We start from the raw sequence: 116,243 nt of genomic DNA, 5'->3' as shown, positions 1-116,243 counted from the left end.
AAATAAAGTGCAAATGCCAAAGATAACTATCGCCCTGTACCTCAGAGCAAACTGGGCCCACCCGGGTAGGCCAAACACCCAGGGTTTGTCGCAAGAAGGCAATAACCACAACACATGCAGCGAAAGACGGTAGGGGTGGAAGGCTCCCCACGTGTATCGTCGCTAATCAGCAACTTCCTCAGACTTCCTCACATACCCCTGAGGAAGTCGCTGATTAGCGACGATACGCGTGGGAGCCTTCCACCCCTACCGTCTTTCGCTGCATGTGTTGTGGTTATTGGTTGGAGATACCACGGAACCATCATTACATCACTACTGAGTGATGTAATATTACGTATCAACATTTTATCCACCACTGTATCAAACGCCTTGGAAAATTTTACATGCACAACATCCACAACCTCCCCCAGATCCTCCTCATAGGAGAAGATCAGATAAGTCTGACAGGACCGGTCCCTCATAAACCCCATGCTGACGCTGGGTTATAAGTTATGTACAGTGAGATACTCCAGGATAGCATCTCTAACAAACCCCTCATATTTTTCCCATAACAGAAGTTAGACGCACAGGCCTATAGTTTCCAGGATCAGTTTTGTATCCTTTTTTGTATATTGGCTTCACATTTGCTAAGCGCCAATCCTGTGGAACAGAACCTGTACTTAATCTGTTATTTTTAACATTTTAAGATGGTATAGAATATTTATCACAGTACATAGCATACTGGACCCATTGATGTGTCTATTTTGGGGTTTTTGAGGCACCACTGCACTTCCTAGGGTGACCTACTAAAATGAAAAAGATGGGGACAAGTGCAACCCTTCTAGATCTGTGTATATGGCAGTGGGTGGTGTGGGTGTAAGCTCACTTTGCTCTATTATGTTGAGTTCATAACCGCTTGTAGTGCGTCACGGTTATTTGCCCTAGGACTGCTGCAGGCTCCAATACTCCAGTGGGATACCTGTATATACAGCAAAGAAGATGAAGAAAAATGGACCTTGGTAGGTCTGTGCTTCCAAACAGGAGTACAGAAATCCTGGTGGATTGTTTTAGTTTAAAGTTAGCATTTATTATAAAAACGTATGCAGGTTTCTGGAGTATCTGCATATGTTTAAATAGTAAATGCTAACTTTTAACTGTCGTCTGCAGACGGCTGTACCAAGGTCCATACCAGTGACTACAGGGGGATAGGAGATGTCCTACTTACATCCTGGCCATTATCTTAAAGCATCTACCTTAATCTCGCCCTACTGTTAGTGTACCCACCACAGTTACCATTCAGTAATGCTAGGGGAACAGTAGGTTTTGTTAGAGCTAAAAATATTAAAACATTTTTGATATTTCCTGTAGTGACACACCACCCTAGTTGAGCTTTGTTTTTTTTTTTTTCTGAATTTTGACACCCCAAGCTCAAAAGGTTGACCATCACTGTCTGTAAGTGCTGCCTGTGTTTCAGAGAAGCTTGACAATCGAAATTCAAAATGGCTTTCCCCAGAGAAAAAAGTGAGGATGATTTGCATAACATAGAACACTGTATGTGTCACAATAAAGCTCCTTGGCAGCTGGAACCATGACATCATAAAGGGCCTGACTGGTGGCAGCCTTAAGCGTTTTCTTGCTATTTCAAGGTTTGGAGCTCTTCAAGGAAGCATCGTGAGAGTTCATGGAAACCCCAGGAGGGGTAAATGGTCAAGAAACCATATAAAAATATGTTTTTAGAGCATATTGCTGGCAAGACAAGTCACAATCTAGATCCCTCACCCCACCAGCTTTCTTAATCCCAAGTACCATCAGCTTGAGACGCTTGCTTCTGCTGCCAAACTCTTGTGAGGATGGAGAGGAGTAGAAGTCCATGGATGTACTCTGTGATTTCATGTGATTAGATATATGCATGGGGTACAATTTGCTAATGTTAGAAGGCTAAAGGACCTTAGATGATGTCACCCTGGTCATAACTGGCTTATCTACTTCCCTCCCTGGACAATCACCTTTTATATAGGTGACACCACCGATCATTACTGAAAATTGATGATATCACAGCTTATCCCCCCCCCCCCCTCCCTGCTCAAGGACTTTCTTTATATCTCCTATCTACACAAAGCATACATAGAATACTCTCCATAAACCTGAATAAGTCGGCTCCAGACAATTGTTGCCTATGACTGTAAATATATTTCACTATCCGATTTTAATAAGAAACAAAATTAGTAATATGTCCCCTTTAAATAATTCCTGAACTGTATATATTTTGAGAAGCGTATGTCACCGTGGCTTTACCATGCAGATTCAGTAGAAATCAAGTTTATATACACCATATAAAAAGATACATATGCATGTTTTTCTCACCATCTGACATGAAATCAGAATAAACCATTCCTGTTTTAAGTCTATTAGGATTATTAAAATAAGTAAGAATAATGAGAGAGAGTGAATTTTTATTTTTTTACATTTTTATTTTAAGTTTTAAAGGCAATTTTATTACTTTCTGAGAGTCAAAAGTTGTTGTGACCTAGATTACTGTGCCTTCAACCCCTTACCATCGTGTTACGGGAGTATGGAGAGGGGTCACGGGATTAACCCTCTCCATACAAGCTGGGTTTTTGTGGCATATTGCAGCATTTTTTGGAGAGTGTAAAATGGAAACACAAAAACAAAAAAGGGCCAATTCGGTTAAAAGGGCCATGGCACACACACACAGTGAATTGCTTCAATTTTTTCTTATGATTTATTCAAACGTAACGTAACAATAGGCCTTCACCAAGTCTTATCGACCTTTGTCAAGAAGATCTGAATATGTGAGGAGGGAGCATGGTGTACAAGGTGAGGGGAGTGGTGTGGCCGAATCTAACACACGCCAGAGGCATGCATAACTAGTAGTCGAGCAGATCGCCGAGCGCCAGGACATAATCTGCATATTGTATAAAGACATTTTTTGGCTACATTAAAGGGGTATTACCATTTAGCAAATTTATGTTATTGTTTGTATTATTAAAAATTATACAATACAATATATCTCCTGTATCAATTCCTCATAATTTTCTGGATCTTGGCTTGCTGTCATTATAGAAAGCTTCATTGTTTATTTCCAGTGGACAGAAATCTGACCATGGTCACCAGGGCCGGATTAAGGTTGGTGGGGGCCCCTGGGCGCAAAATCTGAGTGCAGCGTGCATACACGTCCTCCTGCTCACTATCCACTATCCCCGCAGTAACACCGTTACATACAGCCGCCTCGTCCCCAGTAACACAGCTACATACAGCCGCCTCGTCCCCAGTAACACAGCTACATACAGCCGCCTCACATCCCCAGTAACACAGCTACACACAGCTGCCTCATCCCCAGTAACACAGCTACATACAGCCGCCTCACCCCCAGTGATACAGCTATATACAGCCGCCTCGCCCCCAGTAACACAGCTACACACAGCTGCCTCATCCCCAGTAACACCGCTACATACAGCCACCTCATCACCAGTAACACAGCTACACACAGCCGCCTCACCCCCAGTAACACAGCTACATACAGCCGCCTCACCCAGCCACATACAGCCACGTCATCCCCAGTAACACAGCTATATACAGCCGCCTCGCCCCCAGTAACACAGCTACACACAGCCGCCTCACCCCCAGTAACATAGCTACATACAGCCGCCTCATCCCCAGTAACACAGCTATATACAGCCGCCTCATCCCCAGTAACACAGCTATATACAGCCACCCCGCCTCCAGTAACACAGCTACACACAGCCGCCTCATCACCAGTAACACAGCTACATACAGCACCTCACCCCCAGTAACACAGCTACATACAGCCCCCTCATCCCCAGTAATACAGCTACATACAGCCGCCTCGCCCCCAGTAACACAGCTACAAACAGTCGCCTCACCCCCAGTAACAGAGCTACATACAGCCGCCTCACCCCCAGTAACACAGCTACACACAGCCGCCTCATCCCAGTAACACAGCTACATACAGCCACCTCGCCCCCAGTAACACAGCTACATACAGCAGCCTCGCTCCCAGTAACACAGCTACATACAGCCACCTCGCCCCCAGTAACACAGCTACATACAGCCGCCTCACCCACAGTAACACAGCTACATACAGTCGCCTCGCCCCCAGTAACACAGCTACACACAGCCGCCTCACCCCCAGTAACACAGCTATGCACAGCCCCCTCACCCCCAGTAACACATCTTTGTATCTACCTTCACCCCTACCAGATATGCAGTCCCATTTAACATACACCTCAGCCAGCACCAGACATACAGTCCCGTAGTTTATACAATTACACACATTTATACACTGATATATTCACACCTTTATATACACACATAAAGTTCTATACTCGTATGCTTGCAACCAAATATATACAAGTATACACACACATTTTGTACCCATATACATTTATACGCTAATACACAGAGTATACACAAACTCATAAAGTATATGCACACATACAGTATATATACATCACACATACGGCATACACATTATGTATATATATACACATTCAGTGTACACTGACCATATATACACATACATGCAGTATAAAAACACCATATACACACATGCTGCATTTACATACAGAATATACACACTTACAGCAATTACAGACACATTCAGTATATACAGCATGTTCACACACATACGGGAAATACACACACATTCAGTATACAGAGCATATACATAAACATACATCATATATACATATATATATATATATATATGCATATATTTAAATGTGCACATATATATGCTTTTACAAATATATGTATAAATACAGTATATTCATCTATACACATTTTTTGCATATATACACAGTAGATGCATATATACACATATACACTAACTGCATATATACACAGTATATACACAGTATATACACAGTATATTCAAATACACACTTTATATACACAGTAGAATCATATATACACAGTATATAAATATATAGACAGTAGATGCATATATACACAGTATATACACATATACACAGTATATACATATATACACTATATACACAGTAGATGCATATATACACATATACACAGTATATACATATATACACAGTATATACATATAGACACAGTATATACATATATACACATAGATACAAAGTATATACATATATACACACAATTAACATCATATATACACTGATAAATAAATATGTAATGTATACTTACCTTATTAGGGTGTTCGGCTGTCCCGTCAGGAGGGTGTTCGGGCGGGGGGAGCTGCCGACGGCTGCTTGTTCCAGCAGGAGGTCAACTGCGTGTTCCGGGGGGGGGGGGGGCTTGGTGGTTTGCGGAGGATGACTGCTTGGTCCCTGGGGGGGACGGGACGTGGGGATGGGAGGTATTGAGTGGTGGGCGGCTGAATGTTCCGGCGGGGAGTGGGGGGCATGGGGAGCGGAGGACGGCTGAATGTTCTGGGGGGGGGGTGGCGCGGGGATCGGAGGGCGGCGGAATGTTCCGGGGGGGGGGAGCGGCTGAATGTTCCGGGGGGCGGGGCGTCGCTGGGAGCGGAGGACGGCTGAATATACAGCCACCCAGTAACACAGCTACACACAGCCGCCTCATCACCAGTAACACAGCTACATACAGCGCCTCACCCCCAGTAACACAGCTACATACAGCCCCCTCATCCCCAGTAATACAGCTACATACAGCCGCCTCGCCCCCAGTAACACAGCTACAAACAGTCGCCTCACCCCCAGTAACAGAGCTACATACAGCCGCCTCACCCCCAGTTACACAGCTACACACAGCCGCCTCATCCCAGTAACACAGCTACATACAGCCACCTCGCCCCCAGTAACACAGCTACATACAGCAGCCTCGCTCCCAGTAACACAGCTACATACAGCCACCTCGCCCCCAGTAACACAGCTACATACAGCCGCCTCACCCACAGTAACACAGCTACATACAGTCGCCTCGCCCCCAGTAACACAGCTACACACAGCCGCCTCACCCCCAGTAACACAGCTATGCACAGCCGCCTCACCCCCAGTAACACATCTTTGTATCTACCTTCACCCCTACCAGATATGCAGTCCCATTTAACATACACCTCAGCCAGCACCAGACATACAGTCCCGTAGTTTATACAATTACACACATTTATACACTGATATATTCACACCTTTATATACACACATAAAGTTCTATACTCGTATGCTTGCAACCAAATATATACAAGTATACACACACATTTTTGTACCCATATACATTTATACGCTAATACACAGAGTATACACAAACTCATAAAGTATATGCACACATACAGTATATATACATCACACATACGGCATACACATTATGTATATATATACACATTCAGTGTACACTGACCATATATACACATACATGCAGTATAAAAACACCATATACACACATGCTGCATTTACATACAGAATATACACACTTACAGCAATTACAGACACATTCAGTATATACAGCATGTTCACACACATACGGGAAATACACACACATTCAGTATACAGAGCATATACATAAACATACATCATATATACATATATATATATATGCATATATTTAAATGTGCACATATATATGCTTTTACAAATATATGTATAAATACAGTATATTCATCTATACACATTTTTTGCATATATACACAGTAGATGCATATATACACATATACACTAACTGCATATATACACAGTATATACACAGTATATTCAAATACACACTTTATATACACAGTAGAATCATATATACACAGTATATAAATATATAGACAGTAGATGCATATATACACAGTATATACACATATACACAGTATATACATATATACACTATATACACAGTAGATGCATATATACACATATACACAGTATATACATATATACACAGTATATACATATAGACACAGTATATACATATATACACATAGATACAAAGTATATACATATATACACACAATTAACATCATATATACACTGATAAATAAATATGTAATGTATACTTACCTTATTAGGGTGTTCGGCTGTCCCGTCAGGAGGGTGTTCGGGCGGGGGGAGCTGCCGACGGCTGCTTGTTCCAGCAGGAGGTCAACTGCGTGTTCCGGGGGGGGGGGGGGGGCTTGGTGGTTTGCGGAGGATGACTGCTTGGTCCCTGGGGGGGACGGGACGTGGGGATGGGAGGTATTGAGCGGTGGGCGGCTGAATGTTCCGGCGGGGAGTGGGGGGCATGGGGAGCGGAGGACGGCTGAATGTTCTGGGGGGGGGGGTGGCGCGGGGATCGGAGGGCGGCGGAATGTTCCGGGGGGGGGGGGGAGCGGCTGAATGTTCCGGAGGGCGGGGCGTCGCTGGGAGCGGAGGACGGCTGAATGTTCCGGGGGGGGGGGGGTGTGCGCGTGGAGCGGGGAGGCCACAGAGTGACAGCGGCTGAGGAGTCAGGGACAGGGGGACGCGATCTGGTGGGGGCCCCCTGGGGGGGTAAGATGGTGGGGGCCCCGCCTATAATCCGGCCCTGATGGTCACACAGGTGCACAGCTCATTAGTATCATAGAGCGTAATCAGAGCTGTGTGATATAACGAGCCACTCTCTGACTTCATGCTGCTTGCTGCCATTTTGTCATTGTGAGACTCTGTGGCCTACCATGTTGCTGCCACCTCCACACTCTGTCATTGTGTCACTCTGTGGCCTACCATGTTGCTGCCACCTCCACACTCTGTCATTGTGTCACTCTGTGGCCTACCATGTTGCTGCCACCTCCACACTCTGTCTCCGAATTCATTTCAAACTTTGAATTCAGTTCAAACTTCAAATTCATTTCAAACTCTGTCATTGTGCCACTATGTGGCCTACCAGGTTGCTGCCAGCTCCAGAATTTGTCATTGTGCTACTCTCTGACCTCTTGCTGCTGCCACCTCCACACTCTGTCATTGTGCCACACTGTGGTCTACCATGTTCATGTTGCTGACACCTAAAGAATTTGTCATCGTGCCACTCACTGACCTCCTGCTGCCACCTCCACGCTCTATCATTGTACCATACTGTGGCCTACCAGGTTGCTGCCAGCTCCAGAATTTGTCATTGTGCCACTCTCTGACCTCCTGCTGCTGCTGACACCACCACCAAACTCTATCATTGTGCCACTCACTGGCTAACCATGTTGCTGCCACCTCCACGCTCTGTCATTGTGCCACTCTGTGGCCTACCATTTTGCTGCCACCTAAAGAATTTGTCATCGTGCCACTCTCTGACCTCATGCTGCTGCTGCCACCTCCACACTTTGTCATTGTGCCACTCTGTGGCCTACCATGTTGCTGCCACCTCCACACTCTGTCATTGTGCCACTCTGGCCTACCATGTTTCCCCCACCTCCATAATATGTCATTGTGCCACACTGCGGCCTACTCATGCTGCTGCCAACTGACCGCTGTCTCCCTGGAACACCCTGTGATTTCCATAAAGTTGTTTTCACCCTCCATCACTCTATGATGTTGCCACTATGTTTGATTTTCCCCTTCATTTCATCTGTCAGAAGGAATGAAAAGCTTTAGGATTGATAGCCAAAAGCAGGAGTGGATACAGAACACAGAGGACATGCAAATATCCTTTTTTTACTGGTCATCTCTGTTTTGGATCCACTCCAGCTTGACTGATTGAAAGAGGACACTGACAGACGAAATGAAGGGCAAAATGATCAGTGACGTCAATGCAAAATTACTGCCAACACCCTCTCCACTCTTTTGGGGAGTTCTACATGTACATGCGTTTGACTGAACAGGTTATGTCGTAATCTATGGAATCATCTGATGTCAGTTTAAAAAGAGTGCACTCTTTGATGTTATAGTGGGATCTTGGCCCGCAGTTTTTCGAGTTTTTCGAGCTGGCACAGACATTACCTTGTCAAGCTGCGTTCCCGCCTCACTTATTTGATGAAGTTGGTTTATGTAAGTGCCCATGGAACTAAAGAGTGAAGTGATTCTAAGCGCCCATCTCTAATTACGAGCCGTCCACCCGTGTGACCAAGGTCAGATTTCTATCAACTGGAAATAAACAATAAAGCTTAGGCTCCCCAGCCTTTATGATGAACTTTAGGAGTAAGTCCACCAGATTCAATCCAAAATAAGATTTCCTTCAGAGCAAAGGGTTGTCTGGGATCAGATATTTTTCTTTTCAGAAGGCCCTAGGTCAGCACATCGCCTCTCGTCCCTGCCAGTTACAGTTGACTCATTGGTGGTGCCATGTTGACAGCAAGTTCCTACTTGATGCGAGGTAAAAACCAAGGTAACTAAGTTTTTCACCTTGGGCCCATAAAATATGTCAGATTCTGGGCAACCCCTTTTATTTTAGCTATAAATAAAAGATGTTAGAACACATCATCTGCCTTGTATGTGGCTGCATGCACCCTGGAGGAAGTTTCAGGGTCCAGGACTGAGGATCCCCATGTAACAGAGAGATAACTACTTCTTCCATCAGGCTTCGGCCTGACATTAGGAGAGAGCCAAAAATTTGGTTAAATAGGTCAGGTACCAAGCCTGCTAAGCCCTTCACACGAACTGGAATGAAATCTATACTAACTTGATCAGGAAGAGACCTTGCAACTGTTAGGTTTTTAAGGCTGGTTATTCTGTCAGGGTAGAGAAAGGGGTGCAGATTTGTAGTATGTGAATCTACGTCTGCTGTTATGACCGTAAAAGAAATTCAGACATTTTTGTTTCTGTGGTACAGACCCTAAACTCATCCACAGCCCCAGGTGATTGCCCAGGTTGTACAGGTTGTACATGTCACAGAGAACAACTAGATGACAATCCCTACTTAGAGTTGTCAGGATCAGTGGTAGTGAATCCTCTGAACCACCGCGGATGATGACGTAAGCTGAAACCTTTGACCGGAGTCTAAGTGGCACCCAGTTTTCACCAGAGCCTGCCGCAAAGCGGGTTGGAGCTGCTGTGGCGTGGTACCACTAGGTCGTTTCACAGGCACTACTTTGCCCGCCCTGGCTGCCAAGGCTAAGTACAGAATCGTGAGGCAGAAGTGTGGTCGGGGAAGGGCATAAGGTCAGGACGGGCAGCACAGGATCGTGGTCGGGAATGGAATTCAAGATAATGGCACAGGGCATCAGGGAAGCTTTCTCAAAGGCTATGAGGCACAAAGATCCGGCAGGAAACAGGAAGGGGCTGGAATTTAAATAGAACGGCTGGCCCGCGACAATTATCCGTGTGCTGGCGCTTTAAATTTCAGGAAGCCAGCACATGCACGTCCTAGGAGGCGGGGATGCGCACGCCGCGCGGCCGGAGTCAGTACTGGATTCGGGGAAGGTAAGTGAACCGCTGGGGGACCGGAACAGCAGAGAGGAGTACGGGTGCGCCTGTGACCCGGGAGGTGGATCGCAGGAGCAAACGTGACAAGAGTAAATGCTTAGAATAAAACAAATGGACACAGAGGGACAAACAGACAGACTAAAGAATGGTTAAACTAAGAAGGCGGTGAAATACACTAAACATCAATTTAAAAAAAGTCAATAAACATAGAAAAGACCTAATAGCAAAGCAAACGAACAATAAATGACTAGAAATCACCTGCAACCTCTAATGATAACGAGCTGATATGAAATGGGGTTTCTAGATGCCGTCCCCAGCAGCTGACTGGTTTGGCCGTCTATCACTCAAGCCACAACTGGAACACAAACAGAGCTCTAAATGACTTTCCCAAAGTAACTGACTCTGAAAGGCAGCTGATAATGCAGACGATGAAGTACTATTGTATCGTATCATATCAAAACGGAGCAGCCCTGGGAGAGATTCACAAGAACAGAAGCCTGATCCCATTCAAAGAGTTCTGAATGTTTCAGAAACAAAAAGGTGGTAGTTTTCTGCAACTTCTTCCTGTTACAATTTGACTATACGGAGTTGGCTGCCTTGACTTCATGAGTTTACTTTCTTTAAATATGCATAGCCATTGGTGAGATCGCCAGTTTTACTGAAATGGCTTTGGGGAAATTTATTGCCTTTTCTGATTGACTTTCTGCAACTTCTTCCTGTCACAATTTCTCTCCACAAATTAATCAAACTTCTTTGATTACTAGTTTGTGGATCATCTGATCTCTGGCTTTGGCATCTGATCTCTGGCTTTGTTGGGCATGGTTAGCTACACAAAGATATTGGGGAACAAGGTTGACGCTACTTCTACTATTTACACCTAATTTTGAGATGCTGATAAGGAGGTAAGCCTCTCCTGTCCTGTATTGGCTGGTGCAAAACAATAAAAACACGCAAGCAAGAAGCCCAGGACTCCCTTTTTGCCAATGTTGCTTGATTATTCAATCAAAATGAAACAGATACACTTGGGTACGTTCACACTTGGCAGTAACGCATGAGTTTTCAAACGCACCAGAACAGCTAAGAAAAGATTTGCCTGATTACGTAGCTGTTAACAATGCATTTAATTAACCGCCTGCTGGAGTTCACAAAAGTGCATTGTCCAACGAGAATGAACTGTGCCGCGATTCACTAAGATTGTGTGCCCGATATCCTGCATGTGTCACTTCCCCACTCAGGTTCGACTGAGTTCACCATCTTTTAAGTGGTGTATGTAAGTGCTTGGGTTTGCAACACAATTTGAAAGTTAAATCCCGCGCTCAGTCCGAATCAGTCGGATCATCTAATGCAGCGATGGTGAACCTTTTAGAGGCCGAGTGCCCAAATTACAACAACGACCAACTTATTTATTGCAAAGTGCCAACACAGAAATTTAATTAGTGATTTACATTCAGGAAGAATTGTCAGGGCCGGAGAAAGAGCAACAATGATAATCCAGACCTGTCCACACCTTCCCACTCCTCCAGTAGTCCCAGGTAGAGCTGTAACTTTAAAATAGCTCTGTGCACAGCAAGTCCTGGGCTGTCTGGAACTGTAGGAAGATACCTAGAGTCCACTCTGGTGATGGCCTGTGTGCCCACAGAAAGGGCTCTGAGGGCCACCTCTGGCACCTGTGCCATAGGTTCGCCACCACGGATCTAATGGCACCAAAATCCAGGGCAAAATGTGCAGCGCGACCTTTAGTAATTGAGCCCCATTATGCCACATTAACATGTATCTTTGTTGATGCTGCATTAATGTCTCCATTTGTTAATGCTGTGTTAACATATGCTTTTTGTAAACACATTGGGGCAGATTTACTTACCCGGTCCATTCGCGATCCAGCTGCGCGTTCTCTGCGGTGGATTCGGGTCCGGCCGGGATTCACTAAGGTAGTTTCTCCGACGTCCACCAGGTGGCGCTGCTGCGCTGAAGTACGTCGAGGCCCGCTGGAATGCCCTGAAGTTCACCGGCCTATACCTGGTGAAGGTAAGTGCAAGTCCTGCAACACTTTTTTTTTTTAAATGCGGCAGCGGTTTTTCCAAATCCGTCGGGTTTTCGTTCGGCCACGCCCCCCCCCCCGATTTCCGTCGCGTGCATGCCAGCGCCGATGCGCCCCAATCCGATCGCGTGCGCCAAAATCCCGGGGCAATACAGGGAAAATTGGCGTAAATCGGAGATCTTCCGGTAACACGTCGGGAAAATGCGAATTGGGCCCTTAGTAAATGACCCCCATTGTTTACAGCTATGTTATTAGGCAAATCTCTTATTTTCAGCTGTTCTATGTTTGCAAACGCATGCGTTACTGCCATGTGTGGACGCACCCCGACATGTAGGAAACATTTAGGGCAAGATTGCCCTTCGTCTTGGCTGCAAAAGCCATTCCAGTAAAGTGGGGGTCCCACCAATGGTTATGCATATTTGAAGAAAGCAAACTCATGCATGGTGAGATGGACACAACTGGGTGCCGGGGTACCAGGAGAAGAGCTAGTACTAGTTTGCCCTACCCACGTTGTAAAAATGTTACAATTGAAAGAAATAAGGGGGGGGGGTAGGAGGTCCCACTTCCCAAGGATCACTTTTGGTTTAGACCTGCATTAAAATTGAAGCCATTCCTCTCTACTGGTGGACATTTGTTACCAAATACAGATAGTGCGATAAATGTGTTTTAGAGTATTGATCTAGTCATATCCAAAACATTTTTGCCAAATTTCTAACAAATATTATCGGTTTCATTATTACACTATGTCACTTTTTATTGATTCTTTAAGAGATCTTTTTTAATAAATTTCTATTGATTTAACTGTGATATTTTAGCTGATCTCCCAAGGGCACATAAGTAGCAAAACTAATCTATTTCCTGGATGAGATTTGTATTAGCTGAGACTGAAGATAATTGTTCTTTCAGCAGCCAAAATACACTAAGTTATGAAAATGGAAACTGATATTAATTATAATAATTGGCCAAATACATTGGCCTCACAAAATACAAAAAAAGCAGCCATGTACTTCCCAGCAGTTATCAGCATGCAAAATTATTCAGACATTGAGATTTAGCTGCCCTGGATGTGAGAGGCAGCCGACCTCTACTTCCTATCTATAGCTACCAATTATATGCAGCCACTGTTTCTTTGACCCCCAAAATAGCATAAAGAGACAACCCATGCCCATAACATTTAATATTAAATCTCAATGAAGATTTGAGTCAAATTTTACTGATAAAATATGTGTAAATCAGAATTGAGAATAAAATTATCATTCTAGAACATCCCTCACTGGGGCCTAGCCTTTTCTTGGGGCCTGGAGGCAGCCGGGGCCCAGAATACTGTAGTGGCTGGCTATTGCATCCTAGGGCACACTGAGGTCATGGTGCTTGGTATGGGGACCGGACGGCTGTCCTACAGCCTGGCCGATCTCCAGCAGGTGGTGTGTGTGGAGAGGCTGATGTACTGGTTTCTCCCTGGGGCAACCCCTGAGTGTCTGTAAGATAGGTCCCTGGGTATTGGATGGGGAAGCCCGTGGTGGTAGACAGCCATATCCAGGCATCAGACGGAGGCAAATCAACTCACGGTTCTTTATTCAACAACAGGTAGCAGGCAATGGGCCAAAACGGTCAAACAGCAGATTCTGATTCTGGAGTGGTCAAGGAGAATGGTCTGCAGGCTAAGACACCAGCCTGATGATATATGCAGGCTGGGATAATTGAGAGGAAGCTGCGTCCAAACTGTGGAAGCTGCAGCTCGAGGTTAGAGACTCCTGACTCTGTTCCTGGGATTGGTTTCTGTGACAGCACTAAAGGTGTACAGTACACTGACTCTCTTCACTCAGACCATGTGCTCCCCCTGCACATGGGTTTTATACTCCCCCTGGTCAGGTGGTTGCCACTCTCCAATCACACTTTACTATACAGCCACATAATTGGATAACAGTTTACACCCATTTAACTATTGCCTGAAGTTACATATATATGCATGTCCAGGCTCTAGAACCTTCATAGAGGGTGTGCGACTCCCCCTAACAGCTCCTAACCTGGAGATGGTGCTATTCGCAACTAGCAGCCTGCCTATTGTGAAGTGTTGTTTTATGTTTAATGAAAATGTTTTTATTTTTCATATGCTTGTTGAATGCTGAAAACTAAGAGGACGTTTGACTGTGCATGAAGCTGATCAAAGTCCACTCCTCTCCACCAAAGGAATGCAAGACCCCCTCCGCGATGTTTACCCATGTCACAAGAGGGATTTACGAATATTACCCAGTCCAGGGAAAACAGAGCTTTTGTGTCTCCAATGCCCATGTAATAATTTACCAACCAATGGACTATGGACATTACTTCTTCAACCCTAAGTAACCAAGCCCAGATCCTGCCCCACTGCAGGTTTCTGTATCATACTTTGTGACACAAGTAAAGCATTCACACATCTGCCTAGCCTTGCATGGCATCAGGTGTCCACAGAGATTGAGATTATACCATACTTCTGTCTTAGTGTGATTTCTTTTGAGCTCACTTTGTGGATTTTATTAGTAATTAGAGAACCTGAGGTTATGCGAACAGGGGCAGAACTTGACACTTTATATTGGCAGGTGTGTTGCGTACCCCCCCCCTTGGTAATTGAAATAGCCGACCATGGTCCGGCTATGGACCTGATGGGAGTGTAGACTAAAGCTGACCAGCAGCATATAGTTTCCAGATGGTCCATGCACACTACAGCATGTAGGGGTGCAGGTGGTAAAGTGCACCTTAGGGTAAGTACTAGCTATGTGCAGTTTAGGGGAGACAAACCGCCCACGGTCCTGGCTACAGGCACCGGGGTTGCTTGTACCTAGCTGCACACCCATGTTGAAAGGTACCTTTTAAAAAAATTAGGTGTCCACTTTACCTCATGTTTTTGTAATGTGTATGTAAGTGTGGGAGGCAGGATATTAGGTAATTTACCAATATACATATCTTAATAGTTTTTGATTTTTTTTTTGGTGTTCATTGTATCCCCTAAGTAACATGTTATATTTTTTCTACAGGTCAGTACAATTATGGCAATACCAAATTTCTATATTTTTTCTTAAGTTTTTTCATTCTGTAGAATAAAACCTAAATGTGTGGAAAAAAATCTATAATGTTTGCATCGCCATTTTCCAAGTGGCAAAACTCTTTAACCCCTTAACGCTCTGCGCCGTAGCTCTACGGCGCAGAGGTATAAGGGATGTATGAGGAGGGCTCACGGGCTGAGTCCTCTTCATACAAAGGTGGGAGTTTTTGCATTTTGCAGAAAACCCCCACCGCTAATAACCGCGGTCAGTGCTTGCACCGATCGCGGCTATTAACCCTCTCAACGCCGCCGGCAAACGCCGCGTGGGCGCCGCCATCTTTATTACGATCGCCGCGCCCCCGAACGTCATCGGGGGGCGGCGATCGGTTACCATGGTAGCCTCGGGTCTTCTTTTGACACGAGGCTACATGGCTTATGCAGGTTCGTTACAATGAGCCAGTGGCTCATTGTAATGTATGACCTGCAAAAATGCCATATATTGCAATACAGAAGTATTGCAGTATATGGTAGGAGCGATCTGACCATCTAGGGTTAATGTACCCTAGATGGTCTAAAAAATAGTGGAAAAAAAAAGAAAAAAAAAAGTTTAAAAAATAAAAAAAATTAATAAAATATTAAAAGTTCAAATCACCCCCCTTTCCCTAGAACTGATATAAAACATAATAAACAGTAAAAATCACAAACATATTAGGTATTGCCGCATCCCAAAATGCCCGATCTATCAAAATATAAAAACGGTTATGGGCGGCGGTGACCTCCGAGGCGGGAAATGGCGCCCAAATGTCCGAAATGCGACTTTTACACCTTTTTACATCACATAAAAAATGAAATAAAAAATGATCAAAATATCGCACAGACCTCAAAATGGTAGCAATGAAAACGTCGCCTCATTTCGCAAAAAATGACCCCTCACGCAGCTCCGTGCGCCAAAGTATGAAAAAGTTATTAGCGTCAGAAGATGGCAAACATTTTTTTTTCTTTTTTGTACACATTCGTTTAATTTTTGAAAATGTATTAAAACACAATAAAACCTGTATAAATTTGGTATCACCGCAATCGCACCGAACCATTACAGACACGGCGATGCCTTGTAACGGGGCTTTGAGGGCTTTTTTCCTTTTTTTACTTGTGCCACCATGGAACATAAACAAGCAATTGTTCTATTGCTTGTTCATTATAACACCATGCGATACTGATGTATGGCAAGGTATTAGAACTGTCCGCTATGCTGATGCCTAGGATGAATCACTGCCTGTAAGATCCTGTCCCACGGCTGACATTGGGTGTTTCCCGATGCCGGTTGAGCTCTGATAAAAAGCTGATTTGGGATCGGCTCCACGAACTATAGCATGGAGTACTATTAGTCAAATACCATGCTATAATAGCTTGGTTTAAAACAACCAAGAGATTAACTCCAAAAATTGCTCTGCAACATGCTCTTGGCATGGCCCACATTTATGCACCAGGTTTATCAATGAGCATATACCAAAAACTTGATGCGAACCTAGCCTTACAGGACCAGAGAAACAAAAAAGAAAAATCCTTCAAGAAGGTGCAAGGTAAGTATGTAATAAGTCCTCTAGTCCTGATCAAAAAGGGAAACTAGTGTTTAACAGCAGTCAAGGCGTCCCATGTGTTGTCGCTCAATGTGACTTCCTAAGAGGTCATTTGTCCTGCATCCCGTGTCACATGAATATACACCCTTACAGACTCTTACCACCTTACAGGTGGAGCGCATAACATAGTTGAAGGACACCCACATGTATTGGTGTCCCCTTCACAGGACAGGAAGTACTAGGCAATATGATGTCATGGAGCTACGACTCGGGAGTGATAAACAAGAATGTCGGTGCTTGTCGTAATTACCGCGCATGCACTGGTATCGTGCTAATGTATAACAATAACAACAGGCTGCCCCCATTCAGACGCCGTGCAATTAATTTTCATCTTTTGAGTGTGATTTACATATTTGAATTATATGGGATACTCAATAAAGATATTTGTACTCATTGAGCCATTGTTGCTCATCTCTTTCCTCCTTTTTATATATCTGCACTATCACCAAAGAGAGAAGGCACAAAAATCCCAAAGTTTACAATCATGTGACCTCTAAACCATAATAGTAGCACTTCCCTGTGCCTGACGATTTTCTACTTGCTCCCTGCAAATGAAATAGCTACATATCGTACTGCTTCCTGGTCTCTGTACTAATTTGACCACAGAGAGCATTTCTTACTTGTATCTGCAGTTTAATGATAGACACAAATAGCACTGTTTACTTATTTCTTCAGTTAAATTATGCAGACACAGATAGTACTACCTCCTGGTGTCTCCATGTGACGAACCCCCACTCTCAGGTCATGTCATGGGGTGCACATGTACTAGAGAGCCACAAAAAGACACCTTTCTGCATAAATCCCTAAACAATTTAGATAACCCAATTTTTTTTTTTGAATCAGATATTTTTATTGAACATTTTTTTATATAACAACACACCCAGCAAGTACAACCTGGAGGGGAGTACGTACATATCTTTACAATAAGCTCTGGCTTTATACAAATTATACTCATAAAAGCATTACAAGAGAATTACAGTTGTATCCATTTTCTCTTACAGGATATACGTTTTATCATATACGCTTATTATTAGTAGCATACTTCCTCCCTCCCTTCCCAACTCCCCCCACCCACCCTTGCGAGCCAGCTCTTCTAAGACCCTTCAGGTCTCATATAATTATTCACATATTAAAGAAGACCTAAACCTATCTTTATTTATTTTGCCAATGATAATTGATATTCTAAGCTAGTTCTTAGTCTTATAAGGGAGCTTGATGGTAAACCAGGCGTATCTAGCCACTTGCCCCAAATCTTTTCAAACTTGGAGACCCCATTCCTCTTTACATACGTGCTATATTCCAATAGTATTATTGCATTCAAATGGTCAATAAACTCTTCCTTGTCCAATGGCCTAGGCCTAATCCAATGGGCAGCTATAACCTTTCTAGCTTGATATAAGGATCTTTGTATTGCAATATTATTAGGTTCTGTCAGGTTGTCTATCTTCAGGACTCCCAATAGACACGCTAGTGGACTTTCCTCAATAGTTACAGAGAAGACTTTACGCGTCAATTCTAATATAGATTTCCAAAAAGACTCCAGTTCCCTGCATCCCCACATCATGTGGAGTATATCTGCCTCTTCAGTTCCACATCTCGGGCATTCTGAATTAGGCCTAGCTCCTATCCGAAATAGCATTTGCAGTGACCTATTTGTTCGGTGTAAAAGAAATAAGTGAGACATCCTACGTGCTTCACTGTGCGAGAGGGCTGGCACCAATTCCAAAGCTTCAGTCCACTGCTCCTCTTCAATGGGGCCCACCTCTCTATTCCAATGTTCCCGACATTTTAACTGATTATCCTTAATAGAGTCATTTAACCCCTTCACGCTCCGCGGCGGATATATCCGCCACGGAGCGCAGTGACTTAGCGCTCAGTGGCGGATATATCCGCCACGGCGCTTATGCCGGCTCGGCTCTGGATCAGAGCCGAACCGGCATCGGGAAACACGGGGTGCCGGCTGTAACTAATAGCCGGCACCCCAGTGTAACACCCGCGATCGGAGTTGTCTCCGATCGCGGGTGCTTAACCCTTTAGATGCCGCGGTCAGCGCGACCGCGGCATCTAACAAGTATCTGGGGTGTCTTTCCCCCACGATCGGCCCCCCCGAACCGTTTTCGGGGGGCGCCGATCGTTGCTATAGTAACTCTGGGGTCCGATCTGGACCCCAGAGTTACTAGCAAGAATTGCCAGTAAGATGGCGTCTGTGACGTCATCTTACTGGCAAAGTGCCAGCCTATGCAAGTGCATAGGCTGACACTGATAATACTCTGCAATACATGAGTATTGCAGAATATTATCATGAACAAGCAATCAGATGATTGCTTGTTCATATCCCATGGTATAAAAGTAAAAAAGTAAAAAAAAAAGTTATTCAATAAAAAAATAAAGTCATAAATCACTAAAAATGCCCCAAACCCCCAAAACATATAAAGAGACATATAACTCAAAAAAAAAGTCTAAATCATAACACAAACCCCACATATATAGTATCACCGCGTCCGTAACAACCCGCAGAATAAAAGTAAATCATTATTGAACCCCCACGATAAACGCCGTAAAAAAAAACTGTTATAAACCCTCCAAAAATTATGATTTTTACCTATTCAATCCCACAAAAAATGCTATAAAATGCGACCAAAAAACCATATGTACTCAGACATGATACTGGTGCAAAGTACAACATGTCCCGCAAAAAACAAGCCATCAACCAGCTCCGTAGCCAAAAACGTAACAAAGTTATGCCACTTGGAAGATGGCAATACAAAAATTATAGATTTTTCCCCACATTAGGGTTTTGTTTGACAAATTTAGTAAAACGTAAGAAAATATATTCATGTCTGGTATCCCCGTAATCGTATCAACCCATAGAATAAAGATAACATGATTATTAGTCTATACGGTGAACACCAAAAAAAAAAAAGTCAAAAATCCAGTACAGAATTGATGCTTTTCTACTCCTGCCCTCAAAAAAAGTTCCTAAATTTTCAACAATAGGTGATACCAACCCCAAAATGGTAACAATGGAAAAAGCATCTCATCCCGCAAAAAAAATGCAGTCACATGGCCCCAATAACGAAAAAGCGAAAATTTTATAGCCTTCAAAAGGGGCCAATGAGGAAACTAAAATCCTGGCAGCTGCAGCGCCCTCCTTCCCTTCTGCGCCTTGCTGTGCGCCCATAAAACAAGTCACAGCCACATGTGGGGGGTCTTTGTACTCAGGAGAAATTGCAGAACAAATTGTATGGTGGGTTTTCTCTTTTTATATTTTGGAAATGTGTAAATTTTAGTGCTAAATGAACGTATAAGGGAACAGTATGACCATTCTAAATTTCACCTCCATTTTGATTCAATTACTATGAAGATCTCAAGGGGTTAACAATCTTCGTAAAAGCTGTTTCTGATAGCTTGAGGGGTGCAGATTTGAAAATGGGTAGATTATATAGGGGGTTTTGATGCTAAATATGTAAAATTTCATTCAAAACTGTATTTATCCCCAAAATAGTCAATTCTGAAAATCCGGAAAAGCGATATTCGATTTGTAAGCCGCGTGACATCAAAATAAATTATCCAGACATTTCAGAAATTATGAAAATGTAAAGTAGACAAATGGGAAATGTTATTCAGCAACTTATTTAGGTGGTAAATCTATCTGCCTGAAAACGCAATGATTTAGAATTTCGAAAATGGCAAATTTTTCAAAAAATTTATCATATTTTCTTTTTTTTGTAAATAAACGCAAAACTTATCTGCCAGAATTTACCACTAAAATGAAGTACAACATGTGGGGAAAAAACAATCTCAGAATCGTTTTGATAAGTAACAGTGTTCAAAAGTTATAACCATATAAAGCGAAGCAAGTCAGAATCCAAAAAATCGGGCTGAGCCTTAAGCTGTAAAATGGCTGCGTCCTTAAGGGGTTAATAGCACTGTATAAGAATATGAGATCAAGCCTTTAGTAGAACTTGACTTCAATATTCTATTCAATGCCCCATTGGAACACACCTCTATTTGTTCTATGCTGGACTGTACCTCATACGCATGTCGAATTTGCAAATACTGATAGAACCACGCATGTGGCAATTGGAATTCAGCTTGTATGTCCTCAAACGTTCTAAAGTTTCCTTCTGAACAAATATGTTTCAGCGTCTTAACCCCTTTCGCTTATTAAGGGATACCTATTATATGCTTGGCTTTACTCCCCACCTTGGACATTGGGGACAATGTCGGTTTACTGCCTATTTCCCCTCCACCAAATCCACTTTCCAGAGCATGCAGTGGTATCGTGTGCTTCGTCCATAAACTAATCAGACGTCATGTGGAATGCGCTTAATCCCCTTCTATCTCCATTCCCCAGCCTTTAAAATGTTGTAATTGTACCGCTATAAAATACAGCCACGGGTTTGGTATTGCTAAGCCTCCATCCATTTTACCCCTCTGTAGAGTATCCAGACTAATTCTAGCTTGTTTGCCCTTCCAGATTACAGATAACCTAATTAGCTATAATATTATGTAACAATAATACCAGCAGCGTTATCCCTTCACGAACTTTATTTCTTTAAGGCTACAAGCAGACACAGATAGTACTACTTACTTACTTATCTCTGCAGTGCAATGATATAGACACCGATAGTGCTGCTTACTGCAGTTAAATGATGTAGGCACAGATCGCACTGCTTGTTTGTATCTCTATGTAAATGATGTAGACATAGTGCTTATTTCTTGTCTTTACCTGTAAATAATAATAATTCTTTATTTATATTGAGCACACAGATTACGCAGCGCAAAGCATGACAAATCAGTCCCTGTCCCCATGGGGCTCACAATCTAAACAACCTAAGAGTATGGAGCGTGGGAAGAAACTGGAGGAAGCCCACGCAAACACAGAAGAAAACATACAAACTCTTTGCAGATGTTGACCTGGGTAGGATTTGAACTCAGGACCTCAGCACTGCAAGGCAGAGGTGCTACTCACCCAGCCTCCGTGCCGCCCATTCATGTAGCCACAGATATTACTGTTTCCTTGTCTTTCCTTGTTAATATAGAAAGTAATGCTTTCTTATCTTTTCTATTAAATTACAACAACAGAGAGTAGTCTTCTTGTCTCTCCCCATGGCAATAATGTAGACAGAAATAGTGCTGCTTCATTGTCTCTCCCTTAGACATTATGTAGACATAGATAGTACTTTTTTACCTCACTGTCTCTTTAGATTATGTCTGTAAGGCCCCTTCTACACTGGCGTTTTTCACGCGCGAGTTCTGCGCGTGCATTTGACGCGCAGAACTTGCATTGCACTCTGTCCCATTGTATTCAATGGGTCTTTCTTGATTTGCGTTGTTTTGCACGCGCGTGCTTGCGTTCGTTTGCACGCGCGTCAAAATCGCAGCATGCTCTATTTTTGCGATTCACGCGCATTTTTCACGCCCCATTCAAGTCTATGGGGACGTATCAAAAACGCATTGCACTCGCAAACATTGCAAGTGCAATGCGAGTGCAATGCGTTTTAAACGTAAGGGTTGCTAGGTGACCAGAATAACAGTATTTCCCCTGCTCGTGAACGATCAAATAATTAAAAAAACACAATGAAGAACAGTGAAGAATAGAATAAAAACAGTGAACACAGTGAACACAGGATCATTTAAGTGAAAAACACAGTGCAGAACACAGTGCAGAATAGATTACAGATGTTCGGCACATCTGCTTACTTGTCGGGAGATACGCGCGGAGCGGTGCGCACAAAATAGCATGTGAAGAACAATATATATGTGTGTATGTTTCCATACATCTGCAATGTCTTCTTCACACATATATATTGTTCTTCACATGCTATTTTGTTCGCACCGCTCCGCGCGTATCTCCCGACAAGTAAGCAGATGTGCCGAACATCTGTAATCTATTCTGCACTGTGTTCTGCACTGTGTTTTTCACTTAAATGATCCTGTGTTCACTGTGTTCACTGTGTTCACTGTTTTTATTCTATTCTTCACTGTTCTTCACATCTGCTAACTTGTCGGGAGATAATATACACGCGCGGAACAGTGAAGAATAGATTGTAGATGTTTGCATACATCTGCTATCTTATCAGAAGACATTCTTTTTCAATTAAATAAAACATTTTATTCCCGAACCTTGGTCCCTTTGAAAAAGTCCCATTGACTTAAAAAAACGCGCGTGAAAAACGCAACGAAAACGCAAAAAAACGCGAACAAAAATGAAACAAAAACGCAGCAAAAACGTCAGTTTTTCACGCATTGCACCCTGACGTGAAACGCAACGCTAGTGTGGAAGAGGCCTTAGGTTTGGGAGGTTTCTCTTCCACAATATATACTGCAGATGCTTATTACTCACATGTACATTTGCATTTCTCAGGTTTTCCACAGTGGCCATTCATAAGTGACAACAGAATTTGAAGCTAAATTGGTTGTCACTTCTGAATTAGCTTCTCTGCAAATTCCATTCCCTGTGTAAGTGAATGAAGAAGCTTTGGCTGTTACTTCATTACTCTAATCAGTGTTTAGAATCAGCATTTATAAGCTTAAAATAAAAAGGCTTCGTAAATGTTAATAAGTATTTTGGAAACAATTGTCCCCTTTCCGTGTTTTGAACCCATTCCAACATTTGGCTTAAATGGATTGTCCAAGATAACATTTTATATATATATCTGGTGGGCTGTAAAAATAATAAACCTATTTTTATTATTTAATAAACCTACTATCCCTCCCATTTAGCAGCAGGACTTCCCATCACTAAAGGTCTCTGAATTCAGCCTGATCTGATGCAGGCACACAGTTGTGTAGAATGGAAGGTTTATTATTTTTACAGCCCCCTCAGCTATATCTAATTTATTTTTTGCTCCCGGACAACCCCTTTAAGATGAATTATGCAAAATTATTACCAGTATATCCTATTGGCAAAAAATGTAATAATTGCATGTCAGGCAAATATACAATCAAATGTGTTTCAGGTGATTCCAGACCAGTTTTAGCCGCTGTACAATCACATTAAACAAGCACAGACTTGAATGGATTATTATGTGGCTTAGATCGGCCTTAGATTATTATTTGGCTTAGATAGAGGCAGACCATTGTGCAGTGGTGTTCACTGTGAATGGAAATGCAGACCTATAGAAATTGTCTGGGGATATGATGACGTATTGTGTGAAGGAGGGGGAATGATATTATACAGGCCTACTTTCTGGTCCTATCAGTTGTATCTAAATCTATAAAGTCATGAAATATATAGAATCATTTTGATTTATCTGAATGCTATCTATCATTAAAAACAACAAATGTCTTGCTACATCAAAAATTCTCCAGGCAATAAAGTTTGAGTTTGCTCAGGGTGCGATCAGGGTTTGGTCAGTGAAAAACTGACGTTTTGCATCAGAGTGCAATCAGTTTTCAGTCAGAGTTTGTTCAGTGTCTCAGTTTTTCATGTGCATTTTCAATGCAATTTCAATGCGTTTTTCACGCGCAGATAATGCGCGTGAAATGGACTCAGGATTGAGCTCTATCTTTTTTATGGCAATTGATGCGTGAAAAAAGCATTGCACTTGCATTGCACTTGCATGTGTCTCAGAGTGCAATGCATTTTTGATGCGTCTCCATAGACTTGTATGGTGCGTTTTTCACACGCATGACTTACAAAAGTAGAGCATGTTGAGATTTAAACGCGCGTAAAAAAAATGCGCGTGTGTGCGTGAAAAAAATGCAAGTCTGAAAAGACCCATTGGTTACAATGGGTCAGAGTGCAATGCAAGTTCTGTGCGTCAAAAGCACGCGCAGAAAATGCTCGTGAAAAAAATGTGCAAGGGGCCTATCTCTGACCAGCAGCAGCTCTATCCCTAACGGCATCCAGGCAGAGAATGATCCGAGCAGCGCGGGCAGGGGCTAGTATATTCCAGGGTCACCTGATCAGGCCAGCCAACCACTGCTATCGAAGTGTAAGGGTACCACGTCATGCTGGGTGGAGTGCAGAGTCTCCTGGCTTGTGATTGGCTCTGACTATTGGCTCTGTTTTTGGCCGCCAAAAATCAGAACGCCGGGAGATGCCATTTTCTCGAGCTGGCGAAATACTCGTCCGAGCTTGATGCTGATTTTTGGCAGCCAGAAACAAAGCCGCCAGAGCCGAGTATGCTCGCTCATCTCTACACTGGACATATAACTGAACGCATTTCAGAACTTCTTTTTCCTTCCTCAGCAGTATACAGTACTGTGATAAGTTAGAGGTAATAGACACAATGGGGCAGATTTACTTACCCGGTACAGTCGCGATCCAACGGCTCGTTCTCCGACGCTGATGCGGGTTCTGCCAGGATTCATTAAGGTCGTGCTCCCGATGTCCACTAGGTGTCGCTGCTGCGCTGAAGTCGACCGAAGTTCACCTCCTACGTCTCGGTGTATGTGAGTGCTATTTTTGCGACACAAATTTTTTTTACATTCCGCAGCTTTTCCGACGGCCACGCCCCCCCCCATTTCTGTTGCGTGAAAGCCATTGACGATGTGCCACAATCCGATCGTGTGCGCCAAAATCCCAACGCAAATTGGAAAAATTCGGGAAACCCGGCGGAAAAACGCGATTCGGATCCTTAGTAAATGACCCCCATAGGGTCTGCCTGGGGGATTAATGGGATTTTTATGCAATTTTGGTAAAATATAAAAACATGGGATCCATTAATGTGTAGCTAAAATGAAATCTAATTTTTGGTTTGTTAATGATACCTCTCTCAAATGCTACATTACATAAAGTTGATAATGCTATAGAGAAATCTTTTGTAGGATCTGATGGTAATACGTTATAAGTACATTGATTGGTCAGTTGTCGCAGACATTCCAGATCATATTTCTCTGCATTCATAATTACAATCCCCCCTATATCGGCGGGCGGATAGTAATTTTTGAATTTTCTTGTAGTTCCAGAATGGCTAATTTTTCTTTCTTTGTAATGTTGAATTTGTTGGGTTTAATATCTAACGCTCTTAATTCCTTCTCTACAGAGACCTGAATTGTAGAGATTTCTTTACTTATCTCACTTCTAGGGAATTTCTTAGAGGGGAGTTTTAGATTTGTATGGTTGAATTCATTATCTCCCAAAATCTCCTTTGTCAAGGGTTTCTTTAAAAAATACTTCTTAAGACATAATTTTTTAACATATTTTTGTATGCCAATATATATCTCAAATGTATTCAATTTTTTTGTTGGAGCAAATTTTAAACCCAATCATTATAGTAACAAAGATCTGCCAACATGAAGCCTTCAGATCTACCAGTCCCTGTCCACAATATCTTGTAATGTAGGTTACAATGTTGATCTCTTAGCTGTACAGCTGATTTGGTAAGTTTCCTAAAAAATTTTATAAGTAACCAGTCAGTTCATGATATCAAAGTACTGGAAAAGGGAGAAATGATCAGGGAACTGAGTAACTTTTAACAGTCAATATTGCAGGCAACAGTCATGATTCAATAGGCTAAACCAATTCTTCCATTGCCACAAAAGAGATACTGTAGTCTATTCTCACCAAAATGCGTAGAAATTGGCTCCTAGTGCCAAAAATTTGGGTGACAGGTCCTCTTTAAGCAAAACAAAAAAATAGCGCCAGCTGCACAGATAACATTCTCAGTGATACACGATTATTGAATAACCTTGAGTGTCTATCCAGGAATTTACAATTGACATTCACAATTCACAAGTCATGATTGTTTATCTCCCCCACCAAGGTGACCTCATCAACAGCGACTGTCTACAGCGAGAACAACAAATTACCTGGCGCTATGTAATTTCACTGCAAAGCGACCAACTGAGCACGAGCCGGCCACATCCATTCTTATAGCCATTAGGGTTATTTACAGGCATGCGGTATGATCGGTACTAAAGAGAGGCTTTAAAGGGTTAAATTCATGAGCCAATTCAGATTTGTTAATGAGTAAGTAAAGTACATCAAGAAAGTATGAAATTCAATTGGACATGTTGGAACTTATAGATCTGCAACATGAGGAAATCCCAGAAATACAGTTTACTTGGTAAATTACATGTAGGAATGAAATAACATTCATTTTACACATATCACATAGAAAACACTTTTATATAGTAGCGTGCACTTTACATGTGACACAGCAAGCATTTACATACACTAGCATCCACAACATATAGAATGTACTTTACTTATTATTATTACTACATAGAAGTGTTTAATTGCTGCCGCATGGAGTTTGCACGTGTCACATAGCGAGCATTTTATAGCATGTGCTTTACATGTATCACATAGTAAGTATGTAATTAGCATGAACCTTACATTTATCACATTACAAGCACTTGTGTACGATAGCATGTGCTCTGCATTTATTACATGTAGCAATTTATAGATCATGCACTTTTAATGTTTCACATAATAAGCAGTTATATACTGTAGCATGCACTCCAGATATCTGAGATATCAAGCACTTATATAGCATGCACCTTACAAGTCTTAAATAGCAAGCACTGTACATGTATACCATACCATACACTTATATAGCATTGCTACCTAACATATCTTACATAGTAAGCATGTGTATATCATAGTCTATACCAGTGATGGCGAACCTATGGCACGGGTGCCAGAGGTGGCACTAGGAGCCGTTTCTGTGGGACCATCACCCCAGGACAGAGTTCACCAAATAGGACCAAATCCACCAAGTCCCAGGCAACTTAAGAGATGCTGCTCTCAGCGCTATTTTAAAGCGACACTTCATTGGCTGTTAGGAACTGCGGGAAAAGTAAGAAGGTGCTGACAGTACTGCAATATCTTTGGATGTCATCCTGCTGGTCCCACCATTCTTCCTGTACAGAGAGACCCTGGAGAGAAGCTACAACGAGAGTCTGAATTTGCTCTCCTTCTTTCAACTGTATTGGTTGCCTCAGAGGGTCGATACAATTGAAAGACGTGGATGAACAGGTAGCAATAATTTACTGCTTAAAATGCCATGTTGACACTTCACGGGAAAATAAGTGGATTTTGGTTGTAATTTGGGCACTCGGTCTCCAAAAGTTTCGCCATCACTGGTCTATACAGTTGAAAAAAAACACACATCCATCAAGTTCTATATAACATAACCCTCACTGTTATTTAGGTGTAAAAAGGCATTAAGACCCCTCTTGAAGCTCTCTGTTGTTCCTGCTGTGACGAGCACCAGAGGCAGGCTATTCCACACATTGACAGTTCTCACAGTAAAAAAAGCCCTGCGGCATGCACTTTACATGTACACCATACCAATCACTTAATATAGCATGCACCTTACAGCTCTTACATAGCAATCATGTACATGGCATGCACTTTACATGTATACCATACCAATCACTAAAATACAAATTTTAGTGCTCTACTCCATTACACATATCCTTCCGCATTTGATCCACAGAACGGTCTCACCAGCTCTCGGAATGGTTAAAAATAGTGGAGATCCTCAGTAATTCCTCCTGATTCTCTGTAGGTTTCCTGCAGTGGTCTCCACTGTCGATCTCGTTCCACTATCGTGTCTGGAAATCCACGGAGATCCTATGCTGGGAATTTAGTACAGATATTGCGGATTACCAGGGTAAATGAATAAAAGTTCTTTATTGTCATATACTCACAAAAATACGTTTTTAAAAGCGCACATTACATAAAAAGTCTATGTGCACGCCAAACACCGTCCATACGGACGCCAATCACTAATATAGCCTGCGCCTTACAGATCTTATATAGCAAACGTGTATAGCATGCACTTTACATATATACCATAATAAACACTATTATAGCCTGCGCCTTACAGATCTTATATAGCAAGCATGTGTATGTAGCATGCACTTTACATGTATACCATACCAAGCACATATATAACATGCACCTTATAGCTCTTATATAGCAATCATGTGTATAGCGTGCACTTTACATATATACCATAATAAGCACTAATATAGCCTGCACCTTACATCTCTTACATAGCAATCATGTGTATAGCGTGCACTTTCCATGTATACCATAACACACACTACTATAACATGCATATTCTTTCTAGTTGTGGACTATGCAATGTATCATAATCCTCCCAGCCCCCTGACTGCCAGAGCTCATAGAAATAAATTATTATTAGTGTCTGTGATTACAATTGCCGGAGAAAGGAGACTGAGGAGTGGAATACATTATCCATTTGTCAGAGCTCTCCAGCAGACTGTGACTTGCATAAATGGCTTGGATTTGAATCAAGCCCCTCACCGTGAAGGGGATGAGGCTTCATGGGCTCAGACACTGGATCAGGATGTGATGTGCAGATTCCAGCAGACGGAGGGATTTAAGCACCAGGAGCTGTGGACTGCAGCACAACTAGCTTGGATTTCTTCTTCACCAAGGCTGAGACATGTTACAAGACTGTGGAAGTTCTGGCTGCCAGGCAGACAATGCAATGCACACACCAACACACAGGGTGCCCATCTTGCTTCTTCTTCTGAGGGGATGGTAAAGGGCACTACTACTACTACTGCACAGATGGTGATACTCCCATAGCATCACAATAAGTACATGCTGTGTGTCTGTATGTGGAGATAGAGGTTTTCTATGTCCAATGGGGATTTATCAACAAATGTCTGCAACTTTATGGCAAGTCTAAGGCTAAGGCTTCAGTATCAGCAGTCATCCAGTGTCTGCAATATTGTTTTATAGAGTGGACCTGAAATCACACCACAAAATGGTAAGTTACTAAAATATCATCTGTCTCTTATCAATATCTGAACAGTGGTTTACACCTTGGAGGAGGAAATGTTATTGTTTCTATTATGCATCTCAACACATTGTAACCTAATGTAACCTGTAGGTATAGCAGGGGTGTCCTTCATTTATCTAGTAATAATAGACATGGATCCATCAAGTTTAACCTTTCTCAAAGCATTTGTTGCTGGATTTACTATGACCCTTGTTGAGATCACTCATTGGTGACTAATATACTGATCTCTGCTCTATCTGTATATGTGCATAGTATAAGGACCTTGCGTATCATTAGTTTCATTTATTGCTATTTAGATAACATACTGCCTGTATTTCATAGCCCTCTGTATCGTAAAGGTATTATACATTTGATTTTATATATTACTGATATGCAATAGTTAAGTATATTTTCTGATATTGTGACTTATAGGTAGTAGTAGAGCCCTATAGGTATGGTCATATGATATTGCATTGAATAATGGAGCACCCTCATCGAAATGTATCAAGAGATTCCAAAAGTTACATGTGTTCGCAATTTTTATACAATTTGCGCAAGAACTGCAATGTGAATGTCATTCCCAGGACTCATATTAATGCCTTTAGTGAAGAAAATTTTAGGGTTTGCATTGAGTATTATTCTTTATTCTGATACAAATGACCTTATTTTTGGTTGAAAACCGAATACACATCTACATTAGCGACATCAGTCCATGCATCTTACTATTAATTGTATGGAGATACATAACCTCCAGCCGTCATTTCTAAGTTTAGAAAGAAAACATTTTGCCGGTTCACTTAAACCATTGTTTTCCTGCCTATGTAAAAGCTTTATCATTTTTTAGACATCTACTTAGATAGCGAGTGCAGTCCAGACAGCTGTTATTACCAGGGGAGTGCTGTGTACATGTCCATAGTGAGGGATTAGGTGAAGTCTATTGAAACCAGTGACCATTTATTGATTTCGCGAGATGCCAGTCCTTTACTTGGCTCCTAGCTCCAGCTAATAGAGGTCAGCTACGCAGTCACAACTGCTTTACATCAGAATTAGCACGTCTGTAAGGATTCAGTAACCTCACTGCTTCCAGAAAAAATGGTCTCTAAATACAATCCGGTTGTCTTTAATTCCAGGCATTTGCAGGGTTTTAGAAAAAAGTCCCAAATTTTCCATGACGTTGGTAGTCCAGGTAATACAGAAAACTAGAAGTGACATAAAGCTCTGAAGGCTTCAGACCATGGATGACTTATCTTTAAGGCTGGCTCAGATTTGCAATAGCCTCTTATGACACACTATCATGCCATGTACTATCAAAGGCAAAAAAGCAAATACAGCATAAATTTTAAAAAAGTGAACCTAAAAATTCAAAGAAAACACCCATTGATACAGGGATATTGTATGGGGCGCAGAGGTAGCAGTGACAACAAGGCCCAAATGCCCCTGAGACACATAGTCAGACAACAGTATTGGGGCAATGGGATTTAAACATACTTTCTCCTTTCAACAAACTTTTCAGGAAACATAAGTTGATTTACTGGTAGATCTCATCTCTGCAGTCTGTGAGTATGTTGTCCTTTCTCAACTAGTGGGTAGAGACCTAGCTGTGTGACTCAATGATCCACCTTCTCTATAGAGGTTATTTGTCATATGAGACCTCAGTGAACTACTGTCTGTCCTCCTAGCAAGGGGGAATTGAGCATGGAGTTTAAATTAAAGGCAGACTTGTGTGTGTGTGGTTTGGTGGGGGACCGGTAATTAGGTAAGTAAACACTTTGTTCCGACAAGATTTTTTTGTGTTGACAAGTACCATATTTTTGTGAGAAATATGCAAAGACTTTTCCCATGATGGGACAAGGAAAACAATGACTTATTTTGCTACCTTGTAAGGCAGCCCCCTTAACATCAAGCATGACTTTCAAGAAGCCTAATGACATGATGTGGGATTAAAGTCAAACAAGTATATCTATTCCAGAAGGAACAGGTTCCCAATTGTAGAACGTGGATGTGTCTCTTCAGTACAGCTTAGGGAATTGGTTTGGATTTAAAGGCTTCTGACTAGGGTTTCTCTTTATAGAGATTTTGCCAATCAAGGCCGCCTTGCAGGCGTTTGGTGACTTATAGCCATTTCTTTCTCCAGTGATCACTTTTTAATGATTTTTATTCAATATAATGTTGTCATTTTTTACTTTTCGCCTGTTGCCGATGGTACCTCTTTTTTTTACTACCTTAAAAGGCAGCCCCTGAACCTTTCAAGGTAGCAAAAAGAGGCATGGTTTTTCCTGTTGCATCCCGTGAAACATATTTGCATATTTCCCAGAATCCCTTAGTGGAGCATCAATGGCCATAAGTCTACATGCTCCTATAAGTTAGCCTGCACAAAATCTCCATAATAACCCTTACTTCCTGACCCATGTTTTTATGAAAAGTTTGTTGAAAAGTTGGTGGCCATTAAAGGCCCAGTTTACCTGCTCTGCCCTTCCATTCTAAATGGATTTCAGATTTGGACATAATAAAGCAGCATCACTAACTTGTAGATCTGGGTGACGTGATTCCTGCAATATCTTTATCTTTATCCGTTCTTTGTATTCAAAATGGAAGTTTTAAATATATGTTAATTAGGCAGAAATGCCCCAGGATTGCTTCTTACCAACCTCTTTTCTCCTCCAGAGCTACCCTTTGCCGAAATCTTGCACAAAGTGGTCTTTTAGACGCAGCCGCCTGCTACTCAGTGCACAATGCAGCTGTACTGAAGGTTGGAAATAGAAATATTCCATTCCACATAGGATTAAATGTATAGAAGGCTTCTTTGGGATCTTTCCATAGCCTCTTCTCGCAAAATCCGTTCAGCGCTCAGCTGTCTGCTACTTAGTGCACAATGCAGCCGCACTGATGGTCGAAAATAAAAACTAAAGGTCAAAAATAAAAACTGAAGGTCAAAAATAAAAACTGAAGGTTAATACAAGGTCTTTCTATCCCCATATGTTTTCATGTGTAAAAGGCATTCTTTTGCCAAATTTCCTCTATTCATAATGGGAAAACTAATAGAGACTCTATGAAAGAAGGGGCATAACACATATGTGAGCTTAGCCTCAGTTATACCTTTGTATTTGTAGATGGTGATTTCTTCATTCTTTTTATAAATTGGATTTTATGTACTGTATTCCTTTTCCAGTATGGATTCATTAATACCTGCTTGAAGTCACTGGTGATTGAGAAATATGGTGAAGAGACATGGGATTTGTTGAGGTAAATGATTTCTGTCAGCTATTGTTATGTGTTCATAATAATTTCACTATGTTTTCATTGTGATTACCGTATATACTCGAGTATAAGCCGACGCAAGTATAAGCCGAGGCCCCTAATTTTACCACAAAAACCTGGTAAAACATATATTTCTTTTACTCGAGTATAAGCCGAGTTTGGGTTTTCAGCACATTTTTTTGTGCTGAAAAACTAGGCTTATACTCAAGTATATATATACTTAAAGGAAATCTAGCATCAAAATCAAGCAGGATAAACCATGGACACTTACTCAGAGATCCAGGCATCGTTGCTGTGGTAATATTATTATATATATTATATATATTATTATTCATGACCTCCTTCCTTCTAAAAGCAACTTTTAAAATTATGCTAATGAGCCTGGAGGGATCTGGGGAGCTACCAGAGCTCATACGTGCTGGAGCTACACAGGCTGTCACACTGTCTCAATATACAGGCCACATGATACCATTCGGCTCACCTGGGAGTGTATGATCTTGAAGCTGGTGTGCTAGCAGCACAGATAAATGCAAAATCCTGAGGAGAAAGATTAGCAACTCCACCTTGCATGAATAAAAAACTTCTTTATTCGGCTTCTCTTTAAAATGACATGACCATCAAATCAGGATTAAAGGATCACAAGAGATCTTATGCATTTCAAGTCTTACTGACTCTTAGTCATAGATGTCACACTGTCTCAACCTCCCTCTGCTCCCTCAGCATTTCCCCCTCCCTCTTCCTGCTGTAATCTCATGGCCGCAGCACACAATGGGAGGGGAGGTGCTGAGGGAAAACTGGGGAAGGGTGAGACAGTGTAACGGGCTGTGAAGACAGAGCATTGAAGGGATAAGGTAACAACCCCTCCCAGAGCTCTTCTGGTTCATTAGCATTTTTCAGTTTATTTCAGAAGGGAGGAGGCCATGGATAACAAATATAAGAAGATTACCACAGTCACAGTGCTTGGACACGTCCCTGGTTTATCATGCTTGAATTTGATGGTAGATGGTCACTATACAACTACAACCTCCTATGAAAATCCAGTCTAGTGTGTGGGCTCATGGTGTGGTGAGATAAAATGTTGTGAAAACTATGTACACAAATGTATTATTGATTTCTTCAACAGCGAACAGATGTTTGCACCTTAATGCACATTTTTGAGTATGGAAAAGATGAATAACTTTGTTGAGCTATAAAGTTGTATTACTGGTATATAACTAAGTCTAAAGAGTGTACAAGAGAGATGACGGCACTACTCCTAGTCACAAAAAGAAGGATATAATGTCAAGCTGTGGAGTGCATGGGTTCCACATGTGTGGAGACATGTATCTTCAGTGGTGAAGAGACAGAAAGTCCAATACACACAGGATGCAGTATAGAAAGCAAGGATGGCACTCACCCAGCTGTAGATGTAGATATCTTCTTCTTTTATTGAATAAGGTACATATACTCACATAACAAGTGCAAGGGAGGGAGCGGGAACTGAACGCCCATAGGAGGGCAACGGCCGTTTCGCGCTGTGCTGCATTTCTTCCAGCCCTAAGTGTGAAGTGATTAAAAGCCGTAGGGTTTTTAAATGCTAGCTGACAACATGAGCACACCTGTATGGGGAGTATCCCATTACCATGCAGTTCAGAACAGGCCAATGGCACCCTAAACTCGAGACCAATAGAGAGGCATTTAGCCCATATTGGTAAATGATGGCTGGGCTTACCTCTATGTGTTAGGTCGCTTCACCTGTCACGCAGTGACGTGTCCTCCACGTTTTGTTGGTCCAGGTGGGTGCAGCGCCTATTCGTCCGGAACCGGACCAAGGCCCCTCCCCTTCCGGGATTCCCCACGTGGGGTGGGTCATGTGAGCGGACGATTCGACTCATCCCCTTTTTTCCTGATGTTGTGACTTGTTACCTAGACAACAAGGCACGGCGTCACTACATCACAGAGATCGGAATATTTTTTAACGCTGTCCGAAACCAGGGAGCAGACCGCGTTGCGCATTGAAATGAGGAACGCAGCCAGTGAGTACTTAGAGTTGGGGTGTGCCATACACATTTTTTATGAGACCCCAAAAAATAGTGTATCATTTATTGGTCTGTATAGGTGTACACACAACAAGATAAAGATCTAAAGTATCGAATTAGATCAAATTTATGTGCATTATCACAATATTCGATGGCTTACACTGTGTTGTACGTGAACTGACTTTTATATGTGTTTTTCACCTTTTGCTTTTTAACATATGCCGTTTATGTAGGAAAATGTAATGCAAAATGCGACATAGTTAGAGTTTTAAGGCAATGTGTATGGCACACCCCAACTCTTAGTACTCACTGGCTGCGTTCCTTGTTTCAATGTGCGAAGTGGTCTGCTCCTTGGTTTCGGACAGCGTTAAAAAATCCCCCGATCTCTGATGTAGTGACGCCGTGCCTTGTTGTCTAGGTAACAAGTCACATGATCAGGAAAAAAGGGGATGAGACGAATCTTCCGCTCACGTGACCCACCCCACGTGGGGAATCCAGGAAGGGGCGGGGCCTTGGTCCGGTTCCGGACGAATAGGCGCTGCGCCCACATGGACCCACAGAACGTGGAGGACACGTCACTACGTGACAGGTGAAGCGACCTAACACATAGGGGTAAGCCCAGCCATCATTTACCAATATGGGCTAAATGCCTCTCTATTGGTCTAGAGTTTAGGGTGTCATTGGCCTGTTCTGAACTGCATGGTAATGGGATACGCCCCATACGGGTGTGCTCATGTTGTCTGCTAGCATTTAAAAACCCTACGGCTTTTGATCACTTCACACTTAGGGCCGGAAGAAGCGTAACACAGCGCAAAACGGCCGTTGCCCTCCTATGGGGGTTCAGCTCCCACTCCCTCCCTTGCACTTGTTATGTGAGTATATGTACCTTATTGAATAAAAGAAGAAGATATCTACATCTACAGCTTGGTGAGTGCCATCCTTGCTTTCTATACTGCATCCTGTGTGTATTGGACTTTAAGTAAAGCTCTACCCAAGCAATAGCATGAATAATCCTGCTCTATACTATGCTAACTGCTGGGTGGACTGTGTAGCACATTCCTTTTAGCCTATTACAAATGTTACATTATAAAACATACCTTGCCAAAAACCATTGTTGAGGTCTGTCTCCAGCCTGATGGCTCCCCCAGCAGCAGACAGGCCATCTGACAACCTGGGTGTCAGTGTTAGGACTGACATCTGGCAGCATTCTGCTACATGGAGCTCCCACGTGGGAAGCAGCGGACATCACGTGGGGTGTCAAGCCTTTTCAATTGTGACAAGTAGCCAGTGCATGAGGAAGCCTCACTCAGGCACTTTCACAATTCATCGTGATTCATATAGGGAATTCGCTTCAATAGCTTAAGAAAATTTCAACTGTAAAAATATCCAACTGTACCAAAGACAAGTTATGTGACAGCTTTGCGGTATAAATGTGGAGATTTGGCAATAATTCACTTATTTTTAATACTCTGTTTGTTGTCTGATAATAATCTGTATTGAATGTCTCTACTTTCTGGACTGATTCCATGCAAATTCCCTTTGACTTTTAGAAATCATATTTTTATTTTGCATATTAATCCGCTGCTTGCTATTGTTCTGATTGGACATTGTCTATGGTTTATGGTCAAACGGGAATAAAAAAGATGCAACACGCTGATGTATCTGCCATGGTTTCTAATTATACAAAATCAAATCCCAGGGATTGTACATTGTGGGTGTGAGTCATGAAAAATATGATGGAACATGTTGTATTGGACAGTCTTATTTCTTATTACAGCCTTCAAACATGATGACCATCAATGATCTATACAATATGCGCCTAGTGATGTCTTATTGTTTTCCTGCAGTGCCACCATATTACACAATTGTCCATGTAATTTACAAACTGGATACAAACGTGGTTTTTGATGCCAACTTATCTTTAAGGTCCCTGATCCAGGGATTCCTGAACTTAGAAAAGGTCAGGGGTATAGAACATACTTTGCATGACTTAGTAGAATTTTGGTGTCCTGACTCGTTGTGCTCTCAAAGGGGCCAGTGTTTATTTAATTCTACCTATGAAAATGTTGGTAACCTAAAAAATAACTAACGTGACATTATGATATGGAAAATCAAGTGAAAATGCACATATCAGAAACTTAAAAGTCTGCTGCTTTATGTTCGAGAGCCAAAACCAGGTATGGATCCATATAAAGAAATAAAGGACTGAGGGTTCTTTCCTTGACTTTGGTTTAAAACTTCAAATAAAAATCTGAATGTGTGTTTGTAACATGGGGAAGAGTACTTGTGTCAGGTTCGCTAGGGAAAATGCTGGGACTTCTGGTTCTTCTGGTGGTGCCAGCAGCGTTCTCCGAACCCCGGTGCGTATCCGCGCAATCTCCACCTCTCGTCCCGGGCAGCGGCTGCTAAGATCTCGTGCTGTCTAGGAGTTGTGTTCGGAACTGCTGGGACTTGTGCTACCTCTGCTTGGTGCCTGGTTGTTTCTGCACCATGAGGGGTTAATTCCCAGATGCTGTCCAGCTCCTATCAGGTTCTGGAGGTGTAGTTCTGGCTGCATAAATTGCAGCTTCACTAGTCACCTGTGCCAGTGTTTGAAATCCCTTCACTTGCTCTCAGCATTAGGTTTGACTTGCTCTGTATCTGTATCGTTGTGACCGCGGCTCGTTTTTTGACATTGACTCTTTGCCTACTGATTTTGCTATTGATGTACCCTCTCGTTGTGACTCCGGCTAGTTTACCATTCTTTTGTATTTTATGTTTGTCAGTCTGTTTGTGTTTCCCTTCCCACACTTATCAGTGTATTTAGAGTCTTCAAGTAGTTGCCCCACGGTTTAGCGTGGGGGGGCTATAGGAAGGGACAGAGGTTGGGGCAAGCTCAGGGCACACTATCCCCTGTCTTTTGTGTTACCCAATCTTAACACTTGTCTTCAGTTCACCTTGTTCAGCTGCAGACATTGTGAGGTATGGGCCCTGGTGAGCTGTGTATCATGCTTCTGTGTGTGTATTAGTAGTGGAAGGACTGTAAAAAATGCATTTACAGTGCAAAAAATGAGTATTTGACACTAGCAATTTTTCAAGTTTTCCCACCTATAAAGAATGGAGAGGTCTGTAATTTTTATGGTAGGCACACTTCTTGAGATACTGAATTGACTTTGCTAGAACTCGTTACCTGTATAAAAGACACCTGTCCACACGCTCAATCAGTCACACTCCAGCCTCTCCACCATGGCCAAGAGCAAAGAGCTGTCGGGGACAGAATTGTAGACCTGCACAAGACTGGAATGGGCTACAGCACAATAGACAAGCAGTTTGAGGAGGAACAACTTAGGTGCAATTATTAGAAAATGGAAGAAACACAAGATCACCACAAATTTCCTTGATCTGGGCTCCATACAAGATCTCTCCTTTTGGGGTAAGGACCTGTTCAACTACCTGAGGCGAGCTCCGACCACAGACTCAAAGATAACCCATAGTAACACACGTCAAAATCATGGATTAAAATCCTGCAGGACACCCAAGGTCCTCCTGCTTACACCAGCACATGCCCAGGCCAGTTTGCAGTTCACCAATGGCCATCTGTATAATCCAGAGGAGGCATGGGAGAAGGTCATGTGATCAGATGAGGCGAAAATAGAACTCTTGGTATCAACTCCACTTATACAAAGAAGAAAGAATGACTGTACCATACTGAGAGCACAGAAATAGAGAAAAAAGGGGCACTACTGTGGCACTATTACCACAAATATGGAGTTTTAACATCAGAGATCTGATTCCACTCCAAGTATTATTAAAACATGAATTTATTTGCAAAACATAAATAGCGTGACAATGTATAATAAAATGGTCCTAATAACGTGTTTCGCGTCTCTAGGACACTTCATCAGATATAGGACAATAAAGCCAAATGCCCCCTGACTGAGGTCTTGAAGTATATATACCATTGTAGACATACAGGCTTTATTCAATAGCGCTCTATTGTTACCAACTTTTCAAATATTTGGGCACATTTACTTACCTGTCCTGACTCATTCCCTGAAAGTGCATTGTCCGACCGGAATGCACTGTGCCACGATTCACTAAGATTCTGCATATGTCGCTTCCCCGCTAGGGTCCGACAGAGTTCACCTTCTTTTTAGTGGCGCATGTAAGTGCTTGATCTTGTGACACAATTTGAAAGTTAAATTCGCTCAGTCCGAATCAGTCAGATCGTCTGACGGCCCGCCCCCCTGTTGCATGAAAGTCGCCACAGCCGTGCCACAATCAGATTGCGCGTAACACAATCCCCAATTAAATACCTGTCACAGCGTGCAACACCTGAAAATTTTGGAAAATGTTGGAAAATTCGACGAAAGTTCATACTGCAACCCTTAATAAATAAGCCCCATTGTGTCTGAAGATATCACCCAAGGCGCCATCCTATGTGTTTCTCTTTTTATTTTTTTTTCGTTTTCAAGCACCATATTGAAGGGAGGATGGATGGGACCATTGATCATGAAATTATAGTTAACAACCTCCTTCTCTCAGTAAGAGCTATGAAGGTGGCTTGTGTGTAGGTCTTCCAACATGACAATGATCCGAAACACACAAACGGGGCAACTGGAGCGGCTCTGTAAGAAGCATTTCAAGGTCCTGGACTGTACTGGACCTAGGCAGTCTCCAAACCTGAACACAATTGAATATTGAAGGTCCTGAAAATCAATGTTCCCAGCAACAGCCCCCAAGCCAGAAAGATCTGGAGAATATCTATATGGAGGAGTAGGCAAACTTGGTGTGCAAATTTGATCATCAACTACACATAACGTCTAATACACGTTTCTATACCAAGTTCTATTTTTCTATTGTATCAAGTATTTGTCTCATGTAAAAATTACCAATTTGAGTATTTAACCCCTTAACGACCTGGGCCTTTTTTGTTTTTTCATTTCTATTTTTCCCTCCCCACCTTCAAAAAATCTATTACTTTTTTTTATTTTTACACGTAAAGAGCTCTGTGATTTCTTGTTTTCTGCGTAACAAATTACACTTCATAGTGATTGTAGTGAATATTCCATGTACTGGGAAGCGGGAAAACAATTCCAAATGCAGTGAAAATGGTTAAAAAAATGCATTTGCATTGTTTTCTTTTGGGCTTGGAATTTACGGCTTTCACTGTGTGACCCAAAGACATGTCTACTTTATTCTTTGGGTTGGTTTACGGGGATACCAAATTTGTATAGGTTTTATAATGTTTTCATACATGTACAAAAATTAAAACCTCCTGTACAAAATACAATTATGGCACTAATAACTTTTCCATACTTCGGTGTATGGAGCTGTGGATGGTGTCATTTTGTGTGACTTTTGAAGTTGTTTTCCTTGCTTCTATTTTTCAAAATTGCAAAAAAGTGGCATTTTCGACTTTGGGCGCTATTTTCCATTACGGGGTTGAACACAGTGAAAACCCGTTATTATATTTTGATAGATCGGGCATTTTTGGATGTGGTAATACCTAATGTGTTTATGATTTTTAATGTTTATTTATATCAGTTCTAGGGAAAGGGGGTGATTGAATTTGTATGTTTTTTTATTATAAATTTTTGAAAAACGTTTTTTTATTATTAAGTCGGCAAAGACTTACCGCTATGGAGAGGGCTCAGACCTCCATGTACCCACACACAACGTGCGTCGTACTATTAAACCGCCGTAAGGGGAAATCATGCAATGTGGTATTTTAACATTCTGTCTCTTACAATTGAAGTGTACCTATGATAAAACCAGAACCTCCATAGTACCCTCCATAGATAGCATATACTGCCAGACCAACCCCCCATAGATAGTATATACAGCCAGTACCCTCCATAGATAATATACACTGCCAGACCAACCCCCCATAGATAGTATATACTGCCAGTACCCTCCATAGATAGTATGTACTTCCAATACCTCTGATAGATAGTATATACTGCCAGACCAACCCCCCATATATAGTATATACTGCCAGCACCCTCCATAGATAGTATATACTGCCAGTACCCTCCATAGATAGTATGTACTTCCAATACCTCTGATAGATAGTATATACTGCCAGACCAACCCCCCATATATAGTATATACTGCCAGCACCCTCCATAGATAGTATATACTGCCAATACTTCTGATAGATAGTATATATTGCCAGACAACCCCCCCATAGATAGTATATACTGCCGTATATACTGGCAGCACCCCCATAGATAGTATATACTGGCAAGTCAACCCCCCATAGATGGTATACACTGCTAGACCAACCCACCATAGATAGTGTATACTGCCATCACCCCCAAAGATAGTATATAATGATTGACCAACCACCCATAGATAGTATATACTGCCAGACCAACAACCCATGATGATACTGCCAGTACCTTCCATAGATTGTATATACTGCCAATACCTCTGATAGATAGTATATACTGCGAGCAACCCCCATCGATAGTATATATTGACAGCACCCTCCATACATAGCATATACTGCTAGACCAACCACCCATAGATAATATATACAGCCAAACACTGGCAGCTCTGTACTACTGGCGATCTGCTGCCCTCCTCAGGGGTCCACAATCTGCCGTCTGAGGGGGGATTTGCATCCTGCCTAATGGCAGACGCAGCCCTGCATATGCAGTATTACATTTACCAGTACAACAAGGAGAACATTGTGGGATGTGAGGCTTTAGATATATGACTTTAATTTGGTGACAGTAATGATGTAATTCAGTTGTGTATGGAAGTAATTACTTTGATTTATAGTCACTAAGTAACTGAAGGAATAAAACTATTTTTCTCCAGGTTTATAAATATTTTATGTCAAGCAATTGATTATATTTATGTTCACAATCATATTTCCTAAAACAGGGTTAAAACTGGAGTACAAGACACATTCATGACTTATGAAGTTTACAAAGATGAAATTACTTTGCAGTTAGTGGAAAAGGCCTGTCAGATGTTGGGTAAGTGTGCTGAGAATACATGTTATGTGCAGAGATACTACACATTTTAGTAGTTCCCAGTTCTTTTTCACCCACTCAATGCTGAGAAAAAAATACAAATTCAGAATAAACCCTACAATATAATGAAGGTTATTTGGATTGGGGATAGAAAATATTACTAAACCTTTTAGAATATTTGTACAGTATACTTTGTGCCAGGCGGCAGTCACCGCCCATAGCGACGCCCCAACCCCGCCCCCTCATGAATACATCAGACCGCTTTGCGAGCTGTCCAACAATTAAACTGTACCCCACCGCAGTGTTAGATAGCGTTACCTGAGGTGTCCGGTAACGCTATCACTCTAACACTGCGGCGTTTGTTCAAGCACTAGGAGCTGCTTACTTTAGTAAGCAGCTCCTAGTGCCGAAAATTTGGGTGACAGGTCCTCTTTAAATATGAAAGCATACAGTATATTGCTGGAGCACTTGCATTTTGCCTTTTAAGTGGAACAGCAATTGCTATTTTCAAAGTCAACTCTTTTTTCATAGTACTGTTAATATTGTTTATGTTATGTTAGATATTTGGATGTTCTAGTGATTTTATTATTATATTATGATATTTTGGCGCAAAATTGCTTACTGGTTGACAAATCAAGTTACAGTAAGCTGCCAAATAATGGTGACTGAATGATCCCATACTCAATAGCCCCTCTGCTATGCAACATGTACTGACCTGCATGGGGGTTTTCAAACAAGCGCAGTTTAACATCTTATATTGTCAGTCATGCTATATATGAGTATATATGCACTGTATATAAATATGCAGGGTTGGACTGGGGGGGGCTAGGGCCCACCAGTGAAATTGATTCTGGGGGTCCACCTACAGCTACATGGAAATATTACCTGTATATTCTAAGACCACGTTTATAGAATGTGTTTTCATTGTGTTTTGAAAGGCGCAGCAAATGCATTAGGTATAATGCATCCCAAAAACATCAGTATTAATGATAGTAGAAACATGGATGTATTATGTGATGTATTTTGCAATGTATTTCAAAACGCTATAAAAACAAATATTTTGAATACAGCTTAAGGCCATGTGCACAAGATGCAACTGAATTGTGTTTTAAAATGCACTTTAGGTGCATCTGGAGAACCTCCTCCTGGAACATCTATATTGAGACATAAGGGAGGAGATTCCCCAAATGCGCAAAAAATGTAATTCATGACCAGGCCATGCCATATTTCAGGGCTTTTTGGGAGGGAAAAACTTACAATACCTCTACCTGACCACCACCTAACTACAAATAACGACAGACACATTTTTGTTGGAAAGGTGAATGGTAACAGTTCTTTATTAATAATCTTTTAATGATCTGTAAAACAAAAACATGCATTAAAATGCGACAATTTAAAATAACATTTTAAACTCTGATAGCTGAGCTCTTGGCAACAACCCCAATTTGGCATGATGTTAACCATAAACCACTGACTTATTACATTGTCTCCCAAAACCATAAATAGCACGCTCAGCGCACGAGAGCTACACCCCCAGCTCCACTTAGCCGCTAACCTTCTAGCCAAGTGGCGAACAAAAATGTGGCCCTAGACCAACCTTTTAACTTGGAGACAATGAAAACCAACCATTCCTCCTGGATAACGTCCCAGGGGAAAAACCACCAACTTCTCACTCATATAACTCCACCTTCTTGTTGATTCGTGGCTATTTTTAACCACCAATTTTTTTCCTGCCCACTGGTTGTTGCCAAGAACCCGCCAAGCATGACGACTTGACCCCTTAAGTCGTCCTGCTCCCCCACAAACGCACACAAAATCTGCCACCTCCGACAAACCAAAATTAAAAACATCAAGGCCCACATCGGTTAAATGCACTCCATCCGGGCCCGTATATTTTTTATCATCGTCCAACATCTTGTGTCGCACCACCAAACCTCCATTCAGTCTCACGAACTTTGCCACACTTTTGTTCACTTTCATCCTACATCTATTCAGTGCGGCTACGGACACTGCATTCCTCCACGACTCCCTCCGAATAATGTCGGACCACACGATCGTCATTCTCGGATGCATGTCCCACAAACACATAATGTCTCTCTTAATGTTTTTAATCAAGGGCCTCATAGGAAAGCTGCCAATATCATTTCCCCCCACATGTAACATTAACACATCTGGTGGACCCCATCTCCTGAAACATTCCTGTAGCTTTTGTCTTACCCTGCTCCACGTTAGGCCACGAAACCCCAACCAGTGCACACTCACCTGCTCAGGGTTCAAACCTAGTGACCTACCGCAAAGCCTTAGATTCGCCCTCCTCTCAGCCCAGTATACGAATGAGTGGCCAAACAACCAAATCACACATTTTTTCGCCCCTGAGAAAAATTAAAAATTATGAAATATAACCTCAACCAAAATACCACCCCTTAAGCAACCATTATTAAACGATTAATCTAGCCCTCCATTAAACCCGGTCTGACGTAAGATCTGAAGCGTTTTGACTCCCAGCGCCCTATCCTCATAATCTCCTCGTCCTGTAATCCCCACCTCGCTGCCTCAGTCGCTGCACCAATCCTGAAGGAGTGCGAACTATACTCCCCAGGGTTTAAACCACTCCGTGCCAAACACTCCCTGAAGACTGACACGAACTGAAATTTTGACAGAGAGGAACCATCTTCATGCACTAACAATGATTTGCTGTCTCTCTTCCGTATGCCTTCAAAATTTTCTAAAACCGAAACTGGACAAAATTCACAACCCGACAATCTATGCAACTTAATCATAAACCCCCTTCCCTTCTTGTCCGTTTTTGAGCCAAAAATCCAAATCTGCACGGCGTTGCCCACTTTCTTAACATGCCGAGTCTGAACTCCTTCCTCCTTTGTCTTACTGCTACTAACCAATTCCCCGATCCTGAACGCCCCAAAAAACGCCCACGAGTACGCCAACTTGAACAAACAAACCTCATATCCTGATTTACACACTGCATTCAACTCCTGCACAATCTTTGTCAATAATTCAAAAGATACTGGCCTCCTGCCATCCACCCTAGTCCCATTTTTTACAAAACCTTTTGTCGCCTGCCGAATCAGAAAAGATTGCGAAACATCTTCCCCGCCTAATAACTTAAACAAGAAGGACAACGCAGCCAAATTTTTATGGACCACTGAACCTGAAACCCCTCTATCAAACAAATTAGCCATGAAACAAAACAACTGGTCAGACCGAGACCCTCCATACCGCTCAGCACTCCATTCATCAGTGAATACAAACCAGTTCCTCCAAACCTTCTGATATGCTGTCCATGTTGACGGAGCCAATGACCTACGTATCCAATGCAAGAACCTCATCAAACTAATTCCCATAGGTGTCCTGGACAGGGCAAAGGGTCCCTTGCAGCCTCCGGCACCAACATCCGGAACCTGTCCAACTGCAAGCGAGACAATGCGTCAGCAATGTTATTGTCCACCCCCGGGACATGCACAGCCTTAAACATAATATTCCGCTTCAAGCATAACAGAACCAAATGCTGTAGCAAACGAATAACCGGAGGAGAGGACGCTGATTGTTTACCTATTACCTCCACCACTGCCATATTATCGCAATGGAACACCACACATTTGTTGGACAGCCGCTCTCCCCACAACTCTGCTGACACCACAATTGGAAACAACTCCAAGAGACAGAGATTCTTAGTATACCCTTTCTCCACCCATTCCACTGGCCAACTACCCACACTCCATTCCCCTTGAAAGAATGCCCCGAAACCTACTGCCCCCGCTGCGTCCGTAAACAGATCCAATGCAACACTTGTAACCGGCTCCTCCATCCATAACGTTCTCCCATTATAATTCAACAAAAAACTGTCCCACACCCGCAAATCGTTCCTGTGCGCTAACCTTAACCTAATCAAGTGCTCTGGCCTTTTAACTCCTGCTGTAGCCTGTGCCAGCCTCCTACAGAATACCCTCCCCATCGGCATTATCCTGCAGGCAAAGTTAAGCTTCCCCAATAATGACTGCAACTGCCTTAACGATAACTTTGTTTTTTACTAACGCCTCCTGAACCCCTAAGCGCAAATCCTCCAGCTTAGCCACCGGCAGCCTACACTCCATTTGCACAGAATCGATTTCAATCCCAAGGAAACACAAACACGTGGTCGGGCCCACTGTCTTATCTTCTGCTAGTGGTACCCCAAACCTGTTAAAGTTCTCCTGTAGTGTCTGCAATAACACTGCACACCCCCAACCCCTGCTCGGGCCCACGCACAGAAAATCATCTAGATAGTGAATAACTCCATTTAAACCCGACTCTTTTTTAACCACCCACTCCAGAAACGTGCTGAATGCCTCGAAATACGCACAAGAAATGGAACAACCCATTGGGAGGCAGCCATCTACATAAAACTTGCCCTCAAAACAACAACCCAACAGGTGCATGGAGTCCGGATGCACAGGCAACAGCCTAAAGGCCGATTCGATGTCTGCCTTTGCCATCAAGGCCCCTTGCCCTGCATCCCGAACCAATGCAACCGCCGCATCAAATGACGTGTAAGATACCACCGTCAATGATCCATCAATATCATCATTAACCGATGCCCCAGCCGGGTAAGACAAATGATGAATTAGTCGGAACTTTCCTACCTCCTTTTTTGGAACTACTCCCAAGGGGGATACCCTTAAATTCATGACCGGCGGACTATCAAATGGGCCCAACATTCTACCCAAGCTCACCTCCTTCTGCAACTTTTCTCTCACTACCCCCGGATGTTCTTCCACTGAACGCAAGTTTTTAACAGAACCCACCCCCAAACTTTCTTTAAACGGAATCTTAAAACCTACCCGAAAACCATCTAACAGTAACTCGGCCTTCTCTTTATTTGGATACATCCCTAGCCACCGTGTCATTTCTTCTACCTTCACCGGTGTCTCCCCCTTTTTTAGACCCGTCCCCCGTTTTCTGCTGTCCTGTTTTTGTTCTCTTAAAACACTTGAATAAGGGGTGATTGGCCAACCCGCACCCTGAACATTCATGTCTGTAGGAGCATGAAGCTCCCCAGCTACACGAACTCTCATTAAACTTCCAGCACACCCCTTTTTTAAACCCGCCCGACACATTACCAGTTTTTGTACTGTCGGGCGCCTCTGGAAATGGCCCTGCACCTGTATTCCCAAATGGTTTCCTGGGTGCTGTCTTGGGGGCAGTCATAATTCTCATCCATAGAGCAATATCCCTATGATCCCATTGCAGTGTGGGCTGCACCGCCATCCTCTGCCTAAACTGTTCGTAATACTTCAGCCAAGCGATGCCCCCATATGTTTTATATGCTTCCCAGATTGTATCTAAATAACCAAACAACCCGGAACAGCATTCCGGATGTTTCTCCCCAACCACACTCCCCAATACAGCAAATGCATGCAACCCGTTGCCAAAATTCCTAGGAATTAATCTATGTCTCCTCCTTTCTTCATCTTCCTCCTTCCTGTGCTCCTTCCCCTTCTCCCACTTTTCAGTACTAAAGCGTTCTAGAGAAAGTAGTGTAAAGATGTCCAAATTCTCCCTTCGCCAGATTTTCTCCTTTACCTCCTGCTTCAAATGCCCCCCAAGTGGACCATCAAAACAAATATAAAGGCTGGCTTTTGCCCCATCCGATACTGGTAAGACCTTAGTTCCACCCTCCTTCTCCGTCTGTACCCCTATCTCTGTGGCAGCCCCAGCCTCATTACCCGTGCTTGTTGTTGCTCCGCTAGCAACTGCTTCCCCCCTAGGGGCCTGCCCTCCTGCCTGCTCCCCTCTCCAAGCCCCCAGTGGGCCTCCCAACTGTGACCCTCATGTAGACTCTACCGATGCTAACACTTGACGGAAACCCTGAAATAACTCACCCACTGCATAAATACGCACATCAGCCATAATAGGTGGCCCGGCTTGCCCCGCCACCCCTGGTAAGCTAACCCTTTGTGTCTGTGTAGTGTTATTGTTTCTGAAAGGTGAATCTGTGAACACACCTGGATGATGCAAGCTACAGCCATGCGGTGCCGGCGTGAATCCGGGCTCCCCCGTCGATGTCCTCTGTACCGAGCTGTCAGCTGGACCCGGAAGAGCTCCTGGTGCACATCCGCTCCCTGGCGTAGCTACTCCGCTAGCCTGCCGCACCACGTCCAAGATGGCGCCGTCCATCCCGCCCTGCTCCTGTAAAGGAAAAAAGACAGACGAAACACCCTGGAAACATGCATTATCAAACCCAAGCGGCGCACCAGTAGCCGCTGCTCCAGCTCTGCTGCTGCAGCCGCTCCCCGCAACCTGAGGAGCCCCTGCAGCAGCCCTATACCCGCCCGCCACTATCCCACCAGGCCACAACGCCATTTGGCCGCCGGCCTAGCAGCGGGTGCCCACCTCTCTCCACCGCCTCCGGCCTCTCTCCCATCCTGCACCTCCTGCAGCGTGCTGAACAGCTCCCTCCGACATTCCTGCCGGTCCCGGGGGTCAGCCGCTCCGCCCAGCCACCCCCCGCTCTCTTCTCCTCCAGCAGACCAAGCCCTGGTAGGCCGGGGGCTAACCCCCCGACCGACCGCTACATTGGTGGCAGCCGCTCCGGTCCCCCTGGCTGCCCCGGCATCACTCACCGCTGCCCTGGTGGTGATCAACTCCGGCTCGTTCTCCTCCCGCTCCCGGCCGACCTCCGAACCCCGACTTCCGGTGACGTCATCTTGGCCATACTTCTTCTTCCGGGCACTTTCCGCCGACCATCCGCTGCTCCAGCCGCCATCTTCGCAGCCCCACGGGCTGCCGCCATCTTGTTCTGCCCTCCACGCTCCATGCTGCGCCGACCATCCCGACCTGCGGCAGGCACCGACTTCGCCCAGGACTTCTTTGCAGGTGGGTCCATTACGCGCAGCTCACTTGCACCCGCCGACTGTTCTCCGTGGCCATTCCCACGCCGTGGAGAGGCGGACGGACTTAGTCGTGCCGGAGGCCTCCTGGCTCGCGCTGGTCTCTCCTCCCCGCTATCTCCGGACCTCTCAGCACCCCACACCGCCATCTGCTCCGCCATCCATCCGGGACCTCTTGCTGCTGCTTCCTCCCGCATCCTCTCCAAAAACTCTTCCATCCCCTTCGACCTCTAACTACCCCTGTCTAACCACAGCCTACTGCTATCTGCCCTATCTACCCACCCGACTGCACTCCTATTCTAAACTGACTCCCACTGCACCCTTACTCTGACAAGCACTCCTACTCTGACAATTTTTTCTGGCCAGAATGTGGCCCTCCCTTCCTGACAGCTACCTATATAATAGCTAACTCCACCCCCTTCTTTAAATCCCCCTATCGCCTCACTTGTTATCCTCCACCCCCAATCACTACCACCCATGTATTTATTAAGCCCTTCCCTGCCCAGCCTGTCATGCCCGCTCTCCGCCTATCTCCGCAGGCTCCGCTCTCACAGTCTGGTGAACATGGATGTAAGGTCCAGCATTAGGTAGGACCTATTGAAAGCAATCAGTCCCTCTGCCAGCTCCTATTGTGGTCCCTTACCTTCCCCTTTTATTGTGGCCTCCTCTCATCTCCCCCTCATATTGTGGCCTCTCATCTCTCCTTCATATTGTGACCTTTTACCTCCCACACATATTGTGGCCCTTCTTATCTTCCCCTCATATTGTGGCCTCCACTTATCCTCATCTTTCCCTTATATTGTAACCCCTCTCATAAGCCCCATATTTTTTACCCCTCTCATAACCCCATAATGTGGGCCCCCTCTCATATCCTCCCATAATGTGGGACCACTCTTATATCCCCCTATATTGTGGGCCCCCTCTCATATCCCACCACATTGTAGGCCCCCTCTTGTACCCTCCCATATTGTGGGCCCCCTCTCATTTCCCACCATATTGTGGACCTCCTCTTATTCCCCCCCAGTATTGTGGGCCCCCTTTCATGCCCCCTCCCCATATCATGGCCCACCCACTCATCCTCTTTTTCTTTCTTCAAATAAATTTTAAAAAACACCACATACTTACCCGTCCCTGTTCCCCTACAGCTCTCCTCATCTTCTCATCTTCCTCTGTGCTGTGATGCCGGCAGATGATGACATAATCACTGCGCACCTGCCGGCATCAGAGCTCCCTCTCCAGACACAGAGTTGGAGTTTCTGCATGGCCGACCGGGAGCAGAGTCAGCACACGATAGGAGTTAGCAAATGGTGGGTGCCGAACTAATAGGCGTCAGGGCCCACCGGTGGGCCAGTCCGACACTTTATATACATTAATAATACAGTATTCTCTGGTACTCTGTTGAGAAAGTCTGGTGACAGTCTGAGGCCTTGGAGATATTGCCTAAGGTGGCACACCACGCAGAAAGAAATATTGAACTATTTAAGGCTCTAGATGGTCCTTCAACTATTTTAAACTAGGCTATCCAAAAACAGGGCAGAGAGCCTTCTCCCACTGCTCCCCCTTCACCAAGCAGGACTAAACCAAACATCTCTGCTATGTCCTACACCTATCAATGCAAAAGAAAAACAAAGAAATAAGATCTAAGAAAGTATTAAAGACTGACAGACAGCATTTGCTTTCTCTTTCTTGCTCATTTGTAGGTTTATTGTTTCTTTAACTCAGGGGGAAAGTGGAATCAGTCAGGAAAATGTAACCTGACAGTCCCCATAGATACTAGAGATATGACCGGCTTTATAGAGTGTTTCTAGCCAATATCAGATAAATTACAGTAGTGTTTAATATTGCAGCCTATCCAGCCAGCATTTTTCAAAGGAAATAGAACTTTTTACATGACCTTTACATGTACTTGTATATAGATCCATAGGACCTTCAATGAATATCAAACATGGCATACCCAGAATCTTTAAAAGTATAGTAAGCAGTGGCCTAACAAGACTCCAAAGGACCCTGTTACAAACTTAGGATCAAGGCCCCATATTCCTAAACCCATGCTATCTTATTTTACTTCAGAATATACATATATGGTGTATAGGCTACACAAACATATGCACACATACATTATACATGCCTAATGCTCATATAAACACAGCACCTTCTATGTGCCCTAGACACATACACCGGATATACCAAACACATAGATATATACATATACACATCAGAACAACAAACACCATATAGGAAATACTCAAATATATTGCTCATAAATACACACACAATCTATATACAATACATATAAAATACCTGTAAAATACAGAAAATATCACAGCAATGAATATACCACACACATAAATATGTACCATCTGGGAATATACTGCACATTACTATATAGCGACAAATAGGTGGTACACACCAGGGTTGTCATAAGGCAGATATAGACATCACTTACTGTATAAATCAGTTGCAGCTGCTGTCCCCATTGCCGGCTGGAATGTCCTGGTCTTCATCTTGGTGTACCACTCACAGATAACAATGACACTACCACATGTCTTCAGTTCTGTGCAGCATATCTCAAAACTGCACCCCTAAACATACCACAGTCACTTACAGTATAATATGACCTGGCCTAAACTATGTCCTGATTTATACAGAGCACCCATATAGTTTATGTACAACAATACCCCTTCACTAATTTATATACAGCACCAGCACCTATTCACTAATATTTAGTAAAGCAGTATCCCTATTATTCATATATAACACTGCACCTCATCATTAAAGTAGCAGAGCAGCACCAGCTCATCAATCTATACATAGTCAGCAGTGCCCCTATTAATATGAAACATTAAAGGGAACCTGTCCCCGGGAGACCCATTTTTAGCACTCCCCAGTCCCCACAGAGCATAGTACATACACTGCCAAAGTATTTTTGTATAATAAATAGGTTTTACAGAAAAAGATATGTTATATTGTACCTTTCATTAGCATGTGCTGTGTGACTAGGCAGTTGTCAAATGGGAGGGTCTGGAAAGGAGCAGTTCCCCCCCACCCTTGGGAAACAGCTTCTCCATGTGACCTTTTCAAATATATGAATAACTCCCCTCACTCGGGATTGGCTGTAGTGGAGCAGGGGGCGTTGCTAAGCCAAGTAATAGGTGTTTTCATATATATCTGTGGGGACTGGGGGAGTGCTAAAAATGGGTCTCCTGGTGACAGGTTCCCTTTAATTATGTAACTAATGATATAATAAATTATATGTATACTGTCCAGCAGGAGGCCCCCACATATATATTTACTGTCCAGCAGGTTAGGCACTCCTTATAAAGATATGCTGTCCAGTAGCCATGCCTATTGTTAATTTTACTGTCCTGCAGCCCTCCAGCTTCCATTAAAAAAAAGCAATAAAATCAGCACTCATCTCCCCCGCTTCAGCGATCCTGCTGCTTCTTTTCTCTGGGGCTCCACTGCAGCAGCAGTTGCCGAGACACATCCAAGCTACTTGCATCATTACGCAACCACTGAAGCATAGAGTGTATGCAGGCAGAGCATGCAGACATGTCGCTTGGGTAATCAATTGTATGTGCATCTTATAGACACACATATAATTGATTATGTATCTCTTTTCTAGGGCCCACCTCTGCTGGTTGCCCCCCCCCCACTGTTCCCTCATAGGCAGTGACAAACTTTATTAGGTCGGTGAGATTCTATTGTTGTTTGGGAAAAGATTATTTGCAGTATGGCTACAAGATTAAAGGGGTTGTCTGGGGGTATACATTAAGAGAAAGGCTTAGAATAGATTTTTAAAATACTCATTTTATTTTTCTACAGCTATAATTATTATTTTTTTTTTATGGAGAAGTGTACAATAACTGTTTTTCCAATCTGAGGATAATAAAGTGAATATTATTATTATTATTATTATTATTAAGATATACATTTACAAGATTAAATTCTAGAGGCCTAAAGTTACCACTAGATGGAGCTCAAAAACTTTGCCCAGTCATATAAAGTATGCATTTAGCTTTCATACTCCCTCTAGTGGTGACAGCAGGCAGGCAAAAGATTGTGGTTTTAATTAACAATGATCATTTTGGGGTCATGTGCTCTAGGTCAGGACAGTTAGACTGCTTTACAAATGTAGTTGCACTTTTTAACATTACTGTAACAAAGGCAGGACAAAATGAACATTGTTCTATATGTTTAATTCGCATATTAGACAAATCTAGAATATGAATTTTCTGTAATTGAGACTAAATTACAATTAACTGTTCTGCAGGTGTTTCGCCAGAGGCTGTTCTGCAGCAGTTCGGAGAGTATTTCTTTGAATTCTGTAAAAGGTCAGGCTATGACCACATGCTGAGGACTCTGGGTGGAAATCTCTATGAATTTATTGCAAACCTGGATGCCTTACACAGTTATCTATCGCTGTCCTACCAGGTGATACACAGTTAAATGACATGCTACAATGTGCAGTCTGTTCACTTACTGGCTTTTATGTTTAGTATTAGATTCTGATGCTGGGCTACTTTCTGCCCGCACTTTTTCATACGAACCAAAATACTGTGCTTCTCAAGGTGTAGACCAACTTTTAACAATCATTTGTGTAATCTGTGTTACTTTCTAGCACTAGCATCATGGATTTCCTCCTCATTCAGATGCCTAAAATATAAACATTGACCACCATGATCATTGTATCACATGCCAAGTAACTAGAGTATTTTTATTGTGTATGTTAATAATTCTTAAACTTAAAGAGGACCTGTCACCCCATTTATCGGCACTAGGAGCTGCTTACTAAAGTAAGCAGCTCCTAGTGCTTGATCAAACGCCGCAGTGTTAGAGTGATAGCGTTACCGGAAACCTCCGGTAACGCTTTCAAACACTGCGGCGGGGTATAGTGTAATCATCGGACAGCTTGCAAAGCTGCCTCTACCCCGGACCGCCCCTAGTCACGCCCCAACCCTGCCCCCTCATGAATACGTCGGACAGCTTTGCGAGCTGTCCGACAATTACACTATACCCTGCAGCAGTGTTAGATAGCGTTACCGGTAACGCTATCACTCTTACTTTAGTAAGCAGCTCCCAGTGCCGACAAATGGGGTGACAGGTCCTCTTTAAGGCCAATAATTGGTTCTTTACAGTTGCTGCAACATTTGTCTTTTATTTCTTTGTATGTAATATTTAGCTTTTGAGCCCCACCTGTGACCCTAATACCCTTGTTTTGTACAGGCCATGAATGCCCCGTCTTTCAGGGTAGAGATGAATGATGATGGCTCAATGCACCTGCATTATTACTCAGACAGAAGAGGATTGTGTCACATTGTTCCAGGTAACGCTCTTTAATGTTGTAAATTGAAGGGTTTTTATACATTGCAGGTCGGGGGGCAGCAATTGGTTCAAGAAAGCAAAAAAGCGTAAATCAAAATCCAACCAATCGTGTGCTGGGCATTTCTGTTAGCGCCCAGTTCACCACTACTTTCCGCCTGCTGCATCTGTCCCCTCACAGCAGCAGATGGGTGTGAGTGCCCGCTCAGGCACCCTACCCTATTTTACTATCATCCATTTCCTGCCATGTTAAGACCTAGGAATATTCTGAATGACAGAAGGGAGAAATCAGTTATGGAGAATATAAGATATTTTGTTCTTTAACCTTTTACAGCCCCTTGTCTCTTTAATTATATTAATAATATTCATTATTATACTCATCTGTGTTTCTACGTTCTGCAGAACTCTATTATAATTATTGTCCCTGTATTGTTATTTTATAATGGAGTTTGTAGAGATTCCTAATAAACAGTGTATCCTTTATTTAAAGGGAACCTGTCATCAGGAGCACATTTTCGGGCTCCCCCAAGCCCTTGTAGAGAATAGTGTACACATTGCCAAAGAGTTTTTATAGTAAAACTTTTTTCTGAAAAAAAGATAATTTAGATGAAAGTTTACCTTTTCCATGTCCCTAGTCCCATGGGAGTGGCCAGTGAGGAGCAGTTCCCCCCAGCTCCGGAATCCGCTCCGTCATGCATCTATTTCAAATAATAAAAACCTCCCTTGTCCCTCCCTCCCTCAGGACATCATACATGTCTACAACACTCCTCACTGGCCACTCCTATGGGACCAGGGGAACAGAAAGGTAAACTTTGATCTATATTATGTTTTTTTCAGAAATTTTTGTTACTTGGTTACTTCATTATTATAATTTCTTTCTAAAGCACCAGTAATTCCAATGTGATGTACAAGCAGTAAGGGGTTCACATACATTACACTAAGACAAGAACAAATGAAAGAACAAAAGACAAAACTACAGCGATCAGGAAACAAGTGAAGGAAAGACCCTGGCCCTTAGGGCTCACAATTTATATGATTTCATTACACACTATGATTTTGAATGTGTTATATTACACGCTTATTTTATGATACACTATGGAGTCGTACATATTGGGGCAAATTTACTTACCCGGTCCATTCGCGTTCCAGCGGCGGCTTCTCCGCTCTGGATTCGGGCCGGCCGGGATTTAATAAGGTAGTTCTTCCGCCGTCCACCAGGTGGCGCTGCTGCGCTGAAAGTAAACTCATCGCGCCGGAATGCACCGAGCTGGACCAGGTGAAGGTAAGCAGTCCTTATGCGACACATTTTCGGTTTTTAAATGCGGCGGTTTTTCCGAATACGTCGGGTTTTCGTTCGGCCACGCCCCCCGATTTCCGTCGCGCGCATGCCAGCGCCGATGCGCCACAATCCGATCGCGTGCGCCAAAATCCCGGGGCAATTTAAGTACAAGCGGCGCAAAACGGAAATATTCGGGTAACACGTCGGGAAAACGCGAATCGGGCCCTTAATAAATGACCCCCATTATGTTACATCATATGTGTATTTTTAACACTTACTTTTTGAATAACGAAGGATAAAAAAATGAAAACTGTAACATGCAGGATACACAAGCTTCATCATATTTGCACTATTTTTGGCCTAAATTAAGGTATAAGGGAGCACATTCTTTAATATCTAAGCATAAAGTAACATCTACCACTACCAAAAAAAACTCTACCTTTTCATTTTTCCTACTGAAATGTACAGTGTAATGTATTCACTGGGAAAAAGCAGAACATTACTTTAAATCCTTTAAAGGAAACCTACTATGAGGATTCTACTATCAGAAGTAGATGTGATGGTAGATTCCTTGTGCCTGCCTCTCCCCTAATCTGTAATTCAATAATCCTGGAAAATAACTAACTTGTTATAAAAACTTTATTTTAGTAATATGTAAATTAACTGCAGAGGCTACTGGGGCGCTTACCAGCCTTAGTTCTCAGTGCCCGGCCAGGCTAGTACACGCCCCAGTAGCCTCTGCAGTTAATTTACATATTACTAAAATAAAGCTTTTATAACAAGTTAGTTATGTTCCAGGATTATTAAATTACAGATTACCGGGGAGGCAGGCACAAGGAATCTACCAGCATATCTACTTCTGATAGTAGATTCCTCATGGTAGGTTTACTTTAAAAGTCCAATACAACTTTCTCTAAAAGGATCTCTAAAAACTACTACATGAGAGGAAGTGCTCTGTGGATTGTAAACTGAGTCAATACAAAGTAACTGCAATGCAGAGGTATATAAACTGTATCTGAATTGTGTCACTCTGTAACAACAACTTCACAGTCGGAATATTCTAGAACAGAGACTAATGACAATTTTAATATTTGTGTCTAATAATGTATAAAATACATACACACTATAATAACACACGTAACACACTATAATATATAGCTGATGTGAACATGAATATATCTATTTTTCAGGTATAATGGGGGCTGTGGCAATGGACTTTTTCAAAACAGAAATTTCAATGGAGATAATCAGTCAATCGGATGAGGAAGAAAGAACTGGGAAAAAAGAACACATTGTCTTTCTGGTTACTCAGCGACCGATAGTTCCCCCTAAATGCTCCAACAGACCGACAGTGCAACAAAATAACAAACAGGTTTGTCATAATTTTCTACTTTTTTTCACCACTTTTGGCCTTTCCTTGGCAGTGGGGTTGGAGTTGTTGAAAAAATTAATGTCCTCCAAAATTTTCTTGAAAATAAAATTTCTCCTTATGTAATATTTGACACTGGCTGGAGGCTATGCTAGCAGAAGGCATCTATCATATTCCCATCATCACTAAGAAGTTAGCTTTCCAATAACAGAAGGGCTGCTGATGTATTGAACAATTGTGCTGTGAATATTATCTATTGGATCACGACGAGCACAGGGAGAATGATAATGAAGCTGCCCGCACCTGGGTCCCTTCCTATGCCGCCTGGAATTCTGGCCCATAATACAGCAGCATCATCCAAGTCCCATTTCATTACTTTCCTATCTCTGCAATATAACAACCTTCAGATATGAAAGGAGATAACAATGCAATGACATCCAAAACACGAATTATTCTAAACCTTTTAATATTTACATGATGTTAATTGCTTTATTGATTTCCATAAGGGCTCTGTCACATCAGAGTTTTTTCTCTTCAATGTGTTTTCCACACTTCATTTTTTAACACTGATCCTATGTTTTCAGTGAGCACAAGAAGGATAGTGTTCTAAATTTTTTGTGGAAATGAAGTGTGGAAAAGCACTGTAGCCAGGAAGAGAAAACCAATCTGTATGTGTCCGTGAGCCAAAGTGGCTTCAGTGAAAAACACAGGTGAGAATCCACCCTAATATGGACCGCAACCATAGATTCATGACCAGTGATACATAGCCGATTCTGAGTAAGGAAATATTTTTTTGTGTTTGGGCTGAGGTTTATTATAGTCACCTCTAGGAATGGTGATAGGTCAAGCTGTGGCCAACTGGAGCATATAGACCTTGAAGATGCCTCTATAGGTTAAAGGAAATCTACCACCAGGATCAAGAATGGTAAACCAAGTACACTTACATGCTGGTATGTGCCCCCCATGGCAGGATCCATTCTTTTTTTTTTAGCTCCTTAAGCCCTTGTTTTTTTACAAAACAAGGCTTTAAATATTATGCAAATGAGCCTGAAGGGCTCTGGGTTCCATAGCTTTTAAATGAGCCTGGAGCTGCTCAGGCTTATTTGCATAATTTTAAAGCCTTTTTTGGTAAAAACAAGGGCATTATAAGCTAAAAGTACAGGTGGTCATGCCAGAGGGCTCACACACCAGTATGCCAGTGTGCTAGGTTTGCAATCGTTGATCCTGGTGGTAGATATCCTGCAACTGAGTGGTAGAAAAAGTTAACCTTCATTTATATCTATGTAAGTATTTCACCTTAATGTATCAAACTGGTTGGTTTCATGCAGTGTGTGCTTATGAAATATTATTTAAAGTCAACACAAAGGCAAAATAAGGTTTTTCTGGAATAGAAATCCTGGCCTTTCTGTTCCTCTGAAACACACTGCTATATAATGTCACCATAAGTAGGCATAGAATTTAAGGAATCCAGGTAACTGGCTCCACCATGCGCGTGAGGTTTAAGGTCTTTTTGGGGAGATTTAATGACCGATGTGTAGACAAGGTCATCAATATCATATGGATAGAGGTATGATTCCCAGCATACACAATGATCAGCTGTTATAAGAAGGTTTGTCAATTATTCTCCTTGTTTACCACCCACAGTGTCGTACATTTTTGTGGTTGTAGTGACTGTAGCTGACATTGAAATCAATCAATGTGTGTAGTACCAGACAAGACCACTATAGAATGTATGATGCTGTGCATTTGCCAATGTGTCACAGTCTTTATGAAGAGCTGAATGTATAAATGCCTGTAGTTTCACCCTCATTGATCAGATACATATCACCTATCCACAGCATGCAGTAAGTGATCAATATTAAAGCCCAGAAAAGACCTTTAATACAATCCAATCATATAGATAATTTTAATGTTGTAAATGGGGAAGCAATTACCATGGTAACAATGACTGATGGATCTCTACATTTTACTAATTGTTCTTATGGAATCAATACTGTGCTTGAAAGTGAAGGTCATTGATGATATTTCACTAGCTTATACATTGGTTATGTATCTTAATCCACAAACAGCCTCAATATTGTTCAATGTTGTTCACATTACTTACATCAATAATGATTATACCTATGTTAAGGTTAATTGCTTCTTATAGCACTGAAAATATACAATACACTGGTCTAACTATAAATATATGTATATCTTACTAATGAATAGAGCTGGACCCAAACAATGGAATAGATTTATAAACAATGTCTTAAAGGGAATCTGTCACCAGAAAATGTGTAAATATATCTTTTTAGATGTTTTTGATAATATGATAAAAACACTTTGCTAATTATATTTAAAGGGGTTCTTCAGCCATTCACTAAGTGTTATCTTCCTAAATATAGCAAATGGTTAATTTAAACCTATTTTCTATGTTTAGCCATTTACATGATATGTTACATTGGTTTATATTTACCTTGTGTGCTTACCTTGACGATATCGAAAGAAATGATCTGTAGTCTTTCCTTTTTGTCACGCATGCACGCCCTGCATTCACATGCATTAGGCTATATTCACACTGCCGTTGCCCGCCCGCCCGTACCGTACTGTAGCGGGCAACGGCAGTGCACGGGGAGAGGAGGAGGAGGTGAGCGCAGCTCACCCCGCCCCTCTCCATAGAGATGCATGGCGCACAGCGCCATATTACGGGAAAAGATAGGACAGGTCCTATCTTTTTCCCAGGTACGGAGCGGTACGGTGCCGCACGTGTACTGCACCATACCGCTCCCGTAGGGCGCCGTGCGCCCATTGCTGTCTATGGAGGACGTATATCGGCCGTATATACGTCGGCCGTATATACATCCTCCATACAGTAGTGTGAATGTAGCCTTACACAGATATTGCAGAGAGCGCAGGCCTGTACCACTAATGGTCATGGGACTTAAAGGGTATTTCCATCTGGGTATTCACATTTAATTGAATTCATTTGCCCTATATAAACATTTCTTCATTTGGATGTCATAAAAAAAATGTTCCTGTGTGAAGATAATTTCTGATAAATGTAGCCATGTTGTCCCTTAGAAACGAGATAGCTTCCTTGGATACGACCACCTCACATTTTGGCAGCAGTGGCCAGACATGCACTATTGAGACACCCCACTACCCGGCTTCAGCGTTCATTACCATAAGACAGCTGTAGGACATGCAGTCACTTCCGGACATTTCATATACAAAAACCTTTTGTTTCTTTGTGCAATCACTCCAGCAGAGGTGGCCGTATCCAGGGACACAGTCTTGTTTCTAAGGGATCATAAGATTACATTTATGAGAAATTATCTTTACATGGGTACATTTTTTTAATAACATCTAATTGAAGAAATGTTTATATGTGGCAGATTAATGAAACTGAATGTGAACGCTGAGACGAGAATACCCCTTTAAAAGTCCCAAGGAGGCACACATGGCCATTTTGGTTTATCCAGGCTCAGACAATAATAGTTAAGTAGGAAGAAAAAATAAACTAAAAGGGTAATTTTAAGTGTGCTACTAAGTAGATTATATAATGCCCTTAACTATACTATAAAATATATTTTTTTCGATAGAGTGGCTGTAGAATCCCTTTAACTACTATGTCCTGCAGTTCTTATTCTGGCCAGTAGGCTGAAAGTGACTAATTCTGAGAGAAGAACACAACACATAACAGATGGTACCAAGATACTCATTACAATACAATACAAGATGAAGGGCAATAGAGGTCATGGTTTGGGAGTGCAGGAACAGAAGTTAGTATCTTGGGTTTCAGTGAGTCCATTTATTGAACATCTACAAAGAACAGTACAGGAAATACTACAAAATAGTTTTTAAAAGTGATAAATGGCGTTATATAGAGTGAAATTTTGGGGTTTCATAATCATCAGCTTCAATTCCCCGAATTCTCTCTCTCTCTTTCTCTCTATCATTTTTAACCCTTGACCCAGGATCAGGTTTTTGCATTTTCACCTCTCACTCCCCTCTTCCACAAGCCATATTTTTGAACTTTTTCCTATAACAAAGCTAAAAGATGACCGGAGGAACAAACAGTACTTCCAGGTGGTACACTGAAATATTCAATTCCATGTCCAGGGAAGCAGGATAAAAATTCCAAATGTGGTGGATTGCAGTTGCACCATACTCTTGTGGGCTTTCTTCTTAGTGGCTTTCACTGTGTTGTCCAGCTGACACATCCACTTCATTCTTTGGGACAATATGATGACAGACATTAATATAGTTTGGTGATGTCTTAATACCTTTAAAAATTTTCAAAGCTTTGCACGGTGCTGGGCAATGTGTCATTTATTCTGGATTACATGACGTATCCTTTGATACCATTTTGAGCATATGGAGGCAAAATTGCAAAATAAATGACAATCTGGACACTTTGATCCTTTTTTCTTTTACAGCATTAATCACAGAGATGTTTAATTTAATAATTTTCTTATTTATTTATATACATGTTCTGGATAAAAGGGGTGATTTGAGGTTTTTTCTTTAAAACTTTTTTTTAAAGGCTTCCTAGACAACCCTAGGGGCTGATCACTTATACAATATACTGCAATGCAACTGTATACATCTATGTAATCCCTCACCAAAGGATAGCATTAAACAGATTACTGATGCTATCTGGATTCTGTAAATATGGATTGTGGATGATGATTGGTTCATTCAGCTTTGTTCAATTATTTAATCCCTTTTTAAGAATAACCGGACCATTTAGAGGCATTGTCACCTTCTGTGCCACTCCTTCTTCCTCATACAGTTCAATACAGGCGGTTTGTTCTTAAGTTGAATTTGTATGTAAGTCGAAGCTTTATATTTTATAATTGTAGCTCTAGACACATTTTTTTTTTTACCCTGTGACAATTGTAGTTTCAAAAAAAAGTTTTCCTGTAATGGGACCAAGGATTATCACAAAAGCTTCATTACAGACACCCTACAGCTGATCATTGCAGTCTGAGACTATAGTAAAGCATTCAGAGAGACAAGGGGTAGAGGGGTCCGTCTTTAACTAGGGGTCGTCTGTAAGCCTTAAGTAGGGGACTGCCTGCACAATAAATCTTTATTAATCCCTGAGGATTTGTACAGCACATATAAGAGCATGTATCACATAGACAGAAACAGCAACATAAAATGGACATATTCATGTAACAAGGCCGATTCATGTTCACATCCCACACTTTTTTTCCTAAGGGGGGTTGGGGGGTGCTGTTATTATTTCAACACTTTATAGTACATAGTTCCTGATTGTAAAGTTTAATTGTTTTTTGGGATGAATGTGTTGTGGAACCTCGCAGTCCTGCAGCACAGCTGATGTTAGCCATCACTAATTGCGTTCAGTTGTAGCAGGATAAGGAAATGCAAGGGACTGGAGTTATTTATTGCTAAAATTTATACTAACATTTTTTTATACTAAAATTTACTGAAGCATCTATCACGCCATATTTTTGTTCATCTTGTTCTTGTCCTTTCCGTTTACAACGCCAACTACCACCAATAAGATTATTCTTTTTGAGGATTTTGTTATTGGTTTTTGTTAAGTTTCCTGAGGACGTACATCCTTGGCAGATTGTAGACTATGGGGCTCATTTACTAAGGGCCCGAACGCCGCACTTTCATCAGGTTTTGCGCCGAATTGCGGGATTTTGACGCACGCAATCAGATTTTGGCGCATCGGTGCCGGCTTGCACGTGACAGAAATGGTGGGGGGGGGGGTGCCGTACAACCCGACGGATTCGGACAAACCGCGGAATTTAAAAAAGGATTTGTGTCGCAAGATCAAGCACTCACATGCACCAGGAAGAAGCAGGTGAACTCCGGCGGACCTCGGCGGGGAAGCGACGGATGCAGGAACTCGGACGCACAATCTTAGTGAATTGCACCGGACCCGAATCCTCCTCGGACAACGCACAGCAGGATCACGACTGGACCGGGTAAATAAATCTGCCCCATTGTCTCTGTTTGTTGACCAGTTTAATCTGTCATCAATGTGAACAACATTTGTAGGTGTTGACTGTTCTATGGCCGACGTTTAATTGGACCATTTCATGGACCGTTCATGGACCATTTCCTTCCTCATAGACTGTAAGCTCTTGTGAGCAAGGCCCTCCCTCCTACTGTATCATCAGACAATGTTAGTACTCTACAATGTCTTTAATTTGTTTGGATATGTCCCCCATGCTGTAAGTGCTACAGAATATGATAACAACTCAGTTCAGTTCAATATGGTAACAATTCAGTCCAAAATTATTTTGAATCAATTTACTGTACATGGATTGCATCAATGATAATGTAAAAAACTAGGCTATATAAACCGTTTTAGTAATAACCTGCTTACCCATCTTCTCTAGATTTCTTCACAGACTATTGAAAATGCTGTCAATAAATTACGAGATAGAGCCAACCAAGTATCCGCTTGCCCTGTAAGGAAGAAGAATCACTGGGGAACCATACGTGGCATTGTTCAGTTTGGAAGAGGTATTTATTCTTCACAAGAAAAAATCTATATATCTTTATGAAACATGATCCAGAATGGCATTATGAAATATGTTGTTCACATAGCAATCTCAGCATTTTCAGACTATATAACCCTCTGGAGAGCACTCAAGGTATGTGTACCAGCGTTCCATGTTTTTGTGAAAAAGTCTAGGTAAAAGTTTCCTGAGCTACACAACAGTCTCTTTTAATAGTGTTCAACAAAGGATTGATTGACAGGCAATTGGAAAGAATTCCTAAAGAATGTGGATAAAACACCATCCCATGTGGATAAAACACCATCCCATCCAGCATCCCTTGCAAAGCTGTACATTTCAATTTGTCGTCTCTGTTAAAGATATCACATGCAGATAGTTTTATCCATGCTCTGGAATTGATGGAGAATCAATTCTTGGTTAAACAATACACCATTATATTATATACACTGCAGAGCATCAAAATTGAATTAGTGTAAATTAGTCCACATTGATTAATAGATATCTTAGTCAATGAGACAAATCAATAAATGAATATACATAAACATAGATTGATGATAATAATAGATAACAGATACATAGATAAAAAGTCATCTAACGTTGTGTTTGGAATTACTGATGTTTTTGAGGATCTAATGCAGATCCGTGCTCCTTTGGTAATGAAGATGTCTTCTATAAATGAAATGTCTTCACCCTTTTTAGCTAATTTAAATAGTTGCGCTCCATAAACTCAGATATCATTTTATCTCTGATCTCCTGAATTAGTTTTATTACGACGCCAAACCCTTCGCTATAAAGACGCGGCGGCTGCCTATCAATTTGTTACTGACCCCGATTCTCACCTATATTCCAGAACTGATAATTCCACTTACTAACCTAATAAAATTAACATGAGTTTTGTTGCAGGTAAAATGCTAAGAGGATTTCTGCCTGTGTATCCCAAGAGCCTCTGGGTTGATGTTAAAACATTTTGTAATGGGCTTCCATTTCATATAGTGTTTGACGAAGAGGTAAGAGATTACATAATACATATTACAACATAAAGATTTCATACTGTAAATGGTAAAAGTTGGTGGATAGCCATAGTCCAGTGTAGAACATAGAAAGGTTTTAGAGGGACTGGTCATTCATCTAACGTGTATGGGAGTGTCCAGACTACTCAATAAAGTAATTATAGGTGTTACTAATACACCTAGAATATATTAATGTATTACAATAATAAAATATGCAGTACTGTACTGATATGATGATCTTTGGTTGTATAATGTTACATTATGCCTATTTATTCACATTTTCAGCTGAGGGTGAAGCAGGCGGGTGTGAGCATACAAAGGATTGTTCCTGGTCTGCAGACTATGGGGATTCGACTAGATCAGTATTTCAGCACAGTGCACCCTGAAGTCACCCTGACTATTTCTAATGTGAGAAAGTTCATTAATAGTCAGTTTGTATTTAGGACAAAGAGAGAGATGATGCCTGAATCTTGGCGAGAACGTCCAATGTTGGAATTGAGAGGTATGTGTTTTTAAACTAGTTAACTCCTAATTTCTACACAAATTGATACAAACTAAGTCAATTGATGGATGTATGTAGTTATACCAGACAGTCTAAGGTTAGATGCATACAGACAGAGGGGCAGATTTACTTACCCGGTCCGTTCGCGATCCAGCGGCGCGTTCTCTGCGGTGGATTCGGGTCCGGCCGGGATTCATCAAGGTAGTTCCTCCGCAGTCCACCAGGTGGCGCTGCTGTGCGGAAAAGCATCTGAACGCACTGGAGTTCACCGGGCCGGACCAAGTGAAGGTAAGCGCGTCCCAAGCGACACATTTCTTTTTTAAAATGCGGCGGTTTTTCCGAATCCGTCGGGTTTTCGATTGTCCACGCCCCCCCCCCAATTTCCGTCGCGTGAATGCCGGCGCCGATGCGCCACAATCCGATCGCGTGCGCCAAAATCCCGAGGCAATACAGGGAAAATCGGCGCAAATCGGAAATATTCGGGTAACACGTCGGGAAAACGCGAATCGGGCCCTTAGTAAATGACCCCCAGAGTCTGGTTTTTCATGGCCCCGTATGAGCCGACTGTCCAAGCAGCCAAGTTTTTGAGCAGGTCCATTTCTTGGCCGAGTATGTGGCATGAGTAATCCTTTTCTACTGAAGTTTATGCCCCGATATTGCACATCCATGTGTTAGTAGTACAATAGTGACATAGATTTACCATTCAATATCCGGCACTGTGATAAATTGGGTGCAATACACTGTCTAGTAAAATTTTGCCCTAACTTTTACACAAAAGTAAAACTTAACTTTTCCCAACTAAAAATCTAAACTTCAGAATTTGTAATATTTTATGGCATCTAAGGTAGAATATGAATAAATTATATTTATTCCTGTTAAGTAAAATATTTTACATTCTTCATGGTTACATTAATTCGATAGATGTGTGTGGTTGCACCTCGAATATTATGGGTGCTAGGTAGGATTAGGGTTCCCGCCCCAAATATTTCAAAGTTAAAGAATAATCCAAGCACTCCTTTGGAATATATAATGCCAAGTGAGTAGTTTATTTACAAGTAAGAGATCATATTCAAATTAGTGACGTTTCGGCCAAACACAGGTCTTTGTCAAACACAGATCATAGTAGGGAAAGAGTTTGGCTGGCACAGCATTGGCTCAGGTATCGACACAGCGAGCATGCTATTCCCTGACACGCTGTGCAAACTCTTTCCCTACTACGATCTGTGTTTGACAAAGGCCTGTGTTTGGCCGAAACGTCACTAATTTGAATATGATCGCTTACTTGTAAATAAACTACTCATTTCATGGTTACACTTATGTTTGTGATGGTCAGAATTGCTGACAATATTTCATACCATCCAGGCTGGTTTATAGTTATAAACAGTTAGAGGTAGGAGGTTTCCCTGATGGTCTAAGATGGTGGATGTGAATGTGTTTCAGAGTTATGAAGAAGTAATGGTGGACAGGATTTAGCTTTGTTCCACAACATTTCTATATAATTGTTGATATAAGGTTAGCATTTCATTTCAGAATAAGAAAGAAAATAATGTCAGTATTTGGGGTGCAGCAGACGTTTATGTTTTGTCTTCAGGTCAGATGATATGGATGGAATCTATGGAGTGTATGTTATATTTGTGCTCTCCTCTGCTGCGTAACTTGCATGAGTTAGAGGAGAGGCAGATGCACATCTCGGACATAGCACCTCATGATGTCACACGGGACCTCATTCTACTAAACCAGCAAAGACTGGCAGAGATGGAACTATCTAACCAGCTTGAGAGGAAGAAGGAAGAACTTAGAATATTGTCAAAACATTTAGAAGAAGAGAAAAAGAAGACAGAAGCCTTACTGTATGCCATGCTTCCAAAACATGTGGCCAACCAGCTGAAGGAGGGCAAGAGAGTAGAAGCAGGTGAGTTTCTTTACAACAGTGTACATTTTGATCTTTTATAAATGCATATTTAAAGTACAGGGATGAAGTGTGAGCCCTGCGCTTCCCACAACCTCTCTGAGGATAGCAAGTAAACAAGTGCGCTCACATGCTGCCCTAACTGAATATTCTCCTGACCATGGGTCATGCAATTTAAAGGAGATCAACCATTTGAAAAAAACCTAGAAATACTTACCTTTGCTTCTCTTAATCTTGATTCCGATGCTTTCCTAGTCTGGATATGCCGGGATTGCCTAGAAAAGAAACTTATAATTAGCAGCACAGAGCACGGGGACAAGATGTCCGGTGCTTCGGGCTGCTAATTATACACACCCCCGCACCTCTGGCATGATGCCACCTCCTTCTCCCATGCTTCCAGCAAGGGAGGGGGAGGTGTGGGGGTCTGCATAATTAGCAGCCTAAAGCATCAGACATCTTGTCCCCGGGCTCTGTGCTGCTAATTATAAGTTTCTTTTCTAGTTGATCTCTGTGTGTCAAGACTAGCAGAAGACAGCATGAAGGTGACTGGAATGTTGGTATTTCCAGGTTTTCTTTTTAAATGGTTGATTTCCTTTAAGCCTGGATACCAGAATGGAAATCATGGAAAACACCCAGGGTAACATTTATCATTATTAGTTTTGTTGTGTTGGTTTGTTTTTGCGTTGTTTCATGGTGCATTACTGTTTTTGCACTTTTTTCCAACTTTCTCATGCACTTTTGACTTTCTGCTGCCAGCTTGTTTTTTTATCCATGCGGCGTATCTATCTTCCTGTCTTTGCTCTTTTGGACTGTGTTAGTCTAATTTACTGCCAGTATTTTTTGTAATGTGTGTATCGTGGCGAAAAAATACACCTGCTCAAAGCAGGCGTACAGAGCATGATCTGGCTGTCCGAGCATGGAAAATTCACTGCACGGACTGTTTATTTTATTAGGTGGGTGTTGTGGGGGATGTGCAGCACAAATCTGGAGACAAGATAATACGGTGTCTGTGGCTGCTTCTTCACCAGAACCTTGTAAGGGCACAGAAGAGGTTAATGTAAGACATTGCAGGCAGCAGGGGTTACCTGACATCCTTCATGTAGTCCATGCTTCCTGCTGTGCACTCTCACCTATTCTCCCAAGAACTGCTGCTATGCATAAAGTTTCTCAGCTCCGCTTATTCCCTCACACAGCGCCCCACCCTGGATTCGCTGATACACTACACATACTGTGTATCTACCTGTGATGTACAGTCTGACACTATTTGGTAATGTCTGATTAACACCCGTCAGATTTTATGTGCTCCATCACAGAGAAAAAAGTACACATTTAACACACAGGAAACAGTAGTAAGGTAATTCTGCCAGCGAGAGGAGGCGCAAAACTAGACAACAAAAACCCAGAATAAGAAAAATGTGCCCCATAGTGTTCACACACAAAAGAGGCCATGGTGGTTTTCTGAAAAGCGCTTTGTTTTAATTCTTTAATTCTTTTGCAATAAATGTGACTTTTCCAGTCGTAGGTTTTTGCCACAATCTTTGTTCCAGTATCCAGGCTGTCATTCTGAGCCCAATGGTTGGGTGATTTAAGGCGCTGCAGTTAGGACAGTGTGTGAATGAAGAAACAGGTCTGGTGAACAGATGGCTATTTTGACTTACTATCCCCAATGGCAATAGATGGCAGACATTGACTAACTGTTAAAAGATATTCTTGAAGTATAGAAGGGGTGAGATCTAACCACAACTTCAGATATTGTACTCTTCTATTTGGGGCAATCCGAGGATTGGCTCTTGTGGGAACAAATTCCTCCAATATTAGGGCACATTTAGTTATATTTATGGGCTTGCGACAGTTTTCTGACAGACTTTGCACATTCTTTTAGGTATAAACTGCTTTTATAGGTATTTAAGAAGTGTTTGCACCACAAATGTGTTGCACGTGACCGTATTGTGGCACAGCCACACTAGCCACCATGCAACTGGTTTGACATGCAAAGTCTGTCGCACGCCCTATGGTAAAGGTGCACCACAAAAAAATTGTGAACTCTGTCTGGCCAGTGCAGATTCATAATTTGTGGTGCACGTTCTTAATGAATTTCATCTGCACCGATCCGTATACACAGGCAGAGCACTTTAAGTGCAGTTTCCCACATTCTTAGGCCCCTTCCACTCTTGCGTTGCAGATCACGTCAGAGTCGGATCAGGGAGCGATCAGGGTTTGGTCAGTGAAAAACTGACATTTTGCATCAGAGTGCAATCAGTTTTCAGTCAGAGTTTGTTCAGTGTCTCAGTTTTTCATGTGCGTTTTCATGCAACCCTTTTGTGGCGCATCTGCGATGGCTTCCATGGGACACAATTTAAGGAACGTGCTGGCGGACGGTCCAACTGATTCGGACCGAGCGCGGTATTAAACTTTTAAATTATGTTGCACGTCATATGTTAAAGATGCGCCACATAAAGATGGTGAACTCTGTCGGACCTGGAGCGACATATTCATGCGCACAATTTTAGCATTATAAAAGGACAATGCAAGTTTAGTGAACTGCCCAAATTTTTAAGTAAAAGTGCCCCATTATGTCTACTTCTACTTCTGTTTTTCAGGTGAATTTAAAGAATGCACAATATTATTCAGTGATGTGGTCACATTCACCAACATTTGTGCACAGTGTGAACCGATCCAGATAGTCTCCATGTTAAATTCTATGTATCTCCGATTTGACAGACTAACCACTGTACATGATGTCTATAAGGTATTTGTTTCAATTGAAGGTGCATAATGTTTATCAAGTTAGAAAGCTGAATTGTATATATTATAGTTAATGAAGAGTTTATGAACAATCACATACAATAGACAACAAAATCCAATACAGCTTTGCTATAACAGAAACAAGGCATGGGAAGAAAAAGTAGGTGAGGAGTGTTAAACAATTCCCTGGCTGCATAACACATGGATTAATGTAAAAAATAAATGCATATTATGCTATAAAATCTACAACTTGCCTCTTTGGAATCGTGGAAATGTATTCTGTATTGCTTCAGAGGAAATGTCACTGTATACATCCGTGTAACCAATGTGGATTCTGGCCTAGTTTCCTATACAAGATACATAAACTACAGCCTTTTAGTATGTTTTTTGGAATGTGGGAAGACAATGTTGCCCTGGTGGGCTTTAAACCCACTGCAGTAAGGTGAATGAGCCACCATATTTGTGCTGAAGATAGTTGTAGCTCTGATTCAGTTACTTTCCCCTTGTAAGTTCCAAATTAGTTCCCTATTTTATATTTCCCTTTATGTGAAAGGTGGAGACTATAGGCGATGCATACATGGTTGTGGGTGGTGTACCTGTACCTGTTTCTACTCATGCAGAAAGAGTTGCAAACTTTGCTTTGGGGATGATACTTATGGCAAGAGAAGTGAAGAATCCAGTCACTGGAAATCCTATTCAGGTAAGTTTTATTCAAAAACTTAGATAGGATACTTAAAGAGCAGAAACAGCACAAATTATACTCATGTATACTCCAAAAATACCAAGTCACACAAAAGCTTTTACTATATTCTGCTCTAGAATCTTACATTACTTGTATTATTTATTTCTGGAGAACCATTCATTCCAACTTACTGGATGAGTATTTAAAGGAAGAAGACCCTGGTTGTGACAGTCTAATAGGGTGGATGCATAGATACAAAAGCTGAAGCTTGAAGTCATATGGCAGTGTAGTGGCAGAAGAGTTTCTATGACTTTAATTTACTTAAGGTTTCGTTTGTGATGGGGTATTTACTAGAGATGAGCGAACACTAAAATGCTCGGGTACTCGTTATTCGAGACGAACTTTTCCCGATGCTCGAGTGCTCGTCTCGAATAACGAACCCCATTGAAGTCAATGGGAGACTCGAGCATTTTTCAAGGGGACCAAGGCTCTGCACAGGGAAGCTTGGCCAAACACCTGGGAACCTCAGAAAAGGATGGAAACACCACGGAAATGGACAGGAAACAGCAGGGGCAGCATGCATGGATGCCTCTGAGGCTGCATAATCGCACCATTATGCCAAAATTATGGGCAACAGCATGGCCATGACAGAGTGACAGAATGAAGCTAGATAGCATCTAAAACATCCAATAATTGACCCTGACACTATAGGGGACGGCATGCAGAGGCAGCGGCAGCAGGCTAGAGAGTGTCATGGCGACATACCCTAAATGGACTCAGGCTTCAAACCAATGGGTGGCAGAGAGGAACCAAAGGAGGTGAGCAAGAAGCGCTCAAATAATATCGGTACATGATAAAAGTTTGCCAGTATATTTTGTGGATTACACAGCAGGGTGGCGACAAAGTTAACATGGAAGCCATGAAAACAACCCAAAATTCTGCCTGACACAGCTCGTTTGATAAGGGGACGATGTATGGAGGCAGTGAACTAGTAGTAGATTAAAGGTGCTGCAGTTAAAACTATGTTAGTTGGATCTTGGCATGGAGCTGGCGCTCCGCTGCCAGGCGAGCTTTCGCCAATCCAAGCCCCTGTCTCTAGGCTACTCCCCAAACAGCACTTCTAAGAACCTTTTGTATAAGATCAAGTGTAGTAGCGTTCTTATAAGTTTAGGATATGCCGGGTGAGGGGAATGTAAACAGATGCGCAAGAAGCGCTGAAATAATATCCCTAAATGGTAAAAGTTTGCAAGTATATTTTGGGGATTACACAGCAGGGTGGCGACAAAGTTAACAACTTTGATGTGGAATGCCCTGTAATAGCTCTTGGGCGGTGTGCCTTTTATCGCCTAGGCTCAGCAGTTTCAGCACCGCCTGCTGTCGCTTAGCGACGGCACTGCTGCTGTGCCTAGAGCTACCGACTGATGGCGCCATGCCCACGGATGGTAATTCGGAGGAGGAGGAGGTGGAGGAGGGGTGGGAGGAGGTATAGTAGGCCTTTGAGACCTGGACCGAGGTAGGCCCCGCAATTCTCTGCGTCGGCAGTATATGACCAGCCCCAGGGTCAGACTCGGTCCCAGCCTGCACCAAGTTAAGTGTAGTAGCGTTCTTATAAGTTTGGGATATGGCGGGTGAGGGGAATGTAAACAGATGCGCAAGAAGCGCATGATGCGCATGGAGCTGGCGTTCCGCTGCCAGGCGAGCTTTCGCCAATCCAAGCCCCTGTCTCTAGGCTACTCCCCAAACAGCACTTCTAAGAACCTTTTGTATAAGATCAAGTGTAGTAGCGTTCTTATAAGTTTAGGATATGCCGGGTGAGGGGAATGTAAACAGATGCGCAAGAAGCGCTGAAATAATATCCCTAAATGGTAAAAGTTTGCCAGTATATTTTGGGGATTACACAGCAGGGTGGCGACAAAGTTAACAACTTTGATGTGGAATCCATGAAAACAACCCAAATTTCTGCCTGACACACCTCGTTTGATAAAGGGACGATGTATGGAGGCAGCTATATGGACGACTTTTGGAGGTAGCAATGGAGACAACGTGTGGAGGCTGCTATGGAGACAATTTAATTTGGATAGTGCCTGTATGTGGCAGTCCCAAACATTTTTCAAACCAGAGGAGCAGGTAGGTGGCCCTCCAGTAAAATGGGATAGATTGAGTGCCTGTATGTGGCAGTCCCAAAAATGTTTCAAACCAGAGGAGCAGGTAGGTGGCCCTCCAGTAAAATGGAATAGATTGAGTGCCTGTATGTGGCAGTCCCAAAAATTGTTCAAACCAGAGGAGCAGGTAGGTGGCCCTGCAGTAAAATGGAATAGATTGAGTGCCTGTATGTGGCAGTCCCAAAAATTGTTCAAACCAGAGGAGCAGGTAGGTGGCCCTGCAGTAAAATGGAATAGATTGAGTGCCTGTATGTGGCAGTCCCAAAAATGTTTCAAACCAGAGGAGCAGGTAGGTGGCCCTCCAGTAAAATGGGATAGATTGAGTGCCTGTATGTGGCAGTCCCAAAAATGTTTCAAACCAGAGGAGCAGGTAGGTGGCCCTGCAGTAAAATGGAATAGATTGAGTGCCTGTATGTGGCAGTCCCAAAAATTGTTCAAACCAGAGGAGCAGGTAGGTGGCCCTGCAGTAAAATGGAATAGATTGAGTGCCTGTATGTGGCAGTCCCAAAAATTGTTCAAACCAGAGGAGCAGGTAGGTGGCCCTGCAGTAAAATGGAATAGATTGAGTGCCTGTATGTGGCAGTCCCAAAAATGTTTCAAACCAGAGGAGCAGGTAGGTGGCCCTGCAGTAAAATGGAATAGATTGAGTGCCTGTATGTGGCAGTCCCAAAAATGTTTCAAACCAGAGGAGCAGGTAGGTGGCCCTCCAGTAAAATGGAATAGATTGAGTGCCTGTATGTGGCAGTCCCAAAAATTGTTCAAACCAGAGGAGCAGGTAGGTGGCCCTGCAGTAAAATGGAATAGATTGAGTGCCTGTATGTGGCAGTCCCAAAAATTTTTTAAAACAGAGGACCGGGTAGGTGGCCCTCCAGAAAAATGGAATAGATTGAGTGCCTGTATGTGGCACTCACAAAAATTGTTTCAAACAGAGGACCGGGTAGGTGGCCCTCCAGAAAAATTAAATGCATGAAGTACTATAGCAAGAGCCAGTGGGCCCTGTCAAAAAATAGCCAGTTTCCTCTGCTTTACTGTACAAAGAGGAGGAGAAGGAGGAAAATGAGGAGGAGGAGGAGGAGTGGATCAATTATTCAGGTTGAGCTTCCTTCACCTGGTGGAGATTGGAAATTCTGAGAAATCCAGCCTTTATTCATTTTAATAAGCGTCAGCCTGTCAGCGCTGTCAGTCGACAGGCGTGTACGCTTATCGGTGATGATGCCACCAGCTGCACTGAAAACCCGCTCGGACAAGACGCTAGCGGCAGGGCAGGCAAGAACCTCCAAGGCGTACAGCGCCAGTTCGTGCCACATGTCCAGCTTTGAAACCCAGTAGTTGTAGGGAGCTGTGTGATCATTTAGGACGATGGTATGGTCAGCTACGTACTCCCTCACCATCTTTCTGTAAAGATCAGCCCTACTCTGCCGAGACTGGGGACAGGTGACAGTGTCTTGCTGGGGTGACATAAAGCTGGCAAAAGCCTTGTAAAGCGTACCCTTGCCAGTGCTGGACAAGCTGCCTGCTCGCCTACTCTCCCTCGCTACTTGTCCCGCAGAGCTACGCACTCTGCCGCTAGCGCTGTCAGAAGGGAAATACTGTTTCAGCTTGTGCACCAGGGCCTGCTGGTATTCATGCATTCTCACACTCCTTTCCTCTCCAGGGATGAGAGTGGGAAGATTTTGCTTGTACCGTGGGTCCAGGAGAGTGAACACCCAGTAATCGGTGCTGGAATAAATTCTTTGAACGCGAGGGTCACGGGATAGGCAGCCTAGCATGAAATCTGCCATATGCGCCAGAGTACCAACGCGTAAGAATTCACTCCCCTCACTGGCCTGACTGTCCATTTCCTCCTCCTCCAACTCCTCCAACTCCTCTTCTTCTGCCCATACACGCTGAACAGTGAAGGACTCAACAATGGTCCCCTCTTGTGTCTCGCCAACATTCTCCTCCTCTTCCTCCTCATCCTCCTCCACCTCCACCTCCTCCGATATGCGCTGAGAAACAGACCTCAGGGTGCTTTGGCTATCAACAAGGGAATATTCTTCCCCCGTCTCTTGTGACGAGCGCAAAGCTTCCGACTTCATGCTGACCAGAGAGTTTTTCAACAGGCCAAGCAGCGGGATGGTGAGGCTGATGATGGCGGCATCGCCACTGACCATCTGTGTTGACTCCTCAAAGTTACTCAGCACCTGACAGATATCAGACATCCACGTCCACTCCTCATTGTAGACTTGAGGAAGCTGACTGACCTGACTACCAGTTCTGGTGGAAGTTGACATCTGGCAGTCTACAATCGCTCTGCGCTGCTGGTAAACTCTGGATAACATGGTCAGTGTTGAATTCCACCTCGTGGGCACGTCGCACAACAGTCGGTGAGCGGGCAGTTGGAGGCGGCGCTGCGCTGCCCTGAGAGTGGCAGCATCTGGGCTGGACTTCCTGAAATGCGCACAGATGCGGCGCACCTTCGTGAGCAAATCAGACAGATTGGGGTATGTCTTGAGGAAACGCTGCACTATCAGATTTAACACATGGGCCAGGCATGGCACATGTGTCAGTCTGCCGAGTTGCAGAGCCGCCACCAGGTTACGGCCGTTGTCACACACAACCATTCCCGGCTTGAGGTTCAGCGGTGCCAGCCACAGATCAGTCTGCGCCGTGATGCCCTGTAATAGCTCTTGGGCGGTGTGCCTTTTGTCGCCTAGGCTCAGCAGTTTGAGCACCGCCTGCTGTCGCTTAGCGACGGCACTGCTGCTGTGCCTAGAGCTACCGACTGATGGCGCCGTGCCCACGGATGGTAGTTCGGAGGAGGAGGTGGAGGAGGGGTGGGAGGAGGAGGAGGCATAGTAGGCCTGAAACACCTGGACCGAGGTAGGCCCCGCAATCCTCGGCGTCGGCAGTATATGAGCAGCCCCAGGGTCAGACTCGGTCCCAGCCTCCACCAAGTTAACCCAATGTGCCGTCAGCGATATATAGTGGCCCTGCCCGGCAGCACTCGTCCACGTGTCCGTGGTCAGGTGGACCTTGTCAGAAACGGCGTTGGTCAGGGCACGGATGATGTTGTCTGACACGTGCTGGTGCAGGGCTGGGACGGCACATCGGGAAAAGTAGTGGCGGCTGGGGACCGAATACCGAGGGGCGGCCGCCGCCATGAGGTTGCGAAAGGCCTCGGTCTCTACTAGCCTATAGGGCAGCATCTCCAGGCTAAGCAATCTGGAGATGTGCACATTAAGGGCTTGGGCGTGCGGGTGGGTTGCACTATATTTGCGTTTCCGCTCCAGCGTCTGGGGTATGGAGAGCTGAACGCTGGTGGATGCTGTGGAGGATCGTGGAGGCGACGATGGGGTTTTTGTGCCAGGGTCCTGGGCAGGGGGCTGACTAGCAGCTGACACAGGGGAAGGAGCAGTGGTGTGCACGGCCGGAGGTGAACGGGCTTGTTGCCACTGAGTGGGGTGCTTAGCATTCATATGCCTGCGCATACTGGTGGTAGTTAAGCTAGTAGTGGTGGAACCCCTGCTGAGCCTGGTTTGGCAAATGTTGCACACCACAGTCCGTCGGTCATCCGGTGTTTCCTTAAAGAACCTCCACACTTCTGAAGATCTAGCCCTCGCCGCAAGAGCCCTCACCACGGGAGCTTCACTAGTTGACAGTGGCGCTGATGCACCAGCTCTGGCCCTGCCTCTCCGTCTGGCCCCACCACTGCCTCTTCCAACCTGTTCAGGTCGAGGACTCTCCTCCGTCTCAGAAGCACTGTGTTCACCCGGCCTCTCAACCCAGCTTGGGTCTGTCACCTCATCATCCTCCGATCCCTCAGTCTGCTCCCCCCTCGGACTTCCTGCCCTGACAACAACTTCCCCACTGTCTGACAACCGTGTCTCCTCATCGTCGGACACCTCTTTACACACTTCCACTACGTCAAGAAGGTCATCATCACCCACAGACTGTGACTGGTGGAAAACCTGGGCATCGGAAAATTGCTCAGCAGCAACCGGACAAGTGGTTTGTGACTGTGGGAAGGGTCCAGAAAACAGTTCCTCACAGTATGCCGGTTCAAATGCCAAATTTTCCTGGGAGGGGGCAGACTGGGGGGGAGGAGGCTGAGGTGCAGGAGCTGGAGGAGTGGGGATTTCGGTGACATGGGTGGACTGCGTGGAAGACTGACTGGTGGTGGACAAATTGCTCGAAGCATTGTCAGCAATCCACGACATCACCTGTTCGCACTGTTCTGGCCTCAACAGTGCTCTACCACGAGTCCCAGTAACTTCAGACATGAACCTAGGGAGTGTAGCTCTGCGGCGTTCCCCTGCTCCCTCATCAGCAGGTGCTGTCTCACCCCGCCCAGGACCACGGCCTCTGACCCCTGCAGTAGTTGGACGCCCACGTCCCCGCCCTCGTCCTCTACCCCTAGCCCTCGGGTTAAACATTTTTAAAATGAGAGTTATAACTTTTTTTTTTTTTTACTTCTTTTTGTTTTTTTTGGTGTTTTTTTGTGTTTTTTTTTTTTTTTGTGTTTTTTGTTTTTTTTTGAGTTTTTAAAACCAAACAATCCTATCCTATTGCTATGGCTATTTTCTAGCCAAGTATCAAAGGAAGCACACTACTATGCCAGATGAGATGACACTGAGTTATTGCCTAATAGAAATCCAACCCCTACTGAATTTTGCCACTTCGGCCTTTGCTATGGATATGTGCGCCACTAAGCGCAGAACACAGCGGTCGCAAGTCTCACTACAAATTGCTCAGAATTGGCAAGTACATGCACTGCAGAAACTACAGCCACCAGCAGATCAACCAGAAATCAAATATATAGAACGCTACTGTAGGCTTCAAGAAGCTGTTTGTATTCTCCTATGGCTATTTTCTAGCCAAGTATCAAAGGAAGCACACTACTATGCCAGATGAGATGACACTGAGTTATTGCCTAATAGAAATCCAACCCCTACTGAATTTTGCCACTTCGGCCTTTGCTATGGATATGTGCGCCACTAAGCGCAGAACACAGCGGTCGCAAGTCTCACTACAAATTGCTCAGAATTGGCAAGTACATGCACTGCAGAAACTACAGCCACCAGCAGATCAACCAGAAATCAAATATATAGAACGCTACTGTAGGCTTCAAGAAGCTGTTTGTATTCTCCTATGGCTATTTTCTAGCCAAGTATCAAAGGAAGCACACTACTATGCCAGATGAGATGACACTGAGTTATTGCCTAATAGAAATCCAACCCCTACTGAATTTTGCCACTTCGGCCTTTGCTATGGATATGTGCGCCACTAAGCGCAGAACACAGCGGTCGCAAGTCTCACTACAAATTGCTCAGAATTGGCAAGTACATGCACTGCAGAAACTACAGCCACCAGCAGATCAACCAGAAATCAAATATATAGAACGCTACTGTAGGCTTCAAGAAGCTGTTTGTATTCTCCTATGGCTATTTTCTAGCCAAGTATCAAAGGAAGCACACTACTATGCCAGATGAGATGACACTGAGTTATTGCCTAATAGAAATCCAACCCCTACTGAATTTTGCCACTTCGGCCTTTGCTATGGATATGTGCGCCACTAAGCGCAGAACACAGCGGTCGCAAGTCTCACTACAAATTGCTCAGAATTGGCAAGTACATGCACTGCAGAAACTACAGCCACCAGCAGATCAACCAGAAATCAAATATATAGAACGCTACTGTAGGCTTCAAGAAGCTGTTTGTATTCTCCTATGGCTATTTTCTAGCCAAGTATCAAAGGAAGCACACTACTATGCCAGATGAGATGACACTGAGTTATTGCCTAATAGAAATCCAACCCCTACTGAATTTTGCCACTTCGGCCTTTGCTATGGATATGTGCGCCACTAAGCGCAGAACACAGCGGTCGCAAGTCTCACTACAAATTGCTCAGAATTGGCAAGTACATGCACTGCAGAAACTACAGCCACCAGCAGATCAACCAGAAATCAAATATATAGAACGCTACTGTAGGCTTCAAGAAGCTGTTCGTATTCTCCTATGGCTATTTTCTAGCCAAGTATCAAAGGAAGCACAGTACTATGCCAGATGAGATGACACTGAGTTATTGCCTAATAGAAATCCAACCCCTACTGAATTTTGCCACTTCAGCCTTTGCTATGGATATGTGCGCCACTAAGCGCAGAACACAGCGGTCGCAAGTCTCACTACAAATTGCTCAGAATTGGCAAGTACATGCACTGCAGAAACTACAGCCACCAGCAGATCAACCAGAAATCAAATATATAGAACGCTACTGTAGGCTTCAAGAAGCTGTTTGTATTCTCCTATGGCTATTTTCTAGCCAAGTATCAAAGGAAGCACAGTACTATGCCAGATGAGATGACACTGAGTTATTGCCTAATAGAAATCCAACCCCTACTGAATTTTGCCACTTCAGCCTTTGCTATGGATATGTGCGCCACTAAGCGCAGAACACAGCGGTCGCAAGTCTCACTACAAATTGCTCAGAATTGGCAAGTACATGCACTGCAGAAACTACAGCCACCAGCAGATCAACCAGAAATCAAATATATAGAACGCTACTGTAGGCTTCAAGAAGCTGTTTGTATTCTCCTATGGCTATTTTCTAGCCAAGTATCAAAGGAAGCACACTACTATGCCAGATGAGATGACACTGAGTTATTGCCTAATAGAAATCCAACCCCTACTGAATTTTCCCACTTCGGTCTTTGCTATGGATATGTGTGCCACTAAGAGCTAAACACAACGGTAGCAAGTCCCCCTGCTAATTCCTCACAAAATGGTAAAAGATGCAAATTAAAATAAAAAAAGTAGAACGTTATTGTAGCCCTAAGAAGGGCTGTTGGTTTCTTTGAGAATCACTCCTGCCTAACAGTAAGCTAATAGAACACCCTAACGCTTTCCCTGAGCAGCAGCAGCTCTCTCCCTAGCGGCATCCAGAGACAGAATGATCCGAGCAGCGCGGCTAGTCTATCCCAGGGTCACCTGATCTGGCCAGCCAACCACTGCTATCGACGTGTAAGGGTACCACGTCATGCTGGGTGGAGTGCAGAGTCTCCTGGCTTGTGATTGGCTCTGTTTCTGGCCGCCAAAAAGCAAAACGGCGGGAGCTGCCATTTTCTCGAGCGGGCGAAGTATTCGTCCGAGTAACGAGCAGTTTCGAGTACCCTAATGCTCGACCGAGCATCAAGCTCGGACGAGCATGTTCGCTCATCTCTAGTATTTACTTATGGAAATGTATGAGAGAAGTCTTGAGTAGAAGAGATAAAAATACATTGTTCTGAGGATCAGAGATTACACATTGGAAGGTATTTAGTCATTAGGTCAGATGTATGTAGAGGGAGCAACTTGTGTTTGGTTTTTTAAGTCATAGCTTGTATTTTGAACTGAATTTATTGGGCAATGGCTCATAAGATGGCCATTTTGCCATTTTGTGACAGCAATTTCAAGACAAAGGTTAAATTAAACTTCTAAAACTTAAGGAACCTCATTAAGTTACGGGTAAGCAGTGGAGAGATATGTAGAAAGGTGAGGCAGATGAGAAACTATGGGAAAGATGAACTAAATTGACAGAGTGCTTACTACCCTGTTTCCCTGAAAATAAGACAGTGTCTTATATTAATTTTTGCTCCTAAAGAGGCGCCAGGTCTTATTTTCAGGGGACGTCTTATTTTTCCATGAACAATAATTTACATTTATCATTGAACAAAAAATCAACTTCTCTAACTTCCTTATGACTCTCCAAACTCTGAATTTCCTGCTGTATTTCTTGTGACTCCATTTCTATTACAATCATTGACCCCAATCTCTCATGTTTAGTAAAAGCATTTTCCAGAAATGACCCTTCTTATCCTGGTAGCTGCTGGGATCACATTTGCAGCACAACAACCAGTGATTTACTTCCATGAATTCTTCCCCATGTCACAACCTTCTGCAGCATCTAAAAGATTTCCTAATACTACTGTATGACGTGGGGGATCTGCTGCAATGGCGGCCACTAGGTCTTATTTTCAGGGGAGGCCTTATATTTCTAAGCCTGAACAAAATTGTACTAGGTCTTATTTTCGGGGGATGTCTTATTTTAGGGGAAACAGGGTACAATAGTCTAGACAGGAGATGGTGAGGGCATGGATAAGCTTTTTTTAAGTCTAGATAAAGGACATGGCTGAATGAAAAGTTATTCTAAAGCAGTAGACTTGTTATAATAGTGAAAGTATGAAGCTGTTAACTATACCTGGTGGTGTTGTGGATGGCTGAGAATAACAGGGTGAAGGTGCAATTTCTGTTTTTCCTAGCAATGATTCACAAAGTGGCACATAGACCCGAAGGACATCATCGGCAATAGGCAAATCTGTTCAGATTTCAGAGCCTATTTTGGTAAAGGCCAATATGTTATAGACAATATTATTGTAGAAGGTTCTGTCAGAAATATGTTGTTGTCTTAAATCCCTCTTATAGATCCGAGTAGGTTTACATACTGGCCCAGTATTAGCCGGAGTTGTAGGAGAAAAGATGCCTCGCTACTGTTTGTTTGGGGATACTGTAAACACAGCTTCTCGGATGGAAAGTCACGGTGTTCCTAATAAAATTCACTTGAGTCCAGATGCCTACAGGTAAGCTTTATTCTCTCAGTAATTTATTAGTTGGCATTGTATAATCCTCAGAGCTGCTGACTTCTAATATTATGCCACTTATGAGAAGAACTGTCATCATATATAATTTTATTAAGGTATATAAAATAATCCCCTCTGTGGTGTGCAAGGGGATTTAGTGTTGAAATTCTAGTAAAGTTACACTCATTATAAAGGATTTCTTGGGAGCACTGTTTACTTGCAGGTGAAAAATCCTGAAAAACTGTAGTTGACCTTCAAAAAAAACCACTACATGTTGGTATCAAAATATTCTGAGATAACGTGGAAAAGTCAGGGGCTAAAAGCTTAGGATTGTCATTATTGTCCTATAAAAAGTACATGTCAGAGGCTGATATTTATGTGTTTACACTTCAGAGATCCATTTATGTCTTCTGGTTGTAAAATGAAAACCCAGGAGACTTGTTTTTATAAAGGAATAATCCTGCATGAGGTTTATTCTTTCCATTGTTGAGACATCATGCCCCAGAGAAGCTCATAAATAATCTTTCTTTGTCTTATCTCCTTCCTTGAGATGTCTTAAAGATAAAGAATTTGAAATAACTGCACGGGGAGAAATCGATGTAAAAGGAAAAGGCAAAATGTGCACGTACTTCCTGGTGAGAAATATAACTGCTCAAGAAAATGAGATTTTAGGAAGACCAGCAAAAGAGACAGATTCAGGAAGGGAGTCTTCCCAGTCTTTACACGATGATCTCAGCAAGGGCAGCTTGCAAATAACCTGTCCTCAAGGTAAAATTACTACATGAGGTCATTTCCAGTTCCAATGCTCAATCTAAAAATGAAATATAATATTTGTTTTTTCACTACAGCAACACAGGAGGAAATTATCCAGAATTCATGTCCATCTATACCAATGCATTATGATGATAGCCTGCTCTTCAGTGACAAGGGGGGGCATGGAGATCGAAGGGGTACGTATTGTCTCATCATTATGGTTACATTTCAAACACAGCAGTTTCTTTATTGATTTCCAGATTAAGCCAAATACCATTGTATTTCTATAGACACTATGGCATGGGGAAGATTTATCATTTCTAGTTGTTCATGGCATCCAGTAAGAGCTCAGCTTTCATTTTATAAACTGTTGTGGGGAAATTAAAGCTGACCTCTGATTTGCTGCCATGAGCATCTAGAAAGGTTTTGCTCTCGGACACTCTTTATAAATGAACCCCCACAAAGATTCTCATCAATGGTGGGGGAGGGAGCCTACATAATCACATGATGTTGCAGTTTCTCTAAGCAAAATGATGGACACCATAACAGCTAATCCTTGGTGTATATTTACAAATGTGACTAAAAGATAAACTATCTTTACCAGGAACAGTTTTGGTTTTTACTGCACACTCGTACAATGGGCATTTTTTTATGTTGACAGTTTTCTATACAGACAGTTTTATAAATGTTCTTACTGCTAAGATTTCCTATGCTTCAGGTGCCTGAATATTTATGTAATATGCAGCAAACACCTGTCAAATGTCACTGTTACATCTGTATCTTCTGCTGTCCGTTTGAGAAGGCGCTGAATTCTATTCGGTGCTTTCCAATCTGGAATCTGAACTGTGCTCTATTTCTTGACTGCTGAAAATTGGAAAACCTTTCTCTGGACCAGCAAAAGGTTCACACATCTCCAGAGCTCTGCCTCTCTACGGAGCACTCTGGCATAAGCTCGGTGTGCACCATCTTTCCTTGCTGGTCAAGTTTCTATTGCAAGCTTCCTTTCAGTCCTTTTGCTATTTTTGCAGTTTTTTTATATTGATTACGTCCTCGACTATTCTCCCATCTATTCGTTTCAGTATTTTACTTGCTATCTAGTTGTGACTCAGATTGCTGACCTCCTCTTTGTTTTATCTCTTTGTCTGTCTTTTTAAATGTTTACACCTTAGTGCATGAAGGGAACAGTTAACTGTTACTGTTAAAGGGGTTTGTCCACAAAATACATTTCTCAAATCATAATCCCATAGTGATGTCTACACAATAAAGCTCATTTTTAACCCCTTACTTGCTGTACTAGCTGTAGATCCCGGCATTGCACAGGATAGTAAATAACTGCACTTAGCTATAACAAAATATAATTGGTTAACAAAAAAAATAATATATATATCTATCTATGCATCTATCTCTCCCTGTCTGTCACTCACTCTCCCTGCCTGTCTCTCTGTCACTTACTCTCCTTGCCTGTTTTTCACTCTCCCCGTCTGTCTCTCTGTCTCTCAGTTACTCTCCCAATATATCTCTCTGACACTCAATCTACCCGCCTGTCGCTCTGTCACTCACTCTACATCACACATAAGCTGTATTTTACTCATTGCCTATAGAAACAATCAAAGCTCAGAGCTCATATTAATGACCTGTGGCAAAATAGAAGCTGAGCTGTGATTGGCTGCTCATTACCACAGCAGGGAGCAAAGGGAGAGTAAAGCTCAGCTCTCCACAGCATAAGACAAGATGGCTGCCAACCCTAAAGCCATAAAGTCAGAAGATACAGGGTCGTAAACCAGGGGCAACTGAAATTGTGTACAGCAGGACGGATAGAGACAGGTTGGAATTATATCTGTGAAATGATGTATTTTTGTTAATACTCTGTTAACAGTGAATTAGAGAATGTGTTATTTTGTTATCCTGAGTATATTTAAGATACTTGTCTTCATGGGAATACTCCTTTAAGTGGTTAAACACACACGTGGAAAACATTTTTTGAACATTGAGACACCGATGACCATGTTTAGTTTCTTTTGTTCTTTTGATTTTGTGAGAAGTTATACAGAAGGTTTTTTATTAGCTGCTTTGGTTTATACAGAACTCTATGGCAATTCTGCCCCATCTGGGTCTACTTTCTTTCTTATGAACTTGTGCAGTCTGTACTAGGAGCAGTTTGCCTTTAAGTGTGCAGGGTGTGCCTGATTCATGAATTATGGCGCATGTTCTACATGGTTCTGGCGCCTCCTGCACTGCCTCCTGCAGAATTGAGGTGCCCGGCAGACAGAACTGTGGCACACGGTCTGACTAAGCACTAACTCACCCATTTTGGCACACAGGCGCTTTATAAATACATGTGTAAGCAGTTTGCACAATCTTTTAGACAGAAAACTGGTGCAAGAATGTGGCCCAGTATCTACTAATTAACATTGAAATACAGATGTCCAATCACAAATCTGTAATAACTGTTGAGCTGAAGGATGATGGAGATTAGTATTTCAATATTTTATATTAATTAATATATTAATTAATTATAAATTTATTGTTTTACAGGAAAGATATGTGATCCAAAGGGCCATAGGAATGTCCAAAATGGTCGGCGGGTTGAAGATGACTGTATAAATAAATCAAGAGAAAAACAGGAAAATGAGAACGCTCGTGTCCGATCTCACTTCTGTGTTCTCATTTAATATCTGCATAAAGGGAGACCCTGACAACTTGGTATTAATGGCCTAACGGCAATCAGCGTTAGGTTGGTTAGGGGTCCATTACCAGCACTGGTCAGCCCTCTATTGCTCGTTCTCATTCAAATTGGATAGGATTGAGCTGCAATACCAGGCACAGCCACTACAATGGACAAAGCTATACCTGTTACATAAGGATGCCTCACTGATTATAGTGCCAACATCTCTTCATCAGCTATCAGACAATAATGATAGGCCATCATAATCAAAATCTTATAGACACTTTTATTAGTGCAGACCAGCAATGCACAACCTGTTGGCTAGAATCAGAACTGTAGTCCCAGCATTCCCTGTTAGTGTACAGTCAAATATGCAATAAGTGTTATCGGAAATACGTGGGATGGTAATTCTATACTGACTCTACCGGTTGAGCATCAACAATTTTAACAAATAATAACAAAGAATGTATTTTATATTCCATGTAAGTAGATTGCATTGTATTAATTCTTACCAAAGGAATCATCTGCTTTCATAAGTTTCATCTCTACCGAATACAATAAGTGGGATCATTGTGTATGTACAACTTGTCTGTAGTTGAGGTGGTCTTTGTAGGACTGAACATGAAAACACCAGCTCACTCTCTTGCTGTTTGTGATTCCACTTGGTTACTGCTTATTATACAGGTGCATGTTGTTATCCCCGAAGCAGGGTAATACTTGAAGAACTTGGAAAATCCTCCAGCACTCCAGCAAGGTTATAAGAGACAAACTCTTCTTTATTATAACATCTGATAATAACCACAATGCAGACAGGTAAAAACATGATGACCGACGCATTTCAGCTTGACCTATCAGATAAATAAGTGACGGGCTGGGGCGTGTACTTTCCTCCTATGTCGCTCTGATCTCTCATGCCACGGTCCATCTGATCCGTGCCCCTGTTTGTTTACAGGGCACGGGAGCTGCGGTCGTGGAGCTTCCAACCGGCAGAGGTGGCCGGCATCTCACATCCATCGCTATCTTTCAGCATTGTTGGTGCTTGGATATGATGATGGATGGGAGTGGCCAGGCCAGCCAGAAACTCCCCAAGTGCAGCTTCCGTGCCCTTGTACACAACAGGAGGATGGATCAGATGGACATCAGCAGCGACGGTGGAGCTGAGTACACATTTATTTTTTTTCAAAAGCCCACCCCAGCCCGTCACTAATTTATTGCTAATTTCAGATAACCCCTTTAATCATGGTCCATGATTAAGGCTTTTAGGTCAAGCTGAAACATGCCAGTCATCATGTTCCTACCTATCTCATGTCCTAATAAAGAATTAGGATCCCCAATTAACCAATTACCAGGAGGTATCAAGGACAATGTTTCCTAGGTTGATCTATGACACTTCCTAAGCTTCCTTATAATCGTAGGAACCCACATCTAGTTTATCATATTTATAAAGTTTCTACATATTCCTGTAACTTAGTGAAAATAGAAATGGGCTCCTTTACTCCAGAAAGCTAGTCCGCCTTTTTGTGATAAACTAGAATCTTAAATTGCCATACTTGACTGTCGCACCCTAAAAATGATGAGGGGAATAAAAAATGATTTGAAGAATTCTACATTGTTTGTATATGCTGGTTCTCAAGCAGAACTAGGAAGCCATAGTCTGATCTGTTGCATCTTACCGTTGTTATCAGTACTGTTGGCCACTTTAAGCAACTCAGTTACCTTGTCTTCCATCTAATATCATCTTTCCTTTACAATAGTGGAAATTACCATTCAGATTCTGTAGTCGAGTTGTTCTAGTATATAGCATGTGTAGAACATATAGTAGGTGATAGAAACACATGAGAGTTACCAACGTGAGTAAGTATTTGCTGGTGGAAGTAACGCCTGGATTGCTTTTGCTAAGGCACATCTTTCATTTGTAAATTAGATAAACATCTTTAACAGTGTCAGATATGTATAAGATGGTGTGTGGGCAAGAAGCATGTGTCCAATCTGGGTTTGGGGGTATTTTTTATCCTTGTACATTGCCTTTCAAAACCTCCTCTGTCCATGGATGCTGAGTTAGATTAGCATTCCATGGTTAGATGATCATATGTCTTCCTACTTCTTATGCCCCCTCTCACAGCATGCAGTCTCATTGACACATAAATACAAACTGCAGCTGCAGCCCCCTCCTCTCCATTGTTCCCTCTTTATATCTAATGCCTTATTAGGAACCAAGAAAATCGCCAGGAAGAGAACAGAAAACCACAGACTGGTGGAAGCTGAGAAACATGATCAGTACTTGTGTCCATGTGATAGTACAGATTAATGCAATAATAAATATGATAGTTACACTATAATAGAATAAATTCAGTCCTCCTTTCTCTAGGCATTGCTACCGCTAAGCAATGTGCATCTCTTCAGATAAGTTCATGAATTGTTGGAATGTCAAGTAGCAATCTATTTAGGATGCTTTGACAGTTTAATTAGGGACTGATACATCTACAGGGAGACAACCAGATAACATATTAATAGTATCAGTGAGTCCGACAGCTAGAGCGTGGATAATGTCCATTAATTGATGTGTCAATAGGCTTCTTCTGTGCTCCTCATTTACATTTAGCTTGTCCACTGTCATTGGTGAAAATGCTGTACGTGAAGACGTATTTAATATGATTTCATGGATACTATTTTTTGATTGCTGGAGGAAGTGGCTGTGTGTGCCCGCTGTGAGCCGGGGGTAGTGGGAGATAACAGCTGGTGGAGGAGATTACTAATTACGGGTCTCCTTGGCACTAGAGCCTTGCTTGGCTACTATGACAGCTCTGAAATGGCCTCTCACTATCACAGTGTTTGTTGTGTATGGACATATTGAATAAAACATGGCACGCTTCGAGATTTAACCTTCAAATATCTGCGCAGCAGGTTGAGGCTGCCCTGACAGCAAAATATGCGAATAATCATTCAGAGACTGGGCAGTTTTTCGTCATGAATGTTAACACTGCAGTATAAATAATTCTCATTTAGGACAAAAAGTGGGTCAGAATTTGGGACCTGGTGTGCAGTACAGTAAAGGTATATTATACATGTTATTTGTATTATTCTGTGTCTTCCATGTTTTTAGTGAAATAAGAAATTAAACAGTTTAGACTCCATATTATTACTAAGGGTCCCTGACTGTATTCATAGTCCTTTTATGGTACACCAACCCTCCAGCCAGGGGGAGAATTATTTTGGGTGCCTAATCTGGGGTCCTAGAAGATGGTACCAAGAGCTGTCACTTTCACAGCAGATGAGCCACAATATAAAATACTAGGGGGGGGGGGGATTTATTTTCTGGCATAGGAGCAGTGAAATAATCACAAATTCTTGGGAATTGCAAGAATTTGCAATTAAAATAGTGAATACGCCACCTCCACACCGGGGGGCATAGAGAGGTGCAGCAGCCGGTGGAGGGGGCTGAAAAAACAGCAAAACTATGCCAGATCCAACTACACCGGGTTGGATCTGGCATAGTTGTACTCGCCGGCTGCAAAGGGTATCATGTGATGATTCTTCCTCATACAATCTGTTGTAAAGCACTAAGTTTTTTTGGGATGGTGGATAAATTCAGGTTTTCCACTACTAAGAAGGTTTACCAGAGTAATTACAAGACCCTAATAGGGTCCCCCATATTTTAGTCACCCCGGTAAACTTTTCTTCAGACCATGGGAGTCCTGGGTCACATGGCCCCCAGCAGCAGGTCTCTGATCTTCCTGTGATGTCCTCTGTCCTGTAGACTTTCAGTAGTTCAGAGGGTAGTGCACTCATTACTGTATGCACATCCCCTCTATGATAACCACTTCCATGTCTGGAGAGATGTGTGTATATCCTTGGCACGCCCTTGGCACCATTGATATAGGAGTGTTAACCCCTAACTGGTAACACCCACTTTCCAATTTATTCTTACCCTTTCTGGACTTTTTTTTTAGTTTTTGCATTTCTGCTTTTTACTCCCCTCATACAAAAAGCAGTATCTCTTTTATTTTTCCGTTTACAGAGATGTGTGAAGGCATGTTATCTGCAGGACAAATTGTACTTTTTATTCACGCCATTTAATATTCCATAAAATATACTGGAAATTGGAAATTGACAAAAAACCCTCATGTACAGCTTTCTTTATGCACTCCAAATGACACCTCCCCTTTATTCTTTGGGCCGGTAAAATCACAGGGATACCATCATTTGCGAGGCCAACTTTGGTATAAGGACCTTTGGTACAAGGTGTCATTCTTTTGGGCACGTGCTGTTGTTTTAATTTATATCAATTTGGGACCTATATGACTGTTTTTTTCACATATTTATTGATGGAAAAATGTTGATTCGGACATTTGGCGATATTTTTCATTATGTTGTTCACAATTGAAAATAATCTTTTTTACATTTTGATAGAATGATCATTTTGGGACGTGGCAATACCGAACATGTTTGTGATTTTTACTATTTAATTATTTTATGTGTGTTTTATTGAAAGGGGGGGTGATTTAAGCATTTACTTTTTAATTTTTCTTTTACTGTTATTTCAGACTCCCTAGGGTAATTTAACCCTGCAGGGTCTGATTGCTTATATTATATAGGAATTTTACTGCTGATCTCTAATAGCCTTGGCAGGATGTTAGAGATCACTATCTATGGGAGGACTACTAGTCTCCACGTAGGCTGCCATTGGCAACTGATTGGCAGCCTTTGATGACATCATGGGGGCACCCATCAGCCATCCAAGATGGTGGCGCCCACAGCAGTACTATTAGGTTTGTCCGCGGCACTTAACAGGTTAACCGCTGTGATTGATGCCAGCACCAACCACAGAAGTTACAGACAGGTATCGGTTAAAGGAAACCAAAATCAATCATGATAATCCAGGGACACTTACTCATAGATCCAGGCACTGTGACTGTGGTAATCTTCTTATATTTGTTATTGACTTTTAAAAACATGTTGTTGAGCCTGAGGGGCTACCCTAGCCCCTCTGTGATCTGGCTTTACAGGCTGTCTCACTCTCCCCCTTGTTCCCTCAGCACTTGTGCAGTAAGAATGTTCTACTCTATTCTCAGTGCCAAGAAAGCAGGGGGAGGATGAGGGACTAGAGAAGGCTCTTTAGCATAATTTTAAAATAAGATTTACAGAATACCTGGATCTATGAGTAAGTGTCCCTGGTTTATCCATACAGGATTTTGATGGTAGATTTCCTTTAAATGTCTGGGAGAAATAAGAGAACAAGAACAGAGGTATAAGAAAAGAGGCAGAATTGTTGTTTTATGATGACTATAATACTAAAGTAATTCAGGACACATTTCAGGCTTCTTAGAATTAGGTTTTGAGAAATATGGGACCAATCACTAACACACGCAAACAATTGTTAATATTATCATCTTAGTTTATTTCCACAATTCTATTGGATATCACTGGGTAGAATATAAGTGAAGACATTCAGGGAGATAGATTTTAGCTGTTAAATGGGTTGGCCACTCTTTTACATAAATTCCCCATGTGCTTTTCATTCATCATCCCTGATGGTTCCTTTAGTGCAGTGTTCAGACTCTCTGTGCAATCTGCATAGGCATGTAAACTAAAACCCTAAAGTGATAAATAGGAGGGACCTGCAGCAGAAGATTATGACTAATCCTAATTCCCCACACTGGAGGCTGTCATGACAGATGGACTGAAAGAAAAAACACACTGGAGGCTGTCATGACAGACAGACTGAAGGAGTAGGAAACAGGAAGTTGTGTAGCGATGCAAAGTGCAGCATGGATAGAACAGGGAACGGTTGTAGCTCTCACAGAAGGCAAAGACACAGGTACATATACATGCAGAGACCTGTCTAATGGAACAGATTTATTGAAGAGTGGCCAACCCCTTTAATGTCGGTGTCAGATGTTGAGTATAATAAACTCTCGTTGTTTTCATCCATGAACATTTTGTATTTGAAGCTTACAGGACCTTTCCAATACTGTACATACTCTTCATGCACTTTATTTTGACTGTAAGCATTGTATAATATTCAGCCGATTTCTTGTTATTTATTACAATGTTTATTCAAAGCAGTTGATATATTTGTAATAATGGGTGATTTTATATGTTTGTCTTTCTATGTCTGGATTGTACAGTACTTGTTTATGTATCTATGTCATTGATTGTATGTAATTGCTATGTAGCCCACATGTTGTGGTCCATTCTCTTCTACATTCGGTTTGATAAAATCTTGTTTTCAATATTCTGTTTGTCGGGGTTAAAGATTTAAAGACTTAATACCCCACGAGAATTCCAAATATTAAATGATAACATAAGGTGTTTGGAATATCCCAATGGTAAATTTTGCCAGCAACTATAACACATATGAAGTGAATAATAATAACCATCATCCACAGAAAAAATTCCCAAGATGCTCTGTAAATTTTCCGGTTGGTAGAACACATTCTTTTCAGTTGGAGAGGATTATTAAGCTATCATGGATGCAGTAATTATCTAAAGAAACGCTCTTATAGTCAGGATTATGTGTAGATTCAGCTGAACATCATCTTTTCATAGTAACTATAAATGTCATACTGTACAATTGATGTGTATATAAATATCTATTGTATGTATTATCAGAATTACCAATCATACAGAATCTGCTAGTTCTGATATCAAAATGTAATTTCTGAGAGAATGCACTGATTATACACTGGTCTCTTTAGGGACCATTCACACTACAAAGCCTAGAACACAGAGTGCTATGGATCCAGATTACAGAGCCATGGCTACACATAGATGTGCGCTGCCAAGGGATGACGTTTAGATAGTGATGAGTTGACCCAAATCGCAATGTTCAGGTTTGGGTCATTGTGGGTTCAGGTCTGCAGAACTTGAACCCAGACTTCATTAAGAAGTTCAGGTTTGGTCCCCCCCCCACTGGTAGCCAGCACCAATCACTGGTGTTATCCTCTACATTCTGCAGGAAAGGCCACCCCGGCATATATTTGCTGGTTCTACTATTTAGGGAAGGATCTTGTCACCACCCTTGAGGTCACGAGGAGCGAGGGATTTCTTGAGGATCGTCGCTCGCTGTGTCAAATGGAGTGACAAGATCTATGCCAAAATTGCTGCCTTTCCTCAGCACTTGTACAGGGAGCAGGGGGGGGGGGTTGAGACAGTGTAACAGTCTATAAAACGAGATTACCATTGGGTCAGGGTAGCTAGCACCTTGGGCATTCATTAGTATAATTATAAAAGTGGATTTTAGAAGAAAGAAGCCTTAGATAACAAATATAAGAAGATTACCGCAGTCACGGTGCCTGGATCTATGGATAAGTGTCCCTGGTTTATCAGGCTTGTAGTTGATGGTAGATTTCCTTTAAATTACCCTAGTGCAGTGATGGCGAACCTTTTAGAGCCTGAGTGCCCAAACTTCAACCAAAAGCCACTTATTTATTGCAAAGTGCCAGCGCAGCAATTTAAGCAGTAATTTATTTCTCCTTATTCATTGACAACTTTCAATTCTTAAGCCTCCCAAGGACACCAACGCAGTTGAAAGGAGGAGGGCAAACTCATCTATCATTGTAGGCAGATTCTTTGAGTTCTGTCTGGTGAACTTTATTTTGGGGTGATGGCCTGGGTGCCCACAGAGAGGGCTCCGAGTGCCGCCTCTGGCACCAGTGCCATAGGTTCGCCACCACTGCCCTAGTGCATCTCAGTTCTGTATGTCCCCACCAACCTAACAGGAGCTTAACTTTCCCCATCTAACCACCAATAAGAACAGCAGCTTATGTAGAAGAAAATATAAATCCCTAAAAATCCCATTTACTGTTCATGTTGACAATTTATATGTTTAATTTCCGTGTTTCAATTAAAACCATAAAACATTCCCTGTAACTTCTCTTCCAATGTGCTGTGATGGTTCATCCATTTTACATGATGTTCTGTGTTCTGCATCTGGAGGTGTAAATATACTTTTGTATGAAGCATTTTTAGCTGAGATGATGAGGTGTATTAGGTGTGTATTAGGAGTAATTTGGATGTTGATGTTGGTGACTTCATCCTTTTAATAAAACATATTTTTTTGCAGCGTTGGTGATGTGCATATTATTTATATTGTTATGAAATGCGTTTTGTGCGTTTGATTTAATTAGTTAAACAATGAGATTTACAGTTCAATTAATATAAAATGTATTTTTCATGCAAATAATTATGCATTTCCATCATTAACGTAAGGCTGGAAGTATTTTCGGTATACAGCTAGATTAAAGCATTAAAACATTCTGAGAAGAGGTAAAGTGGGTCAAGCATTGCTACACTACATTATGGTACCTGTGGGAATGAGGATACAATTATATTACACTGCAGAGCATCTGAAAAGCATCACACATGGCTCTTTGCACCTGAAAGAAAAGTACATTGAAAGATGGAGAAACTCAACACCTTATGCTAACGAGAGGTGAAAGGCATTATAGAGTTTTGTGTTCATGTTTTTTGCTGTTAAGAGTGTAAAAAAGATGCAATATGCAACACAAGTGGTGCCCATGTGATTGACTAAAGACTCATGGGCATCAGGGCAAAAGTTAACTTGGGGCCCACACCCAACTCTCACCATTACTCATCAGAAACACATATGATCCATTAGGTTAGGACAAGTAGTCAGGTTTATTTCAAGCATCTTGAAAATTAGGGTTACAGATCCAATGATGTTAACCCCCCCCCCCCCCCCCAAAAAAAAGCATGTATTTTAGAAAGAGCAGATGAATAATGCATATTTTCTACCAAGACAACTTGAACACACTAACTCAGCTTTATGTGAGATGGATGCCTCTATATACAGCAGCTCAGCTCTATGTATAATAGATACCTCTATTATATTGTGTATTTATATATATATATATATATATATATATATATGAGCAGAGGAAAGTGATGAACGTAGTGAATATAGAGTAAAAGGAGAATACTGTAAACTCTGCAGCTGCATATTTCTCTATTGCTTCAGTTACTGACTTTACACCTTTATACTGACACACTGGGGCACGTTTACTAAGGGTCCGAATTGCGATTTTCACACCGGGTTTCCCGAATTTTTCTGATTTTGCCGGCTTTCATGCAACAGAAATGGGGGGGGGGGGCGTAGCCGTCGGAAAGCCCGACGATTTGGAAAAACTGCGGAATTTTTTAAAAAAATTGTGTCGCAAAGATAGCACTCACATACACCGAGACATAGGAGGTGAATTCCACCGGACTTCAGTGCAGCAGCGACATCGAGCGCACGACCTTAGTGAATCCCGGCAGAACCCGAATTAGCGTTGGAGAATGTGCCGCTGGATCGCGACTGGATCAGGTAAGTAAATCTGCCCCAATGTCCCCTTACCTGGTCTAGTCGCGATCCACTGCGGAGTGGGCCTCATCACAATTGCGATCACTGCAACCTCTATAGTTGTGCCACTGGTCCCTTCAAGCAAATATGTATATATTTCTGTGGGAAATTCAAGTCTGCATGTACTCGATTTTCTGTACAGTGCTGTTTTCACATAGGGATGACGTTGACATCATGTATTATCAGTAGTGATGTAATGATGGGTCAGTGTTATCTATATAGAGATCATTGTAAAGGGAGAGGGAGGAGATAAGCTGTGACATCATGTATTATCAGTAGTGATGTAATGATGGGTCAGTGTTATTTATATAGAGGTCATTGTACAGGGAGAGGGAGGAGATAAGCTGTGACATCATGTATTATCAGTAGTGATGTAATGATGGGTGAGTGTTATCTATATAGAGGTCATTGTACAGGGAGGGGAGGAGATAAGCTGTGACATCATCTATTGTCAGTAGTGATGTAATGATGGGTCAGTGTTATCTATATAGAGATCATTGTAAAGGGAGAGGGAGGAGATAAGCTGCGACATCATGTATTATCAGTAGTGATGTAATGATGGGTGAGTGTTATCTATATAGAGGTCATTGTACAGGGAGGGGAGGAGATAAGCTGTGACATCATCTATTGTCTGTAGTGTTGTAATGATGGGTCAGTGTTATCTATATAGAGATCATTGTAAAGGGAGAGGGAGGAGATAAGCTGTGACATCATCTATTGTCAGTAGTGATGTAATGATGGGTCAGTGTTATCTATATAGAAGTCATTGTACAGGGAGGGGGAGGAGATAAGCTGTGACATCATCTATTGTCAGTAGTGATGTAATGATGGGTCAGTGTTATCTATATAGAAGTCATTGTACAGGAGGGGGAGGAGATAAGCTGTGACATCATCTATGTCAGTAGTGATGTAATGATGGGTCAGTGTTATCTATATAGAAGTCATTGTACAGGGAGGGGGAGGAGATAAGCTGTGACATCATCTATTGTCAGTAGTGATGTAATGATGGGTCAGTGTTATCTATATATAGGTCATTGTACAGGAAGGGGGAGATAAGCTGTGACATCATCTATTGTCAGTAGTGATGTAATGATGGGTCAGTGTTATCTATATGGAGGTCATTGTACCAGGGAGGGGGAGGAGATAAGTTGTGACATCATCTATTGTTAGTAGTGATGTAATGATAGGTCAGTGTTATGTATTTAGAGGTCATTGTACAGGGAGGGGGTGGAGATAAGCTGTGACATCATCTATTGTCAGTAGTGATGTAATGATGGGTCAGTGTTATCTATATAGTGGTCATTGTACAGGGAGGGGGAGGAGATAAGCTGTGACATCATCTATTGACAGTAGTGATGTAATGATGGGTCAGTGTTATCTATATAGAGGTCATTTTGTAGGGAAGGGGAGGAGATAAGCTGTGACATCATCTATTGTCAGTAGTGATGTTATCATAAGTCAGTTATATTATGTATTTACAGTACATTTCACAGGATGAGTAGATAAGATGTGTAGTGAATGTAATAATAATTTTTTCTATGAAGGTGTTATTTTCTACTTTTATTCTGTCTGTATGTCGCTGAAAAGAAAATCATTACAGAATAAGCAAGTCTCAGTCTATTATTAGGTTTAGTGGCCAGAGTTAATGAAACATCTGGTTTGAGGAGTAGGTCTTTATATGTTTAATATAAATATATTACAGTAACAGGTCCTCTTGGCTAATATACTAAATGGCTTAAAACAATAGAATAAATAACCTACCGTATATACTCGAGTATAAGCCGACCCGAGTATAAGCCCAGACCCCTAATTTTACCACCAAAAACTGGGAAAAACTATTGTCTCGAGTATAAGCCGAGGTTGGGAAATGCATTGGTCACATACCCCCCCCCCAGTATATAGCCAACCATATAGTATACAGCCCCCTATAGTATACAGCCAGCCCAGCCTGCCCCCAGTAGTATTCAGCCTGCCCCCAGTAGTATACAGCTTGCCCCCAGTAGTATTCAGCCTGCCCCCAGTAGTATACAGCTTGCCCCCAGTAGTATTCAGCCTGCCCCCAGTAGTATACAGCCTGGCCCTAGTAGTATATAGCCTGCTTCCTGTAGTATACAGCCTGCCCCAGTAGTATACAGTTTGCCCCCAGTAGTATACAGCCTGCCCCCAGTAGTATACAGCTTGTCCCCAGTAGTATACAGCACTGCCCCCAGTAGTATACAGCTTGCCCCCAGTAGTATTCAGCCTGCCCCCAGTAGTATACAGCTTGCCCCCAGTAGTATTCAGCCTGCCCCCAGTACTATACAGCCTGGCCCTAGTAGTATATAGCCTGCCCCCTGTAGTATGCAGCCTGCCCCAGTAGTATACAGTTTGCCCCCAGTAGTATACAGCTTGTCCCCAGTAGTATACAGCCTGCCCCCTGTAGTATACGGCCTGCCCCCTGTAGTATACGGCCTGCCCTCAGTAGTATACGGCCTGCCCCCAGTAGTATACAGCTTGTCCCCAGTAGTATACAGCCTGCCCCAGTAGTATACAGCCTGCCCCCAGTAGTATACAGCCTGCCCTTAGTAGTATACAGCCAGTCCCCAGTAGTATACAGCCTGCCCCCAGTAGTATACGGCCTGCCCCCAGTAGTATACAGCCTGCCCCCAGTAGTATACAGCCTGCCCCCAGTAGTATACAGCTTGTCCCCAGTAGTATACAGCCTGCCCCCTGTAGTATACAGCCTGCCCTCAGTAGTATACGGCCTGCCCCCAGTAGTATACAGCCTGCCCACAGTAGTATACAGCTTGTCCCCTGTAGTATACAGCCTGCCCCCTGTAGTATACAGCCTGCCCCCAGTAGTATACAGCTTGTCCCCAGTAGTATACAGCTTTCCCCAGTAGTATACAGCCTGCCCCAGTAGTATACAGCCTTCCCCCAGTAGTATACAGCTTGCTCCAGTAGTATACAGCCTGCCCCCAGTAGTATACAGTTTGCCCCCAGTAGTATACAGCCTGCCCCCAGTAGTATACAGTTTGCCCCCAGTAGTATACAGCCTGCCCCAGTAGTATATAGCCTGCCCCCAGTAGTATACAGTTTGCCCCCAGTAGTATATAGCCTGCCCCCTGCCCCCAGCATTAAAAAAAAATAAACGTATATACTCACCCTCCGGTGGCCCCGATTTGCAGCGCCCCTAGTAGTATACAGCTTGTCCCCAGTAGTATACAGCTTGTCCCCAGTAGTATACAGCCTGCCCCAGTAGTATACAGCCTGCCCCCAGTAGTATACAGCTTGCCCCCAGTAGTATACAGCCTGCCCCTAGTAGTATACAGCCAGTCCCCAGTAGTATACAGCCTGCCCCCAGTAGTATACAGCCTGCCCCCAGTAGTATACGGCCTGCCCCCAGTAGTATACAGCCTGCCCCCAGTAGTATACAGCTTGTCCCCAGTAGTATACAGCCTGCCCCCTGTAGTATACAGCCTGCCCTCAGTAGTATACGGCCTGCCCCCAGTAGTATACAGCCTGCCCACAGTAGTATACAGCTTGTCCCCTGTAGTATACAGCCTGCCCCCTGTAGTATACAGCCTGCCCCCAGTAGTATACAGCTTGTCCCCAGTAGTATACAGCTTTCCCCAGTAGTATACAGCCTGCCCCAGTAGTATACAGCCTGCCCCTAGTAGTATACAGCTTGCTCCAATAGTATACAGCCTGCCCCCAGTAGTATACAGTTTGCCCCCAGTAGTATACAGCCTGCCCCCAGTAGTATACAGTTTGCCCCCAGTAGTATACAACCTGCCCCAGTAGTATATAGCCTGCCCCCAGTAGTATACAGTTTGCCCCCAGTAGTATATAGCCTGCCCCCAGTAGTATACAGTTTGCCCCCAGTAGTATATAGCACTGCCCCCAGTAGTATACAGCACTGCCCCCAGTAGTATACAGTTTGCCCCCAGTAGTATACAGCCTGCCCCCAGTAGTATACAGTTTGCCCCCAGTAGTATACAGCCTGCCCCCAGTAGTATACAGCCTGCCCCCAGTGGTATACAGCCTGCGCCCAGTGGTATACAGCCTGCGCCCAGTGGTATACAGCCTGCCCCCAGTGGTATACAGCCTGCCCCCAGTGGTATACAGCTTGCCCCCAGCATTAAAAAAATAAATAAACGTATATACTCACCCTCCGGTGGCCCCGATGTGCAGCGCTGCTCCGCCGATGTCCGCGCCGCTTGTCTTCAGGCTTCTGCGCCCGTCTTCTTTCTTCTGCTGGGCGCCGCCATTGCTCTCTCCCGACCAACGCCTAGTATGACACGCCGCTGCTGACGTCATACTAGGCGCTGCCCGGGGGAAAGACATGGCGGCGCCCAGCAGAAGAAAGAAGACGGGCGCAGAAGCCTGAAGACAAGCGGCGCGGACATCGGGGGAGCAGCGCTGCACATCGGGGCCACCGGAGGGTGAGTATATACGTTTATTATTTTTAAAGTATTTTTTACTTAATATTGACTCATGTATAAGCCGAGGGGAACGTTTTTCAGCACATTTTTTGTGCTGAAAAACTCGGCTTATACACGAGTATATACGGTATATAGAATTCACCAGACTCATAATTATGGGAACACTCTTATTTAGCCTCCATTACCCCCCACATCTTAAAGGGGTACATTTAAAACAGTGTGTAGTGTGCAGAGGGCGCCAGATTCAGGATTTCTGGTGTCCGGTCTAAATGAATCTGGCACCCCCTGCACTGTTCCGACAGAGTGCACCAACTTTTATTTTGGGGCACCTTTACCATAGGATATGTATAAAATAGCAAAGCAGAGTGGCACTCACCGGAATAAAGGTTACCGCTTTTATTCCGGTGAGTGCCACTGCTTTGCTATTTTATACATTTTATATTTTATACATTTCCATTGTGCCTTGGCGTTCAGTGAGCACCCCAGGAGTGAGCAGTTCAGTGTGTCGGTGAGATCGTGGGGCCGTGAGTGGCAGAAGTAACATTACATTAGAAGGTTGGTGCCGGTCACCTGTGTTCCTCTATCATTGGACCTTTATCATTTGGCTGTGCAACAAATTTCTGTTGAACTTTGGATGACAAAAGTGGTGCACGGTCCGAATGTGCATCGAAACGCCACTTTCAGTGCAGAAATTTGGGGTCTCGAGCGACACACATATGGCACAGACTCTTCTTAAATACATGTGCATGCAGTTTGCACTAGAAAGTATGAGCAAAGTTCGCCAGAGAGCAGATGCAAGGACCTTAGTAAATGTGCCCAAATGTCTCTTTCTGCCACATTTTCAACTATTGAAAGTCTTTGTATCTAAAGACTCATAAAAAGGGATCACATTAAACCGGATGTCGAAGAGGTATCCAGAACCCTATGATGTTCAGATGACACTATTTACATTGTCCATGCAATATGAATGAAAGACAATGTGAACCATTTACTTTTAATTACTGTTGAAGCTTTCGGCTGAGCCCTGATCCTGACATTATTAGGCTATATTTACATGTGAGGGTTTTCTTTACTGTGGTTCTGCAGTGTTTTTGATGCAATTTAAAAGTAGGCTTACAGGACATCTACCATTAGATTACTGATGGTAGGCTGTCTTCATATGTATTTTTCATTCATTCTTGGACATCAGTATTATTGGAGAAATGAAGACTATAAAAATATGTAAATGTGCCCGAGGAGCTCATGTGAGCCCCCTTATGTCTCCGACGTCTCCTAAAATATGCAATTCCCCACCTACTCTATATTCATTGCTGGTCCCTCCCGCTTATCGCCAGTGACGTCAGCCTTGTGCAAGATGTCTTTCTTTGTGCAACCCCACTAGTAACCTGCCGGCTACAAAAGGATAGACTTCTCACGCATGCGCAACTTTTGCAGACAGCTGACTGACATCGCTGGCTGTCTGTGATAAGCATGAGGAACCATCAATATATATAAAGTAGGCAGGAATGTGCATATTTTAGGAGACAGCGGAGCCATGGGGCACTCAGGTGACATTATATATATTTTATAAACTTATTTTTTCTGAAATACTGATGTCCAAGAATGAATGAAAAACGACGCTGCAATCCACCCCTAGTGGTAATAAGTAGTAATGTGAGGACAGTCTACTATCAGTAATCTAATGGTAGATGCCCTTTAAATTTAGACTTTCTAAATAGCATCAATAAATTTGTATGTGAAACACACAGCATTAGTGACTATTGTACATGGTTGGGACAGAATGCATGTTGTTTCTCACATGGGAACTGATGAAATGTTAACATTGCAATGTCATAAGCCAATGGCACTGTTTATGGATCTTGCCATACCTCTTTATTAATTTTTTCCAGATTGAGAGTAGTTTTTACCGATACCATTTTTGTGGCACATACTACCATTTAGCATAGTTTTGGTGAGATGACCAAAAAACAATACTTTGGGAATTACGATTCTTTCTTCTTCTAGATTGAAAAACATTGGGGGGTAAGGTAATCACTTGTGGTGCAAGTTTTGTTTTCAGGCTTCCGGTTTTTGTGTGGTTTTCAGTGGGATTTTTATATTGTGGTGCATTGCTCACCACAGAACAAATGGGCATCACAAATTAAACTCCACGTCTAGGAAAGTTTATAGAGCTGCTTTTTCTAGGTCTATATGTGCGCCCCAAAAGAGCTGGAAATAGGTCTCTAAAATAAATCAACGCAGTGAACCTCTCTGATCTGAAAGCTGCGCCGATCATAGGAGCAAATTAAAGGCATGAGGGTTGGGAAACCAAGTTTATTTTGGCATGGACAGTCAGTAAATCTGCCAAAACAGGCACAAACAAAAAGCTGCAGGATTTTTATAGTTTAATCTCTAAATGAAATTTTTCATTGGGCATTTTTTTTTATTTGTATAACACATATAAACTTAGGGGTCATTACAGCAGTATTCTTGTAAATTTAATTAACTAGCCCTTGAAACTAAAGAAAAGTTAGTTTAGTGAAAAGTTATATGTAAGATAACAACATAATACGTTTTTGAAGTGACACAGGTTTCGAATAACAAAAGACCAGTGACCCAAAGCAATGGTTTTGTCCATATGAGAAGGCAGGCTGCCAGAGCACTGCTCACAAAATGTAACCCTAGAGCCAGCTATCATTATAATGCCGGCTCATCAGTATGTGTCAGGTGGTCTTAAAAAATTCACCAGGTCATGGATCCTTTTCTATGATCGTACTCAAGTGATTTGTGCTTTGATTTTGAGGAGCCTGGAAAGTCATTCGATTTTCATTGTAATCTCTCATATCCATCGGTAACATAAAAGTGACAGCCTTTACTCTGCCCCTAAGAAGACAAAGAAGATATTTACATTTATTTTGACAATGATAACTATCTGCTGTTGTACATCATATTACATATCTAATATCTTATCTTGTTAATAATACAATATTTTGTTATCCAGAAAGAACTTATGTAATTTATAATACGTTTGTGCCAAAAAAAACCAAAATTATTACAGTAATGAAACTTCAATTGAGTTATCGTAAAACGTGCACACTTGCGATTCTTGCCAGTTTTAAAAGCACGGAGGCCACATTATCATGCAAATTTAGCTCATTGCTCTTGTCTAATTTTCACATTTTTTCTTTCATTTTTCCATTTCTATTTGTTTCTAAAAAAAAGCATCTAAATATAATTTTTCCAGACAGACAATAATAACACTCTTTTAATTGCTTTGGACACATCACTTAATACTGTGCCCGAGACAGTAAAACACATCATAGATATATCACATACACATCATAGATATAGCATATACACATCATAGATATAGCAAATATCCAACACATATATGTTACTTACATAAAACACTGTACAATGTACAGCATAATGGGGCTCATTTACTAAGGGTCCGTCAGATGCATTTTCGGTGCAGGCTTGCAAGCGACAGAAATTGGGGGGCGGGCCGTCGGACAACCCAACGGATTCGGATAATGCGCAGGATTTAACATTTAGAATTGTGTCACAAGACACGTACTTATAAGCACCAGGAAGAAGAAGGTGAACTCCGGCGGACTTCTGCGGGGAAGCGACGGATGCAGGAACTCGGGTGCACGAGCTTAGTGAATCGCAACAGACCCAAATCCTCGTCGGACAACGCACCGCAGGATCGCGACAGGACCAGGTAAGTAAATCTGCCCCAATGTATATATAATGGTGCACATCCTCCACTCTTTAGTGTGTCAGGACGGATGACGGGCCCCCCTGACACGACAGGCCCCATAGCAGCTGCTATGGCTGTTACTACTATAGTGCCATTACCGTAATGTAAAAATTATACTGCATAAGACCAGCAGTATTATACCAACTTTGTAAACTGAAAAATAAAAAAGGCCAAGGCTTTTGGAAGATGCACAGTAAAAAAATGAACATGCAAAAAGGCTGCATTCCTAAAAAAGATATTGATATTAGAAATCTGATTATCCTAATGGAGACTTTTATTCACACATTGACAAAAATAAAATAGTGTAAATTTGCAGCGTAATACTTTTATACTTTTTATGAAACATGCAAGCATTAAAAATTTCCAGATGCAGGCACACGGCTGCACTGAATGCATTACCAATTGCCAATTAACCAATCAGTGTTCATGGATGTTAAATGGACAATGCAATCAATTTGTTAAAAAGAAGAGCATGTCCACGTCAGAAGCATTTTTCACTGTTCACTCATAGACTATAAGAATCCGTGAAAAACATATCCAAATTGGTGCTACTCGGCTGTGAGCGGACAGAAGAAAAGTCTGATTTTCACAGTCTAAATTTGCCACAAATATCCGGTATATATACAAGCAGCTTTAGAGCTGTTTAGGCTTTTAACATGAACTTTTTTACTATTGTCTAATTGGCCATTTGCATTATATGTCAACCTAACATTATATGAGTGGTCCAAATTAGAAACATCAGACCATACACTAATGTTGCCATTCATGACTCCACATTGAAACAGAATATAAAGAGTATCGTTGTTCAGAGTAGATCTCAAAATTACAAAGTGGCCCCGATATAAGAAAACTGGAGTAATCTGCTGCAGTGTAGCTTGCCTCAGTAATGTGCACTTACACTGCGTTATTTAATAGTGGCGCACGCTCTTAGTAAATCTGGTCCTTGGTGCACTTTGCTTCCGGCTGATGCGACACAATGATGGTGTGGTGTAAACTAGGAGCACACAATCTCCCACGCCCCTCGAGTGCATACTTATTATGTAAACTTAGACAATAAAATGCCCTGATGACCAGTGGAGGGGGTTATTGGAGCTAGCCCCAAAGGTGTCAGTTAGTGAAGCACATAGGGGGTCATTTACTATATATATTATAGTATATTTACATATCAGCATATGTTGCAGTTGCTGTGGCTGCTACCCTGTAGTTATGCCCCTGCATGCAGGTTCTGTGTATATACAACATTTTGCTGCTCTTTACAGTCCATTCTGTGTTAATTTTCCCAACTGTATATGAGAAATGTATAAGTAATTCCTATTAGACACATAAAAAGTACATAAATAATCTACATTCATAGATTTCTAAGGCATCTGCATGTGGACTGGTGAAGAGTAGAGGATCTGCTTCTTAATCTCTGTCACCTGAAGCTTAGAGGCCACATTTTGGATGACAGTTTTCACCCGAGAGATGGGAAATGCTTTTTATCTACTGGCTTTGAAATTGCTATTTATGTTTGGTACATTTCTAGTGAAGTCAGGCAGAAATATGTTTTGTCATGAATGCTAATTTTACCAGTTCTCCTTTTTATACACTCATTGGCAAAAAGATGTTGAAATTTTGACAGTGAATTGATGATATATGTGCAGTTAGTGATTATATAACATTACAATATATTAAAGCGGATGATGACGTTTATTGGAGAAACTGTATGACTAAAAAGAAAAACTGATACTGTTAGGCTGCTTCTAGCCTGGATATAAGATGAGATATGTCTGTGTATGGGGGGTAGACAGGTTGTAGAGGGCAGGTACAGTATTTTTTGGACTAAAAGGCGCACCGGAGTATAAGGCGCACCATCAATAAATGCCTGCTAAAATGTTTAGGTTGATATATAAGGCGCACCTGATTATAAGGATGTATGACCAGCAGGTGGCAGACCTGTGCACAGTTCTACGCAGCTGTTGTCTGTAAGTAAGGTTCATATATAAGGCGCACTGGACTATAAGGCGCACCTTTGATTTCTGAGAAAATCAAAGGATTTTTTGTGCGCCTTATAGTCCGAAAAATACGGTAGATCCTGTAATGAGGGGAATGAGTCACCACTTTTGTTTTTTACTCATTTATCCAAGATTTTTCCTATCTACTTTATAATTATAGATTATTTTCTTCTATTTTCTGCCGATGAATATAGCGGCTGCCGTGTTGCCTGAGCTTTAGTAACAGCGTTTGGTGACATGCATTACAGCAGCCTCATAGTGTGACACTTACTCACTGAGAGTAGAAATGCTCTGTGCACACAGGAGGCCTAGAAAAGAAGTGACATCACATATAGTCAGCCATGGCTGGTGTTTTAATAGCGGTTTTGTAATCTATTGTCTGTGATGTAAATGAGGATACTCACCTACACTATAAGTAAGTGGCTATTATTAAGATAGAATGACATCTGCCACATATGATACTTTTTAATAAAAAAATGGATAGTGAACAGGAAATATTTAGAAACAATCATCAAAATAATAAAAGAAATTGTAAAAAAAATGTAGGGATTCTCCCTATTTTAGGTTTTTTATTCTTTCATAAGTAAGATCAATGCCATTCAACTTTACTCTGGATTTCACCTGATGACTATTGATTAATCTTTATTGGGTTTTTTTGCCATCGAAAAGATGAAACCCTTAACCCATTAGTGACACGGCCTGAAAAGGCTCAAGTGACCCGGAATTCTTAGCGAATTTTCTCAGCCTGTGAGGCCTCTTTATACACTTGCTTCTGCACCATGACATTGGGAAACAGCATGGTGCAGCAACGGGTTAAGCCCAGTGGCACACAAAAAATGCAATATCCATGGCCATTATTGTATCAGACCACGTAAATGATCTGTTAAAATGTAGAGGGTGTCCTTGTAGGATCACCATGATAGTTCATGAAGATCCATAAATAAAGGAGCCAGACTCATGCAATTCAGCTGCAAAAAAAGAACATCCATTTTTCAGGAAAAGTTTTTCCAATATTCGGGTGCAGGGAGCCGGAGCCAGAGTTGACACTGGAAGTATCCACTGCTGATTATCGATTGGGTAAAATCTGCAGTGGATTGGAATATCCCAAACTGGGATGCTGTGGATGGCAGTATTACCAAGTAACCTTTACCTTGGCAGTGAAAACCAGCAGAATACCTTGACATGCATGGGTTAAAAATCTGCAGCTCCGGTCAGTTTCTACTGCCAGTTTCCCGCACAGCATTTTGTTATTTTGTAGATTTTGGATTTCCACACTTTCTAAGACCATTGTAAACTGTATCCCAAATAGAGCATTGGTATGGGCGCTGCTAACATAAAAAACATTTGAGCATCAGCAGGCAAGCTATGTTGGCAAATGGCATGATCTATAGTTTCTAATTCCCCACGCGCTGCTCATTTGCATGTCCTGGCACCATATACACTAGTGAGCTGCAGAGTCATTCACATTCAGGAGGATAACAATAGGCTCTAACAGATTTTAGAGCAGAATGCAAGCTTTTTAAGAGAATATCATTCCATTAGTTTTTTTGTCTAAGTAAAAAACAGCAATTATTACACAATCAATCTTCATCTGTCATCCCATATGCACACAAGTGCTGGAAGCTTCACAAATGAATAGACTTAATTACCCGAGTGATAATGTAAGTTAAATTGAATCAGTAAAGTAAAACACCTCTGAAGCGGTCAATGTCGCCTGATAAAATGTAATTACGTGTAAATGTTCTCTTGTTAATAACATACAGAGAGCAGGAGACTACAAGAACGTCTATACATGAGCTGACTTTCAAGAAAACACAGAGGGAGACAGTTGTAATCCATGAGAATACAAATCATGAAATGATCCACATCATACCGGGTTATTTTTTGGACCAATACCACCCTTCCCCTTCTTGTCCTTCTTATGTGCTGAGGTTTTGGAGAATGCGTTGAATGGCTGTCTGAATTAATAATTTGGGTGCCTATCATAAGGTATTAGGTGATATAATTACACCCCTCAAGTCATGCGATCCGACTGATTCGTACTGAGCGCGGGATTTAACTTTAAAATTCTGTCGCATCCAATGCACTTACATGCACCAGGAAGAAGAAGGTGAACTCCGGCGGATCGGAGCGGGGAAGCGATACAAGCAGGATATCGGGCGCATGATCTTAGTGAATCGCGGCACAGGGCATTATCGTCGGAACAATGCACTTCGGGTGAACTCCTCGGACAGGTAAGTAAATGTGCCCCATTGAGCTTGAAAGCCAAAGACAGTATTTGGGAAAGATATGAACCATCCAATATTTATAGAGTTGGAAAAAAGCTAAACTATTTCCAGCATCAAACAATTCCACAGTTTTTATCAAATCAGTTATTTTTTTGTCCCAATTACAGAAGAATAAATAAATAGCTCAAAAATGCTCTATTTTTTTTTGTCATTTTCATATTTTGCGTTTCAGATTTCTATGAAACAATAAAGACTTGATTTAATCTAAACTGTTCCATTTTATGGAGCTGGACATAATTTTGCAGTTTTTTAAAGGCTATGGAACAATAAAGGATCAACTTAATTTACATTGTGGATTTCCTTGGAGCTCGACATATTGGGGAACATTTACTAAGAATTGCGCACCAGTTTTCTGTCGGACTTTGCACCGTCTATTAGGTGCAAACTGCTTACATATGTATTTAAGAAGTGCTTGTGCACATTTGTGTCGCACGTGACCGTTTTGTGGCACAGCTGCACTGGTCTTCATGCGACACAAATTTCTGCACTGAAGGGTGCATTCTGGTGTTCAGTCGAACCATGCGCCAGATTTGTCTTGCAAATTCCGACAGAAGTGTGTTGCATTCCTTATCTTAAAGGGGCACAAAAAAAGTGTTGCACTTTGTTGGAGCTGTACAGGGGAGCGCCAAATTCATGTGAGCCACAAATCCTGAATTTAATGAAGGTCTTGGTTAAGACTGAAACGTTACTTACATTGAGTTTTTGGATTGTATTTCACTTAATAGCTTTCTACAAATCCTCCTAAAGAAGGAGTGCCAAGTTTTTGTTTTATTGATTTTTCAGTCTTTGGCGGGAGTTGTGTGCTCTCGAAACTATAGGTGGTGGATGACATCCTGTAGTCCAAATTTGTGCCAAATTATTGGATAAGACAAACAAACTGTTATTGTGAGATAACCAGGGACATTTATTAGCATTGGGCAAATTACAGGCAGTCCCCGGGTTACGTACAAGATAGGGTCTGGATGTTTGTTCTTAAGTTGAATTTGTATGTAAGTCGAAACTGTATATTTTATAATTGTAGATACAGACAAAAAAAAATTTGGCCCCAGTGACAATTGGAGCTTAAACATTTATTGCTGTAATGGGACCAGGGATTATCAATAAAGCTTCATTACAGACACCTTACAGCTGATTATTGCAATCTGGGACTAGAGTAAAGCATTCAGAAAGCTTCATCAGAGGTCAGAGGGGTCTGTCTGTAACTATGGGTTGTCTGTAAGTCAGGTGTCCTTAAGTAGGAGACCGCCTGTATTAACCTAATGAGAGGAATCATTACTATGAACCTGTATGTGTACTATAATCCCCTCAATGGTATTTCTAAGAAATGTGAACATTTAGCTAGGCCTAGAACAAATTTGGGGTATCCAGTAGTTTCACCTCTTACTAAAGCTGATATATTGGGTTAGATATAAGTAGTTGGTCAGCCATTACCTGCACTTGTGCATATATTGCTGGAATGATCTTGTCTTGGGGATATTAGTAACCAGCATTTCAGCAGCAGATTCCTCATCTTTGGCGAACTGAAGATCAGTGTCAGACTTGTGGTTCAGCCTTGGTCCTGATAGTGTTTCAGTACTTGAAAGTCTTTTCATGTGTGCGCTGTGTGTATAGTGTTCAGAGCTGGAAAGCAGAGAGGACATAGAATAACGGCGGACAGTCATTGCAGCGCCTGGAAGAAAACAGAATTATTTCAGGTATTCTTTATTATTATTATAAGGTGTGTTTTGTTTCTATTTTTATCAAAGAAATTTAGTAGATTCTACAATTGTCTTTTTAGAGTTTGATACATAGACTGAGCCCTGTAGTAGTTATTTTGCCCCATAATGACAGCATATGCTCTCTGGTAGTCTATAATTATTGTGGTATTTAAGACGTTGCTGATGAAATAATTCAAGGAACTAAGAAAGAGAAGTCACCTTCATGAACTTTTGTGATCACTGATAATGGCACCTCTGTTATACCACACCTGTCCACTCAATTCCAACCCAAACTCTTCCTCATCCGTTATCAATACCATTGAACTTTATCCTTATTGATCATTTGTATTATTATCACAGAGAGACTTATCATGACCTTATTACAACAAGACTTCAATTATGCTGCCATTTGTCTTTTGCATGTCTGTACACAACGGATCCGTGTTGTTTCCCGTTTTTGTTCCGAAAAAACCCCAGAAGGTTTCACATTGGTTAGAATACATAACACCTGGTTCTGCAGTTTTATCAGTAGAATAACAGACCCCTTTTATTTATGCAGACCCACAGACTCATAGCGGGTTGGTGGTGCATGAGTGCCAGCATATGAATGCCCTCTCTAGACTTTAGCCTATTGATGTATCCAGCGGGGTCCTCTGTAGCATTTTTCTCTGGGCCTGGCATAGCAATAAATATGAAAATTCACCGGCTGCAGCGAGTGTGCAGGAGGGGGGGGGGGGCGCCAGCCATTCCCCCTTTCATAGTATCATAGTGTATAAGGCTGGAAATAGACGCAAATCCATCAAGTCCAACCTTTAAGAATTATGCAAATGTTTTTCCCCATAACCCATAACCCCATAAGGCACACCACCTTCTCCTGGCGTGAAGGTGGCGGATTGGGGAAAATAATCGCAAGTGCTTCCTAGCTGACGAAGTCCAGAAGAGGGGAGCTCAAATTTTTTTTTCACTGACAACAGTTGAAAACAACAGCCACATAAAAACACCCATAGAAAAGAATGTCTCCGAAACATGGAAGTGCATCGGCTACAAATCTGAAAAAAATCAGTGACAAAGTTAATAGCTCCCTTGGTCTACTGGGACCATAAAAAGGTGGAGATGCCAACAGCATTGGGACTGTGTGAGCAGTGGCCGTAGCTATCGGAAATACAGAGGCAGCAGTTCTTACTGGGCTCTGGAGCCTAAGGAGGCCTGAAAAGCTTTACTACAATATAAGAATATTCAAGCATTATAAGAGGCACATGGTAGTTGGTTGCCCTAGGGCTTCAAGTTGTACTTCTGTCCTCAAGATATTTCCTCCTGCCATATCTGCAAGGTTTGGACCCTAAAAAGACTTTGTCATTTATTTTTACTAGCATAAGAAGTATATGAATGAAAGCTATTTTTCCCAAATAAAGTACCATATGCTCATTTTTAGAGATTATTCACTTGACCTGATTGTTTCCGGTAAAATCTGCAATGAGGTTCAGTGTTTAAGCTGTCAGTGTTAGCTCCTCCAGGGGTTTTCTGCTTCACATTGTCTTAATGGAAAATGTAAACTTTACCAAAGCAGATTAAGTTGAATTGATTAATTGGTCAGATGAGACATACACTAGGCCTCACTGTGGACAACTCCAAGCTGTCATAACCAAGGGGAGGACTAAATACCTAAAGATTCTAAATGAAGGACCTTATATAAGTCCTCAATAGCCTTATGTTCATTGCCATGGGCATGTTTTATCATCCACTGCCTCCATAATGATTCGACATGATTTGTCTCCATTCTACATGGTAAATTGTAGGCAATGGCCCACACTTATTAAAAATATTGAAAACTTCACTGGTGTAGTGTGTAGAGTATGGCAGATACAGTATTTCTGGTGCACGTTCTTCGTGAATCTGGTGCCCCCTGCACTGCTCCAACACAGTTCACCAACTTTTTTTGGTGCACCTTTAACATAGAGTGTGCGACACACTTCTGCCAGACACTGCATGATAAATGTGCCGCAACGTCCAACTGTCCGACACCACTTTAAGTGTAGAAATGTATCGCGTTGGGCATAATTTGAACTCTGTAATGTAATATTATATTTGTATATGTCCCCTATGATTTGTAAAGCGCTACGGAATTTGATGGTGCTATATTATTATTATTATTATTATTATTATGCAGCTGTGACACAAATGGGTTGTGGGCACTATATAAATACATGTACAAGCAGTTTGCACTGCAATGAACATGTACATTTACTTGCCTGGTTCACAGAGTACGTTGATAATGCACTGTGCCGCGATTCACTAAGATCGTGCGCCCGATATCCTGCATGTGTCGCTTCCCCGCTCAGGTCCAGCCGGAGTTCACCTTCTTCTTCCTGGTGTGTGTAAGTGCTTGTCTTGCGACACAATTTGAATCTGAAATCCCACGCTCAGTCCAAATAAGTTGGATCATGCGATGGCCCGTCCCTCGATTTGCGTTGCATGAAAGCCAGTGCAGGTGTAACACAATCACAGCACAAACCCCTGTTGAATACCTGTCAAAGCTGCGCAAATCCCGAAAACGGCGCACAGTCCGACAAAAGTGCGATCCGCGACCCTTAGTAAAACAGCCCCGTAAATTCAGACAGAAAACTGATGCAGGGGTTATAATAAATGTGGAAATCGTCGGGATGTCCGACGAAAGTGCGGACCACAGGGCCCTTAGTAAATGAGACCCATTGGGGGTCATTTACTAAGGGCCCGATTCCCGTTTTCCCGACGTGTTACCCAAATATTTCCGATTTGCGTCGATTTCCCCTGAATTGCCCTTGGATTTTGGCGCACGCGATCGGATTGTGGCGCATCGGCGCTGGCATGCACGCGACGGAAATCGGGGGGCGTGGCTGAACGAAAACCCGACGGATTCGGAAAAACCGCCGCATTTAAAACAAAAAAAGTGTCGTGGAGCTTGCACTTACCTTCACTCAGCCTGGCTCGGTGTATTCCAGTGCGTTCCAGGGAACTTCAGCGCAACGGAGGAACTGCCTTAATAAATCTCGGCCGGACCCGAATCCAGTGCAGAGAATGCAATTCTGGATCGCGAATGGACCGGGTAAGTAAATCTGCCCCATTGTCTTCTTTTCAGGGAAACGCGGTAAGTGCATGTTCCACAAATAAAACACCAGATTATACATGTATTTTGTCAGAAATGCAATTTTAAGTCTTCATGAGAATCTGGGCAAAGTGAAATGTCCTGGAATTAATAAACAGGGTTAAAGTTGCTTGAAAATGGCTACATGGAGCTAGCCGAAACGTTGCATTGTACTACCACTGGTGCATGAATAAATACTGATCACCACGGAGTGCTGCTCTCCCGTTGTCTTCTTTGGATCTGCTGTGAGCCTTGAGTCAGGCCCATAGAGCCTACACCCACCTGGATTTTAATCCGATTGCTTTACTGTGCCGCCCTCACCCCTCTCCTTCTGTTATAGATATATCTACAACATACATTCTTCTGTATTGTAACATATACACAAGACTAATATTATATTCCGTATGAAATGATTAAGGTTCCCATCAGGACACACTGTGACAATGATCTTATATAAGGAATGTATAGCCTACATACAATTAGTTATCCATAACTTCTCTCAGATATATATGACTGAGATTACACATTAATTCAAATACATTTCCAATGCAGAGAAGTCATCTTTAATACATTAAATACATTGTCGCCTTGGGAATAGTGTGATAAGAATAATCAGTTCAAACAGATTCATGAGAAGACATAATTCTCTCCTGTGGTTGTATGACTGATAACTAATGTGTGGGGCAGCACCGTGTCCCGGCATCGTGTACTATGAGTGGAAGGGGTGATACATGAGCCCTTCAGAATGTTCTGAAGATTCTAAGTTCAGCCTGGGTTGCAGCGGTAACAAAGTAATATAGGATGTTCATCCTGTTCTCCAGCTATTTTTATCCAGAACCATAAGGCGAAACCCTTTTCTACATCAAAGGTAAACATTAACTCCACAACAGTGACCTACCTAGAACCCCCCGGTACATATATACAGTAAATGCTTACTTAAAAAACAAAGATTTGGGTGAATGACCCAGACCATCAGAAGGGACATCCATTAGATCACTACATGCAAAAAAATCTGTGTGGAGGGATGATAGAGAAATAGTATAATAATAAACCAGTCTGACCTATAACCTAGGGAGAAGGTCCATGGAAAGTGAATGTGGTGAAAACATGTGAGTAGAGAAAAACATGTGCACACACAAGTGGTTTTATCATCCTCAGATGTTTTTTAGGTGTCCTCTCATGGTATCCATCAGTTTGCTCTTAGTCATTAATTCGAAACCCTTGAACCAGCCATGTCCTTATTTATAATCTTCCACAGTATATGCCACTATATATATAAATTTACATAGTGCCCACTAAACATCTCTCTAAACTACTGATGGAGTAAACAGTTACAGTAGTAGTTGCAACTAAGCCATAGTGCCCGATGGGCCCAAGGTCCCATAACATCTGTTGAACAGATTTTGCCATAGGTCCAGATGCTTCTGATAACACTTCTGATTTTAGATGACAGAGTTTCCAATTTTTGTCTCAATTTTAAGGAACTAACTTCTGGGGATATCTAGTAGAGCAGTGAGTCATAGGTGCACTGTATCTAGTAGCAATAATACTGGATACATGGTATGTATTATAATACTGTATGTACTATAATAACCCTATGCACTAGTCTTTATGCACATCCCCCATTGTATTGATGTAACAGAGAGCTTAGTACACTACCTGTCTGTTCTTGCATCAGGTCAGCAGATTGCGAGGACACGTTTCTGCGTAGAAGGCCTTTACACTTCCCATCTTCCTTTTGTGCCTGTTCACATTTAATGCCAGTCCTGGGCTCTTGTTCCTTGGCGCATATTGTGCTGTGTCCAGTCTGACTTAGTTCTCCTCTCAGTTCTTTATTCTCCTTCTCTAGCTTGTTGATCTCTGAGCGCAGTTCTTTGATCACCCTCAGTAGCTGTGTGTCCCCCTCCATTAAAGGGCTCCCGTACTTCCCGATTCCTCTCCAGTATGATGGTAACTGTGGTGGATGTTGTAGGAGTCAGCACATCTTCTGCTCGGAGCATTATTTACTACAGATCATTTGTAGAATGGCAGGCAGTCCCTACACCAGCTCTAGGTCGTCTTTCATCAGGATGTGAGCTTGGATTAAGCGTTTAGACAAGAGGGCTTTAATTATTTAGACCTGTGTGGTTTTTGTTTTCCGTGAGTCTTTACTATGTTTATAGCTGTCAAGGAAGCTTCTTGTTATGTCTCCATGATTGATTAATCCTTAAACAGATATGGGCCACCACAAATCTATCACCTTTAGGATGGTTTCACATAGTCTTTTTACCACAGTATTATTTTTTCTGCCATATTTATTCTGCTGCTTTTTTTTTCAGCAAAAAATTCTGAGCCCAGAAAGAACACATCGAAGTCAATAGAGAATTATGAAATGCAATACTGCCCTACTTTCTTCATTTGCATTGTGTGGTATGATGTTTTGGCTATTGAAATATGCCACCCAAATACCACTTGTTAAGCTAATTATCATATGTTGAAATGTGAGTGTACAGTTCAGTAAAATTTGTATAAAGGATGAGGGGTATACTAGCCTATGCACTGGGACTACTATTTGGTGTGGGACTGCAGGTGGAGCACTTTTATTTGCCTACAATTGGGGGATGACTTGGCCACTATAGGGGGGCTGGGACTTGGCTACTATTTGGAGGAAATGATATTTGCCTACTGTGGGGGAATTGGGAATTGGCTACTACGAGGTTAAACTGGGACTTTACTATTGGACCTGCCTATTATGGGGAATCACTGGGTATAAATTGTGGGCTACTCCGACTTGGCTACTGTGGGGGCAATGTGACTGTTGGTTACTGTGGGGGCACTGTAATTATTGACTACTGTGGAGGAATTACCACTATTGGCTACAGAACCTGAACCTTGGTAGTAAACTTGGTTCTGGTAACATATCTATGTAATACATTTAGTTATTTTATAGTATATTGTTTATGCAGCAAACATCAGATAATTTAAAAACTCTAAACCATTGGGGAGGCCACAATCTCTTTACAGCCCAGGGCTTGTGATAGTCTTTAACTTATACTAACACTATACCACATTGCAAATATAAGATGGGAAACTGATGTGTACATGAAAGGAAGGGGGGGTCCTCACAATTTGCCAGTCTGGGGTCCCAAAATTCAGAGAGGTGGCCCTGTGGCCCCTCCTTTTCTGTATATAATATAATTTCAGCTCAGTAAGGCTTGTGTATAACAAGTGTATATGCAATCCATATTTTTTCCATATTTAAAGGGGTATTACAGGCATATGAATGTCTGATATAAAAACCCATAATGCTAAAAATATAAGAAGATTACCACAGTCACAGAGCCTGGATCTATGCGTAAGTGTTTACAATTATGTCATGCCAACTACGTTCTTTGTGGGTGAGGTACAGGACAGAGATGACCTTCTTAACTAATAACTGTTATTACAGGGCAGGAATGGGGCAGCTTTCTAATATCTACCTGCTTTATGCTCCGGCAATATAGATTCATGTACAGTAATTGCAACTGTAGAGTTGCCATCACACTGGCATCTGCCAGCTCCAGATTTATCTTTCCTGCAGCCAGATGGTGAAGTGTGATTTAAGGCTCCCGAGAATGCATTCCCCATGTTGAAAGATGCAATGATGATGTGTGCAACATACATCTCTCCTGGCAAACTGACGTGCAGCTGCTCAGCCATGTAAAGTCATTGAAAAAGCAAGCGAGCGCTTTCTAGTGCAGGATAAAGCCTATGTCACACAGTGAATGTGCTCACCTGGTAGGTTAGTTTGTTTAGGTACAACTCCTAAAAAGGCTTTCAACAAAAAGATTCCGGTTGCCACATCCAGACTATACTGCAGGCCGTAAAGATTGTCTTCATAGGCCCAGTGTTAGCCAAAAAATAAAGTGAAAATCAAGAAAAGCAAATTTAATGTTGAGTAAAGAACACCAACAATGTGTGTGTAAAAAATACATAATATATTTGTTATATAATGCTCTCAGAAACCTCATTGAAACCATATTTTAAAAATGTAATTTAAAGACATATTTCTAAGAAGACAGGATTCTTACCATATATACTCGAGCATAAGCCAAGACCGCTAATTTTAACACAAAAAAATGGAATAACCTATTGACATGAGTATAAGCCAAGGGTGGGAAATGCATTGGTCACAGCCTCCCAGTATATAGCCAACCCCAGTAGTATACAGCCTGCCCAACCCCCTGTAGCATACAGCCTGCCCAGCCCCCGCCCGTAGTACAATTTCTTTAGTTAAAAAACATACACTATACTCACCTTCGACCCCCCCCCGGCAGGTCCTCTTCTATTCCACGATGCTCTGGCATCGGCTCTGTTTCCCCGCGCGGTCCGTCGCAGGGATTGTGACATCAGCGGCTCGCTGACATCATTGTGTGTGCCGAGCAGCTGACGTCACGATCCATGCAGCGGACAGCACGGGGACACGGAGCCAATGCAGGACCATTGAGTTATAGAAGGGGACCTGCCAAGGGGCGTCGGAAGGTGAGTACAATTTTTTTTTTTTCCTGACTCGAATAGAAGCCAAGGTGAAGTTTTTCAGCACATTTTTTGTGCTGAAAAACTCAGCTCATACTCGAGTATATACAGTAAATGTACTCAACATAATAAAAAAACATATTCTCTAATTCACTGTTATTAACAAAAATACAGCATTTCACAGTTCTAAATCCAACCTGTCTCTATCAGTCCTGGTGTATACAATTTTGGTTGCCTTGGGATCCGACTGTAAATCTTCAATCTTCTATGGTCGGGCAGGGCAGATTCTTCTCATGAATAGCTTCTACTGTCTGTAGGATGTGATCTCTACCCATCCACCCTCCATTACAAGAAAAGCTCACACTCAAACAACCACAGAAACTTACTTCCGGCAAGCAGTGTGCACAGATTTACTCTACAAGCTACGGATAGCATAAGATCTTTATAGCAGGGGAAGGAGGCATATAGCAGAGCTAACAGAGTGTGTTATAGCTGAGTTAGCATGGTGTCATTGTGAGTTATATGCATCTCATAATCTATCATCTCTGATCTGTCTCGTTTCTCTTTTTTTATGTGTCAGGTACTAGCGAATGTACAGGAGCTAAATGTAGATAAAACTGGACCCTCATAATCTAAGCACACTGTCAGCACACAGGGATTATAATGTGTCTAATCAGATAAATAACAGTTATCAGATAAATAACATATTTGTGTTAGGACACAATCATGAAGTAAAATAAATAATAAATAGCATAAAGTAAAAATTAATTGATCATAAAAATACAAATCCATTACTAATT

At 42.3% G+C, this 116,243-nt stretch overlaps 2 protein-coding genes across 3 annotated transcripts; one reads left to right on the top strand and one right to left on the bottom strand.

Annotated features, from left to right (window-relative positions):
* Positions 1-29,135: 29,135 nt before the first annotated feature.
* Positions 29,136-86,242, top strand: LOC140122316 (guanylate cyclase soluble subunit beta-2-like). 2 transcript variants are annotated; one of them, XM_072143065.1, is made up of 16 exons: positions 29,136-29,702; positions 32,884-32,957; positions 41,864-41,958; positions 53,116-53,276; positions 54,069-54,168; positions 56,634-56,815; positions 63,178-63,304; positions 64,204-64,307; positions 64,596-64,812; positions 66,404-66,724; positions 69,322-69,470; positions 70,020-70,166; positions 80,750-80,904; positions 81,455-81,672; positions 81,753-81,854; positions 83,340-84,152. In XM_072143065.1, the coding sequence occupies exons 1-16, from the start codon at positions 29,700-29,702 to the stop codon at positions 83,411-83,413; spliced, it is 2,229 nt and encodes a 742-aa protein (XP_071999166.1). In that variant the 5' UTR covers positions 29,136-29,699; the 3' UTR covers positions 83,414-84,152. The 2 variants fall into 2 exon arrangements, with proteins under 2 accessions (XP_071999166.1, XP_071999165.1); XM_072143064.1 differs by lacking the exon at positions 83,340-84,152 and adding an exon at positions 84,193-86,242 and having other exon boundaries at positions 29,137-29,702.
* A 14,281-nt stretch (positions 86,243-100,523) lies between these two features.
* CCDC195 (coiled-coil domain containing 195) lies at positions 100,524-113,079 on the bottom strand. The gene is made up of 3 exons (XM_072139587.1): positions 112,609-113,079; positions 107,563-107,800; positions 100,524-100,969 (listed from the first exon to the last, which is right to left on the bottom strand). Exons 1-3 carry the CDS (start codon positions 112,856-112,858, stop codon positions 100,837-100,839), a joined length of 621 nt encoding a protein of 206 aa, XP_071995688.1. The 5' UTR covers positions 112,859-113,079; the 3' UTR covers positions 100,524-100,836.
* Positions 113,080-116,243: the final 3,164 nt, after the last annotated feature.

This window comes from Engystomops pustulosus, chromosome 3, assembly GCF_040894005.1.
Source record: "Engystomops pustulosus chromosome 3, aEngPut4.maternal, whole genome shotgun sequence".
In the NCBI taxonomy this organism is placed as follows: domain Eukaryota; kingdom Metazoa; phylum Chordata; class Amphibia; order Anura; family Leptodactylidae; genus Engystomops; species Engystomops pustulosus.
This window is presented reverse-complemented; position numbering and strand designations above follow the sequence as displayed.

Bases quoted from the DNA above. Each gene is read 5' to 3' on its own strand.
- CCDC195 (XM_072139587.1), bottom strand. From the start codon at position 112,858: ATGGAGGGGGACACACAGCTACTGAGGGTGATCAAAGAACTGCGCTCA. The intron at 107,801-112,608 runs GTAGTGTACTAA...GTTTTCTTCCAG, and splicing joins CCTGATGCAAGAACAGACAG to GCGCTGCAATGACTGTCCGC. The intron at 100,970-107,562 runs GTAATGGCTGAC...TTGTCTTCTTAG, and splicing joins CAATATATGCACAAGTGCAG to GGGCAGAGTAAAGGCTGTCA.
- LOC140122316 (XM_072143064.1), top strand. The intron at 56,816-63,177 runs GTTTGTCATAAT...CATCTTCTCTAG, and splicing joins TGCAACAAAATAACAAACAG to ATTTCTTCACAGACTATTGA. The intron at 64,813-66,403 runs GTATGTGTTTTT...TTTTGTCTTCAG, and splicing joins TCCAATGTTGGAATTGAGAG to GTCAGATGATATGGATGGAA.